Source organism: Sphaerodactylus townsendi, linkage group LG15 (assembly GCF_021028975.2).
Source record: "Sphaerodactylus townsendi isolate TG3544 linkage group LG15, MPM_Stown_v2.3, whole genome shotgun sequence".
Classification (NCBI taxonomy): Eukaryota; Metazoa; Chordata; class Lepidosauria; order Squamata; family Sphaerodactylidae; genus Sphaerodactylus; species Sphaerodactylus townsendi.
This window is the reverse complement of record NC_059439.1, coordinates 10,016,865-10,160,061: the sequence shown is the minus strand read 5'-3', so window position 1 is coordinate 10,160,061 and position 143,197 is coordinate 10,016,865. Positions and strand designations below refer to the sequence as shown.

At 50.2% G+C, this 143,197-nt stretch overlaps 1 protein-coding gene across 4 annotated transcripts; it reads right to left on the bottom strand.

Moving 5' to 3' along the window:
- Positions 1–75,016: 75,016 nt before the first annotated feature.
- Positions 75,017–119,804, bottom strand: LOC125445124 (trafficking kinesin-binding protein 1-like). Of its 4 annotated transcripts, none has more exons than XM_048517985.1 (16): positions 119,513–119,590; positions 110,548–110,608; positions 107,817–107,893; positions 107,028–107,144; positions 106,080–106,180; positions 98,249–98,357; positions 96,754–96,832; positions 94,908–95,038; positions 93,908–93,982; positions 92,640–92,777; positions 91,481–91,551; positions 90,472–90,699; positions 88,552–88,853; positions 86,009–86,227; positions 81,290–81,392; positions 75,017–77,058 (listed from the first exon to the last, which is right to left on the bottom strand). In XM_048517985.1, exons 2-16 carry the CDS (start codon positions 110,600–110,602, stop codon positions 76,590–76,592), a joined length of 2,274 nt encoding a protein of 757 aa, XP_048373942.1. In that variant the 5' UTR covers positions 110,603–110,608; positions 119,513–119,590; the 3' UTR covers positions 75,017–76,589. The 4 variants fall into 4 exon arrangements, with proteins under 4 accessions (XP_048373942.1, XP_048373941.1, XP_048373944.1 ...); XM_048517986.1 differs by lacking the exon at positions 110,548–110,608 and adding an exon at positions 81,068–81,137 and having other exon boundaries at positions 76,915–77,058; positions 119,513–119,804; XM_048517984.1 differs by lacking the exon at positions 110,548–110,608 and having other exon boundaries at positions 119,513–119,804.
- Positions 119,805–143,197: the final 23,393 nt, after the last annotated feature.

Genomic DNA, 143,197 nt, shown 5'->3' with positions numbered 1-143,197 from the left:
ACCATGTTTCCCCGAATATAAGACAGTGTCTTATATTAATTTTTGCTCCCAAAGATGCGCTATATCTTATTTTCAGGGGATGTCTTATTTTTCCTGTGTTCTGTTCGACGGGCATGCTTCCAAACAAAAACTTTGCTATGTCTTACTTTCGGGGGATGCCTTATATTTCGCACTTCAGCAAAACCTCTACTATGTCTTATTTTTCGGGGATGTCTTATATTAGGGGAAACAGGGTAGATGGGAAGAAGTCTATCTCCAATCGATTTAGATTTCGAATACCTTTAATGGCATATAAATAGTTTAACATTAACATTGCAAGATAACAGCCTTTACAACTTCTGACAAGTTAAAATAACACCATTTAAAAATTTATCCACCGCTTCCAACAGCTCATAGTTGTGGCTGTTTAAAAGATATATAACCTTCTGTTTATCTGTAATTTGTCTGTAAGTGATTCCATGCAGGAAGGGGATTATGTGCTTCTTCCTATCTATCTCATACAAAGGACAATTCAACAGCATATGAGATACTGTTTCCACAGAACCCATGCCACACGGGCATTTCCTATCTTTATGTGGGATTCCAAGGTGGCGTCCAAGGCTAAAGGAAGAAGGCAGGGCATTACACCTAGCTAAGGTGATTGCTCTACACCACTGGGCCTCAACCAGGAGATAAAGGCTACAATTAATCTATCCACAGGTATTCCCAGAGAGATCGGGGAACAGGTTTTATTAGCTTCCTCTAGCATCTGTTGAAACTCTCTATCAAAAAATCTCTTCTTGATAGCCCCACAGAGAAGTCTATCTCATATATCCCTCCAAGGAGCACCGAGCAGTATACCCTAACCCAGTGGTGAGATTCAAATAATTAACAATCGGTTCCGGTGGTGGTATTCAAATAATTTAACAACTGGTTGTTTACAATCACCATTTTAACAACCAGTTCTGCCAAAGTGGTGCAAACGTGTTGAATCCTACCACTCCCCTAAACCCCCCCCCCCCATTGACCCACTCAAGTGGCACCTGGGGCTCTAGCGCCTTCACATCCCCCCTTGTTAAGCCACTGGGACAGGGTTAAAGCATGTGCTAGCAACTAAAATATATTTTCAAACTAAGCTTTCTCCAAAGACTTCGTTTTAGAGATTAGCATACGTAATTCAAAGGCGAACATGGTTCAATGTCAGAACACCCTGCGCAAATGTCATCTTGATGACATGCAAATAATTCTTGCATAAAATGCAAAGTACGTCACATGGAGATTTGTGGAATCAGCAAGATCACCAGGGCTCAGTCTGAGCCAAGCATCAGCAGGATTTAGCTTTGGAACTCATTTTGCATTCGGTGGCTTTTCATTGGAACATCTGAATTGAAAATGAAGCACTTTCAAGCAAGTACAATAAAGTTAAAATGCCAAAAGGCTCTTGGGAAAGACAAAATGGGCACTAGGTAGAGGTTATTGTTAGTTGGGTGGCTGTATTTTTTCACATCGCGGTTAGAGACTGTTCGGTACAAAATCAGACAAACTTTAGAGATAGACCCAGCGAGGAAAGGCCTTCTGCGGCCTCATTCTCAGTTTATTTACAAATGTGTCTCCTGCCTTTCTGGCTGTACAAGGGCCACCAATACAGCTAACCATTTAAAACATACATGATAAAATTACATTATAAAGCCATTAAAATAAACTTCCTCCCAAACATACTTTATTAGAACAATTTATGTGTGTGTAAAATCCTGCCATGTCTCAGCCAACTTATGGTGACCCCAGCAGGGGGCTTTCAAGGCCAGTGAGGTTTGCCATGGCCTTCCTCTGCAGAGCCTTCCTTGGTAGTCTCCCATCCAAGTGCCAACCCTGCTTAGCATCCAACTTACAGTGACCCCAGCTTCCAAGCAGGAAACAGAGGTGGTTTGCTGTGACCTTCCTCTACAGAGCCTTCCTTGGTGATCTTCCTTCCTAGTACTAACCCTACTTAGCTTCTGAGACCTGATTGGACTGTAACATGTTGCCTGACCTCCCCTAAAATAATTCAGAAAAGAGTAAAAAAACCTCCACTGTTAAAATGCATACCAAACACCAAACATTGATTAAGGAGAAGGGATCATTGCCAAATGAAACAAAAAAAGTCTGTTGCATGTTTTCCGGGCTGTGTAGTTCCTAATGTTTTACCCGCTTCTGTGGCTGGTATATTCAGAGGCATGTCACAGCAAGATGTGCCAGGGAGAGAAACACATCTCACCAGAACATGCCTCTGGAAATGCCAGTCACGGTTGCAAGTGAAACATTAGGAGTGAAAACCACTAGACCATGGCCACACAACCCAGAAAACCCACAACAGCCAGTTGATTCCAGCTTACCCCTGAGGTGCTGATGGGCAGGGGCTGCTGGGGGAGGAAGATCTCCCACTCCCAGAGGCATACAGCAACTCTACCTGTGATGCACCTGTGCCTTGGCATGTGCTGGGCACATTCTGTCGCTTGACCTTTAGAGGACAGGACAAAGGCTTAAAAATTATGCCTGGATGGAGAGCAATGTTTCATCGTATCTCATAATGTTAGCACTTAACTGATAAATTAATAAAGTTGATCTGACAGTAATTTCACTCAGGGCATCATTAACTTCTATAATTTACTGCCATGTGATGTGGCAGGAGTCAATGGCTTTAAAGGGTATCATCCAAAGCAATGGCTATTAGGAACGATGGTTGAATGAGTGCTCCACATTCACAGGTAGCATGCCTCTAAATCAGCCCTGAAATGGAAGGGGGAAAGTTAGGCAGCCCCACAAGAAATCCACTGGCCCCACTTCTTAAGTCCTGCCAATTGGTACCCATGATTCCTAAAAAACAGTCCATTGAGGGGTGTCACAAAAAGTAGAGATGGAGGGAGGGGGAGGGTATGTGAAAAAAGAGGGCTCATCTCCTAGGTCGCAGATAGCTGAGTCAGCAACAAGGAAGGAGCCAGAGAGTCTGGAGCAACTTGTAATAGTTGACCTTTAACGTGATTGGTGCAGGAGACTGTGACTCTGTTCCTATGGAAGACTGTTGCTGGGCAAAGTACTAGCTTGACTATTATAAAGGCAGTGTATAGAAGTCTGTATGTATCATTAGGCTTCTTAGCTCTGTTTTGGTCTTAGTGCTTAGTACATCTTTGTATAGAGTACTGAATATAGTGTTATACTGCAACTAACAAGTAAAGCCTTCCTGTGGAAAGAACATCTCGCGTGAAGTGTCTTATTCCAAGAAGGTGGGAGGCTGCTGAGTGTAAGCAGTTGGACTACTAGACCTCCTTGTCTACTATGGGTAGCTCCACTCTACTCTGCTGATAAAAACCTCACTGTAACCAAGCCCTGATCTGAATATGAATTGTTGGGGAACCTACATTGGGAGAAGCTGATTGGCCCCATGCCCCTGCCTGTCAAGAATCAAACTGACCTCTTCTGGATACAGGATGCTGGACTAGATGGGAATCTTAGTTTAACCCAGTGAGATTCTTCTTATATTCTTCTGAGGTGTGCATGAAGTTGTGTTGCTGCCTGAAGGGGTTACCATAGCAATTCACATCTTACATGTTAATGAATATGCATTTTGATAAAAATACAGAATGCAAAAGGTCAGGCCAGAGTGTGTTCGCGCAGCAGCGATGCTGTCTTGTGGCGCTAGACAAGGGCAGCTTCTGCAGATGGAGAGATCAGCTCCAACGTGCCGCAGAGATACAATAGGTAAGAGTGGGAAGAAAGTGAGGGCTGGAATGCTAACAACAATGCCAAGAAGCAAATGTATTTTTCCCTCTCCTGCCAACTGGGGAAGGTAAGCCATCACATTTCAGCCAAATTCAAAAGGTGTCTGAGTAAAGATGCCAGTCTCCGAGTGGCACTAGCGGATCAGTCAGAATTACGGCTCATCTCCAGACTTCAAAGATCAGTTCCCCTGGAGAAAATGGCTGCTTTGGAGAGTAGACTCTACAAAATTGTAAGTTCCAACACCAAATCTGCAGGAGTTTCCCAACAAAGATCTGGCAACCTCACCCCCATCTCCTGCGGGTGGCAATCCTATATCTGAAGCATCTGTAGACTTCCTACAGTGGTCCTGCTTCTCTTCCCGATTTAGCCTATTTTTATCCCGTAGATTTTCAGAGGAGCTCAGGCGGAGTTCATAATTGTCTTTTGGACCACCTCATATCATGTTTCCTCAGGTGTGGGGATTGTTCTGCATGGAGACATGCCCTGCCTCCTGGTCCAAAAGCTAGCTTAAAGCTATCCAGGTCATGGCTTACAGTCCCATAAAGTCCTCTGCTAATTTGTCATTTATAAGCAAAAATGTACAGTACAGGGAAAGAGATTCCACATAAACATTAGGCAGAACTTCCTGATGGTTAAGGGCTGTTCGACAGTGGAATGGAGGGTGATGGAGTCTCCTTTGGAGGTTTTTAAACAGAGGCTGGATGGCCATCTGTCAAGGATGCTTTGATTGTGTTTTTCTGCATAGCAAGGGGTTGGACTTGATGGCCCTCATGGTCTCTTCCAGCTTTATGATTCTATGAAAAAAACTTGCTCTGGAGGACTTTGCTTGTAACCCCCACTTTCTAGGGGAGCCTAAGTTAAGAGGAAAGGCACTCTGGACATGTTCATTGTATTTTTCCTCCTCCAGTCTTAGCTCCATTGTTGTAGCAGTGAGTCCTGACTGCCTGAGAACCGTAATACTAAAATTCTGAGTCTTCATGATCAGCCTTCCTGGCTACGGATGAGCATGGAGTTCCTTTGTTCTAGGAAGCTGGATTCTTCTGTCTAAAGAAAGGCGTTTTTTTAAAAAACCAAGCAAATTCCTCCTCCGTTACTAGCAAATTGACTCATGATCAAATTTTGCAGCACAAGCAGATGGCTCAGAAAGCTCCATTGTTTAATTAAAGGTGCTTACAATTCAGTGCTAATTATGGAGGCATCCCCTGGGGGGGCGGGGAACTACTTTACCCTTGTGGGAGAAGAATGAATGCCTGTATCCATCACAGGCACTTTCATATATGTCCCCACCAACCCCAGCACTGTCATTTATGGATCTTCGGAGTGGGGTTGGGGGAGACAATAGATTATTTTCAGAAGGATCATTTTTCCAAGGTGGTAGCACCTTTACTAATGGATTAAATTAAGCTTGGCCAGACAGGTGTAAGGAACTTCAGAAGGACTTGAAACAAAGCAACTTAAATCAGTTCGTTTATTCCATAAACTTCAACGGTCTCAATACACGCCATGCGAGAACTGACCCCCCTCAGCTAGAACTGTCGTTTTTACAGACGAAGACACTGCCCCTCCCCCTTGCACAGTTCCCAAGCAAAGTTTCACACAGGAAAAGCAAAAGTGAGCTTCAAACATAAGCATAGCAAGGTCAATACTCCGGGCAGTATTGACCTTAAGCATAAGCATAAGCATAGCAAGGTCAATACTCTGGAAGCAGTAAGCTTCCAGTACGAGAAATGTGCCAAGGACGAAGTCGAAACTGGTTGGTGAAGGCCGCATTTAGCCCCAATTCCCCTTACATTCCGCCTCTAAGAAAACCCCCCCCCTCCCAGGTTTGCGCAGGGAAGGCTTTATGGAAAGCAGAAATTTAAAGGGGTATCAATATTTTTCCGCACGTAAATCCTCATTGATTATGACCAGAGGGGTATCCCAAATACACCAGGAGACCAGAATATTGCAGCCGATTTAAGAACATAACGAGTCCGAGAATAGCTGCCAATCTCGTGAATGCTTGTGGCTATCAACGACAATCGGGCGGGGAACCCTCCGTGAGGGTCGCGGTTGCAGGCATCTGTAGCGGGAGCCTGTGCTTGAGTAGACTAAGAGTGAAAGACAGGGTGAATGTTATTACTTAATGAGTTAGGTGAAGTTCCAAAACGCTACGGTCACCCCTCTTTAATTACTTGGGAGATTCTGCGAATGGCCCTATGAATTTCTTTTGCCTAGCTTGGAATATTTGTGCACATCTTCAAGTTTCTGGTAGAAAGATAAAACCCAGTTTACCAATCTTCTGCAAAAGGGAAATCAACCCTATGTTTGTCTGCTTTGGAATTTTTGGAGTCTTCTTTGGCGCTTTTGAGAAAGGGAGGTGGAAACAGATTTCCAACCCCTCCGCTAGGGACTTGTCCAGTCTCCGAAATTCCGGGGCTGCAAACGCAGAATCGAGGAGTTCGGGTAAGGGGGAACGAAATTTACCAGACACTATTTCGTAAGCGCTTTATTGGTGCTACCAGCAAAATCGTGATTACGGTAAGCATAATTCAGCTATATGTGAGCAGCCTTCGACTCCAGTTGTTTTGATGGTAATTGGTGTTAACAACGTGTAGATATTGTTCCAATGTTCTGTTGGTCCGCTCGGGTTCGGTCACGCCACTTTGAAAAACGCGGTAGGGGCAGTGACAGCTGAAGGTGGTTCCCAGAATGTCCAAAAAAACGCCTTCCAAAAATTTAGGAGATGAATTCAAAATCCCTTATCAGAAATTACTCTCTCTGGAGCTGAAGGTGCAAAACAATACATATGTTGAATAAACAACTTGGCTAGCTTAGGCGCCGACGGGATGGTGGGGCAGGAACGGCGAAAGTGAGCCTGATGATGTTTGGAAAAGGTCCACCAATTACCCAGAGCCATGTTCCCCATGACTCTCAGGTAGAATCTGTTATAAAAAAGTCCATGGATAGGATACTGCCACGGTCTGGCAGCTGGAGGGATGGGATGCAACAGTCCATGTAGGCTTCCCCGGGATCTCCCTTTGGTTTCTGCAATAATGCGTGGGACACCGCCTTTAATGTAAGGAACTCAATATCCTTATACGCGCTGCGCATGGAAGCGCCACCAAAATTACCCGCCTGAGTAAGTGTAGGGTTTTCAAAAGAAATCCAAAATGCCCTCGCTTTTGGCGAAAGCATCATGCCCCCCGCCAGCCTTAAGAAATTGCCTGGCGAGGGTAAGGCTGCGGTACACTACCAGCAGTCAACACCTTCGGCCAAATATTTCCGCCAAGAACTGTAAAGAGAGGATCCGACTCTTCGAATGTCCTGTTGTCCCGCCTCCCTCTAGCTGATCGAGAAACGGCTAAAACCATCGCCTGGAATAATTTCCCGTGAGGGAAGGCGGGGAGGCAGCCGTTGGGGATCGAAGTAACCGCCAGCCCCAACTGGGAGGGTGTATGGATGAAGTCCGAGGGGTGTTACGCAGGAGATGGGTAGTGCCACCTCCGGTTGGCGTGGACAAAGCATCCGACCCAACTTGTTGCTGCTGCCTGGGGAAGAAATGGACTGTAAACGAACCTAGAGAAGAAATCGCCCACCGTGAGCTGTTTAGCCGACATTTTGAGGTAGACAAGGCAATCCAAGTTCTTATGGATCGGACTATACCTGGAACGGGTGGTAGAGTCTTCAGCCATGTGTCAGCCAAGTAGAAAGAGTTTCCTTTATCGCCGCCGCCTCTTTGTCCCCAATCACCAGCCCAGTCTTTAGGGCCAGAAAGTTTTATTTGACAAAGTAAGCACACGGACAAAGCTTATTATCTTTATTTTCTCTGCAAGAGGGCAGCCCAAAAGCTTTATCCGGCATCGAGCGATGTACTATGAAAGGCAGAGTCGGGATCCGAAAGTGTTTTAAAATGGGCTCAGTAGTGTAAATGCAACCTTTAAGGGACTGAAAGGCAGCTTGACAATCCTCCGTCCAGGGAAGGGAGATTGGCTTTGGATGCCACGCGAGGACCTTTTCCTTTGGTTAAATTGCTGAAGTAGATCTGTTAATGGCAGGGGCCAGCTGGAGCAAACTGGGAATAAAGTCTCGAGTAGAAATTGCGCAAAACCCAGGAAAGATTGGAGTTCCTTACGAAAGTGGTGGGGGGGGCACAGTCAATCCACGCTGCTACCTTGGCAGGGTCCATTTCTAACCTTCGGGCGCATATCCGATAACCCAAATAATGGCTCCAGAGAGGTCTGGTGGAATGCACATTTTGATAACTTGACAAACAGATAATTGTCCAAGAAGAGGAATGTTGCCAACACAGCCCTGACTGTAACCGGCTCATGCTCTTCCTTCCACCGTTTGCCGAAGTATATCAAGGTGAACATCATCCAAATATACCACTCACTCCCTTTGAATAAAAGTCTTGCAAAAAACATCATTGATCAGAGACATGAAATTCCTGGGCCTCGCTAATCCGAATGGCGATAGTACAATAACATTCATATTGTCCTAATGCAGTATTAAACGCTGTTAAATGTTCAGAATCTTTCAGCAATCCTTACACGGAAGCGCTTCCACGTAAGTCCAATTTGGTGAAAAAATGCGTCCCGTGCACTCCAGAGCTGCCGAGCAAATATCATGGTAAAGGCAAAGGGTACTTGTTGGAAAGCAGACGGCGCGTTAAACCCCGAGTAGTCGGTGCAAAGGCGCAGGGAACCATGCTTCTTTTACAAACAAGACCGGGACGTAGCGCGCTTTTGGTTGCCCGAATGAACCCCTAGCAAGATTTTTTACCATCAGGAAAGCACGTGGAGCTCCTTTTGTTCGGCTAAGCGTGGGACTCATCCGATATATTCTTCCTTTGGCAGTTTGTGCCCTCGACCGCTGAGGATCTTGCAATCTGTGTTCCTATGGGGAAGTTTCGATCGCATTCCCACTCTTCAAAACCTTAGCCAGATCCTGTAGCGCTTGTTTTGGGATCCAGCCGTTCGAGGCCCGGAGCAAAGTTCAAGAGCGTTTAATTTGTGGAATTTGGGGTCTCTAGGGGTTAGATCGTCAGGTGGTTCCCCTCGCATATGACCCCACAATTGGTCGTGGGATCCATGGACCGAATACCGCGCGTTCCCCAGAGAATGGTGGGTTCATGGGACAGGAGCGAAGGCATTCCTAAAACGAATGTAGCGTTTGGCTTAATAGGGCTGGAGCCATTGAAGTTGCGCATTTCTCCAGTGCTCCTGCACAACGTACAGAAGCGCACCTGCTACTTTTGAACGAGCCGACCATCCAGTTCCCAAAGGGCTGCCATCCATTCGCTGGAGTAAGCGGGATGGGTTTGGCTACGCCATCCGCTCGAAGTCCTAACTGTTCGAAGCTACCCGAGGTCCTACAGGGCAGTGAGAGCAGCCTGGAGTCCACTAAAGCCCGGGCTAAGATATGGGTGTGTTTGCGGCTGAATTAGTTAAAGCGCCATAATGGTTATGGGGCCTCCTTCACTCAACCGCCAGGCGCCAGCTCTTTCGCTGGCTGGGCCTGATGACAGGCTTACTCTCCAAAGTCGGTCTTCGCTGTCATCTGCTTGGTCGCCATCAGCCAGGCTGCGGCAGCTCCTTGAGGCTCTTTTCTCGACCCGGCTTATGGGGTCCTGGCTGTGGATCTGGCGAGGCGTACTGGAGCCTTTGGGCTTTTGACAGTTACGTTACCAGTGGCCCTGGCCCCCACAATACCGAAGGCTTTGAAACTTAAGCCAAGACGACGGAAGCTTATGATCGGATGTGGACTCGGGTGGAGGGGGGGTCCCGCGAATCTTTTTTTTTACGGATGGCGGCGGCGGCGGCACTGCCGCGGTTTCTTTCCGCTAACGTTACAGGGGAGCTTTTTCCGCCTTTCGGCGCCGCTAAGGTTTCCCCGCTCTTGCCGGAGCTCGCTGCGTTCCTGGCAATAAGTCGCTGTAAGGCTGCTTCGACTTCCCCTGGGTCTTAAGTGCCTTTTACGACGCTTCCAGGTCCGTTGGCGCTCAGATGTGGCCCCGGTGTGGTCCAAAAATGCGACGCGTACGCCTTCGAGGTCTTTCAGGAATTGTTCTCCGAGCAAGTTCTTTTCTCCCGCCATTGGCTTCAGCGTCAGCGCTACGCGAAATAAACTGTTCCCCGCTCCAATTCCAGAGCCTCCACCTCCCCTTCGAGAGTCTCACATTCCAGCTCCCCAGTCCTGTTTGGTTTCTGGCCCAGAGCTGCGCCGCTGCTCCTCCCAATCGCCTGGGTCCCAAATCCAACCCCGCCATGGTCGAATCGGTGGGTCCAGCGAGATTTGCCCCAGGAGGTCCACATAGTCGGGTCGCAGGCACGGCAGTCCTCGCAAAGTTAACCGCTAGGGACCCTCCAAGTAGGTCCAAGATATTCTACCTGGATCGTCGGGACCCCTCGATGTTGGTCTTTGGCCGCAACTGCACTTTGCCAGTAAAAGCGCAGGAATTGGGGGGTCCGAAGTATTGATCCATGTATTTCTCCAACGCATTGCTTGGTATCTCCGCGGGATGGCTGATATCTCGATTCCTCTCCCTAACGGTAAGCGCATTACTGGCTTAGGAATCCCACATGGTGAGCAGGTGATGTGCCCCTCTATGGGGCACGTGATCCATCGACACTCCTCCACCAGGATTCGAAGCACCCTGACGACTCGACGCTCGCCGAAACCGCATACGGAACTATCAGTAATTTCCATCTGCTCTGTAGTTGGAGAGCATACGCTCGCTGAGCCGAGGGCCTGGAGAGGTCAAATATAAAACCGGTTCCGCTGGCTCCTCCACAGGACCATCGAATGGGCGGCAGAAAGGGGAGCCCTCTATGGGGCTACCGCAATCTCTTCAGACGCATCGCTCAACGGACCTCGAATGGCTTAATCTCTGCATGTTGGAAGGACACCAGAGATTCACAGAGCGAAGTTGAGTATGGAGGCTCAAACTCATACCACGAAACTTCTGGTGGAGTATTATGAGTTCTCGCATAATGTAAGGAACTTCAGAAGGACTTGAAACAAAGCAACTTAAATCAGCCTGGCTGGTCTACAAACTTCAACAGTTTCCGTTACGCGATCGCGAACTCGACTTCGGCTAGAACTGTCAAGCGAGCAGACGAAGACACTGCCCCTCCCCCTTGCACAGTTCCCAAGCAAAGTTTCACACAGGAAAAGCAAAAGTGAGCTTCAAACATACATGATAAGCATAAGCATAGCAAGGTCAATACTCCGGGCAGTAAGCCCAGTACGAGAAATGTGCCAAGGACGAGTCGGCTGGGTGAGCGCACTAGCCCCCACCCTTACAACAGGCCTCTTTTGCAAGCAGCTCTTGGTTCCTTTCCAAACAGCACAGCAGACAGGGGGGTGCAAATTAATTCTGCCCACACAGCAGAACAGTGGCTTTTTCTGCACAAGTCAATGAAAATGTTTGCAAAATGTTTGGAAAACGTTTTCAATCTCCCTGTTTACTTGCATTTCACCCCCATGAAATTCCTAGCTGCCATTTTGGGCTTGTTTTCTTTTCCCCTACTTCTATTCCCAGGATCCAATTGCCTTCAGTAAGCTTGAAAACCTCTTGCGCGACAATATTTCATAAGTCAGCGGTCGCACCTGGAGGCAGAAGCCGATCGTGGTCGGGTAGTAGTCCTCGGCCAATCTAACACCACTGGGCGGCCACAATCTCGGGTCGTGACTACTGTTCCTCGCGACCATCCGCCGCTGCCTGAACGGGAGGTTTACACCTTTGCCCTGTCACGACTGCTCAAGCGTTGCAGGGTATGAACTCTCAGGCCCGGATGGCCGCGAGGAACGGGTATCGCCGCTGAGAGGGGATGGACCAGCGGAGCCGCTACCGTCGTCGCAGACGGCAGCGTTTCAAGCCGGCATTTCCAGAAAACCATGCTGGGGAAGCGTGGTTTGGAAACGCCGGCTTCGCACCGGTCGGGCGGCGCGAGGGCAGTGCAGCTGCACAGCAGCTGCGCCCCCGTGCAAATGGCGGTCTGGGGACGGCATTTTTGCCGTCCCCAGGCCGCCATATTCCGCCCGTGCGGAAAGGGCCATGAACTATTTTTGAAAAATCTTTTCTCAACCTTTTGGTTCCTAGACAAGAGTTGTTTGCCATGCATAAAAACCTTATCTGCACATTTGAAAAAGGCCATATTTTGATGAGTAACGTGAGAGCCAAAGCCCAGTGAAAATGTATCTCTAATTCATTCCCATGAGGCAGAGGGTTTTTTATACATGTGTGGTCGGTCTCCTTCATATTGAGCATACATTCCCTTCAGATTTGATTCTTGGTTACACACACATTTTCCCCTCTGCGGTCATCACCCTGCCCTCAGAACAAAGTATCCCCACAGTTTTTAAAAGCTGCTGAAGTGTGATTTTTTTCCTTCCTTCACAAGGAAAGCAAAGGAAACCCATGTCTGTGGGGCTTGCTTTCTTTAGGTTTTCTCCCCCACATCACAGCAGTTCCTCCCATTGTTCAGGACACCACGTCAAAACAGAAGGTTTTTTTTGTGTGTGTGTTTTTAAAAAAACAACCTGCTAAATATCTATGTTGGAGTGATAGACCTTGTGAAATTGACATTAAATTGGCATGATCTAGTGAAGTCATGCTAAACCAAAGATGGCACACATACACACACACACAACCGACAGGCAACTTCCTCAAATGAAGATTGCATGGAAGGAACAAGGAAGCGATGGGTGGATAAAATGGCAGATTGGTTCAGCAAGGGACACTTTGAAGGAGGGGATTCTCCATGCAAAAAAAAAACTGCAGAAAGAACCCACTGCAAAGCAAACAGTTGTGGGGTAAGTAGCTCATGCATCAATGGCCTCAGGCTATTTAAAACTGTCTGAGCCAGTGGCTGCAAGGACCAGAACTGTGGCAGAATGCAGTCTTATTTGTTTATTTCATCTGCACCCCATCTTTCTCTCCACAGATAACCCCATGCAGCTTAAAGCAGTCTTCTCTCCCCAGTTTTATCTTCACAATATCCTGTGAGATAGGTTAGGCTGAGAGAGTGTGGCTTGCCCACAAGCAAATGGGGGGTGAGCAGCTTGCAAGTTATACTTAGGTTTGCTAACCTCTAGGTGGTGGCTGGAGATCTTGTGAGGTAGGAGGGACTGAGAGAGTTTGGGTTTGGGGTGAACTGTGACTGGCTCAAGGTGTCAGGAGGCCTAAATACAGGGATAGCTTTTGCTGCTTGTGTCTCACTGTGGGGAGGGGGGTAAGGGTTAATGCTGTTTCTAACTGTCTTTCCTAGCTGCTGTGGAATGTCTGCACTTCGCAGGTGTCTTCAAGGTCACGGACTGGTTTTCTCATGGTTATCAACATGCATTCTATGTGGGGCGCTCTTTCCCATAAGGGGGGGTGGTTGCCCGCTTGACTATAATTGCTGTGTGAATTCCGACTCCTGTATTCTTGGCTGCAGACCTCTCGTTTCAATAAACTACTGTTCTATACAACACGAGTTTGTCGATTTACTGGGGGTTCTGACACTCAAGGTCATCCAGCAGGCTTCATGTGGAGGAGCAGGGAAACTAATCACCAGATAAAAGTTTGCCGCTCATATGGAGGAATGGGGACTGCAGATTAGAGTCCACCGCACCTAACCACTACACCACGCTGGCACTCATGCCACGCCGGCCATTTCCCCCAGGACGCCTCTGCTCTGTCCTTCTCAAGCTCCATCCCTAAATCTCCAGGGGGTGCCCACCTAGATCTAGCAACCCCACCTCCCCATCCGCAGCCAGTTGATAGGGGGTTGGGTTGCCTACCTCTAGATCTCCTGCCATCATAACAGATCTCCAGACGACAGAGATCAATTTCATCTGTAGAAAATGGCCACTTTGGAAGGTGGACTCTATGGCATTTTACCCCACTGAAGTCCCTCCCCTCCCCAAACCCAACCCTTTTCAGGCTCCTCCTCCAAAATCTCCAGGTATTTCCCAGCCCAGAACCGGCAACCCTCTCTCACCATCCGAGACTTTCTGCTTCGGGAGCTCCCATTTGGCTATTGGTGCCAGTAATAGACCTACCTATAAATTTGATCAGTTCCACCTTTAAAATCTATTGAAGCCAGGGACAACCTTCACGTCTTGCGGCACAAACATCTTTTGAGTCAGCATTTCCTTGTACCTTGAATCTTCTGCCAACACATTTCTCAGAGTGACCCCCAAGTTCTGTGGGAGGGGGAGCAAACTTTCTATCTACCTTCTCCACACCGTGCATAACTCTATAGATCTCTGGCATATCTTCAGAGCTCTTGCTGCCAATCCCTTTCAACTTTATGAAGCCAGAAGTCTGAATTTGCTGCACATCTGTTTTTACTTTGGTTGAGTTTCTCTTATCACTATTATAAATTGGGGAAAAATGTTCTTTCTTTGTATGTTCCAGAAATCTCTATTTTCTCCATTTTAATGCTGTTTCTCACGTATTTATATGACCCTAATTATGTGCCATACAATATTGTAAATTTAATTTATTTCCTGCTGTTCCCCTGAATGGGACCCAAAGTGGCTTATAACAGCCTTTCTTTTTCCATTTTATCCTTACAACAACCCTATGAGGTAGGTTAGGCTGGGACTGTGTTACTGGCCCAAGGTCATCCAGGAAATGCTGGGGATTCAAACCTGAGTCTTCCAGATCCTATTCTGACACCCTAACCACTAGGCATCACTGGCTCTTATCTAAAGTTGGTTTTGATTTGATAAAGGGGTGAAGAAGTCCAAGCTTTACATTCCTGGGCAATGCGGGACTTGGCTCAGTTCCACAGAGTCTGTAAGACAGAGGGGTTTTACCAGGCCTATGGTTGTGGCACTGACAGCTACATCTTTGCTGGTCTTCCAATCCCTACCTTTCATCTTATAATTATTTACCTTGGTTTCTATTCTCTTATTATCTATTTTAGCAATTGGTCTGGGGGGTTTTTTGGTTTGATTCTTTTTGTACTCTTTCCTTGATTGGTCACCTAGATGGGAATTGGATGCCAAGGGCTATTTTAATTGTTTAACTGTGGTGATTTTAAATTGTATATGAATTATTGACTGTATAATTTTAAAGAAAACTGTTAGCTCCCCTAATCCTGACCTTGGTCGGGAAAGGGCAGGATAAAAATCTAGATGATGATGACGACGACGACAACGACAACGATGATATTTATACCCCACCTTTCATCAAGGTTCAGGGCAAGATACAGATGAAGTGTTGGGGACTGGGGATCGGTGTGCAACAAGAAGAAGAAGAGTTGTATTTATATCCTCCCTTTCTCTCCTGTAAGGAGACTCAAGGCAGCTTACAAACTCCTTTCCTTCCCTCCTTCCAATTGGCCATGCTGGCAGGGGCTGATGGGAATTGTAGCCCATGAACATCTGGTCACCATAGGTTGGCCACCTCTACCGAAGTTTCTACCTTCCAAAGTGGCCATTTTCTCCAGGTGAAATAATCTCTGTCACCAGGAGATTAGTTGTAATTCCAGGAGACCTCCAGCTACCACCTGGAAGTTGGCAAGCTGACTTCACAAAGCCTCTGTTGAAGGGACAGGATGTTTTTTTCTCAAGGTCTGTTGGCACCCCCAACTAAAAGTCTTGGGTGACTAATGAAACTATAGGATCTAGTTCCTCCTTTGAGTATAAACCTCTGACCTAAGGAGCAGGATCAGCCATCAGGGTGCACGGTAGCAGGTAGGGTCGCTGAGCCCCTGGAGAAAAATGGCCTGCCCTTTTCGCAGAACCTTAATGGAATGCGATTTACCAAGTGATTCTACAAAAAGCTCCAATGGCCCAGACATCCTGATTTCATCAGAGTTCAAAAGCTAAACAGGGTCAGCCCTAGCTAGTACTTGAATGGGAAACCACAGTTGTATTGTCCACAGTTGTATTGTTGAAGGCTTTCATGGCCAGAATCAACTTCAGATGCCAGTCACAGATGCGGGTGAAATGTTAGGAGCAAATACTACCAGACCACGGTCACACCATCTGGAAAACCCACCACAGCCAGAAGTATAGGGTTGCTTCACAGGGGCAAGCAACAGCAAACCACCTTGGGTTTTCCTCTTGCCTTGAAGACCCTGCAGGGTAGCCATAAATCAGCTGTGAATTGATGATACTTTCCCCCACCCAATAGGCAGGACATCCTTTCTTCATGCTGTTGGTCATCTGAGTAGTAAAGCACTCTCCCTTGGGTTGTGTTTAGCTAATCTGAAGTATTCAAGATTTGTGTCTGTACAGATCCATTCCACATAGGGGTCTGTGCTTGAGCTGGGACACTATTCATTTGGCACGATCTTCCTTGGAAGTACATTAACGAATGGAATTGACTTCCAAGTCATATGTCATGTCCCTGATGGTCCTGCCATATACTGCTTTACTCATCTTCTTTCTGATCCTCCTGACAGGAAATTGGTAACTGATGTGTGTGAGTATATAACTGAGCCTGTCTGGTTCTCACCACACTTTTCTGCCTCCCCCCCACCCCTCCCTGGGCCTCTTAGCGAGAACTCTGCATTCCAATCCTTTAGCTTAGAGATAACATAGGTTCTTCTGCTCTGGGAACTTAGTTCTGCCATTATGTAAACAACCAATTATATTCTACTGTCTGCTTCAGCTGGTTCCACCTGGCTTGGGGGAAGGAGCCACTTAGCTAAGGGTATATCAATGCATAGTCTGCCATGCCTTTTTGTCAGGAATGACACCTGTCCTCCCCTGAGCAAAACCATCCAGCACTCGAGGGCACACCTGGGCATGGGAGGAATCCTCTCATATACTCAGCTATCGTATGTTAATGGACCTTTTGTTCTAAATTTCTGTGTTTAGCAATGTAGCAAGCGGACGACCTTTCCTGAAGCCTCCGGAAGGAGAGAGGGAGGTGTGGAGGCTCCAGGCAGAAGACTATTGCTGAGGCCTTGAGACATTCAGTACTCCATTACAAAGCTATTCACACCTTGTTGTTCTACTAATCTGTGGGAAGATGGGAGGGGGTGTTCGAGCAGGAAAAGAGGGGAATAAATGTGTCTGCAGGAACCAGGGTCTCCAGATCTGGCTTCCTACAGTTTGAGTCCTTGTTACCAACCCAATAAAGGTTTCTGATTTTACATCCAGAGTCAATTTATTGAACGTGGTGCCAAGACCTAACACTTTTCAGTTTTGTCTATGGATTCACTTGCCAATAACCTGCTATAGTGCTTCAGTAAAGAACATCATTTACCAATTCTAAGTTCTTCATTTGAGATTATAGACATGGGGCATTACATCATGGGTGGTTGGTGTTTTGCACTTTTTAAAAAGGCCACAGGCTGAATCCAACCAACTTTTCCACTTGATTGTGCCCAATTCCCTTGCTTACTGCAGCCCCCATTCCCATTTATTTTTTGTCTCTGTAGATCCCACAATTCCAAACATTGCATTTTGGGCTGTCATGAAAGGTCCCTTCCTCTTACTTTCTCCAGCAGAAAACCTCATAGGTTCCATCCCAGTGAATATTCAATACCAAATGCCCGACTGGTTTTTGGAAAGCCAACAAAGAGATCCCGAGTTGGACTCAGCTGTTGGAGAACTCATCTCTGTATTGACTTCATATTACAGTTTGACTTGCAAATGGGGCCATTAAGAGGATGCTTTGGGTTGATGTGAAATATTGCAAAGGTATTTAACTGTAACATGCACTCTGCATCTTAAGCTGGAAAGCTGCACAGTTTTCCAGGCCAAGTTAGGAAGTACAACATTTGTATAAAGCCTGGCTGGTTTTAACCAGGCAGCCTCCCTATGGGACGAGATGCATGAAAAACAGAGACCAAGACAGAGAGAGGATTAGACGCCCAACAGTCACAGGGCTAAGTACCATTCAAATTAAGGTGCTGTGAATGGCCACAAGGGTTAGCTAGAATTAGCACCTATCCGCTTGGTTGCTTTTTGTCAGCTTTGTAAGCCTTTATGCTAACCATGTGGTTGAAAGCTTTTGTGTTACTGCATTAGCATCTATTCTGTTGACAACGATTTTGTATTCGCTGCTCCTCAAATCCATCTAACCGCCCAACATGTAGAAAAAACAGAGGCTTTAATTTAATCACTTCTCTCTTCTGCTCCTGTAGATGCATTGAGATAAACCTTTGTCTACATTTTTTCCCTCCAGTTATGTGCAATATCCCCTGATCCCTGCAGGCTTGATGGTGGTTGTAACATATCCATGCTTACAAAACTCCTTTGATTTAGCAGTGCTTACATGGGCTTTCTCTATAACATCTGGCTTGATGAAGAATTCTAATGAGCTCAAAAACAATGTCTCACTGGATCAAATGGATTCTACTAAGGAAACTGCTTTGAGTCCAGTCTAGCAGACTCCCAGTTCTCCACTTCTGACACCATACAATAAAGAGTTTACAAAGAAAGAGGAGTGGCTGAAAGAAACTTCAAAATGGCTTGTGTAGCAGGTTCCACAGCTTGTTGTAAAATGAACTGGGGTCTCTGTGATGTTAGGGCAAGTCTACAAGTTACCTCATGTTACAAAATATAAAAGAATGCTTACAAATTGTAAATTCTACCACACTACTAAGTACCTTTGATAACCTGTCGGGCACTTCTTGATAAAACTGACAGGAGTGGGCTAATCATCATGCAATCAAGTTTAGGAAGAAAGATAAAGACTCATCCCCCAAATATGGCATTTTAAAAAATCATATCCTTACCCATTTGTTTTTATCCTCACAACCACCCTATGAGGTAGGCAATGCAGAGAAAGAATGAGTGACTGGTTCAAGGGTACCCAGTTAGTTTCATGAGCAAGGTTGGGAAAGTGCGGATGAGGATGCTGAGGCCGCTTCTTGACATGGCCCTTTCCACACAAACCTTCTCAAAGATTTTGACGCAGGAAATAAAACATTTTCTTCATGGCATTTCTGTACATTTTTTTTTATTTAGGGATAGGAGAGTAAGATCTTCGAAGCCTTGATTGTACAGGCTATGATAATCATAGCAAGAAGCATTGAAGCATTGATTCAACAAATAACTCAAACAAGGGGGGGGACCCTAATGGCAGTCACTAATAGTTTTGAGGGGATGAGTGTGGACAAACGTGCTGAAGAGGGGATTGAAAACATTTTACAAATATTAGGAGATTTGTGCAGAAAGGGCCAAATTTGGTATCGCATGCACAAGAACCGTACCACCCACAAGTCACAAGTGACCATCCAGATACCAGGTCCAACCTGTGTACTAAAGAGTTGGCTGCGTATGCTTTTTGGTTCCTAGATAACACTCTCATTCTAGAAAGCCGTTTTCCCCTCATTCCCCCTACTTCCAGCCCACTTTAGGGAGGAGGTGTCCCTTAATAGCTTCTTCCTGTCCTTCTCCCTCGTTTTGCACAACATCCAAAAAGCGCAGTTCCAGGTGAACGTGGGTGGAAGAAACTCCCTACCACTTGGCAACTCCCATTGCAATTTACCCAACCAGCATTGTCTATATTTAGTTTTAATTAACCCAGGCAAAGCAGCCTTGGGATTATATTGCCAGATGAACCTGTCTTTTTTCTGACTGATAAATTGCCAGCAACTTACTGCCCGAAATGTCTCTCAGGTCTGGAGCTGATGAGGGCTTGAAAAACCAAGAGGGATTCTTGGTCAAATCTGCTTTGGAGAGACATTTTCCTTTCCCCATGCCTGTTTTCTAAAAAACAGGATGGCAGAAGGCAAATATTTTATCTATCTATCTATCTATCTATCTATCTATCTATCTATCTATCTATCTATCTATCTATCTATCTATCTATCTATCTATCTATCTATCTATCTATCTATCTATCTATCTATCTATCTATCTATCTATCTGTCTGTCTGTCTATCTATCTATCTATCTATCTATCTATCTATCTATCTATCTATCTATCTATCTATCTATCTATCTATCTATCTATCTATCTATCTATCTATCTATCTATTTATTTATTGGATGTCACATTGTCTGAATAAGACCTTAATCTGGTCTTTGTCGGCAAGCATCTCAGCACTTGGAGCCCAGAATGCCTTTTTTCCCTTCCCAACAGAAAACAGTTTAATTTTTTTGTTAAATCTACAATCAGGGTGCTCCTGAGTCTGTGGAGTGACTTTCCTTTGTGAAGGGGGAATATTTGCTCCTGTCCAGAAACCTTCAGACAAGCTTTCGAATCTGAGCCCCCCCCCCCACCTCCTCCATCTTTCCTAGGCCAGCAGTGACCACCAAGAACACCACCCTGTCTGAGGGGTCTGTCAGGATAAGATACCAGGCAATGGTTACCCTACAAATACTGCCACTTCCACCATGAAAACCCAAGACCAGAATTGTTCAGGAAGGCATTTTTATAAAGGGAATAAGGTTGCAGTTTTAGTGTTTGTGAAATGTTTAGACACTTTTCACTATGCTGTTTATTGTCTTGCACTGTTTTATTGTGTTGCTTTCTACTGTTGTCATCCAATTTTATTGCATTATTTTGCTGTATGTATTGTTCTGGTTAACTGCATTATTGCAGTTAGAATCTACCTTGAGCCTCAGTGAGAAAGGTACACTTTAAGTGAAGCAAATAAATAAATTCGCTAACATAGCAAAAGCAGCCAGGCTGAATTTTTAAAAAAATTTCCAATCCTCTGAGAACAGCCAATAACATTCTTGCTGGGTGGTAACTCCACCTTAATTCCCCAAAGGTGGGGGCTGCCTCTTACAGCAATTACTGGATAATGGAAAAGTACTCCGTGCGTGCTTGGAAGCACAAAAGTGGTAGGGGTGGCAAAAACGTATGGTGACCTTATAGCGTTTTCAAGGCAAGAGACATTCAGAGGTGATTTGCCATTGCCTGCCTCTAGTGGATTGAGAGAGTTCTGAGAGAACTGTGCTTGGCCCAAGGTTTCATGTGGAGGAGCAGGGAATCAAGCCCAGTTCTCCAGATTAGAATCCGCTGTTCATAACCACCACTACATGCTGGCTTCTTAATTAAGTTTCCTTAATTTCTTCAGCTCAGTGGTGACTATTACTTACAGAGGCTATAAGGTCCAGGAAACAGCAGGCGCAGTCAATTATGAAGCCCTTTGCCTGGTTGCAATCCCTCTTTACAGCTCCCTTTTTCTCTGGGGTCATAAATTTTGCCCCCTGTAACAGCCAATGATGGAACTGTGCGAAGATAAAGAAGAACCAAATCCTCCAATCTTGCCAAGTGAAAAATAAGACCAACTCATTTCAGCAGCATCTGTCCTATAAATACTGCAATTATTGTTTCCTGCACTACAGAACGACTCTCCAGCGCTAAATCTTGCCGACAAGAGCTGGGAGTGAATTCTTTCCTGATTTGCAGTTCAAGAAGAACTCAGCTGGAATCTCCATGACAGCATAACATTCAGTGCCTTTGGATAGTCTTCTACTTGAGGTCGCATGGCTATTCCCAAGGACGGAAAGGCACTACACCTGTGCACTCGGGTGGTATGTATACAGCCATTCAGAAAGCCACACCTCCCAGTATGGAAGCTTTTCCTCTAACTCAGGAGGGAGACTGCAGTGACATTTCACACATCCTCAGGGACATTCAGTCGCTTTCCATGAACCAGAGCAAAATCCTGGCACAGCAAATGGGAGTTGAGTCATGGATTAAATCATGACCTTAAGGCGACTGCTAAATCAACGATGTCCCCGTAAGTTTTCTGCTGTTTTGTGGCTCAGTAAAAAATTAGGAAAAAAACCACCATGCAGTTTAAATCTGCTGGGAGATATTCTGGACTTATACCAGTGTTATCGCAATTTGACCACTTCAGGCAGCAAAACAAGAAGAAGAGTTGGATTTATATCCCCCCTTTCTCTCCTGTAAGGAGATTCAAAGGGGCTTACAAACTCCTTTCCCTTCTCCACACACAACAAACACCCTGTGAGGTAGGTGGGGCTGAGAGAGCTCAGAAGAACTGTGACTAGCCCAAGGTCACCCAGCTGGCATGTGTCGAAGTACACACACTAATCTAGTTCACCAGATAAGCCTCCACAGTTCAAGTGACAGAGCGGAGAATCAAACCCGGTTCTCCAGATTAGAGTGCGCCTTCTCTTAACCACTACACCACACTGTAGGCGCAGAGTGAGTTCTGAAGATTCTTTAAAATTCTCTAGTATTAATTTCTCTAATTACATGACCTTTATAATTTTGGCTTTATGAATAACCAGCTAAGATGAACATAAGTAGGCCTCCTGCTCTTTGCCCTTTTTCTGTTGCTAACCAGATCAGCAAAAACCTTGATGAAATACCCCTTGTTCCTACTTTGACATGGGAATGTAAAAGATTATGAACCAAGTTGTTTTTGAAGTCTTCTTGTCGCTGCTGGCACCATGAGTCTGCCCTTTTTCTGATACAAAGCAAGAACACAGTTAAATGTTTAGGCTCTTTGTCTAGAAAAGTAGGGCAGCATAAAACAATACTGATAAGGTGAGGCTGGGCCTAAGTTCATAAGACGTCAAAAGCAGAGTACTGACATCTTCCAATAAGGGCACTAGCTTGCCCCAAATGTTTTGGGCAAGGGGATGATCTCCACCCTTTCAAATGATTGATTGATGATGATTGTACTTTGGGGTGTATTCTTTTTCTGCCATTTTGATGTAACCTGCCTTTATCCTATAAAAGTAGGAGACCACAGCCATTTTAGTGCGGCTCCTCTGATGCTAGCTTGCCCGTTTGTTGGCCTGAATAAAACATTTCTTTGCTTTTATTCATTGTCGGCTTGAGCTTTTTGGGCTTAATTTCTTAAACTTGTTACAACACGGTAACAACTTGTTACAACACGGTAACAACACTGGATCTCACCTTCCCCCAGCAAAGAAAGAGGAACATAGAAGGATGTCAGTGTCCAGATTTCCTGATGTGGACATAGAGTTGCCAGCTCTGGGTTAGGAAATACCTGAAAATTATTGGAGGTGACGCCTGAAGAGAGAGAGATTTGGGGAGGAGAGGGACCTCAGCAGGATATAACACCAGAGTCGACCTTACAAAATGGCCATTTTCTCCAGGTGAACTGAGCTCTGTTGCCTGGAGATCAGGTGTCATCCCAGGAGATCTTCAGCTACCACCTGGAGGTTGGCAACCCTACTCTGGGGGCATAGGAGGCCACCCCTTACAGCATTCTTATTATTTTGGTACATGTTCTGGAGCCTAAATATGGATTGTGCTGGGCAATTGTTAAAATTAAGACTTCTGGGTATACCATGATTCTTCCCACATTTTTTCCCAGCATATCTGGGAGCAGCAGTGACGTAGTGGTTAAGAGCAGGGGCACTCTAATTTGGAGGAACTGGGTTAAATTCCTGCTCTGCCGCTTGAGCTGCAGAGGCTTATCTGGGGAATTCAGTTTAGCCTGTGCACTCCAACACATGCCAGCTGGGTGACCTTGTGCTAGTCACAGTTCTTCTGAGCACCCTAGATTCCCCCAAAGGGTGTTTGTGGGGGGCGGGGAGGAAAAGGAGATTGTCAGCCCCTTTGAGTCTCCTACAGGAGAGAAAGGGCGGGATATAAATCCAAACTCCCCCCCCCTCCTCCTCCTCCTCCTCCTCCTCTTCTTCTTCTTGGTAGCAAAGCCCACTAAATGATCATTATATAAGGGGCCACTTTGAAAGACTGGGATGCAGCTCTTTAACAGTTCCAGTCTGGATCCAGATTCAGCTCCCCTACTGTGCCCATGGAAGCTTGCTGGGTGACCTTGGGCCAGTCACATACTCTCAGCTGGGTTGCTGCGATGATGTTAGGTCTCAAACCTTGAAGCAATAAACGGACTCTGTATTGTTGATCAGCAGTGTTTATTGATAGGCATTGAAGCACCCAGCTGGACAAAGCCAGTTCTGGGGAATCTGGCTTTTGCTGCCCTTTTTATTCCAATGTTAATCCCCCCTCCCATTTTCCCAAAATGTGAGAAAGAGTTAGTTCAGAGCTAAGGTGCCCCAAGGTTGGCCATAGATAGAGCCACCTGGCATCATGCCCCTACAAGACAACAGAAATAATCCTGTTTCCCATGAGACAAAAGTGTCAGGGGAAAGCCTAGTTATCTACTCGGTATGTGAAGCCATAAAGCAAAGGTCAAGGAAAGAATGTCCCAGGACGGCAGTGATAACACATAGCAGGCTGGTTACATATATCTTGTAGCAATTACATTTTGCTAGGAATACATCTCAATCAACTAGATACAATCCCCCTGACGGATGAGAATTATAGGGAAGAGGGGAGAGAAGGTTCTTGCTTCCTTTATTTATTGAAATATTTTTATCCCAGCTTTCTCCATGGCTCAAGGCATGTTCATACAAAATATACAATAAATGCTTATTTAAAATCTATATATATAAAAAGCTAACCGTGTATTTGTTGATGATAGTATACCTCAGTAACTGCTGGGCCAATTCCTCTGAAAATTCCCAGCCACTATTGTCAGCTAGGTGAGAGTGTTTTTAGATGTTCACATACCTGAAATTTCACACCTGGCCTAGGTAAAACGCCTTTTTCCTGGCACTCCATGGTGAAGGACATACAGTTGCCTCTGTGTAACTGTCACCCTTATGTATGTGCTGCTTATAATGTCCACTCAGATGGCCAGATATGAGCAGTGAAAACAGTACATAGGCAATGTATTGTCGAAGGCTTTCACGGCTGGAATCACTTGGGTGCTGTGTGGTTTCCGGGCTGTATGGCCGTGTTCTAGCAGCATTCTCTCCTGACGTTTCGCCTGCATCTGTGGCTGGCATCTTCAGAGGAATGGGAGTCTGAAGATGCCAGCCACAGATGCAGGCGAAACGTCAGGAGAGAATGCTGCTAGAACACGGCCATACAGCCCGGAAACCACACAGCACCCAGTACATAGGCAGTAACTCCAGTGGAAGTGAAACACATACACACACATACACACAAGGGAGAGGGAAGGGAGGGGTGGCATGCAAGGGAAGAGAGGGAGGGAGAGGAAAGGGACGGAGGGGGAGGCATGCAAGGGAAGAGAAGTGAGAGAGGGGAGACAGTGAGGGGTGGCATGAAAGGGAGGGGAGGCAGGGGGCCCAGCATCTTGATATGACCCACTCACCCTAGCGTAGGGAAAGGGAAGAGAGTGAGGGGCGACATGCAATGGACGTGAGGGAGGGGCCAGGCACCCTAGATTCCCGGTTACAGTTAAGAAAACCAGGCACGCATGACTCAGGAGTAAGCTCAGTACAGTAACCGTGACATACTTTGAATGGCTGCGTCGCGCCCCTCAGAGGGTTTCCTCAGAAGCGACACCCATTGCCACCAACCAAACTTACTCCCAGGTAAAGGATCATGACCAGCCAGCCTAGATGTGCGGGAGGGGTGCCTTTCCATTCCCCCCCCCCCAAGGAATGCGGGCACACACATCAATGACATCGCACAGTATCAGGATGCGTGTTTGCATGAGCACGTACTGCTGGCCTCTGCAATTGATTTGCTGCTACTGTTCCTTTTCCATTTCACCACAATAAGCCACAGCAACGCGTGGCTGGGCCCCTCTAGTGTAAAATAAAATACAATAAGGCTCCCCAAAGCCCCCCTCTCACCTACAAATGCTTCCATCTAAAGTTCATTAAAAGACCTGAAAAATAACTTAGCCTTGCAATGCACATTATGTCCTACTGCATCCCTCAAGATCATATGCTACAACCAGGAACTGTATGGTTGTGTCAATTCTGCGCATGCTTTGCTGCATTTAAGAAATGCACCCCTGTCCATTTTATGGCACGGATTTATGGCATTCTTGTTTCCCTTAGCATGTAAGGGACACAGAAATAGATCCAGATCCATGTACATTCTTCACATCTGATGAACTCTGCAGAACATACATGCAATTTTACGCAGTGACTTTCACAAAGGAAATTAATCTAAAGCCAAATGTGCCCAGATTAGCAGGGAAGATCCAGTAGCTGATCCTTAACCGATTGGTACATGTCACTTCAAAAACAGGGATTGAGAAAATGTGATTTTATGGGAGCTTTCGGAAGATGAAAAGAATGCATCGATTCTCAGAAATATTGTGTATTGTTTGTTTCCTACCATTTTGACGTGATTTTTCATAACTCTTGATTGTGTCCTGTCAGCCAGCATCTTGTAGAGCCTGTCTCTGGCTCCCTTGACTGATGCTTGCCTGACACAATGTCAAACAGATCAGCTCCGAAGAGATGCCTAGGAGGGGGCACTGGGCATGCAACTATACCAAACTGTATCCGAGCGCTGCTTTGAAAACCTCCGTCTCTTTGCCATCAATCAAAGAGTTCCTTTCCACCTTCCATCCCTTCCCTCAAATATTAAGGAGAGAGCAGGTCCTTGCTGACACACAGGCTGTGCAACAATGTAGGCCAGCAATCATATTTTGGTGTGCTTAAGAATGTCAGTTGAGTGGATAACACCTAAAATGGTTTCAAATGTTCAATGTCGCATGAGATTAAGCAGATTGTTCAACAGTGGTAGAGATCACATGTGTAGATTGCAAAGGGTCCCCTGCAGAATGCTGGAATCAGTGAGTAAAAATCTACTGGTGATCCCTGGCCTGAAAGATATCCTGTTGGCTCAGCCAGGGCCTTTTCTGTCCTGGCCTCAACCTGGTGGAACACTCTGTCTAGTGCAGGGGTCTGCAACCTGTGGCTCTCCAGATGTTTATGGACTACAAATACATGGCCAATTGGCCATGCTGGCAGGGGCTGATGGGAATTGTAGTCCATGAACATCTGGAGAGCCACAGGTTGCAGACCCCTGGTCTAGTGAGACCCAGGCCTGCAGGATGTGATGCAGTTCCGCAGGGCCTGTAAGACAGAACTGTTCCAGGTGCATATGGTCGAGGCCATCATCGACCTCCCTGGTCTTTATTTGTTAGTCTTTATTTGTTAGTCTTCAAGTCTACTCCGAACTTATTGGATCTTAGTTTGTTGCTGCCTTCCTGTTTATGATATTTTAATCGCCATAAGAGTTAGGTTGGATTTTAATATTTAAATATATTAATAGCACCTATGTTAACATTGTAAACTCCTCTGAACCCTGAGCTAATAAAACCATGTATAGATAGATAGACAGACAGACAGACAGACACCACCTCCCTCCACTCTGCCTGCCCATAAGGTCTCAGCTGCTGTTGTGGCACCAAGAAGACAGAACTGGGAGAGTTTAATCTCACCTCCTCTGTCTGTTCAGCTGTCAGTGAAATAAGACAGGGATGCTCTTTCATGCAGCACTAAAGCTAGAATCAGGGTTACCTTTCTATTTATCGACCTGGCGCCCAGCACAATACTTTGAAGATCTGGCAAACTGTTGTCATGGCAATCAAGGGGCTGGATCCACACTAAGTCGCTTACCAATAGAAGGGAAATCTCCTGCTTTCCCTGTCCCGTTGCAGCCCATTGGCCTCCACAAAATGCTACTCATGAGGAATGGGAATTCCTGAGGAACCATGTGAGAAAGTTCTGGGAAGATGAGATGGGTGCAAATTACTAGTGTTGTGTGAATCCAACCCAGGGTCTGCCTGGCTGAGGTGGGGGAAAGGAAAAAGGTGGAAGCGGGTGTGGGAGCGGGAGCGGGAGAAAGAAAGACTGTAGAGCAGGGGTGTCCAACTCTAGTGCTTCAGATATTCATGGACTACAGTTCCCACCAGCCGCTGCTGTCATGGCCAATTGGTCATGACACAAGTCATTTAAAACGTTTTGAGGCAGGAAACAAAACATTTCTTCTGTGGAGTTCTGCATTGCCCCCCCCCCCCCCACCGTTATGTCCCCAAAATGTTTTATTTTTGCATGGGGATGCAACTCCCCCCCCTGCCCCCCCAATATCAACTGCTGCTTGTAGAGCTGGCAGTGCTTCCTGCAAAGTGCCATCACCCTCCCCAGGGCAGCGTTTAGCAGCCCAGCCGCATCTGCGTCTTTTCCTGGCCAGCCTCACAGTGTTCATCTTTTCCAATCCCAGGTCAATTATACCTCTGCCCAAGAGCCCTGCCTGCCAATCTCATTACTCTCTATTCTCCTATTGACACTTTTTTCATTCATTAGCTATTTGAGAATGAGAACCTCTACTTAACAAAGGGAACCTGTGGTGCAAATCAAGACAGGCGTGATAGGGAGGGGAAACTTGGAAGTACTTAGCAGAGACGTAGATATGCCTGGGAGAAATCATTTATGGTCTGGGACAGCAGAATCCAGATTTTAAGGCTCATTCACTCTGCATCTTGCATTGAACATTCATCTTTCGTTTTGGCATGCTCTCCCTGCTTGTCCTGGGAACTCCCCAAAATACAGCTCATCTCCAGACTACAAAGATCAGTTGCCCTGTGGAAAATGGATGCTTTACAGGGTTGGCTCTGGGGCATTGTTCCCCACTGAGGTCCCTGTGCTCCCCAGGCTCCACCCCCAATCTCTAAGAGTTTCCCAATCTGGAAACACTATCCCCCCTAGTGGCTGGGAGGACTTGGCAACCCTATTCTCCCACTATTTTGTTCAGCCTTCCCCCAAAAAGTGGCAATCACTAGTTGTAGTTGTATTAGATTTCTGATGCCATCTATTGCTGTTTAGTGTTAATGTTCATGTTTTAATGGTTTTTAATGATGTTTTTATTACTGTTTTAACTTTGCTATTGTTGTATTGTTGAAGGCTTTCACTGCCAGAATCACTGGGGTGTTGTGTGGTTTCCAGGCTGTATGGCCGTGTTCTAGAAGCATTTTCTCCCGACGTTTCACCTGAATCTGTGGCTGGCATCTTCAGAGGATCTGATGGTAGTAAAGCAAAGCAAGTGGAGTATATATACTTGTGGAATGTCCAGGGTGGGAGAAAGAACCATTTGCATTGGTTAACAAGTGTAAAGGGTGGAATTACCAAGTGTGATTTGTATGTGTTGAGTGGAATTGATCTCCACCCATTGGAATTGATGGTACGGGATTACCATCCAATTGTTTAGAAAATAATGCAAAATATCATTTTTATGACTGTCATTTTTTGACTTTCAAATTTGGTCTTTTGAGCGATGAACCTTTTAAAAAATCTTTTTCTGGTTTTTTTTGGGGGGGAGGAGGGTAAATAATATTGAGAACCAGGTTGGTATACTGGGCATAGTTTTGACTAGGATCCAAGAGGCCCAGTTTGGACCAATCACACTTTCTCAGCCCAGCATACCTCACAGGTTTGTTGTGAGGATAAAATGGAGAAGAGGAGGTGATGTAAACTGCTTGAAGAGCAGGAAGCGAAAGGGTGTATACAATATATCTATAGGTATTTTAGTGCAAATTGATTTATTTTACAGTTGTGGTTGTTTTGTTCTTCTTACAGTGAATGCGCACTGGTTCCTGCACAAGTGGGAGTATTGTGAGGCAGAAATAGTTAGGCTAAAATCTTCTAGGCAAATCTAAGCTTCCTGGATGAAGCGCTTTCCAAGAGTACGACGTTAATGAGCTACACTTTATTTCACTTGAGCTGTTATAGCACCCTGAAAATGTGAGTCAGGGTCAGGTATTAAAAAAAATATGAAAGTATTCCAGGGAATAAAAACCTTCTCTGATTGGCCAGTGAGCAATATTGACAGTTATGCTGAAACCCCATTTGCCACTAGCAGCTTTCTTTTCCCTTCCCCCTCTTCTCTACAAAGGTTCTAACTCTGGCAGGAGCTCAAATGCATGGCAGCAATTGGCTAGCAGAGAATCTCCAGCAAGGTCTACCATTTGCCAATGAGAATGCCTCCGTTTTGCCCTGGAAATCACACACACAGGGCATGAAGAGGGCAGGGGACAACCCACCCAAAGCCTCTAGCAATGCTTAAACAAAAACCCCAAAGGGGCTTAGACAAAATCCCCAAAGCCTGCCAGTAAGGCCACCAGAGAAACCCAGCCAAGGTAAGTTAGGAGGATTGGGGGGGGGGGTGTTGAAAAATATTTTTCTGTTTATTAAAAAAAACTTTAAAAGCTTTTACAAAGATTTTTCTGGCAGCTACATGCTGTGGAAACAGCCCATATAAACTTTAAATAGCTGAAACCCGATAACCCGAATATCTAGTTATCAGATTTTTTACTATTAAGCTCTGGTTTTTTCCCCTGTTTCTTGTATTTGGCCACTGTAAAGGATTCAATGGTGTTGATGAGCGGGTCAGCCGCCTGGCCTTGACTGCATTCCACAACCCGGGCGATGGGCCAGCATCTGCGGCGGAGACCTTATCTCTGCGAGAGCGATGAGGACTCCGTTCCCATGGGAATCCGGGAGGGGGGATGGGATGGACAGAGTTATAACCTGTGCTTCTGGCGGGAGACTTTATTCCTGCCACGTCGTGTACGTGAGCTTTCTAGGATGTCTGAATAAACGGTCTTTTACACCCAAAAAGCCTTTTATTTCTGCTTCTATGGAGATTCCTTACATTGTGGCAGGAATCCGAGTTCATCTAGCTTCCTAGTGCGGGGGACCTCTGGTGTCTCGGCGAGGAGAGGTCGAATATTCCTGGCGGAAGGTGCGGTAGCCCCAAAAGAAATGCGAGCTTTCCCTTCTGAATTTGGAAGGTTTCCGGCGGGAGAAGCAGCGGGTCACCAAAGCTGGTAACTCTTTCCCGATCGTATCGATGCGATTATTTCCCTTACTCCGTTGGGACGAGAACTGACGATCATGTGGACTTCCCATGATGCGTTTGGGGAAGCTGTCTGTGGATCGCGCGCCTGTGGATCGGATATCTGCCCGTTTCCGTGTGGATTACAAACCTCCGGGTAACCTGTCCGCGGAGGAAGGCGGATGCGACCTGCTATCATGCGGCAACACAGGAGGTCCATTGAGCGATTGCTGGACTCGTATTTTGGTGATGCTCCCAAGAATCCACGGTGGCGCTAACACTGGGGCCATGAAGACCACCGTTGAAACCGGGACTATATGGGGGGGGATTGGGGAGGGTATCGTTACCAGCTTCCGATTGGACCCCCCAGATCCCGGATCAGCAGCTGCACCATGAGGTGCCCGATGGAATACCGATTGAACGCGATGTCATGCGTTCTGATGAAGAGGAATCCGAAGAAAGCCTGCATTCCCATCCGGATCTATTCCCCCTCCCATCAAAAGAGAGCTGGGATGAGGAAGTGGGCCGACTCTGCGAGGATGCTCAAGAAGCATGGGCCCGTGAGCGCCAGCTATGGGAAGAGGAACGAGAGCAGCTGCAGCAGGCGCGTGAAAACCTGCCAAGAGACCGGGAACAGCAATTTTGAAATCCAACTTCGAATTGGACCCGTTAGCAAGAAGCGGCGCTGCAGCGGCGGTATATGCAGAACCTATCAGTCCCTTGATAAAGTCCTGGAACACTCGAAACTGGACTTACAGCGTCAGCAGCGAAAGCGTTCAGGCGCTAGCGTGCGCAAAGTGGCTTAACTGCAGCTGTTCAACGAAGAGGCGAACTGGCCAAACTGGAGCGAGCCGGCTTTACATGCGCACCAGGATGCCTTGATTCGCAAGGAGAGAGATTTAACCGCCTTGGAGAGGGAACTGAAGAAGCAACAGAACAAAGATATTTAAGTTGAGAGTCTATGCTGTCACTGGTACAGCCAACGCCAGAGGGGCGACGCTGCTGGGTCCTGCTACTAGCGCATCTGCCACCTTCCAAGGACCGACTTCCGCCAGAACACCAGCGGCACCGGCGTTGTTACCCCCACCTCCACCGATTCCGGCCCCCCCTGCGCCGCTGCCTCAACCTGCGCAACGCGCGCCGCCCCAGCAGGCGCCAAAAGGGCGATGGAGAGAGGATATTACGAACCTCCAATACCTGCCCGTTTCGATGGGACCGCTTCCAAACTTCCCTACTTCATCCCACCTGGCTTCGATGCCCACATGGAGGACTATGGCGATTTGTACCGGTCTGACGCAGCGAAAAAAATGCGAGGACATCCGGTTCCGTCTTAAATTAGGCGACGGCCGACTGGTTTGTGACTCTTTTGAATCTGCAAGATGAGGATACTACGCCGCGGTGCCGGCGTTCCTCAAACGCCTTAAGGGCACAAACTTCCAAGATCCGGGTGCTGAAAATGAAAACCATCCGCACCATCAAATCTATTCAACAAGGCAACCTTTCGTTTGCAGAATTTGCCCGTGAATTTGCGTGCGGCGGCTTTTCGATTTCCCCTCCCTGAGTGGCCTGAGCGCATGAAAATGTGAATACTTCTCCGGATATGTCGGCGGCAAACTTCGCGTGAAAACGGTGTTGTTTCTAATTCCGATCCCCCGCACTATTGCTGGTTGGATGGAACTTGGGATCCCAGGTAGTGTCTCGTTTGGAGTACGCTCGTGCGGGAGGCATGCCCACGCTTAAAACCCACCGCTCGCGACTCCTCAGCCAAGCCCAGCAACCTCTACGAAGACCACCTCCGAGCGCCGTCGCCGAATACGGTTGTCTGATAACTTTTCTGCGGAGGACCGGGTCATCAAGCCTTAACTGTGAAAAAACAGAAGCCAACCGCTCCGGACGCGCGCACCCCATCTGCCAAACCACCACTTAAATCCGGACCGCTAGCGGTTTCGTCTAAAGGCAGTTACCGAAGAAGCGACCCAGAGGAGGGGGAAGCAGCTGTTTGCCTTTCTTCAACCCCCATGGATATGGGTCCGACTCCAGATCGCGGTGAGTGAAGGCAGCGCTCCCATTACGATTCAAGCGTTTCTGGCCAACCATTAAACATGCTGGTATTATGGCTTTCAGCCCTTGTAGATTCAGGGTGCTCCCATTGTTTAATGCATTTAGGTGGCGGAGGAACTTGGTCTAGACCGGATTCTATGGCTAAGCCCATACCATTCACCCAAATGGGCGACGGTCACTCGAGGGTCGAAGGGCGATGGCCCAGTTCAAAGCGCTGGCGGTTCTGCTAAAACCGCTGCGCTGACCATTGGGAGAAAATTAGTTTTATTCTGGCGCCGGTGGTAAACGCTCCGCATAGTTCTGGGCATGCCATGGTTGTTGTTGCATGAACCGAAATTCATCTGGAAAGAAAGGATCTTAGAATTCACTGACCCTCCCTGCGGAGAACACATGAATTGGGGGGAAAACTCCCCTTCTCCTGACATAACCCCCCCCCCTATTTCATCAGCGTTGCACGCTCTAATTACTCCCGATTCTACCGGCATTCCACCGACTTGCCAAGATTTAGCCAGAGCATTTCAGGAGACAGGAATGCGATCAATTATACCCCATAGGAACACTGACTGCAAGAGCATTATTACAGCCAGGGGCGCAACTTTAAGGTGAAATCTACCGCATGAGTCCCAATGAGGAGAAGGAACTTCGAATTGCCTTCGGAGACAAATTTTCATTTCGCTTGAGGGTTCATACGATCGACTACCAAACACACACATGCTGCTCCTGCTTATTGTTTGTTAAAAAAAAAGGATGGGTCTTTTCGCGGGAGCTGCACGGATTACCGAGGACTCAATGCGGTTTCCCTGTCCAATAAGTACCCTTTGCCATTAATCAAAAGGACCTTTTAGATGCATTGGACAAGGGGCGGCATTTTTACTAAGTTGGACTTAAGAGAAGCTTGCTAGGGGTCAGAATTGCGGAAGGCTATGAACATTTGATTTGCATTTAACACGAAATTTGGACAGTATGGAGAATGTAATAATGCCATTCGGGTTAAAGATGGGTAAGCTTTTATGGCCCTTATCAACGAAGTTCTCCATGATTTATTATACAAAGGAGTAGTGGTGGCCGCCAGATGGCGTTTTGATTTATTCACAAACCATGGAAGAGCATGAAGCATTGGTTAGGGAAGTATTGAAGCGCTTGCTCAACAACTCCGCTTTGCCAAACTTTCTAAATGTTGTTTCCACCAAACCTCTATCGACTATTTGGGTTACCGGATCTCTTCCGAGGGGCTAAAAATGGATCCTACTGAGATTGACGCAGTCCTCCAATGGCCTGCCCCTGTCGAAAGGAACTCCAATCTTTCCTAGGGTTTGCAAATTTCTATCGTGACTTTATACCCCAATTCGCTGAACTGACTCTCCCTCTCACAGACCTCTTACGCACTAAGGGTAAAGATCCATAGGCTGCCAAGCCCGGGGACCCCCTTTCTTGGTCTAAAGAATGTCGGGCAACCTTTCAGCACTTTAAATCAGCTTTTACTACCGAACCTATCCTGAAACACCCTGACCCAGATCTTCAGTTTGTGGTTCCGCGTGGATGCCCTCGGACAAAGCAGGGCATCCCTGTTGCAGAGAAATGGAATGACGATAGGCTGGTTCGATGTGCTTGTTTATCCAAGAAATTCTCCGGTGCTGAGGAGAGCTCAGCTAACTGGACTGTAGGGGATAAAGAGACTGCTGACCATCAAAGTGACACTTTCCACTTTGGCGCCACTGGCTGGAGGTAACACTGCCTGGTTTGGTGGGATCTCACAAAAGAGCTTGGCCGCCCTGCCTCAAGATATGTCAGCGAAACAACTCCGTTGGGCCGATTTCTTTTCTCATTTCTCTTTCACTGTCCATTTTTCCCCGGAAAAAAACCAATAAACTGGCTGATATTGATACCGCGCCTACCACCCTGATTGGAACTGCCTTACGGGATATTCCGCGCACTGTTCTCTCCCCCTCCCAGTTGGGGCTGGCGATCACCCGATCTCAGACGTCCACTCCTCCGTCTCCACCCATTCCCAGCCTGGTCTCTCCGCTTTCCTCACGAGGAACTTCGAGGAGGCGGAGCTGCGCGATTTCAGCGGAGGAAGGTGTGCGACTCCCAGTAGCGCCTGGAGAATGGTGTTGTTTGGCGGCGGGGGGATTATTGGTACGTGCGTACTCCCCTCCGTAAGCAGGTTCTGCCGAGGCCTGTCATGATGCCTTCGGCGGAACATTTTAACTTCCTAAAAACTCTGCATTTGGCCCGCCCGTTAATTTTGGTGGCAGCGATGCGCATGGACATCGAGACATATATTAAAGGTTATCTGTTTGTCACGGAAGCCAAGAGCGTTCCGGGAAAACCCCATGAGGATGTTGAAGCCTCTCCCGATTGTACTCCCGCCCCTGGGAGATCATCTCCATGGATTTTATGCGGATTTGCCAGAAAGTCAAGGCAACACGGTCTTGTGGGTGGTGGTGGACTTATTTTCTAAGCAAGCCCATTTCATCCCATGTGCTTCCATCCCCTCCGCTCCTAAGTTAGCGCGTCTGTTCATTCAACATGTTTATCGTCTACACTCATACCCCGTTAAGGTGGTCTCCGACAGCGAACTGAATTCATTTCAAAATTCTGGAAAGCTTTTCTGTAGCAGGTTTGTTGAACGCCTGGCGGTTACCGCCCCCTACCACGTTCAAAGTGACGGTGAGTCAGAGAGAACGAACAGAACCCTAGAGCAGTATTTCTACGTTGTTACACCAGTGATACCACCAAGACAATTGGTCGCGGGGATTAATTCCGTTTGCAGAATGCGCCTATAATAATGCGCGGTTCGCAACGGTACAAAAAAAACCCCATTCGAGGTATTGTCACAGGTCGGTCCTTCCCTCCGTTGCCGCAACTACCTGCGGAAGCGTTGAATCCTCAAGGAGTTTCAACAGTGGATTTCATCTCTGTGGCGAGGGGTGGAAAATGGTCCAGACTGCCTTACAGCAGGCTAAAGACTCCCAAAAACTTCAAGCGGATAAGCACCGCTCGGATTTCCAGTGTGGAAGCCTGGGTGTATTTGTCTACCAAAGCCTCAGAGGCGTGCATATATTTTCAAAACTGGGCAAAAGATTAGGTGGGACCTTTTCAGATTACTAAAGTGATTAATGATGTCACTGCCCGATTGGACTTGCCTAATTCTCTAAGAAATAATATCCATCCTGATATTCCATTCCAGTTTGCTCAAGGAGGCTCCCGTTTCCAATGCCGCAACACGACCAGCCGGAGAGAACCCCACCGACTATAATTGATGGCCACAAGCATTACGAAGTGGACGCCATCCTGGACTCTGGTTTTTAATAAAACTAGCAGCTTTACTATTTGAACTCTTGGGTGGGATATTCCTCTGGGTATAATCAATGGGGTTATTCCGAAAATCTTGACGCCCCCGCCCTCATTGCTGCTTTCCAGCGCACCTTTCCGCACAAACCTGCAAAGATGTCTTTTTTAAGGGAGGCAGAGTGTAAAGGATTCAATGGGGTTGATGAGCGGGTCAGCCGCCTGGCCTTTGGGGGTGGGGGGGGGGGGGGGTGGGGGGGGGGGGGGGTGGGGGGGGGGGGGGGTGGGGGGGGGGGGGGGTGGGGGGGGGGGGGGGTGGGGGGGGGGGGGGGTGGGGGGGGGGGGGGGTGGGGGGGGGGGGGGGTGGGGGGGGGGGGGGGTGGGGGGGGGGGGGGGTGGGGGGGGGGGGGGGTGGGGGGGGGGGGGGGTGGGGGGGGGGGGGGGTGGGGGGGGGGGGGGGTGGGGGGGGGGGGGGGTGGGGGGGGGGGGGGGTGGGGGGGGGGGGGGGTGGGGGGGGGGGGGGGTGGGGGGGGGGGGGGGTGGGGGGGGGGGGGGGTGGGGGGGGGGGGGGGTGGGGGGGGGGGGGGGTGGGGGGGGGGGGGGGTGGGGGGGGGGGGGGGTGGGGGGGGGGGGGGGTGGGGGGGGGGGGGGGTGGGGGGGGGGGGGGGTGGGGGGGGGGGGGGGTGGGGGGGGGGGGGGGTGGGGGGGGGGGGGGGTGGGGGGGGGGGGGGGTGGGGGGGGGGGGGGGTGGGGGGGGGGGGGGGTGGGGGGGGGGGGGGGTGGGGGGGGGGGGGGGTGGGGGGGGGGGGGGGTGGGGGGGGGGGGGGGTGGGGGGGGGGGGGGGTGGGGGGGGGGGGGGGTGGGGGGGGGGGGGGGTGGGGGGGGGGGGGGGTGGGGGGGGGGGGGGGTGGGGGGGGGGGGGGGTGGGGGGGGGGGGGGGTGGGGGGGGGGGGGGGTGGGGGGGGGGGGGGGTGGGGGGGGGGGGGGGTGGGGGGGGGGGGGGGTGGGGGGGGGGGGGGGTGGGGGGGGGGGGGGGTGGGGGGGGGGGGGGGTGGGGGGGGGGGGGGGTGGGGGGGGGGGGGGGTGGGGGGGGGGGGGGGTGGGGGGGGGGGGGGGTGGGGGGGGGGGGGGGTGGGGGGGGGGGGGGGTGGGGGGGGGGGGGGGTGGGGGGGGGGGGGGGTGGGGGGGGGGGGGGGTGGGGGGGGGGGGGGGTGGGGGGGGGGGGGGGTGGGGGGGGGGGGGGGTGGGGGGGGGGGGGGGTGGGGGGGGGGGGGGGTGGGGGGGGGGGGGGGTGGGGGGGGGGGGGGGTGGGGGGGGGGGGGGGTGGGGGGGGGGGGGGGTGGGGGGGGGGGGGGGTGGGGGGGGGGGGGGGTGGGGGGGGGGGGGGGTGGGGGGGGGGGGGGGTGGGGGGGGGGGGGGGTGGGGGGGGGGGGGGGTGGGGGGGGGGGGGGGTGGGGGGGGGGGGGGGTGGGGGGGGGGGGGGGTGGGGGGGGGGGGGGGTGGGGGGGGGGGGGGGTGGGGGGGGGGGGGGGTGGGGGGGGGGGGGGGTGGGGGGGGGGGGGGGTGGGGGGGGGGGGGGGTGGGGGGGGGGGGGGGTGGGGGGGGGGGGGGGTGGGGGGGGGGGGGGGTGGGGGGGGGGGGGGGTGGGGGGGGGGGGGGGTGGGGGGGGGGGGGGGTGGGGGGGGGGGGGGGTGGGGGGGGGGGGGGGTGGGGGGGGGGGGGGGTGGGGGGGGGGGGGGGTGGGGGGGGGGGGGGGTGGGGGGGGGGGGGGGTGGGGGGGGGGGGGGGTGGGGGGGGGGGGGGGTGGGGGGGGGGGGGGGTGGGGGGGGGGGGGGGTGGGGGGGGGGGGGGGTGGGGGGGGGGGGGGGTGGGGGGGGGGGGGGGTGGGGGGGGGGGGGGGTGGGGGGGGGGGGGGGTGGGGGGGGGGGGGGGTGGGGGGGGGGGGGGGTGGGGGGGGGGGGGGGTGGGGGGGGGGGGGGGTGGGGGGGGGGGGGGGTGGGGGGGGGGGGGGGTGGGGGGGGGGGGGGGTGGGGGGGGGGGGGGGTGGGGGGGGGGGGGGGTGGGGGGGGGGGGGGGTGGGGGGGGGGGGGGGTGGGGGGGGGGGGGGGTGGGGGGGGGGGGGGGTGGGGGGGGGGGGGGGTGGGGGGGGGGGGGGGTGGGGGGGGGGGGGGGTGGGGGGGGGGGGGGGTGGGGGGGGGGGGGGGTGGGGGGGGGGGGGGGTGGGGGGGGGGGGGGGTGGGGGGGGGGGGGGGTGGGGGGGGGGGGGGGTGGGGGGGGGGGGGGGTGGGGGGGGGGGGGGGTGGGGGGGGGGGGGGGTGGGGGGGGGGGGGGGTGGGGGGGGGGGGGGGTGGGGGGGGGGGGGGGTGGGGGGGGGGGGGGGTGGGGGGGGGGGGGGGTGGGGGGGGGGGGGGGTGGGGGGGGGGGGGGGTGGGGGGGGGGGGGGGTGGGGGGGGGGGGGGGTGGGGGGGGGGGGGGGTGGGGGGGGGGGGGGGTGGGGGGGGGGGGGGGTGGGGGGGGGGGGGGGTGGGGGGGGGGGGGGGTGGGGGGGGGGGGGGGTGGGGGGGGGGGGGGGTGGGGGGGGGGGGGGGTGGGGGGGGGGGGGGGTGGGGGGGGGGGGGGGTGGGGGGGGGGGGGGGTGGGGGGGGGGGGGGGTGGGGGGGGGGGGGGGTGGGGGGGGGGGGGGGTGGGGGGGGGGGGGGGTGGGGGGGGGGGGGGGTGGGGGGGGGGGGGGGTGGGGGGGGGGGGGGGTGGGGGGGGGGGGGGGTGGGGGGGGGGGGGGGTGGGGGGGGGGGGGGGTGGGGGGGGGGGGGGGTGGGGGGGGGGGGGGGTGGGGGGGGGGGGGGGTGGGGGGGGGGGGGGGTGGGGGGGGGGGGGGGTGGGGGGGGGGGGGGGTGGGGGGGGGGGGGGGTGGGGGGGGGGGGGGGTGGGGGGGGGGGGGGGTGGGGGGGGGGGGGGGTGGGGGGGGGGGGGGGTGGGGGGGGGGGGGGGTGGGGGGGGGGGGGGGTGGGGGGGGGGGGGGGTGGGGGGGGGGGGGGGTGGGGGGGGGGGGGGGTGGGGGGGGGGGGGGGTGGGGGGGGGGGGGGGTGGGGGGGGGGGGGGGTGGGGGGGGGGGGGGGTGGGGGGGGGGGGGGGTGGGGGGGGGGGGGGGTGGGGGGGGGGGGGGGTGGGGGGGGGGGGGGGTGGGGGGGGGGGGGGGTGGGGGGGGGGGGGGGTGGGGGGGGGGGGGGGTGGGGGGGGGGGGGGGTGGGGGGGGGGGGGGGTGGGGGGGGGGGGGGGTGGGGGGGGGGGGGGGTGGGGGGGGGGGGGGGTGGGGGGGGGGGGGGGTGGGGGGGGGGGGGGGTGGGGGGGGGGGGGGGTGGGGGGGGGGGGGGGTGGGGGGGGGGGGGGGTGGGGGGGGGGGGGGGTGGGGGGGGGGGGGGGTGGGGGGGGGGGGGGGTGGGGGGGGGGGGGGGTGGGGGGGGGGGGGGGTGGGGGGGGGGGGGGGTGGGGGGGGGGGGGGGTGGGGGGGGGGGGGGGTGGGGGGGGGGGGGGGTGGGGGGGGGGGGGGGTGGGGGGGGGGGGGGGTGGGGGGGGGGGGGGGTGGGGGGGGGGGGGGGTGGGGGGGGGGGGGGGTGGGGGGGGGGGGGGGTGGGGGGGGGGGGGGGTGGGGGGGGGGGGGGGTGGGGGGGGGGGGGGGTGGGGGGGGGGGGGGGTGGGGGGGGGGGGGGGTGGGGGGGGGGGGGGGTGGGGGGGGGGGGGGGTGGGGGGGGGGGGGGGTGGGGGGGGGGGGGGGTGGGGGGGGGGGGGGGTGGGGGGGGGGGGGGGTGGGGGGGGGGGGGGGTGGGGGGGGGGGGGGGTGGGGGGGGGGGGGGGTGGGGGGGGGGGGGGGTGGGGGGGGGGGGGGGTGGGGGGGGGGGGGGGTGGGGGGGGGGGGGGGTGGGGGGGGGGGGGGGTGGGGGGGGGGGGGGGTGGGGGGGGGGGGGGGTGGGGGGGGGGGGGGGTGGGGGGGGGGGGGGGTGGGGGGGGGGGGGGGTGGGGGGGGGGGGGGGTGGGGGGGGGGGGGGGTGGGGGGGGGGGGGGGTGGGGGGGGGGGGGGGTGGGGGGGGGGGGGGGTGGGGGGGGGGGGGGGTGGGGGGGGGGGGGGGTGGGGGGGGGGGGGGGTGGGGGGGGGGGGGGGTGGGGGGGGGGGGGGGTGGGGGGGGGGGGGGGTGGGGGGGGGGGGGGGTGGGGGGGGGGGGGGGTGGGGGGGGGGGGGGGTGGGGGGGGGGGGGGGTGGGGGGGGGGGGGGGTGGGGGGGGGGGGGGGTGGGGGGGGGGGGGGGTGGGGGGGGGGGGGGGTGGGGGGGGGGGGGGGTGGGGGGGGGGGGGGGTGGGGGGGGGGGGGGGTGGGGGGGGGGGGGGGTGGGGGGGGGGGGGGGTGGGGGGGGGGGGGGGTGGGGGGGGGGGGGGGTGGGGGGGGGGGGGGGTGGGGGGGGGGGGGGGTGGGGGGGGGGGGGGGTGGGGGGGGGGGGGGGTGGGGGGGGGGGGGGGTGGGGGGGGGGGGGGGTGGGGGGGGGGGGGGGTGGGGGGGGGGGGGGGTGGGGGGGGGGGGGGGTGGGGGGGGGGGGGGGTGGGGGGGGGGGGGGGTGGGGGGGGGGGGGGGTGGGGGGGGGGGGGGGTGGGGGGGGGGGGGGGTGGGGGGGGGGGGGGGTGGGGGGGGGGGGGGGTGGGGGGGGGGGGGGGTGGGGGGGGGGGGGGGTGGGGGGGGGGGGGGGTGGGGGGGGGGGGGGGTGGGGGGGGGGGGGGGTGGGGGGGGGGGGGGGTGGGGGGGGGGGGGGGTGGGGGGGGGGGGGGGTGGGGGGGGGGGGGGGTGGGGGGGGGGGGGGGTGGGGGGGGGGGGGGGTGGGGGGGGGGGGGGGTGGGGGGGGGGGGGGGTGGGGGGGGGGGGGGGTGGGGGGGGGGGGGGGTGGGGGGGGGGGGGGGTGGGGGGGGGGGGGGGTGGGGGGGGGGGGGGGTGGGGGGGGGGGGGGGTGGGGGGGGGGGGGGGTGGGGGGGGGGGGGGGTGGGGGGGGGGGGGGGTGGGGGGGGGGGGGGGTGGGGGGGGGGGGGGGTGGGGGGGGGGGGGGGTGGGGGGGGGGGGGGGTGGGGGGGGGGGGGGGTGGGGGGGGGGGGGGGTGGGGGGGGGGGGGGGTGGGGGGGGGGGGGGGTGGGGGGGGGGGGGGGTGGGGGGGGGGGGGGGTGGGGGGGGGGGGGGGTGGGGGGGGGGGGGGGTGGGGGGGGGGGGGGGTGGGGGGGGGGGGGGGTGGGGGGGGGGGGGGGTGGGGGGGGGGGGGGGTGGGGGGGGGGGGGGGTGGGGGGGGGGGGGGGTGGGGGGGGGGGGGGGTGGGGGGGGGGGGGGGTGGGGGGGGGGGGGGGTGGGGGGGGGGGGGGGTGGGGGGGGGGGGGGGTGGGGGGGGGGGGGGGTGGGGGGGGGGGGGGGTGGGGGGGGGGGGGGGTGGGGGGGGGGGGGGGTGGGGGGGGGGGGGGGTGGGGGGGGGGGGGGGTGGGGGGGGGGGGGGGTGGGGGGGGGGGGGGGTGGGGGGGGGGGGGGGTGGGGGGGGGGGGGGGTGGGGGGGGGGGGGGGTGGGGGGGGGGGGGGGTGGGGGGGGGGGGGGGTGGGGGGGGGGGGGGGTGGGGGGGGGGGGGGGTGGGGGGGGGGGGGGGTGGGGGGGGGGGGGGGTGGGGGGGGGGGGGGGTGGGGGGGGGGGGGGGTGGGGGGGGGGGGGGGTGGGGGGGGGGGGGGGTGGGGGGGGGGGGGGGTGGGGGGGGGGGGGGGTGGGGGGGGGGGGGGGTGGGGGGGGGGGGGGGTGGGGGGGGGGGGGGGTGGGGGGGGGGGGGGGTGGGGGGGGGGGGGGGTGGGGGGGGGGGGGGGTGGGGGGGGGGGGGGGTGGGGGGGGGGGGGGGTGGGGGGGGGGGGGGGTGGGGGGGGGGGGGGGTGGGGGGGGGGGGGGGTGGGGGGGGGGGGGGGTGGGGGGGGGGGGGGGTGGGGGGGGGGGGGGGTGGGGGGGGGGGGGGGTGGGGGGGGGGGGGGGTGGGGGGGGGGGGGGGTGGGGGGGGGGGGGGGTGGGGGGGGGGGGGGGTGGGGGGGGGGGGGGGTGGGGGGGGGGGGGGGTGGGGGGGGGGGGGGGTGGGGGGGGGGGGGGGTGGGGGGGGGGGGGGGTGGGGGGGGGGGGGGGTGGGGGGGGGGGGGGGTGGGGGGGGGGGGGGGTGGGGGGGGGGGGGGGTGGGGGGGGGGGGGGGTGGGGGGGGGGGGGGGTGGGGGGGGGGGGGGGTGGGGGGGGGGGGGGGTGGGGGGGGGGGGGGGTGGGGGGGGGGGGGGGTGGGGGGGGGGGGGGGTGGGGGGGGGGGGGGGTGGGGGGGGGGGGGGGTGGGGGGGGGGGGGGGTGGGGGGGGGGGGGGGTGGGGGGGGGGGGGGGTGGGGGGGGGGGGGGGTGGGGGGGGGGGGGGGTGGGGGGGGGGGGGGGTGGGGGGGGGGGGGGGTGGGGGGGGGGGGGGGTGGGGGGGGGGGGGGGTGGGGGGGGGGGGGGGTGGGGGGGGGGGGGGGTGGGGGGGGGGGGGGGTGGGGGGGGGGGGGGGTGGGGGGGGGGGGGGGTGGGGGGGGGGGGGGGTGGGGGGGGGGGGGGGTGGGGGGGGGGGGGGGTGGGGGGGGGGGGGGGTGGGGGGGGGGGGGGGTGGGGGGGGGGGGGGGTGGGGGGGGGGGGGGGTGGGGGGGGGGGGGGGTGGGGGGGGGGGGGGGTGGGGGGGGGGGGGGGTGGGGGGGGGGGGGGGTGGGGGGGGGGGGGGGTGGGGGGGGGGGGGGGTGGGGGGGGGGGGGGGTGGGGGGGGGGGGGGGTGGGGGGGGGGGGGGGTGGGGGGGGGGGGGGGTGGGGGGGGGGGGGGGTGGGGGGGGGGGGGGGTGGGGGGGGGGGGGGGTGGGGGGGGGGGGGGGTGGGGGGGGGGGGGGGTGGGGGGGGGGGGGGGTGGGGGGGGGGGGGGGTGGGGGGGGGGGGGGGTGGGGGGGGGGGGGGGTGGGGGGGGGGGGGGGTGGGGGGGGGGGGGGGTGGGGGGGGGGGGGGGTGGGGGGGGGGGGGGGTGGGGGGGGGGGGGGGTGGGGGGGGGGGGGGGTGGGGGGGGGGGGGGGTGGGGGGGGGGGGGGGTGGGGGGGGGGGGGGGTGGGGGGGGGGGGGGGTGGGGGGGGGGGGGGGTGGGGGGGGGGGGGGGTGGGGGGGGGGGGGGGTGGGGGGGGGGGGGGGTGGGGGGGGGGGGGGGTGGGGGGGGGGGGGGGTGGGGGGGGGGGGGGGTGGGGGGGGGGGGGGGTGGGGGGGGGGGGGGGTGGGGGGGGGGGGGGGTGGGGGGGGGGGGGGGTGGGGGGGGGGGGGGGTGGGGGGGGGGGGGGGTGGGGGGGGGGGGGGGTGGGGGGGGGGGGGGGTGGGGGGGGGGGGGGGTGGGGGGGGGGGGGGGTGGGGGGGGGGGGGGGTGGGGGGGGGGGGGGGTGGGGGGGGGGGGGGGTGGGGGGGGGGGGGGGTGGGGGGGGGGGGGGGTGGGGGGGGGGGGGGGTGGGGGGGGGGGGGGGTGGGGGGGGGGGGGGGTGGGGGGGGGGGGGGGTGGGGGGGGGGGGGGGTGGGGGGGGGGGGGGGTGGGGGGGGGGGGGGGTGGGGGGGGGGGGGGGTGGGGGGGGGGGGGGGTGGGGGGGGGGGGGGGTGGGGGGGGGGGGGGGTGGGGGGGGGGGGGGGTGGGGGGGGGGGGGGGTGGGGGGGGGGGGGGGTGGGGGGGGGGGGGGGTGGGGGGGGGGGGGGGTGGGGGGGGGGGGGGGTGGGGGGGGGGGGGGGTGGGGGGGGGGGGGGGTGGGGGGGGGGGGGGGTGGGGGGGGGGGGGGGTGGGGGGGGGGGGGGGTGGGGGGGGGGGGGGGTGGGGGGGGGGGGGGGTGGGGGGGGGGGGGGGTGGGGGGGGGGGGGGGTGGGGGGGGGGGGGGGTGGGGGGGGGGGGGGGTGGGGGGGGGGGGGGGTGGGGGGGGGGGGGGGTGGGGGGGGGGGGGGGTGGGGGGGGGGGGGGGTGGGGGGGGGGGGGGGTGGGGGGGGGGGGGGGTGGGGGGGGGGGGGGGTGGGGGGGGGGGGGGGTGGGGGGGGGGGGGGGTGGGGGGGGGGGGGGGTGGGGGGGGGGGGGGGTGGGGGGGGGGGGGGGTGGGGGGGGGGGGGGGTGGGGGGGGGGGGGGGTGGGGGGGGGGGGGGGTGGGGGGGGGGGGGGGTGGGGGGGGGGGGGGGTGGGGGGGGGGGGGGGTGGGGGGGGGGGGGGGTGGGGGGGGGGGGGGGTGGGGGGGGGGGGGGGTGGGGGGGGGGGGGGGTGGGGGGGGGGGGGGGTGGGGGGGGGGGGGGGTGGGGGGGGGGGGGGGTGGGGGGGGGGGGGGGTGGGGGGGGGGGGGGGTGGGGGGGGGGGGGGGTGGGGGGGGGGGGGGGTGGGGGGGGGGGGGGGTGGGGGGGGGGGGGGGTGGGGGGGGGGGGGGGTGGGGGGGGGGGGGGGTGGGGGGGGGGGGGGGTGGGGGGGGGGGGGGGTGGGGGGGGGGGGGGGTGGGGGGGGGGGGGGGTGGGGGGGGGGGGGGGTGGGGGGGGGGGGGGGTGGGGGGGGGGGGGGGTGGGGGGGGGGGGGGGTGGGGGGGGGGGGGGGTGGGGGGGGGGGGGGGTGGGGGGGGGGGGGGGTGGGGGGGGGGGGGGGTGGGGGGGGGGGGGGGTGGGGGGGGGGGGGGGTGGGGGGGGGGGGGGGTGGGGGGGGGGGGGGGTGGGGGGGGGGGGGGGTGGGGGGGGGGGGGGGTGGGGGGGGGGGGGGGTGGGGGGGGGGGGGGGTGGGGGGGGGGGGGGGTGGGGGGGGGGGGGGGTGGGGGGGGGGGGGGGTGGGGGGGGGGGGGGGTGGGGGGGGGGGGGGGTGGGGGGGGGGGGGGGTGGGGGGGGGGGGGGGTGGGGGGGGGGGGGGGTGGGGGGGGGGGGGGGTGGGGGGGGGGGGGGGTGGGGGGGGGGGGGGGTGGGGGGGGGGGGGGGTGGGGGGGGGGGGGGGTGGGGGGGGGGGGGGGTGGGGGGGGGGGGGGGTGGGGGGGGGGGGGGGTGGGGGGGGGGGGGGGTGGGGGGGGGGGGGGGTGGGGGGGGGGGGGGGTGGGGGGGGGGGGGGGTGGGGGGGGGGGGGGGTGGGGGGGGGGGGGGGTGGGGGGGGGGGGGGGTGGGGGGGGGGGGGGGTGGGGGGGGGGGGGGGTGGGGGGGGGGGGGGGTGGGGGGGGGGGGGGGTGGGGGGGGGGGGGGGTGGGGGGGGGGGGGGGTGGGGGGGGGGGGGGGTGGGGGGGGGGGGGGGTGGGGGGGGGGGGGGGTGGGGGGGGGGGGGGGTGGGGGGGGGGGGGGGTGGGGGGGGGGGGGGGTGGGGGGGGGGGGGGGTGGGGGGGGGGGGGGGTGGGGGGGGGGGGGGGTGGGGGGGGGGGGGGGTGGGGGGGGGGGGGGGTGGGGGGGGGGGGGGGTGGGGGGGGGGGGGGGTGGGGGGGGGGGGGGGTGGGGGGGGGGGGGGGTGGGGGGGGGGGGGGGTGGGGGGGGGGGGGGGTGGGGGGGGGGGGGGGTGGGGGGGGGGGGGGGTGGGGGGGGGGGGGGGTGGGGGGGGGGGGGGGTGGGGGGGGGGGGGGGTGGGGGGGGGGGGGGGTGGGGGGGGGGGGGGGTGGGGGGGGGGGGGGGTGGGGGGGGGGGGGGGTGGGGGGGGGGGGGGGTGGGGGGGGGGGGGGGTGGGGGGGGGGGGGGGTGGGGGGGGGGGGGGGTGGGGGGGGGGGGGGGTGGGGGGGGGGGGGGGTGGGGGGGGGGGGGGGTGGGGGGGGGGGGGGGTGGGGGGGGGGGGGGGTGGGGGGGGGGGGGGGTGGGGGGGGGGGGGGGTGGGGGGGGGGGGGGGTGGGGGGGGGGGGGGGTGGGGGGGGGGGGGGGTGGGGGGGGGGGGGGGTGGGGGGGGGGGGTGGGGGGGGGGTGGGGGTGGGGGGTGGGGGGGGTGGGGGGGGGGGGGGGGGGGGGGGGTTGGTGTGGGGGGGGGGGGGGGGGGGGGGGGGAGGGGGTGGGGGGGGGGGGCGGGGGGGGGAGGACCCGCGGGGGGGGGGGGGGGGGGGGGGGGGGGGGGGGGGTTGGGGGTTGGGGGGGGGGGGGGGGGGGTGGGGGGGGGGGGGGGGGGGGGGGGGGGGGGGGGGGGGGGGGGGGGGGGGGGGGGGGGGGGGGGTGGGGGGGGGGGGGGGTGGGGGGGGGAATCTAGGTCAGTGTTTCCCAACCTTTTCGAGGTCAGGGTACTGTAAGGAATTCCATAGAAGCAGAAATAAAAGGCTCTTTGGTGTAAAAGACCGTTTATTCAGACATCTTAGAAAGCTCAAGTACACGCAGTGGCAGGAATGAGATCTCCCGCCAGAAACACAGGTTATAACTCCGTCCATCCCATCCCCCCTCCCGGATTCTCATGGGAACGGAGGTCTCATCTCCCTCGCAGAGATAAGGTCTCCGCCGGAGAAGCTGGCCCATCGCCCGGGCTGTGGAATGCACTCAAGGCCAGGCGGCTGCCCTTCTCATCAACACCATTGAATCCTTTACACTCTGCCTCCCTTAAAGAAGACCCCTCCCCCCCAGGTTTGTGCGGAAAGGCGCGGTGGAAAGCAGAAATAAGGGCGGGGGCGTCAATATTTTCGGAATAAACCCATTGATTATACCCAGAGGAATATCCCACCCAAGAGACTAAATATTGTAAGCGTTTGCGATTAAAGCGAGAGTCCAGGATGGCGTCAATTTCGTAATGCTTGTGGCCATCAATAATAGTCGGTGGGGGGTCTCTGGCTGGTCGTGCCAGGTACCTGAAACGGGAGCCTCCTTGAGTAAACTGGAATGGAAGACAGAATGAATGTTACTAAGAGAGCGTAAATCCAAACGGGTAGTGACATCATTAATCAATTTTAGTAATCTGGAAAAGGTCCTACTAATCTTTGGGTCGGTTTGGAAAATTTATGCATCGCCTCTGAGATTTTTGGTAGACAAATACACTAAGCGCCCACATGCAGAGGGAAATCCGAAAGGTACGTTTGTCGCCCTTGCAGCTTTCTTTGGAGTCCTTGTAGCCCAAGGTTGTAAGGCAGTCTGGACCCGATTTCCACCCCTCGGCTAGGGAGGTGAAATCCACTGTTGAAACTCTGGAGGATCCAATGCTTCCGCATGGAGTAGTTGCGGCAACGGTGGGAAGGAAGCGACCAGACATTAAATTTCAAAGGGGTTTTTTTTTGTACCGCTATGAACCACATTGTTATAGGCGTACTCTGCAAAGCTGGAATGAGCTCGCTTTCCCATTTGTCTTGGTGGTAGTTGAGTGTAACAACGTAGTTAATACTGCTCTAGGGTTCTGGTTCCGTTCTCTCTGACTCCACACACGTCACTTCTTTGAATTCGTGGTAGGGAGTGACAACCGCTTGGGCGGCTCCCTCAAACAACCCTGCGGTAGAAAAGCTTTCCCAAGAACTTTAGAATCGAATTCGAGGGCCGCGGTCGGAGGACCACCCTAGCAACGGAGGCGGAGTGTAGGAAGAACGGTAAATATGCTGAATAGACAGACAGAGGCCAAATCAGGGCCGGAGGGATGGGGGGGAAAGCAGCTATGGAATGAAATGGGCTTGCCGGTTTAGAAAATAAGTCCACCACCACCCACAAAGACCGTGTGCCATGACTTTCTAGCAAATCTGTAATAAAATCCATGGAGATGACTTCCCAGGGGCGGGAGGCCACCGGGAGAGGATTCAACAGACCAGGAGGCTTTCCAGGAACGGTCTTGGCTTCAAAATGCACAAACGGAGCAACCTTCAATATCACGTCCTCAATGTCCCTTTGCGCACCGCAAGCGCCACCTAGAATCTGACGGGCGGGCCAAAATGCAGAGTTTTTAGAAAGCCAAAATGTCCAGCCGATGCGGAGCATCGTGGTATGAGCCTCGAGAACCTGCTTGCGGAGGGAGGGAGGAGACATACCAACAATCCCCAGCCGCCAAACTCCATTCTCTCCAAAGCAAAGCAACTGGGAGGTAAGCAGCCACGAGTTTCCGCTGGAGGTTACTTCAGCCCACGCCTCCTCAAGTTCCATTAGGAAAGGAGAGACCAGGAGGCTGGGAATGGGCAATGGAGAAGGAGGAGTGGATGTCTGAGATCGGGTGACAGCCAGCCCCACCTGGGAGGGGTGAGAGAACAGTGCGTGGAATGTCCTGGGGAGCCGGCTCCACCCCCCCTCCCAGTGCGTAGGCGCGAGAACGCATCAGCCAGCTTCTATTGGTTTTTCCGGGGAAAAAAATGGACCGTGAAAGAGAAACGAGAGAAAAGAAATCGGCCCAACGTGAACGTTGCTACTTGCGGACATCTTGAGGGGGGGTGGAGAGGGATGCCAAGTTCTTGCCGATCCGACCAAACTTGAAGAAGAGGTGTTTAGCCCCCTCCAGCCAGTGAAGCGCCAGGTGGAGAGGGAGCTACTTTAAATCAGCCATGATCTCTTTTATCCCCACCGTAGTCCAGTTAAGAGTTCAGCACCAGAGAATTTCTTTGATAGAAATAAGCACACGGAACCAAACCTATCATCTTTATTTCTCTGCAATAGGGCTGCTCCAAGCGCTTTGTCCAAGGCATCCACGTTGAACCTGAAACGGGAGATCTAGGTCAGGGAATTGCTTTCAGGATATAGGTTCAGTGGTAAAAGCAGACTTTAAGAGGCTGAAAGGCTGTTTGGCACTCTTCTAGACCAGGAAAGGGGTTAGCCCCGGGCCCGTGGCGGACGGTGGATCTTTACCCTCTTAGTGCGCAAGAGGAGTCTCTGTGGAGGGAGAGTCAGCTCAATGGTGGGAATTGGGGTATAAAGTCACCGATAGAAATTAGCAAAACCTAGAAAAGATTGGAGTTCTTTTCGGGTGGTGGGGAACCCGACCATTGGAGGACTGCACATCAATCTTAGCAGGGATCCATTTGCAGGCCCTCGAAGGCGCAGATTCAAGTAACCCAAATGATCAATAGAGGTTGGTGGTTGAAGCGAGCACTTGGAAAGTTTGGCAAAGAGGGAGTTGTTTGACAAAGCGCTTTCAATACTTTGAACCAATGCTTCATGTTCTTCCATGGTTTTGTGAATAAATTAAAACGCAATCATCCCAGTATACCACTACTCCCTTGTACAATGAAAGTCATGGAGAACTTCCGTTGATAAGAGACCATAAAAGCCCGGGAGGCCCCACTTAACCTGAGAATGGCATTATTAAGTATTCAAACTGTCGAAAGTTTGTGTTAAATGCAGTCAAGTGTTCATAGCCTTCAGCAATTCCTGACTACCAGTAAGCTTCTCTCAAGTCCAACTTAGTAGAGATGCGTGCTTTGCCCAAGGCGCCGAAAAGGTCCCGGGTCAAAGGCCAAGGGTATTTATTGGACAGGGAGACTGCATTTTGAGACTCCTCGGGTAATCTGTGCAAAACCATACAAAGACCCATCTACTTTGACAAAACAAAACAGGAGACAGCATGTGTGTGTTTGGTATGCCACTGCATGAACCCGCGAGCGAGAGTTCTGGTCTAAGAAGAGCACGTAAGTTCCTTCTCCTCATTGGGACTCCATAATGCAGTAGATTCTACCTTTTGGGCAGTTGCGCCCTGGCTGTAATTTCCAGGATTTTGCAGTCAGTGTCTCTCTGTAGGGTGGCAATCTGATCGCATTCTTATTCTGGAAATACCACATGGCTAGATCTTGGGTACTGCCGGTGGGATGCTTCGGTAGAATCGGGAGCAATCGGGGCTGATGAAGTGGAAACGGGGAGGTGTGTGTCAGGAAGAAGTTGAATTTTCCCCCCAATTCTATTGTGGGTTCCCCACCAGGGAGGGTCAGTGAATTCCAAGATCCTTTCTTTTCCAAAGGAATTTTGGTTCATGTAACAACATTCCTAAGTGGCAATGCCCAGAACTCCATGGAGTGTTTGAATACCACTGGGCCTAGGGGAATAAAATCTAAATTTTTCTCCCAATGAGTCGGCGCAGCGGAGGAGAGGTCCGGTTGCGTTTTGCCCCAGACTGGGCCGGTCCCCTTTTCATCCCGAGAGGACTACCGTCCATTTGGAGTGAAGGGTATGGGCTTAGCCAGGGGATTTGGAGTCTAGGATACAAGCTCCTCCAGCCACCTGGGGCCGCATTAAACAATCGGGAGCAGCCAGAATCCACGAGGGCTGAGGAGCTATGAATCTGAATGGCGAGTCATGCCATGAGGTTGGCTACGAAACAGCTTGGATTGTAATGGGAGCGCTGCCTTGTACTGCACCGCGTCTGGAGTCAAACCCATGTCCATTTGGGGCAATGAAGAAAGGCAAACTGGTTACAAGTCCCCCTCACTCCGGTGTCAGCCTTCGATGACTGCTTTATGAGCCAGAGCCCGTTGGGGAGTTGAAAGCCCAGATTTCGGCATGCTGGTGGCTTGGCAGATGGGAGTGCGCGCTAGCGGCCGGGAGTGGATTTAGCTTCTGTTTTCGGAGCAGTTGGCGGCTAGGTGACCGGGACCTCCGCAGTAAAGACACAATCCTTCCAGCCACGACGGGCGCTTCGGAGGTGGTCTCGACAGAGGGCGAAAGCTGGGCTTGGCTTGGTGGACGCAGTGGTCGGCTTTGGGCGTGGGCGGCCTCCGGCACGCAAGGCGTACTCAAGCGAGACGCTTACTTGGGGATCCCAAATGTAATCCAATCAGCAATGGTGCAGAGGGACCCGAATTAAAAACATCTGTTTCCATCGCAGCTCGCTGGCTAGAGCAGCATCTGAGGTAAGTATTCGCATTTCATGCATCGGAAGGCCACTCTGGAGGGAGTCGAGCAGCAGCACGCACGCAAAATTCACCGGGCAAATTCTCTGCAAACGAGCGTGTTGCCTTGCTGGATAGTTTTGATGAGGTGCGGATAGCTTCATATTTCCTTCCTCGCGACCTGGATCTTGTGAAGCGAGCCCTCAAGGCTTGGAGGAAATGCGGGCACCGTGCGAAAGAATCTTCATCTTGCAGGTGTTCCAAAAGAGTCACAAAACCAGTCGGCTGCTGCCCCATCCAGGAACTGAGCCGATGGTCCCGTATTTTTTCGCGCTCAGACCGGTATATAATCCATCACTTAGTCCTCCATGGTAGCGGGCATCGAGGTTGCAAGATGAAGCAGTAGGGAAGTTTGGAAGCCGGTCCCATCGAGAAAGCAGGCAGGTATTGGAGGTCTGTAGTAAACCCCTTTCCACGGCTCTCATGGGGCCCTTAAAGAAGGGGCGGGCGGGTTCGCATGAGGTTGAGCGAGGCTTGAGAGCAGCGGTTGCGCCAGGGGGGGGCCGGAGATCGGTGGAGAGGTAATTGCAAGCGCCCGGTGCAGCTGGTGTTCCGGTGGGAGCCGGTCTCCAGCAGCGTCGCTTCCCTCGGGCGCCTTCTGTACCCGTGACAGCGTAAACTCCAAAACTTGGGTTGCCCTGGTCTGCTTTGCTTCCTCAGTTCCCTCTCCAAGGCAGCCAGCTCTCTCTCCTATGCGAGTCAATGTATCCTGGTGCGCATGCAAAGCTGCTTTCTCTCGTTCCAATTTAGCCCAGTTCGACCGATTGAACAGCTGCAGTGGAGTTCACTTTGAGTGCAAGCATGAGGCCTGCGAACACTCCTCACGCTTGGATGCCAGGTAAGGTGTCTAGTTTGGAGTGTTCCAGGACTTTACTTCAAGTGGGACCTGATAGATTCTTCATATTATTGTGCCGCTTGGAGCGCATCCTTGGCACGCGGTCCAATTCGGAAGTTGGACTTCCTTTGGCGCTGCTGCTCCCCCGGTCTCCTCTGCAGGTTTTCACGCTCTTGTTGCAGCTATTCCCGTTCCTCTCTTCCCATAGCTGAAGCGTTCCACGTGGCTCCATAAGCTTCTTGGGCATCTCAGCCCATGTCAGCCCACTTTCCTCATCCCAGCTCTCTTCTCGATGGGAGAGGGAACTAGATCCGGCTGGGAGGGGAAGGCTTTCCTCCGGACTCCTCTCGTCATCTTGGACGGCTGTAGGCATCGTGCCCTTACCGGGTGGCTCATGGGGGGGGCATTCCCAGGTCTGCAGCCGGCTGGTCCGGGGATCAGGGGGGGGGTCCCGATCCCGGAAGCGATCTGCAATGCGAGGATACCTCCTCCCAATCCCTGGTATATAGTCCCAGTGTAAGCCACCGGTGGTCTTCTGGATGGGCCCTGCAAGCAGTGCTGCTGTGCTGCACGGTGGTTCTTTTGGGGGAGCATCACCAAAATCACTGCAAGTCCAGGAATCGTTCGTGACTCCTGGGTTGCCGCATGAAGGGCAGTGGTGGCTAGGCCCGTCTCCTCCGTGACAGAGTGTGCATCTGAGGTTTGTAATCCATACGAAAACGGGTAGATATCCGATCCACAGGCTTTCGATCCATAGACAGCAAGCCCCAAATGACTCAAGTAGAGTCCCCATGAGTCGTCTCTTCTACGTCCCTCTGATGCCTCCAGCTGGCAGTGCAAGGGAGCCTTCCGTGCTGATGCGAGGACGGGAAAGAGTCACCAGCTTGGAGGACCCTGCTTCTCCTGCCGGGTTCCTTCCAGATCCAGAAGGGGACAGGTCGGAGACCCTCTTTGGGGGCTAAAGCTCCGCACCTTCCCCAGAAACATCCAACTCCTCTCCCATGCCGAGGCACCAGAGGTCCACTGCACTAGGAATATAGAGTGATTTTAAGTTTCCTGCCACAATGTAAGGAATTCCCTATAGAAGCAGAAATAAAAGGCTCTTTGGGTGTAAAAGACCAAGGCTTTTATTCAGACATCTTAGAAAAGCTCATAGTATTGCACTTGCAGTGGCAGGGAAATGAGATCTCCTGCCAGAAACATATACAGGTTATAACTTCCGTCCATCCCGCATCCCCCTCCCGGGATTCTCATGCTGGAACGGGAGGTCTCATCTCCTGCCAGAGATAAAGGGTCTCCGCCGGAGAAGCTGGCCCATCAGCCTGGCTGTGGAAATGCACTCCAGGCCAGGCGGCTGCCCTTCTCTATCAACACCCATTGGAATCCTTTGCAGGTAAATCCCTCTGACCTCACCTCTTCATATCTCCACTGCAGGTACCCTGCCACCACCCTCCCACCTTCTCCTCCCATTGCCCCTGCTTGCCACACACCCCACCTTCCCCTCCCAGGGTGAAGGGAAGCACTTGGGGTGGTGGTGGCTGCTGACCTTGTGGCAGGCCCTGCCCCATGGGCCAGCTCCATGTCCTTGCTGGCGCCGGTGGGAGACACCACAAAAATGAGGGGGGGGGCGGTGGTAGTGTTGCCGCGGTACCCCTGGGACATGCTCACAGCACCCCAGGCTACCACAGAATCCTGGTTGAGAATGGCTGATCTAGGTATTCATTTGAGGCATCCTTGCCTACCCTTCCAGATAAATTCACTGCTCCCCCACCCCCCATCCCCCATCCCCACCCCCCAAAAAAGGCAGCTTGGGACTCATAGAAAGTCTTATTGTAGCTTGCAGGGTCTTTGTTCTTTACTGCCCACAAATGGCTGGGCTGCCTCACTTTTATGATTATTCACTTCTGTGATGTCACCATTGGTGTCTATGACCTGTTTATGTTAAGCAGTAAAAGGCGACTTGGGGCCTGGGGGCCAGGAGGACACATGCACATTTCTTTGGGTAAGTAGAACCTGGTCTCCATTTCTGGGACACTTCGATTCATGATAAAACCTGGCCTGGTTTAGTGGCTCAGGCGTCCATGTTTGAACAAAATCAGGAAACAGACTTCCAGGCTGTTTCACTTCAGATTGAGAGAGAGAGGGAGAGGTCATGTTTCAAACACTGTTCCTGGCTTTAGCCTGGTCCTTGACCTAATTAACTACATGTAAACATATTGGGGCATTCCAAAACCTCCTTCTGTGGCCCTAAATGGTACAGTCCAAGAGTCTACCCTGTGGTAGAAGTGGAAGATGGGGACTCCTGCCCTCTAATCCTTGGGTTATGCAGGATCTTAGCTCAATGACAAAAGTCTGGTCTCTGTACTAATTCTCTAATTGCACATGTTGGTTTAGGGCAAAGGAGGATGTCGGGCTCCCAGTACCAAACACGGTCCCTGACCCGCTTTCAGCCATCTGGTTTCATGGGAAAAGGTGATTCTGCCAAAGGACTTTTCAGCAGAGAAATGGGTCCATTGCAGCGCCAGCTTAGGCTTGGGGAATACGACTTACTCAAGTTTGCCCCCATGTTGGAAAGTGAATTTCTGCAGGTAACGGATCGCAGGTTGAATTTGGTTGGAAGGAACATGCATTTTTAAAACCTCTACAGTCTCTTAAAGGGCTCAGAGCAGAACATGGGAAATTCCGCCGTGACTGATTTCTTACTGGTGCTTCTTATGAGATCTTACCAGCTTTCTTTCCTGCTCCCCACCCCATCACAGGCTGAATACCTATCATGGTTGCTTAACACCTGTGATTCACTCTTCTCCTTTCCTTAAAAAGCTGATAGAGAGGAGAAATGAGATGTCCACTGGTTAGGTTTCTGAGATGAAGATGGACTTCCCAGTTTATTGATCTGCCCTGCTTCTCTCCCTTTAATGCAGGGGTGGGCAATTATTTTTTCCATGGGGCCTCATAAGAAACAGAAAATATTGTGGAGGGGCGGGCCAAAAGGCAGAAGGAGGCACTGAGAGCCCACTGAAGCCGTGCAGCCAAGGCAACCGGCTCTGCCTGCGGGAGACTTCTCAAAGGCGCCTTTGCTCCTCAAGGCAGAAGGGCGAGATGCATTGTGAAAGCCCCACAGAAGCCAGCAGCCAAGGCAACCAGCTTCTGCGGGGCTTTCAAAGACGCCTCACTCCTGTGCACTACTGACAGGGGGGCCAGTCCAGGGTCTCTCCGGCCGGGCGGATGGCAGCCCACCAGGCCAGAGAGTAATGCCCAGGTCTGCTTTAATGGCATCCCTGATATACATAGGCTCATTCCGCACATGCAGAATAATGCACTTTCAAACTGCTTTCAGTGCTCTTTGAAGCTGTGCGGAACAGCAAAATCCACTTGCAAACAGTTGTGAAAGTGGTTTGAAAATGCATTATTTTGCATGTGCGGAAGGGGCAATACACACACATTCTAGGGTTGCCAGCTCTGAGCTGGGAAATACCTAGAAATTTGGGGAAACGGAGTATGTAAAGATTAGAGTTGGGGTTTGGAAGAGACCTCAGCAGGGTATAATGCTGTAGAGCCCACCCTCCAAAGCAGCCATTTTCTTCAGGGATATGGATCTTGATCATCTGGAGATCAATTATAATAGCAGGAGATCTCCCAGTTTCAACAGACATAAAATGATCATGGGATACAAGGCACTAGGCTGTGGGATCCCTGTGGGATCCTGTAGGGCCCATAAGATGGAGTTGATGCACCAGGAGTTCCATTGAGGACAGTTGAGGACAGTTTTCCACCACCTATTAGCACGCCACCGGTTTTTGACACCTGTCTGGGATTTTGATGGATGGATGCCGAATGATCATGTTTCATTCTGATATGTGAGCTAGGATGCTATTTTATGGATTGTAATTTAATGTTTTGTAAGTATCTTTTATCACTCTTTATAGATTGTTTTATTGAATGTTGTGAGCTGTTCTGGACCATGTGACCTATGGGAGGGGTGGAGTATAAGCCTAAAACTAAATAAATTGATCAATAGATTTCTGACCTAAACAGCTGTCGTGAATGAACCCCAGAAACACCAAATTCACACCCACAGAATTTCTCCATGCATTGAGCTCCGTAGGTGTGTCTCCTGCACTGTGGCCCTCAGCAGGGTCCCATACCCACTACCTGAGGGTTTTGCTTATTTTGCCTTATGACCCAGCCACCTATGCCCTAACTTTTCCTTTTCCTCTGCAGGTGAGCAAGCGGGGAGAAGTGATTGACGTCCACAACCTAGTCGAGACCATGACCGTAGCGGTAGCCTGCACAAATCTCCTGCAGGAGACCCCAGATGTGCTGCTTTTGGCCCGCCCCGTCTTCCCCTCTGAAGAGCACCTGCCGCCACTTAAAAATCTGCTGTGCCAGTACCCACCACCTAAGGCACTTGAACTCACCAGGTGGGCCCATTCTCCTCACCATACTGACAGAAACAGAGATAGCATGCCTGCCTCCCAGATCACCTAACAGAAATACAGGTACCAGCCCCCCGTTTCGTGGGCAGAGGGGCCACCCTTTCGGCAGGCAGAAATCAACAGAGGTTCAGTTCTAGGCTAGTGTATTTTCCTTGAGCAGGCAGAAGCAAGCTTGGAAGCAGGCCAGGAGCCTGGTGAGACAAAGAGCTTCAAGGCTTGGGAACTGGCTGGAAACTAGGCCCTGTGTCTAGAAGCACCAGCATTTCTTTTCACTTAGATTTGCCAGCTGTCCCTGACCTATCCCAGTTCCGCAGGGCCTGCAAGACAAAGATATACCACCAGGCCTACGGTTGAGGGCAGCAGTGGGATTTCCAGCAGAGACGGCCTCCTTCTTCCTCTTCTCTCTTTCTCTACTTCTTCCCTTTAATTTCGTTTTAGAATGGATTAAGGCACCATTGGTGTTTGTTGAATTGGGAAATTGATTCAACAACAACCTTTATTAGGCATATAAAATAGGCTCTAGCACAGTGTTTTCCAACCTTTTCGACGTCACGGTACCCTTGACCTCACTCTTCATATCTCACAGTACCCCTGCCATCCTCCCCCCACCTTCCCCTCCCAGTTCCCCTGCTTGCCACCCCCCACCTTCCCCTCCCAGGGTGAAGGGAAGTAGGGGGGTGGGGGGGAAGTGGCTGTTGACCTTGCAGCAGGCCCTGCCCCCTGGGCCATCTCCATATCCTTGCTGGCGCCGGTGGGAGACACCACAAAAATGAGGGGGGCCGGTAGCATTGCCGCGGTACCCCTGGGACATGCTCACGGCACCCCAGGGTACCACAGAACCCTGGTTGGGAATCGCTGCTCTAGTATGTTACCAGGCATTTGTAATGTACAAAGCAAGAGTCAGATCAAAACAGACAGAAGAACTGTGTCTAGCATTAAACGTTACTTACAGAGGTCCATCACTTGTAAGATAAATTTAGCTACTTTTTCCAAGAGCATGACGTCTGAATAAGTTTAACAGAAGTCCCACGACAAAAGTGTCAGTCTCATAGATTTGTCTAGGACCAGCCAAGGAGAGAAATTCTTGATGCAAACTGTTAATTTTATGATTTTGTGCATTTTTTATTAACATATTGGACACCACCCTGAGCCAGTAATAAATAAATATTATTTATTTATAATCTGAGTTATAATTTACTTATAAACCAAATTACAAATAAATATAAGTGACACTTTCCTCCTCGTGGGTATCCACCAACAGATGTTCATCTAATCCCTAGGTTTGCCAAACTCCAGGTGGTGGCTGGGGGTCTGCTATTACGGCTGATCCCCAAGCGAGAGATCAGTTCACCTGGAGAAAAGGGCTACGTCGGAAGGTGGACTCTAGAACATTATGCCCTGTTGAGGTATCTTCCCTTCCCAAACCCCACCTTCCTCAAGGCTACATCCCCTAAATCTCCAGGTATTTCCCAACCAGGAGCTGCAAATTTACTGATTTCTCCTGGGTGTATGTGTGGCAGGAGAGGGAAAGTTTTCAAGGTGTTGCTTCTATTATGTGCAAAGCACTGTCCTGTGCAGTTATGGGGCAAAGCTCCATGAGTAGACACCTACGTGAGGCTGAGCCAGTTTGTTTAACAGCCATGATGGTCCTTGAATACTAGCTGCCAGACAGACATTACCAGCGTGGCGTGGGTGATATGCAGGAACCCCCTTGTTAGTTTACATTTGTGCAAGCAGGAACAGTGGACTGGCTTGGGCAGTTAGCTGGCACAAAGGGACTTTTAAGAGACTTTTAAGAGACTCAAGGGTTCATTGTTGTTCTGGGAGTCTCTCCTTTGCTATCACCGGCTGCTTCCATATGGGACGATTACTTGTTCTGTTCTCGTGGCACTGGCAACAGGAATGAAGCTTCAGCATGGAGGTATTCCCTGCAGTATCACTTCACACTGTCAAGTGCTTTTAGTTTTTCTTCATATTTCATTGCACTGCTATAACAATTGCTATAGTGCAGTGATACTATAGCAATATGTTCATACACTATAGCAATACAACACTGCTGCAGTCTATATTGATTTTTTAAAATGGTCAGTAAAAAGTGAGCCAGTGTTGGGGGCTGGGGTGTGTGTGGATTGGCCACAGTGTGAGGGGAGATGATGCCAAAGTATAGGAATCTATACTTTTGTATCCAGCCAGTGTGTTTTAGAACCAGAATGGAATAGCGGTTAAGAGTGGTGGACTCTATCTGAAGAATTGGGTTTGATTCCCCACTTCTGCAAAGGTGTGGTGGACTTCTATCTGGTGAACTGGATTTGTTTCCCCACTTCTCCTCACAAAGCCTGCTGGGTGACCTTGGGTTAGTCACAGTTCTCTCAGAACTCTCTCAGCCCCACCCTGTCACATAGGGTGGCTGTTGTGAGAAGAGGAAGAGAAGGAGTTTGTAAGCCGCTTTGAGACTCCTTACCGGAAAGAAATGCAGGGTATAAATCCAAACTCTTCTTCCTCATACTTCTCTCATGCCTGGGCTGATACCACATGGGGGTGTGAAACTGCAAACCCTATAATAGAAGGAGTGGCTTGGAAGCAGGTAAGGAGAGCATTCTTTTTTGGTTGCGCTGTTGCGTCTTAAAGAACAAAATCCACCTACTGCTGTCCCCTGCTGGCACCACCCATCCCTACTTACTTCTCCCTCTTCACATCAGTGCGGAAACATCAATCCAATAAGAATATGTTTGCTTGTTCTGGATTGGGAAATATTTGGGTGCGGAGCCTGAGGAGGGTGTAATTTGGAGAGGGGAAGGACCTCAGCTGAGTATGTTGCTATGGAATCCACCCTCCAAAGTGGCCATTTTCTCCAGGTGAACTGCTCTCTGACCCCTGGAGATCTGTTGTTGGAATCCTTGGAGATCTCCAGCTACCACTGTGTGATTGGCAAGCCTAAACAAGAATCTCACTGGGTCCTCTGGCAGCCCAGCAATTCCTCATTTTCCTTCCTCCAGCCCTCAGTTGTTCCAGAAAAAGAGCTGGAGCAAGGCAGTGGGCAAGAAACACAAGGAATACAGTCCTTCCCACCACTTACGCTTGGATGTGCTGCCACTCTCTAGCGCTTGAAAGTGATTTCTGCCGGGGGGTCATGTTCCCCATCTCCGTTTCTTCAGCACCCCAAGAAATGATGCCAGCTGAGGGCTGATGAGAGCTGGGCTTCAGGAGTTGAGGCGGCTCGCGTTGTCGCCCGCCGGATTCTCAGTGGGGAGGCTGGCTGGACCCCGCGCTATTTGGGGAGAGTAGCGCGCAGCAAACGGTAAGTGGGGAAAGGGCCAACAATGTAGAGCTGCCATTTTGAAGGCAGTGCTAAACCCTCACCATCTGGATTGGTTACAGACAGACCTTTCACATAACCAGAGACACTATTTATACTGTAAGTTAGAGCAAAGTCAGCTTTAAGTCAGCTTTAAAGGAAAACCCTAGAAATCTCATTTGCCATGCTTGGAAAGAGCATAGAATGGTGTAGCTGCTTCCAAATAAAGTGGGTCATGCTGTGCTCCACTTGAGGAAAAATCTTGTGTTGGAAACAGCCCTGCTTTGGTATGATCTTTCCTGGAAGATCATATCTAGAATCGGGTTGGGGAACTATTGCAAGAATTGTTGCAGGAAAACCTTCATGTGGAAGCAATTGTTTGAGTGAACACTTGCTAGTTGGGAAAGTAGAGGAAATACAAAAGAATAGTTCCAAAGGAATCATCAGGTTAGTCTGTTACAGCAAAAATAAATCACAAATCTACAAAACAGCAGGATTCATTTAGCAGGATTAATTCTCTCCTCAGTGCTGTTTGACATCTATAAGCACCTTTGTTGCCCAGCTAGTTAAGATCTTGGGGCTGGATTGCCATCAATATATGACACCCAGCGATATCTGTTGATCCCAGAATTTGGAGGTTATAGTGGTGTGGTTGAAGCAGAGCCACCTAAAATTGAACCCATCAAAGATGGAAATCCTGTGACTGAGTTAGGGATATGGAGCGCATGAGGAGATACAACTTCCAACTTTCGATGGAGTGCAATTGGTTCTGGCCGCCTCCATTTAGAATTTGGGTGTGACTTTGCGTCCCTGTCATTAGAACCCAGGTCATAAATATGGCAAGCCTGGAAGTTGACCCCTTATTTGTCTCATACTGCCCTGGCCACAGTAATTGAAGCAATGATTATTTCTATACTGGACTACTGTAACTCACCCTTTGCAGGACTGCCCTTGAAGTTGCTCTGAAAACTACAATTGGTTCAGAATGCTGTGGCATGTATTTGGGACAGGCCCTTTCCGCGCATGCAGAATAATGCACTTTGAATCCACTTTCACAATTGTTTGCAAGTGGATTTTGCTATTTCACACAGTAAAATCCAGCTGCAAAGTGCACTGGAAGTGGATTGAAAGTGCATTATTCTGCATGTGTGGAAGGGGCCTTAGAGACCACGTATACAACCTTTGCTCTGCTAGCTGCACTGGCTCCAGATTGAATACCAGATCAGGTTCAGAGTTTTGTTACTTTCTTTCAAAGCCCTTGGCCATGCTGGCAAGGGCTGAATGGGAATTGTAGTCCATGAACATCTGGGGTGCCATAGGTTGGCCACCCCTGGTCTAGGACCTTCATATCTATGGGACTGCCTCTCCCTATACATGCCTCAGAGAGCATTGCACTCAGCTGATAACAATCTTTTAGTGGTCCTTGGCTCCAAAATTGTCCAGCTGTCCTCAAGCAGGGCAAGGGTCTTTTTGGTTCTGACCTCCAGCCAGGTGGAACTCTCTGTCTGATGACACCCAGGCCCTGTAGGACTTAGCTCAGTTCTCCAGGGCCTGTAAGATGGAGATGCTTTGCCAGTCATACACAGGTGGACAGCAGTGGTTGTATATAGATCAGCTGGCCTCCTTCCCTTCCCTTATGTTCCCTTCCTCCCATCCTTCACAGTCTGGTCCTTCATTTCTTCCCCTCCTTTGTATCCCCTTTCTTCTCTCCCTTTCTTTTTCTGCTCATTTCCCCCTCACTAATTCCCCCTCTCCTACTCCTTCATCTACTTTTTGAGCCAGTGAGCTCTCATCGTTTGGCTGTCTACTATTTATTGTTAGACCAGTTCTCACTTACACAACGACAGGGTACCAACTTAATCTTTAAATTATAATTTGGAATTTTATAATGTTAGAGTGGAACTACGTTTTAAATGTATTCAGTGTTTATATCATACGTATTGACTGCTTGAAGCTACTCTGAACTGGCTTTTCTGGGCAAGGTGCAGAGTAGGAATCAAACAAACAAATAAATCAGGTGTTCTAATGTTGTGTTAAATGTGGGGGGATAAGAATGGGAGGCCAGTTTATGTATAGACTGACACTGCCATCAACCATAGGCCTCGCAGAACAGGCTACAACCCACAAGGCCCAAGTCTCATTAGAACCAGGCTGCGCGTTCTTAAAGTGTAACCCACCTCAAGTCCAGCAAGTCCAGAGAGTAAGTTGCACATAAAGGTTTCTTCAGTGATATCCTTACCACCTTCTTCCTCCTTCACCCCAGACTCCTTCCTTTACATTTTGTCAAGATTACGATTCACAATCAAAGGAAGAGGCAGCTGCGATTCAAGCTAGCGAGCGGACGGGCCTTCTACTTGCAACTCTGCTCTCAGCCTGACCAACAAGAGGACCTCTTTGAGTTGTGGGTCAAAGTCGTGGACTTGCTGCACGCCCCCTCAGAGCAAAGATCCAAGATACAGGACATGACCAGAGACCCTAAGGAGGCTGCAGCTCAGAGACCAGAGGTTTGCTTTTACTGTTTATGATGGGTACACCAATGTCAATATCATCAGGCCATCCACCTGAGACGTCTCCTAAAATCTTTTTAAACAATTTTTTTACAAGAACCTTTATTGGCATAGTTATAATATACCCTCCCCAAAGAAAACCATAAAAAAGAACCTCTTAATAACAGAGTGACCCTACAAAATTAGAAAGAACTGAGCTATCCTTTAAAGTGTATGATTTCTAGTAAAAATTTGGCCACCAATTCACAAATTACAAGATCAGAATTATTTAACAAGTATAAGATCTTTGGGGTATCTGGTATCCTATCACAGTTCAAAAAAAGAGTATTTGCATATTCTCCCCTAATCCCCTAGTGCAAAGTTTCCAGCTAATTTGAGTTGCACCCTCTTTTTTTTAATCTACCGTTTTAAATGGTAGATTTAAAAAGCAGGTTTAAAAGTAGAGTTAAAAGTAGATTTTAAAAAGTAGATTTTAAAAAGTAGATTTAAAAAGCAGCGCTGAAGGCAGAACATGAAACCTAGCTATTGATATGGCTTTTAAAAAACATTTGTAAAATGTTTTCAGTCCCCCTCTTTTGTCCACACTCACTCCACTGGAAATGATTCCTGGTCACCTTTTTGTGATTTTTCCTCTTTTTTGGAGTTCTGTGTTGAATCAGTGCTTCAATGCTTCATAGCCTCGGGGCGCATTTTATACTCCTTGTATACTCGATGCTTCAAAGATTACCCCCCCCCCACACACACACACACACAATTAAAGAAGAAACAGAAAAATGCTGCAAGTAAACGGGTGAGGGAGAATGGGGGTAAGCTTAGAAGATGGCACTGAGGAGGAGGGGAACAGAGAAGCATGGGGACCGTACTCATTAGATTGCACAGCAATTGACGATGTTTTCAAAACGTTTCAGGCAGAGAATCCTTTAAAAGGGGATTCAAGTTTGTGAAGGAAAAGCTCCTGGTGGGTCCTGCTGCCTCTTAAATAGCAGAACACATGAAGGTGCCTTATCCTGAATCAGCCCCGTGGCATGATAGGGTGGGTATTGCCTACTCAGACTGGCAGCAGCTCTGCAGGGTCCGGTCCTTGTAACTGGAGATGCTGGGGACTGAACTTGAGACCTTCTGCATGCCAAGCAGATGCTACGCCACTGAGCCACAACCCCTCCTTTGAAAGAGATGGCCAGAAAGGAAGGTGGGACCACAGGGAGATAAAGGAGGAGACAGAAAGTCAAGGAGCAGGACAGGAAGAATACCCAATGCGGCCTAGGAAGGGTGTGGGATTGGCCGTGACCCCAAGGCCCTGATTGGTGGGGATGGCAAAGGGAGGTGGGTTGGGGCAATATAAAGGTCTGGAGAGGAAGCTGGTCTGCATTCCTAAAGATGGGGAACTGCGTGGATCAGGAGTGAGAGGCAACATATGAGTCCTCCAACTTCTGAGGGGTGAGCATAGTGATAATTAATGTAATCAATAGATAAATACTTTATTTTCAGTCAATGACCGATTAAAAAAAAACCCAATAACAACAGCTGGACTAAAAAGAATAAAATACAAATATCATACATGTCGTTATAAAATCAGTCAATCCATAACATCGATTAAAATCTTAAAATTCTAACATTTACAATTCCCTCCCCCACTCCAGAATTAATTAAATAAATGCATAAGCAGCAGAGCTCCTGGGCATATGCAGAAGAAAGATGGGTCTACCTTGCAGAGTCGAGATACAATAGAAGAAGCAGTTGGGTGGTGCAGTGGACATTCTTAATATTGAGTAGAAGTGTTGCCAGGGCTTACTTTCCCATAATCTTTTTCCCTGCAGAGCCCCAGTTTCATTAACTTGACAGACACAGTGAGCATCCAAACTGTCTACTCCTTCTCCAAAGCACCAAGCCCCATGCCAGAGGACACCACAAGCAGGCGGAGTCTGAGCGTATCCCTGACGAGCCAGCATAGCACCAAGGGCCCCCACGTTTCACCCATCATCATTCAAGAAAAGACTTCGGAGTCTGGCAGCTTCCCTCCCTCTGATGACACAGGGTCTCAGGAGGCTTTGGAGGGAGCCCCCGACCACCAGCACCTCAGCCCTATTGAAGAAGTGGATTATGAGAGCAGCCCTCGGTCAAGCAGGTACCTGAGAAGCAGCTGCGGGGTGGAGGGGCTTGGATTTACCCTGAAGCCATAATAGCTACGATTGCCAGCTCTGAACTGGAAAATTCCTGGGGGTGGAGCCATGGGGGAGATGGGGCATGGCAAGGGACTTCTGCAAGTTATAATATCACAAAGTCCTCCCTCCAAAGTGGCTATTTTCTTCAGGAGAATAGATCTCTGTCATCTGGAGATCAGTTGTGATTCCAGGAGATCCCCAGGTCATACCTGGAGGCTGGCAACCCTGTAACAGTCCCAAGAGCAAAACAAACTTAGCATAGGGAGGCCACTTAGAGATGGGCAATAGAGACAGGCAATAAGAGAGGAATTTGACTCCACTAACCATCCAAGTAGACAGTTGGTAGAGGGGTCTGAGAGCAGAGGAGCCAGGGCTGGGAGGCTGCATTGAGGAGGGGGTTGCATCCCTATTATGCACAATTGTAGTCTGGGGTCCTCAACCTTTATATGCCTGTGGACACTTCTGAAATTCAGATAGTGTGGTGGGTACAGGCACAGTATGGCTCCCACAAAATGGCTGCTGCAGCAGCTGACCTTCGGTCACACAGTGAAGATCCTTGTGCTGTGCTAGCAACTGCTGCCAATGCAGCATTTTAAAAAATCTGCACAGCCAATTGAATTTCCAATAGGCAGTCACAGGCTGGGCAGAAGCTCCACTCTCCGCCCACTTTCTCAACACACTTGGTGGACACAGGAAAGGTGTTGGTGAGCAACGTGGTTGGAGACTCCTGTCATAGTCAAGCCAAGCGTGGAACATACTCAGCTTTTTGTAAACCAAACACTGCAGAAACTTGGGAGCAGGATCCTGAATCCCAAGGCGAAAGATGTGCCATTTAAAATATGCTGGTTTGAAATATGTGTTCTTTGGCCTTGAGTTCATCCATGGGGCAAGGGGGACAGAATATAAGGTACAATAGGACCAAAGGGATGGGTTGTCTGACAAGGACTGTTCTTTCAGAAACACCAGTAAGAGCAGAAGAAGAAGAAGCAGTAGCAAATCTCCCCGGAGAGGTAGGAGATACCAACCATTGTCCCCTCAGAACCACCAAGTTGTTGATTTCTACTGCTAATCACCAGTCTCAGTCAAATATTTCTAGATCACTCACCCCCTTCCTGCCTTGAGAAGTTTCATTCAAAACTAGGCTTTCCAGGTCCTCCCTGGCCACGGGTGGGGGGGAGGGGGAGGGTTGACATATCCAGGTTGAGAAACTCCTGGAATTTGAGTATGGAGCCTGGGGAAGACGGGGCTCTCAGTGGGGCACAATGCCATAGAGTTTTCCCTCCAAAGCATCCATTTTCTCTAGGGAAACTGATCTCTGTAGTCTGGAGATGAGCTGTAATTCCACGGGATCCCCAGGTCCCACCTGAAGGCTGGCATTTCTGTCCAAAACAGACTTATGAGCTGTCACTGCTACCCACCCAAAGACTCTAGAAATTTTCACAACGGTCCACGATCGCATCCAGGTTCAACACTTCAAATATTCTCCAACCATTGTTTGGTCCAACATCAGGAGTCAACCGATATTGTTTGACGTTGTTTAATACTGTTCAATTTTGTACTTTGGTATTTTGTTTTATGGGGTTTTTCTGGTGTTTTTATACTGTGTGGAGCTATTTAATGTTGGTTCCATGGTAATGTTCAGTTTTGTAAGCTGCCCTCTGAGATCTCCATATAGGGTGGGATATAAGTTCCATAAACAAACAAACAAACGGGTTCCCAACTCTCTCTCATAACTCTTTTTTAGTGTTCCTATAAGATTCACTCAGCTCCATCCCTTCTCTCAGGATGCGCTCACCCTATCTAAATTTCATTTTGTGGGAGGCAATGTCCTATGTGCCCTGACCTGGATAGCCCAGGCTAACTTGATCTTGTTCCAGGTCGCTCCGAGACTTGGGAAACCCCCTCGCTCGCCCTGCCCTGGGGTGGTGTGATTCAGCTGGTTCGACGAACTAAGGAAAAAATTAGCTACCAGTTTGGCCGAACTGGTGCAAGCTGGCTGAATCCCACCACTGGCTCCATCCTTCCCTCAGGATGCCCTCACCCTACCTAAATCTCGTTTTGTGGGAGGCAATGTTCTATGTGCCCTGACCTGTATAGCCCAGGCTAGCTTGATCTCATCAGATCTCAGAAACTAACTAGGGTCGGCCCTGGTTAGGGCTTAGATGGGGGACTTGCAAAGAATGCCAGGCTTGTGATGCTGAGGTAGACAATGGCAAACCACCTCTGAATGTATCTAGCCTTGAAAACGCCAACAGGGGTCACCATAAGTCTGATGTTACTAGGGAAGGACAAAGGTAGTTCCCCTGTGTAAGCAATGGATTGTTACTGACTCGTGGGGTGATATCACATGATGATGTTTACTAGGCAGAGACTAGCTGCATGGGATATCAGTTGCCATTGTTTTCCTGTGGTCAGTGGCTTGCAATCAGCACAGTAAGCTCAAAAGTTCAGTTTACTGACCTCGGCAGGATGGAAGGCTGAATCAACTATAAGCCGGCTACCTGAAATTGACTTGGGACTGAACTTGGGTCATGAGCAGAGGTTTGACTGCAGATACTGCCGCTTACCATTCTGTGCAATGGGGCTCCAGATATGACTAGGTAGCAAAAATTTAAAAAGCATTCTATGTTTTTCTTAAGAGCAAGTCCCATTGGACTCCGCAGGGCATATTTTCAACTAAAACAGCATAGGATTGGCCAATCAATGTCCTCTCAGATCTGAGTCCCTTTTCTCTCTGTCTTTTGGTTTCTCTGCAGCTGCTCACCGGAAGCCCAGCAAAATCCTCTCCCTGATCAGGTCTTGCTCTTGGGGCAGCCAGAAGAGAGGAAATCGGGAGGCCAAGACCAAAGGGAAGAAACGCTAAATGAAGACCTATGCCAGAGGAACCTCCATATCCTCCTCACTATTATAAAAGAAGCTGGTTATAAGAACAAGTCTGGCTTTGGGGGTCAAAGCACAGGGACAAGGACAGAAGAGTCATGCCTCAGTGGCAGAGCATCTGCTTTGGCATTCAGAGGGTATAAAGGACTGGGCAGTAGATGATGTGGAAACGCTCCACCTCCCAGTCTGCAGAGCTGCTACCAGACTGAATACACAGTACTATGCTTGAGGGGTCTGATTCAATACAAGTCTGCGTCGTGTGTGGCTGTGCGTGTTCAAAGAATGGGACATGAACTGCGGTTTGACATCAACATTCAGGGGCTTCAGAAGCTTAGGAATAGGGAGCTCAGGTTGAATCTCAGGTCCCCCACTGCAGAGGTGCACCAACTAAAATTTCAGAGGCCCAATTTGTCAGTGTGAGATAATTGGGATGAAGCTTTTCCATGGCTGTACCTCTTGGTGTGGGCTGTGTGGCCTGTTTGGGTGGCCTGTGGGAAAAATTTATCCTCAACCTGGAGTGACTGATTCAGGTCAAACCAAGAAGCATGTGGAGAAAGGGTTCAGCTGTCCACATATGCCATTTTTGTGAACTAAAATGGTCTCACACCAAAATACACTACCCACAGAAGGACAAAATGGTTAAGAGTGGTAACTCTAATCTGGAGAACTGGGTTTGATTCCCCCCATTCCTCCATGATGTAAGTGGTGACTCTTATCTGGTGGAACTACTTGATTCTCTGTTCTTCCACAAGAAGCTTGCTGGGTGACCTTGGGCCAGTCACAGTTCTCTCAGAACTCTCTCAGCCCCACCTACCTCACAAGGTGTCTGTGTGGGGAGAGAGGAAGGAAAGGAGTTTGTAAGCTGCTTTGAACTTCCTTGTGGCTGAGGAAAGGAGGAGGGGTATAAATCCAAACTCTTCTTCTTCTATTTGGCCTGTTGGAGAAACCATCTGGGTTTTCTAGTGGTCCAAAAACAGGTAATAAAAGGGGCATGATGGGGGAAGATGACACTTCTTCTACATGTATGCCTTAGTCCCAGTTCAAATCAGGCACCGTGTGGGGAGGAAATGAGGAAAACTCACAATTTACACCTGACTCTGAGACAGGCTGGAGATTCTAAGGGCAATCTGTGTCCTTCATGCATCAGGATAGTCGGACTTGAGGGGGGTGGGGGTGTCACTGAAGTATTGAGCATGATTTCATATCCAGGTTCCCTCGCCCCAGCACTGTGGCCAAGGATCTGAGGTAAGCTATTGGATTTTGGACAAATTGTTCTTCTACTTGAACCCCAGGGTGAAAATGCTACATTGGCAATCAATACGGCTTCACACCTTTGGGTCATCCTGTACTTAATGCATCCAGAGGCACAGAGCCAATGGCTAGTGGAGGCCCCACATTTTCTCCGCCTGGGGCCACCTTCATTAAAGTTCTCAGGGGGATGCCCGGAATATTAACCTTCGACCAGCTCCATTTTCCAAGCCTGTCCGACAGGGTTTGCGACTCTTGGCCACGGGAACGCTAATTGCCTCAGGCAATTCGGAGAGTGGCTTGTGAACCCCCTGGCAAGCCACAAAATTATCACTCAGATGAGATTGTTCTTGCCTACGGCCATACCACCCTGAACACGCCCGATCTCGTCAGATGAGATTGTTCTTGGAAAGGGGGGTGGGGAGGGAGAACAGAGGGCCAGAGAACATTTTATACCCCAGGAGACAGGTGGTTAAGGGGCACTGTATTAAGGGGCCAATGAATTTGTGAATTGTCTTAAAGAATCTTGTTTAAATGCCATTCTTGCCCTTTCTAAAGCATGTTTCAAAGTTCAGAGGATTATACTTCCCTGTGTAGGAGAGGATAATTGAAACTGTTCTTTCAACTTTTCTTGTTCATTAAATCAACAAAATGACAAAGCTGAACTTTGGGGGTTTTGATCCAGATTTAATTGCCAAAACAAGAGGCTTCAGATGAGCATTATTACTCCCGACATAAAGGAACAGGATCTTTTCACTGGGATCCCATTAAGAATCACCTTGTACACTCAACACCCAAACTCATACCTTTCCTTTGGACCAACCAGAATAACACCAAACAGTGCAAGCTTGTGAGTTCAACAGAACATTTCATCAGGCTGGATGTTAGCAAATGGGGGAGATTGCTCAGACCATGATCTTGAACCTCGTCTTGTAAACACAGATAGATGCTCATCCGATTTGAGGTCTGAGGGGAATCTACTCAAGTTTTTTTATATCTGCATCCAGGGTACTACATACAATTTGATTGTATGCACGAAGGTGAGAGAAGGGACTCAAAAATCTGCATTTTAAAAGCTACTACCCTCTGGCCCACAGAGGAATACCAGAACAAAAGAATGAAGGAATTAGTTGTGTACAGAATAAATTCAGACTCAAGGGACCTTGGTCAGAAATATATCTACTACCCAACCATTTCAGGCATTATGACCATAGGGTCATCTAGGTATATCCTTCGTTCTATGCCATAAACACCCTCAGTTACTTGAGATATATTAATGATGTCCTGAGGAAATCACCATCCGTCTCCCAGAGAACAGAATCTCAGCCAATGTTTAGACTGAGACTGTAGAGACTATAGACAACAACATCCCCCACAAAATGAGACTAAGGCCCTTTATGCATGTGCAGCATACCTGAAGCTGTTTGCTCCACAGTGGGGTTTCCTCACATTTTTCCCCCATTTACACAGTATTCCTGCTGAGCTGAGTCTGTGCCACATTTTGCCTGTGCCCCTTCCTAAGCTTCCTTGTTGTTTCTGCAACCTCCAGTAGGGAGGTTTTTTGCTACCTTTTGGCAGCAGGGGGGATTTAAATGGTGGATCGCTCCAGCAATGGACTTGCATTGTTTAAATTTAAAAATTAAGAAGCCCCACAGCTTCTCCTGAAATGTCAGCTAGAGGAGCGGGAAAACCCAAAGAAAGCTGTATGCGTGCTGATTCCCTTCACTCTTCCTGCGGAGGGATACAAAAAAAAGTTGCATTGTAGCTGGTTTTGGAAACCGCATGGACAGTCTGATTTGTAACGCAGTGAATTTTGAGGTGGGGGAAACATCTGCATAACCGAGAATCCAACCCAAAGGGAACGCACACTGAACGTGAAGGAGACCACAAGTGCGTAAACGGCCTTTAAGCCATCAGAAGTGCTATCCCTGATAATCCCTCACACACTTTGTTACCAAGCTGTGTTATTTTTCTCCCCACCCATAATGGCTTGTCATAACCTTCACGGGTAACTTAAAGCAACGCTTTTTCAATGCCTTTTCATTTCTTTTGGTTCTTGAGATTTAGTGACCTTTTCATCAAGTGAATGAGGCTCCAGTGTCTTTCAACAGCTTTCACAAACACACCCCTAAGCATGTGGATCAATTTGCTTAGATAGGCTCATTTCCCAGGCATCGTTGTACAGTAACATGATAAACACAACCTCACACAGTGAGAGAACCCACTGGTTACAGAGCACATCTAAATGAGCAAATCCCTGAAGCAAGAGAAAACAGCCGATTTCCCCACTTTAGCTAGCCATGGAGCTTCAGGGATCAGCAACACCATAAGCATAAGTGTGTCTGCCGCAAAGGAAATGTTCCCTCCCTGCGCAGCAGAGCAGCAGTGTCTAATCGGCTGTAGACCCTCCAAGGATTTTACTTCAGTCCGAGCTTCCCAAAACGAAGACCTAGACATCTTCTTTAACATTGGTGCTCAGCTCTGGAGAGTGAGAGATGGGACTGCACCAGAGTGCTTCTGAGAATGAACAGAGTGCATATTCCCTCAATCTATATATATGAAAAGCTAACAGTGACTTTGTTGGTCATGCCCTAACATCGAAACGGCTGGACGGATCACCCCCAAATTTTCACATGATTTTCCTCCCTGTTGCGGGCAGGTAATCGGACCTTCAAATCGCCGGAAGTCCATACCTGAGACAGGTAAAACATCTTTTTCCTGGCGCACCAGGCCATGAAGCTGGCTGTGTTTAACTGTCACCCTTAAAATGTTGGTGCAGCCTGTCTGTCTGTGGCCTGAGGGCTTAGAATGTTCGCTCAGATGGGCAGAGATGAGCAGTGAAAACAGTAAATAGGTAATACTGTTAGGTAATACAAGTGGAAGTGAAACACATACACGCTTTGCCGTGTGAGACGTCAGTTGGGGTTCCCCCCCCCTCACACGCAGGTAACCTTCACTCTCTGTGTCTCACCCACTGCTACCACATAACACACATACTTTCATACACATTCAGCTCATCCTCACACACCTCACTCTGCCCTCCCTCACATCCAACCATCACTTACCCACTTCATCACCCATATTCACCACAGCTCTCTTTTACTAAAAGCGAGCTGGAGTTTGCCTTTTTCTTCTAAGAAAATCCGCGGGGTGGGGGTGAACCAACACTACTAGCTCCGCTTTAAGAACCCAGGGAGCTGGCCTCGATCTGAACACCTCACCATCCTGCCTCTGCTGCCTGACTGGGATAGCCTCCTTGCCCCAGTTCTGCCTTACACAAGCCAGGACTGTGCGTGTCAACCAGCCTCATGGACAGCGGGATTCGTACTCTGAACAGTTCCGTTGTGGAATGGAAAGGGTTACCTTATACTAAAAAAACAAGACACCACCATATAACAATGTGAATTGAAAAGGGAAAGAGGGATTCCATTTGACCACCCCAAAAGGCTATGCTGCAGATCATTGGACCTGCATGGACATCTGTGTGGGTTGCGGACTGTGATGAGAAGGATAATTGCCACAGCAATGCGTGGCCGGGCCCCGCTAGTTAATATATATATTTTTCAAGAGTGACAAATACTGAGTCAATGCCATGATTCAAGGTAGCCATCTCGTGGGCAAACTGTGCAATTGCACCTTATATTTTCTGGGCTCCCAATAGAATAGAACGATGGCAATCCAGATAAATTTCTGTTGCTGTCAGCCAGGTAAAAGAAAAGGCTGTATACTGTGGCCTGGAGCTGCCAGGAGGTGCATTTTTTTGCTGCCATCTAGTGGATAATTTAAATAAGTGCAAACGGCCAGAGGCATTGCATTTTGGATGCAAACTTTAAAAACACAGGCACTCAAATGGGGACTCATATATTCCATGTGTGACGGTTCGTCATATGATAAGGTTCTGGTGGCTGAGCTGCTGCACTAACACTGCACCCAACTGGCTCCAGCAAACCTCACAAGAGATCTGGATGAAACATGCATACAGGACAATCAACCAGTTGAAATATCTTCAGGCATAATATAGTTTATCATTTTTTTCCCTTTGTGGTAATAATAATACATATTGTAAAGATGTTTCGCTGGTGACCAAGATTAAGTTAATTTAAGCCATAGTATTCCCTAATTCTATGTATGGGTAGGCAAATTGGACAGTGAAGAAAGTAGATTCCTTTGAAATGTGGCTTTGGAGGAGGGTTTTACAGGTACTGTGGACCACCAAGAAGACAAATCAGTTGTTTCTATATCAAATCAAGCACAAACCTTCCCGAGAAGTTAAAGTGACTGAACTATTGTACTTTCGCCTCCTTATGAGAAGACAAGAGTCACTGGAAAAGACAATGATGCTAAGAAAACTTGAAGGTCGCAGAAAAAGAGGAAGACCCAACAGGAGATGGATCAACTCAATCCAGGAACCGACTATGGTTCTCAGTTTGCAAGACCCAAGCAAGGCTGTTAACGATTGGAAACCATTCATCAGGTCACCCTAAGCCAGAAGCCATTTGATGGCACTTAATGCAAAAGGCACACATGCGGTAAAGGAGATTTATTTATTTATTGTTCACTAGCAGGGCACCTGTGCTTCGCTACGCATACTTCATCACAGACTCTCTATGATTTTGGGGTGACATTCAGCATACTCCTTTGCAGCCTGTTTGTAAACTTTGTGGTGACATGCAGCATATTTCCTCACAGCCTCTCTGTGGACTGATGGGTTTCACATATTTTGCAGCAGCTTCCTGTAGTTGTCTTTTTATAATGCAATGTGTTATTGCTCTCTTTCACCTGGTGGGCTCCAAAAGATGTCATGTGGAAGCAGCTGTAGTATTTTTGGGATGCAGAAAGGAAGTGTTCTGCAATTGGATGCTGATGAGTGAGAAGGCTGTGAAGAGGTTCAGGGTAGGGTTGAAGGGCAGGGAGTTGGACTGTACCGCCACTGCAGCACATTCCTGGGGACTCATCCTACCACTTCAGAGCGCGACACCAAGCACAGGGTGATCAGAGGCAGAGAGCAATAAACTTGTCTCCACAGTAATAAATCTGATGTCCATATGCAAAACCCAACAAATGTTTAGTAGTCCAAGGTGATAGTGTGGTTTGTAATCTGTTTTGATAGTATTTGGCTGTAGCGGTGTTGTTAACGTAAGGGTGGGTTGAGGAGTACTTTTTCACAGCCTGTCTGTTAACTTCGGGGTGGCATTCAGCATGCTTTTTTGCAGCCTGTTTGTGAACTTTGGGGTGACATGCAGCAGTATTTCTGCTGCTGGCAACCTAGTCTGTGGACTGATGGGTTTGTCTTCAAATAGGTTCACGTGCGTTGTGGAGGTCGGTGGTAGAGTGCAGTTGGTGAAGGACATGAAGCTGGTGGTGTTGAAATATCACCCTTAGAATGTTCATGCAGCATGTCTGTGGACTGAGCGGTTGGTTTGCCCTTAGAATGTTCGCGCAGATGGCCAGAGATGAGCAGTGAAAACAGTAAATAGGTAATAAATCAAGTGAAAGTGAATATTTTGGGAAATCCTTTCTTAGTGAGCACCTGGAGTATGTAAGGAACAGGTGTGCCAATTTCATGGGTGTGGCTTCGGTGGTTTTTGAGTTCTGTTGATGAGTCAGTCAGTGAGTCAGTGGTATTTCGCGTTTATAGATATAGATTATTTATGTCCCACTCTCCTCTTTCGAGAAGGCATTTGCAATGTGGGCCAGGCCCAGAGTTGCCAACATCTCCAGGTTGGGCCTGGAGAACTCCTAGAATTAGAGTTTTCAAACTAAAGAGATCCGTTTTCCAGGGGGTGGAACAGCTGCTTTGGAGGGTAGATCCTATGGCTTTAAATCTCACTGAGTGCTTTTTCCCTCTCCCCAAATCCTGTGCCAACTTAAATCTCCAGGAATTTTCCAACCCAGAGCTGGCAACCCTACCCAAGCTACTCTAGGCCTCCATTATCCAGTAAAGTATACCCTTTTGCCCATGTGGGAGCCCCCCCCCCACACACACACCCGTTTCGGAAAGATGCTGAGGGAACTCCCCTCCTCTCCGAGCCCACTGGCAGAGTTTATTTCCGTTCTAGAGCTATCACTCAAATAATCTTCAACTGGGGACTCTCCACCATAGACCTGTTTACAAACAGAGATAACTAAGAGGAAGACGGACCGTGACAGAGGCTTATTAAGCCATGCACAGAGTTCAGAAAGGAGAGAAAGATCTTCCTCCTCTCCAAGAATTACAGAACTTGGGGGCACCTGAGGTTGATAGGCAAGAGTCTCAGAACAGACCAAAGGAAGTATTAAACTTAACACATAATGAAGTTGTCTGAATTGCTGCTTGTAGAGGCTGTGGAGGGCATCAGCACCAATGATTTTTTAAAAGGGGGAGTTAGTTTCACGAAGGAGTGGCTAGCCCAATCTTGTCAGATCTCAGAAGCTAAGCAAGGTTGGTCCTAGCTAGTACTTGGATGGAAGACCTCCAAAGAACACCAGGGTTGCTATGCAGAGGCAGGCAATGGCAAACTATCTGTGCTCATATCTTGCCTTGAAAACCCTACTAGATAGCTGTAAGTTGGCTGCAACATGGCAGCACTTCACACTGTACACTGAGGCAACAAACCTCTCAATAGTACTGGGAGGTGGTACCAAGGGAAGGCCTTGGCCTGTATGCCCTGCTTTTTAGTCCCTTCCCAGGACAACTCTTTTGGCTGCCCCATGAAACAGGATGCTGGTCTGCTGGCTTGATGCAGCAGCGAATCTTATGACGGCAGCATCTGTGCAAAAGAGGGTGTTCCAGTTGCTTCTTCCGGAAGCAGCTCTCTCTGCCCTGCACAAAACTCTCCCTAAAGGCCAGCAGACCCTGGTTAGCATTGTGCAAATGGCTGGCACTGCCAAGTGGTCACCCTAAACCAGATGTGACTTCATAAGAGAAGAAAAAGAGTTTGGATTTATATCCCACCTTTCTCTCCTGTAAGGAGACTCAAGGTGGCTTACAAGCTCCTTTCCCTTCCTCCTCTCCCCACAACAGACCCCCTGTGGGGCAGGTGGGGCCAAGGGAGTTCTGAGAGAACTGTGACTAGCCCAAGGTCACCAGCAGGAATGTAGGAGTGTGGAAACACATTTGGTTCACCAGATAAGCCTCTGCCACTCAGGTGGATGAGTGGGGAATCAAAGCCTGTTCTCCAGATTAGAATAAAACAAACCCAGTTCTCCAAATTAGAATAAAACAAATGACTGCAAGAAACAGAGGTTAGGACCACAACAACAACAACAACAGTGTTTATTTCACCAGGAGAGACACAGCAGAACAACAGGTAATACAGATGTGTCATCACAGGTGAGTTGATCATGCAGCCTGGGGGAGAGGGAACTTTGGATCAGGGAACAGGTATGCAAACAGCTATTGTGCAAAAGATGCACAGGCGCATGAGAGGTCCTTGTTGGGAAAGTGTGTGCGTTAAATTAACAGAGGTAAATGGGAAGATGCAGGAATCCCTTTTTTAAAAAAAAACCAGCCAGACAAATCAACATGTTATCCCAAATATAAGAGTACCAAAGGTGATAGGAGAAGAGGGAGTCAAAATCTAATCTCATTACCAGCATTATCAGAGATTCAGAGGACACAAAGGGCAGCCAATGTTTTCATCAGTGTACTAGGAAGATGGAGGATGAACGAGAAATCTCAGGGTGCAACCAATTCTGGACAACTCACAGTGCACTCCTAACCAGAATTACTCTAAAGGACTGAGGAGGACATACACTCTTCTTAGGACTACATCGTAAGGAAAGCGACAGGGAGCAGGCTTGACAAATCAGAAAAAACACAGGAGTGGATTCAGAGCTCTGCTGGAACCTGGCCTGCATTCTTTACCCTTTCAGCATGACAATCAGGACTGAATCTTTTTGAAGAAAACTGGGGGGGGGGGGCGCAGGAGAAACACCTCATTGCACCTGAGCAAGAGATAGTTATACGGTGACACAGCATGCGCAGACATCTGAGAATGCCAAAGCGGGCAGCGGAAAAGCAAATGGACACACCCAGCAGCCCTGCTTTGTTCTGCTAGTTGTCTTGACTGGCAAGAGGGCCCACAGTCCACGAAAAGGGACTTCTGAGAAACAAGCTGCCTACGTTGCCTTCGGGGACTAAGCAAAGGGGGCGGTTCATACGGCGAGGGGGAGAACATCAGCTTGCATGGCCTTAAATAAAGTCAGCGCTCCTTGGTCATCAACCCACCCATCTCTTTCGGAAAGGATTCCAATACCCCAGAATCCAACAACTGCTCTAGAAGCTGCACCAAGATGCTGCCAAAGCGAGCCCTTCTTTCTCCTTCGGAACTCCACGGCACCCTGCTCTAATGGATTTGTGTCCTGTGTGGATACACAGGAGAGGGGGAAGAGGATCACACAAAGTCAGAAACTGGGAGAGACCTCTACATGCTACACAGTTTACAAGCAGTTTTCAATGGCTCCTCCTTCCCAAACTTCTCTTGGCAAAGTTGGGAATTGTCATTCTTTGAGGGCAATTTGGATCTTCTCGCCCCCACAGAGCAACAGTCTCCAGGTTCTACGGGGAACAGGGGAAGGAATCCGTGCAGTTTATCAGTAGAGTAAACATGCTGAACATCCAAGTGAAGAAAGAGTCCCCAGCCTTCCTGATCTACAGGAGGGGGGGGCATAGAGAGGGGATGTTGAGCTCATTTCTCCCACCGAGGTCTCCCCCAAACGCTTGCCCAAGATGCCAACCACAAACCATCCAGCAGCTTCAGAGATGGCTCAAGCATATCCCCTTCCTGCTGGCTGCTGCCCCTTCCTCGTGGAAGATCTCACTGCAGGGCTGCAGCTGGCATCTCTCCCACTGGTAGAGCCCCCTGAAGGTGTGAGGTTGTATACACGGCTTCCCCTCTGGCCACCACCTTGTCCAGCCCCAGCCGCTGCAGTTTCTCCACCAGATTCATACTGAAGACACTGTTTCGTCTCTTCTTGGCTTCCCTCTGCAGCAGCAAACTCGATCGCAAACCCCATTTGGCTAGACCATCCCAGCGGCAGTGCCGCAGCGAAGCCCAGGAAGGAGACAGCCAACACAAGGAGCTGGGGGCTTCTGCAAAGCCAGACGGGGCCACCACTGACATGGCTGTGCTCTGCGCTGAAATGCCTCGCTCTGCCAGCAGAGTTGCCAGTCCAAGAGAAGAATCCTGTGGCAGATTGCGGATGGGCTCTTCCTGCAGGGGGAGCTGGGGAGGGGGGCTCAGCCCCGCATGGGGCTCACGAGAGGACATAACTGTATTATGAAGACTGTGGAAAGCAGGGGGGAAAAAGCAAAAACAGAGTCAGTGCAAAGAACTGGGAACATGAAAAGTTGCATTTCAATAGGTGCTGAACTGCACAGAACTGCGTAGGTCAGTGAGACTCACTCGGTGGTTGGTGGAGAGCCATTTGTATAAGCCAAAAGACCCCCATTTGCTTCCACTCCTTGCATGGGGCTAGCCCAGGGGTAGGGAACCTGCGGCTCTCCAGATGTTCAGGAACTACAATTCCCATCAGCCTCTGTCAGCATGGCCAATTGGCCATGCTGGTAGGGGCTGATGGGAATTGTAGTTCCTGAACATCTGGAGAGCCGCAGGTTCCCTACCCCTGGGCTAGAATGTCAGGAAGGCTCACAGCTTAGTTGCTCCTCCAGCAGCAGCTGTTTCAAGGTGGGAACCACCTTCCAGCTACAACCTCCACCAGACAAGGGCTTTGCCCATGTCCCTGAAACATGACAGGTGCCATGCACATTGGGGAACACATGTGCTCCAGAAGCCATGAGTGGCTCTCAAGATACTGAGGCCCCTCCCGCATATGCAGAATAATGCACTTTCAATGCACTCTGAAGCTGGATTTTACTGTGCGGATTAACAATATCCACTTGCAAACAATTTTAAAAGTGGATTGAATGTGCATTATTTTGCATGTGCAGAAGGGGCCTGAGTGTCACCGGCATAGGTGCTGAACAGCACACCATGGAATGGTCCAGAACAACATGCTCAGTGCCTCTTTGGCTGATCTCTCACAAGTTCAAGGATAGGTGTGTCTGTCACTCAGAAGCTGCGGCCTCAGAAGACAGATATTGCCCTTCATTTCAAAGTCCATTCATGGAACCTTGAATCCACCACTTTAAACAGCATCTCGCGGCAACATGTTTCTGAAGATGCCAACTGTAGATGCGGGTGAAACGTGGGGAGCGAAAACTACCAGACCTTGGCCACACACCCTGGGAAACCCACAGCAGCCAGTTGATTCGGGCTGTGAAAGCTTTCAACAATACATCCCAGAGTCGATCCTTGTCGTTTGTGGATTCACGATTTGGAATTTCACTGATTTATGGTCTGTTCAAGTGTTCAGGTCCACTTTGTTTTCATTCCCGCTGCACCATCGTTGTGAACATGTTAAATTTTGCAGTAAATTTGGTTTTTTGCCACTGGAGGGCAGCACCCGCTGCAAACTGCCAGGTCCTCCTGTTTTGGCCTTGCCTCAGCAAGTAAAAGTGGCAAAATGCTCCATTCCATGCTCAAAGCGTCCCCTCCCATTCACCCACTGCTACCTTGGTGAATTGTGCCCTGCATAAGCATGCCAGCTGGCTACTTTATGTGATGCAAAAGATATTAGAAAAAGATATTAGCTTTGTTTTTAGCCATGAGGAAAATTGGTACCAGCTGGCAGTTTCTCAGCATTTCTGTTTGTGCTCAGGGTCAAACCCAGCAGGAACTCAACTTCATGCTTAGAGGTTTCTGCAAACAATATCTCGACCCAACTGTTCCCCTTGATTTAAATTTATTTTTAAAAGACTGTGTAAGATCTGAATATTTTGCAGATCTTCATAATCTCAGCATGGCATTTACTTGTCCGCTTTCAGACAATGCCAACAGAACGATCGGCTGGAAGAGACTCCCGGTCTCCACTGGCCTTATGCTTGTGCATTCTGTGGGGAACCTGTAGTGGAAGACATTCCACATTATATTTTATGCTGCCCTCTGTATAAAGAACCCAGAGCCAAATTTCTTGCTGCAATGTTAATGGGACTAAAATTTTGTTCTGACCTTGAGAAATTGATGCTTCTTTTGTCTGATATAGACCCATTTATTTCACACAGAGCTCCACTTTTTGGCCTGGTTTCTAGAATATTACGATCCAAAATACTAGATTATAGAAAATTTTTACAAACTGAAAGCTATTTACCATGTGTTAGTGGGTTTCATTGTGCAATATCTTTGGATATTTTATACAAGGTATTTGATTTGTACTTCATATATTTAACCTTTATATTTATTTTGTTATATTTTGCATTTTATCTGTTTTGACTTATTGTGATGGCCAGAACTATATACTGTACAATAAAAATCTACTAACCGGAAGTTCTGGACACAGAACTCCTGGAGCATGTTTCGTTTGGTCCTTGTAGTGACCACCACCGAGTCAAGAAACTGACTGGAGCTGCGCCGCACAACACTTTGTGAAAACAAGCCCCCAGGCAGAGACCTGCTAACGCTCAAACACCAGTAATGCCCCCAAATCTCTCTTCTTGCCTCACTCATATACCATCAATTTTTCTCCTTCTCTAGCCAAGCACCCTAATTTCAGTAGTCATGAATGTGTTCAGCATGCTTGTTAGTTGTCCCCAACCCCAGGAGCTCAAAGGAGTGAAGAGAGGAGATACCAAATCCTGAGGAAGAGAAAGCACCCCCACACTTTTAACTACATGCCACAATGTTAGTACCTGTTAGCTATGAAAAAGCAGACGGATTAGCACTAAGGTGTGGTTTCGGAAGAGATTAATGGGTTAAATCTGGGGATGCCCAAAGGCTGTGTGTAGCTGCACCCCTCCACAAGGCCTCCTGGGGATACGCTGGGGAAAGCTCTGCAGATCAATACTGGAAAAATAGTCCATGCTAGAGATGATCCTGTGTCTAAAAACAGTCAGGGCGCTTCCACTAATTTTAAAAAAGCCTCTTCCAATTTGGCAAGTTTAATAAACAATTGTAGGATGTTATTTACAGTGTTCAATTGCTAGTATTAAGTGAGTTGTACCCACATGCCTCATATGGGGTGGGGGAAAAATATCTCTCCAAATTGGGTAAGCTGATAGATTTCCTCCTTTTTGACAGCGCCTTTTCCAATCCAAAATGGTCCCGAGGAGCCCGCCAGTATAGCATATGTTTTCTCAGTGGGGCAAATAGTGGGTTATCAGGGCAGTCTCGGGATGAAAACACAAAGTTGGAGGGGAGCAGAAACTGACATCCCTTTTTATCCTGATCCAAATTGAGCAACACACGCCAGAGAATTAAATTCTGAATACAGGACTCTGAGACTGGGCCTGCTGATAGTACATGTCACAAGAATGGCGTAATGTGTGAATTGGCTCCACTGCAGTGGTGGGATTCAGCAGGTTCACACCACTTCGGCAAAACCGGTTGTTAAAATGGTGCTTGTAAACAACCGGTTGTTAAATTATTTGAACCCCACCACTGCTCCACTGCAAGTGGGGTAGGGACTGCCTTATTCTCATAGGAAGAGTTCTTGAGAAGTTCTCCAGCTGCTAGGCTGAAGATCCCAATTAAGATCATGACGAATGCTCAGGATATCCAGTGCTTTTGGCATCTCACAGTGGAAAACAAAAAGGAAACGAAGGCACCAAAGTCAGCCAGGTGGGCAGGGCAGCTCATTCAGCCTCTGATTGGTGGCCCCCAGATGGACATTTGTCATCTTCCCATCATTTCCCAAAAGCATATGCTGGCTGGAGGAGGAAGAGAAGACAGACCCAACCACTTAAAGGCTCATGGGAACTCATTTCTTAGGTTTATCATTTAAGGTGGAGCCACATCATTTGGGAGGAACCAGTTCTCGGTGGGAGGAGCCTTCCCTGTCCTTTCCAAAATTTCCATGGGCTAGTCAGAGTTTAATTTGAACTGGTCTCAGCCCCAGCTGCTGCTCAAATGCCAGAGCTTAGAACACGTGAGGCAGGAAGAATGCCTCTGAGCATTCAAACTTCCACAGACTTCACAGTTGTGGATTAGAAGTCAAATATGAGGGCATAAACGTTCCAAAACCAAAACAAAGTCCAGGACCACTTCTCCTGGAAAGAACTGGTGATTTCTAATTTCTGTGATTCCCAATTCCTTCCCTCCCACTAGCAAAAGGGTGCCAAAGAACCCCTTTTCCACAAGCCAGCATTGCTCTGGTTAGAGTAAACTGAAGGGGGAAGTGATGCTATCTTGCCCTGCTCTTCCCATGTGGGACATAGGGAAGAGAGGGAGGAGTTTCTTACTTCGGAGCCCCCATCTGTACACCAAGAGCGTCGGGACAGGCCCGTACCTGGAGCAGAAGTGCCTAGAAGTCTGGATTCAAATTGGGGCAGGGAAGCGGAGATGGAAGGAGACAGGTTAAAAACACCAAACTCTCACGCACAAGAGGGAAACCCTCCCATGGTGGTGATGGGCTGGGAGAAGACAGGATGGAAAGTGAGCCGAAGAAACCACAGCATGCTTACCTGGGTGTCACCATGGTGACCTCGTTGCTAGGATGCAAGATGCAACAGGTGGTGATGGTGAAAGTTGGCGGGGTCTGGGGCAAATTGTTAACGGAGTGGAAGACTGAAACGGACACGAAAACGAAGGGTTAATGAGTGGGGGCGGGGAGAGAGATGGTTGGACAGACAGATGCCTGCATGCCTATGGAAAGTGGGAGGATGGGAAAGAAGCCCCCTTTCTCCATCCTCAACAGCCTTGATTTTTCACAAGGTGACACTCAGGAAAAACCTTACTGCCAGGAAGCTGCAGCCAGGTGCAGTGGCCAGCTTGTTAAGCACACTGGCTTATGAGAGAGAAGTTCTGTGGGTGGGGTGTGTGTTGAGACTTCAAGTCTAACAACAGATGGGTTCCCTGAATCAGTGCGTACCTGGGCAAACTGGAGCCCTGGGCAAAACCTGAGTTTGATGCCCCCCCCCCCATGGGCGGCCACCCTCCCCCACCGTGACCAAACAAAGATTTTTTCCACCAGGTCGTTTCAAAGTCACCATCACATTATAGAACATGCCCCAACTCACAAATCTGAACACAGCAGAAATATTTTTTGAAAACATTTTCAAAATGCTTTCAAAATGTTTTATTACTGCTATGAAAACATTTTATGGTGTTGTATCCAGTCGCCCCAGTTAGGGGAAACAGCATCACTTTCAATGTTATTTAAACTGGGGACCCCAGATTCTCCCTTTAAGGTGGATTTAAAAGGAGAATCTGGGCTCCCTATTTTAAACAAGTGATTCTGGAATCAACCTTCAAGCAGCATTATTTTCAATGATGTTTAAACTAGGGAGTCCAGATTCTCCTTTTAAATTCACCTTAAAGGGAGAATCTGGGGTCCCCAGTTTAGACAACATTGAAAGTGATGCTGTTTTGGGGTGGATTATCCCCCACCCTGAAACAGCATCACTTTCAATGTTTAAACTGGGGACCTCAGATTTGCCCTTTAAATCCATGCCGATTTATTAGGCATTGAGAGAATAAAAGAAAGAAAGAAAACAAGCACTGGCAGGAAGGGGGTGGATTTAAAAGGAAAACCTGGGGAAATTTAGGGGGTGCCTGCTGTCAGGGGTGCAATTATTAAGATAGCAGCACCAAAATTTCAGAGTATCTTCATGAGACCCTACTGATGATACCACCCAGGTTTGGTGAAGTTTGGTTCAGGGGGTGCAAAGTTATGGACCCTCAAATGTGTAGCCCCCATCTCCTATAAGCTCCCATTGGAAACAATGGGGGACGGGGGCACTCCTTTTGGGAGTCCATAACTTTGGACTCCCTAAACCAAACCTCACCAAACCTGGGTGATATCATCAGGAGAGTCTCCCGAAAAATCCCTGAAATTTTGGTGCTGCTAGCCTAAAAACTACGCCCTCTGCAGGCCAAAAACAGAAAAATACTGAAAATACAAAAAATCCCACAAACGAACCAGCAGTTTTTACGCCCCCCAAAAGGCGGCGCCCTGGTCAACTGCCCACTTTGCCCAATGGGAGGAACGCCTCTGCCCTCAGTGACTAAAAAAGAAAGCCATCAAAATGGCAAGGGGCTGAAAATAAAGGTTAGACAGATTTGTGAAGGACAAATCATTTCAAAAGCCATCAGCCATGACAAACAGCCACAGAAATTTGCTGTGTGATTCTAGCAATTATTGTGATGGGGCTGTTAGTATAGACACTGATGTTGTTTTGATAACTTAACTTTGGCTAGATTCATGAATGGAACATCTTTGGGGCCTGGACAAACTTCCCCTGCCCTCCCCTCGGTTGTTGGCTGAAACCAGAAAGGGCCGCCGAGGGGGCCATTGTCAGGTGTGAACTGGGAGAAATCCAACCCAACATCAGCTAGTTTGGGTTGCCTCAGAAATGAAACAAAATTCACAAACTTCAGATGCTCAGAGAACTATACACCTCACAAGCTCAAGGAAACATGGTAAAGTTGGGTTTCTTGCCAATAAACAACCACATACAAACTGGTTCGTTAATTTGGGTGCTGTGTGGTTTCCGGGCTGTATGGCCGTGTTCTAGCAGCATTCTCTCCTGACCGTTTATGCCAAATGCATCTTTGAAGGATCTGATGTTGGAAAGCAAGTGGAGTATATATCTGTCAGGGTGTGTGGGGAGTGTGTCCAGGGTGGGTGGGAAACCTTGTCTATATGAGTAACAAAGTGACAACCAGGTCAATAGTTGAGGGCATCTGAATAGAAGTATGAGTAACAATGAAGACTATAGCTTAGGAGTAACCTGTAGATAGCAAGGTCTGGTGGGAGCATCTGAATAAGTATCCTGGCCTGTTTCTTTTGTCTATGGTCATCCTGTGTTTGTGTGGAGCTGGTTTGACACAGTCTTGACCCTAGTATTTTTTCAACACTGGCAGCCAAGTTCTGTTCATTTTCAAGTTTCTTCCTTCCTGTTAGGTGTCCATGTGCTTATGGTTTCAATTGCTTCTCTGTGTAGTCTGGCCGTGTAGTGGCTTTCAAGTGGTCAAATTTCTGTTTTTTCAAATAATATTCTATGTCCAGGTTGGTTTTATCATGTGTTCTGCTATTGCTGATTTTCTGGCTGAAATAGTCTGCAGTGCTTTAAGTGTTCTTTGTCGTGTCACCAATGGCGCTCGTTTGGTGGTTCCTATGTAGACTTATTACAGCATGCTTGCATGGTATCGCGATGAATCCTGCAGTAGCTAGAGGATCCCTCTTATCCTTTGCTTGAACGTAGCATCTGTTGAATTTTTTCTTAGTGGGTCTGTAGATTTCAGTTTGTAGGTTGTGCTTCTTCATCCAGTTTTCCTATCGCGATCAGTGGTTCCCTTTGATGTATGGTAAGAACACCTTCCCCTCTAGATGGCTCTTTTATCTTTGTTCATGTGGCTTGTTCTTGGTGTACAGCCCTTCTGATTTCTGTATTAGAGTAGCTTAATTTAGCCTGTAGAGCCCTGTTTAGGGGTGGGATCTCAATTCATCTTGTAGGGAGGGTGAAGTCTCACAGATTCTGTTTTAGCGCCGGGATATAAAAACAAGGTTTGTATGGTGCTCCTTTTTTGCCCTGGATGGTGATCATTGGGCTTTTGTGTAGATATCTGTCTGTGAGTAGGTAGGTTTTCTGTATACTGTGTGTCCCAATTGCTGGTTTGGTTTTGGATGACTAAAACATCTAAAAAATGGTAGTTTTTCCTTCATTTTCTTTCTCCATAGTAAATTGGATGTTTGGGGTGGATCTTGTTGATATGGTCCAGGAACTTGTTTAGTTCTTCTTCTCCGTGGCTCCAAATGGTGAATGTGTGTCATCCACATAACGGAACCATATGGTGGAGCTTTTTGGTGCTGTTTTCAGGGCTTGCTTCTCAAAATGTTCCATATAAAGTGTAGTTACAGGGCTAAATGAAGGGCTACCCTTGGCTACCCCATCTTTTCTGGTTTCCATAGTATCTCATTATCCCGCAGGAAGTAGCTGGTAGCAGGAGACAATGTTGAGCAGTGGGCTGATGATGTCTTTTAGGGAATTTCTGGTTAATGAGTGTCATGGTGTCTGCTATGGGGACCTTGGTGAATAGGGACACCACATCAAAACTGATCAGTTTGTCATTGGTGTTGAGTTTGAGTTTGCTGATTTTTTCAATGAAGTGAGTTGAGTCCTTAATGTAATGTGTAGTAAGTCCAATATGGATTTGCAGTTGTGTGGCCAGAAACTTTGCCAGATCATATGTAGGAGATCCAATTGCACTCTAATGGAGTCTGGTGGGAAGTGGGATTCCTTGTGGATTTTTGGGAGTCCATAGAGTCTAGGAGGGTGAGCTTCAGATTTGCAGAGACGTTTGCGAATGATTGGATCAATTGAGGAGTTTTTAATCAAGGTGTTGGTTAATTCGTTAATTACTCAAGTTATCTTGTTCCTTCAGTATTCCTATAAAATTCTTAAATAGAGATGATGATGATGATGATGAAGACTTTAGATGTATACCTCGCCTTTCTTTCCTGTAAGGAGTCTCAAAGGGGCTGGCAAACTCCTTTTCCTTCCTTTCCCCACAACAAACACGCAAGTGGGGCTGGGAGAGTTCAGAGAGAACTGTGACTGGTCCAAGGTCACCCAGCAGGCATCATGGGTAGGAGCAAGGAAACAAATCCAGTTCATCAGATAAGAGTCCACCGCTCATGTGGGGGAGTGGGGAATCAAACCCCTTTCTCCAGATTAGAATCCACCGCTCTTAACCACAACACCATGCAGATCAATACTGCATCTCTCCAGGTCACTTCAAGTACAGTTCCTAGAATTCACTGGAAAACGTTATGACTATTGAGGCCAAATTATAGTCCTTGTGCTGATTGGATAATCACACAGACCCTAAAGTGCTGTTTTGCACTACCCTTAAACTCAACCTAGACTGTGGGGGATGGGGTTAGCTATCCGATTTGGGTCACTAGACCAATCTCATGGTCTCACTAAGGGCATGGAAAGGTATGAACACACACACTTGCCAACTTACTGAAAGAGTTGACAAGCAGAAGCAGAAATTGGTGAGACACACAATACCCATGTGGAGGTGGCTGACAAAATGGCTGCCCCAAGACTTTGGGCCAAGGCGACTCAAGGATATGGATTTGTGCACTCCCCAAACTTGGCAAACAGTTTTTTGGTGGTGTCCAGGTCTTTCCATACTGATCAGTCACATGAGAGAATCAGGTGGCCCCCACTCACCGCTGGGTCTCTCCTTGGCTTTGGTAGGAGTTGAGGTAGCGAGGGCAGGAAAGGCGCTCACGTCCACATCATCTTCCTCCAAGTCATTAAGGTTGTAGATCTCTTCCAGGTCTACATCAAGCTGCCGGAAGTCTTTGGTAAGCACGCCAGGCCGAGGGTCCAGAACGCCAGCCAGATTGGGCTGAGCGAGTTGCTGCCAGTGGTGGAGGGTCATGGAGCCTAAAAGTGGAAGAGAGGAAGTTCACTTTCTAACAATCATGAGGGACTATCAACCATCCTCTCACTCAGCTGTTGGTGGTGTCTCCCCTCCCCTCCCCCAGCAACATGGGAACCAGGCTTTGTATCTAAGACTCAGAGCAAGCTTCCAAGTGTCTGTCCCTTCCTCGATGCCAGGGGTCCCCAAGATTTGGCCCGTGGGCATCATGGTACCAACTGACTCCTTCCCTGGAAAGAAAGGCTTTAAGAAAGTAGGTGAGGCTATTTAGAGTTTTTGCCCAGCAGTGCTTCTGATTGACTGTACAGATATTTAAAAATGTTGCTGTGGAAGCTGCTGCCACCTTAGCTGAAGGATCTTAACTGTTTGACTGAAGGTAAAATGTGTGAACGCAACATTTTAAATCAATATGGCCATTTTAAAAGGCATTCTGTTAAACAGACCTTCTGCTTGACATGCTGAAGAATTACTACTATAGATTTGCACAACATTTTGTGGTTGGCTCTGCCGTCTGTGCATTGGTGCAATTCAAATAATTTAACAAGCAGTTCCGGTGGTGGGATTCAAATAATTTAACAACTGGTTGTTTACAAGCACCACTTTAACAACCAATTCTGCCAAACTGGTGCGAACCTGCTGAATCCCACCACTGCGTCTGTGGCAGCCATTTCTTGGTTAGGTTCACCCCCTGAAGCAGCCATTTTGTGGATATGCCGACCACCCTGTGTCAGAATTCTGAAAGTGTTCACAGCCTTAAAAAGGTTAGAAACTTCTCTTCTATATGAAGTTAAGAGCCTCTCTGGCAACCCAAGCCATTCCCAAGCCACATGAAAAATGAGCACTGCGTTTGTCTTCTTGTCTCTTGACATCGGAGTTCTTATGTAGGCAGTGCGGAGTCTATCAAGAAATCTGTGCAAGTTAAAAGCTGAACTGGGCCAACACTGCATTTATATGTGGAATTCAGTATTCTGATATCATTTTAAAAGACAAATCTATTGACCTTACAGCAACCAAACTAAAGCTCACAGCACCCGAGCTATTTCTGGTGAAACCTCAGTAGCAGACGTATACAGATCAAAATCAGTGGCCTAAATAGTCCAGTATTATCTCCTCATAATTGCCAATGGAGTATCTACCAACCTTTCTATCCGAGAGCTTTTTACACTGGAGACACCAAGGATTCAATCTGGCATCTCTGACATGGACTTTATGTGCTTATCCTCCTGAGCTACAACCCCCCTCCCCTGGTGAAGCCCCAGGGGGCTAAAAAGTGGCCTCAGTGACCTTCCACAAATTAGGTGGTGGTGGGGGGGGGGGGTCTCAGTATGACTCCATGTCTCTTCTGTGCTTAGCAAAATTACAGGACTGTTCCAAAGAAAGCTCATAGCAATCCAAACCAAACTAACACAAGAAAATATTACAAAGCACAATGTTGTTTCTTTTTCTACAGACTCTGAGAATGTACATGCATGCAAGTGTGTCTCATTTTAGACCAGGATGAAATAAGACGGCTGAATTATATCTTGAGAACTGCTTATTTTACTGCAGTCAAAATATCAAACGTTTCAGCATTTTCATTTTATTTATTTATTTATAATTAAATTTTTATACCACCCACCTCCAGAGGGCTCTGGGTGGTGTACAACATAAAACAAAATAACAGAGAACTCGATCAGAAAAAATTAATAGAAATATAGAACGGCTCTAACATTAAAATAACTAAACCCATTTAAAGTGCAGCAATAAACTATAGATAGCGTCCTTTTCCTTGCTTATCACAGCTTGTTTTTCCGGGGGGGGGGGGGGGGTCTCATGTTCTGCATGTGCTTTGCTCTCCCTAGTAGTTAATTTGATATCATACAGGTTTTTGTCAGGCATAAAAACCTGCAGTTTAAATCCACAGGAAGATATGTCACACATAAACCTGTGTGATATCAAATCGACCGCTAGAGGGAGCAAAATGTGAAACACTCCCCACCCCAGAAGGAACAGGAACTCACAAATAAGGAAAAGGTGAACATGGGAAAGCCCATCATCTCTTTGGTTTGGAGCCAGAATTTTCATTCCAAGTAATGGAGGAATCTCACTCCAAATCCAATGCAAGAGCCCTCAACAAGGATCTCTTCCATCCAAGCATGGTTGTTTGAACTGAAAGAAAACTACCATTAACTGGAAACTTCAGATCCAACACTTTATTTCGATCTCCCTGAAACAGGCCAAGTTGCATTGAAAGTTTTCAGAACAAAGAATCCACAGAGCAGCCCTTCCAAAGGAACCCACACACACACCACCACCGCCTCCGCCCTCTGGGTTTCTTGCTCCTTCTCACCTTCTAGAGGCTTGATGATCTGAAGTTTGTCAGGGAAGTATGAGAAAGAGCCCAGGGAGAAACCAGAGCCTCCAGAACTACCCGAATAGTTGGTGCCGGTGGAAGCCACACTCTCATTGGGGGTGAGGAAGCCGCTGGAGTCCTCTAGGTCCCGGGCCAAGCGTTTGAGCTTGCTCTCACGCTCCACCTCAAAGAACGAACGCTCCGTGCTGTGGCTTTCCTGGAGGGCAGACAAGCAACGGACGGCAGCTTCCAGGTCATGCTGGCCGGGGGTGCCGGAGGAAGTCCCAAGCTCCTCCTGACTGTAGCAAAGCAGAAGTGTTTATCACTCGCTGGGATCCACTATTTATTAGTTACTGCCATTAAAACCAGTACTTATGACATGGAATGGCTTCAAATAAAAGAGAGAGAGAGAGAGAGAGAGAGAGCGACCCACCCACAAAAAAACCCACACTGACCATCATTCTTCAACAAGTTTTGACACCAAAAGTAAGTCTTTCCCTTTCTTTTAATAGACAGATGGTTCACGGTTTTCTACCACCAGTGTATTTTAGGGTATAGGGAAGGAAAACATGGTTGGGGGGACAATTTGGTAAGATGCCTCCTCAATCCCAGTCTCAGCTTCTACCTTGCAAAGCAATATTTCGGGCTATAACAGGCCTATGCATTGTGTGACTCGCTGGCTAAGCATATCACCAGCTTATCTGTATCTGGTTATTTGAGTCTGATGCTACTCACAATATCAGTTTAGCTTGTCAATCAAAATTTTCCATATGGTTTACTTCTGTCAGGAAAAACACATTTTGCTCTGTTTATCTAAGCGTTCTTTCTAGTGCATCTTTAAGGAATGCATTTCCAAGTGTATGTTTCCAGACACTGCCTTCTGCCTAACTTTTTGGCAGATTTCATAAAATGCCTGTGAGGCAAAGGCTTTGCCCATCCAGCTATGATCAAGAAAATGATAATAACCATTATGTTTTCTACTGCCCTCTTTATTGAATCATAAAAAATAGGCTGCTGTGTCAATTTATAAATTTTTCCAGTTCTGAGAAGGAGTGAATTCAATTTTTACTGGCAGATCCATTCTGCTATGTTACTTAGCACATGGTTATTATGTCACCATCTATTAAAATTAGAAAGAAGTTAATATCCTCTGCTTAATAAGACTTTTAAATTTAAACTGAAGACTTAAGTTTTAAGCTGTGTTGAGTACTAGGCATATTTTAAATAGCGACTGGATGAAATTTATAGTGATGGGATGAAATTTATACTTTATACTTCTATTCTGATGCATTTTAATGTTATTTGCTGATAGCGTATTCTTGTGTGTGCCTATATCTGATGTTTATATTATCTCATGACTGATGGTTACATTAAATTTGTAAATTACCGGGCAGGTATATTTTGCAGCTTGATGAATGCTCAATAGCCTCACTGATCTTGCAGTTGCAGGCAGATGTACTCCAATGAACAGGTGTACTCTAACCTGGAGGAACTGGGTTTGATTCCCCGCTCTGCCGCTTGAGCTGTGGAGGCTTATGTGGGGAATTCAGATTAGCCTGTGCACTCCAACATACGGCAGCTGGGTGACCTTGGGCTAGTCACAGTTCTTCGGAGCACTCTCAGTCCCCCCCCCCCCCGCCACCTCACAGGGTGTTTGTTGGGGGGGGGGAGGGAGGGAAAGGAGATTGTCAGCCCCTTTGAGTCTCCTTCGAGGAGAGAAAGGGGGGATATAAATCTAACTCTTCTTCAGTTGAAGATGGGATGTTCCTTCAACCTCTGGTGGGTCACAAGCTGTTCAAGATCAGCCTTGAGGACTCAATTCCAGCCAAGCAGCCTTGGTTTTGAGAAGGCAGGGCCTGGGCTTCTACCATTCACAGACCTTGCCACAGGTTGCTCCATACCCCAAGTGGTACTCACCGGGCTGCATGAGGGCCTCCAGGAGCTTGACTAGCCTGCCCCTCCATCCCTCCTGAAACTGGGCTGTCCGAACCATAGTAGCTGGTGCGGGGGGTGCTCAAGCGGCTGCAACCCACTGATGAAGGCTTGGAAGATCCCCCAGGAAAACTCAGAGGTGACTCTGCCCGCGATCTAGATTTTGCTGCCTGTTTCACGGCCTTCACAGTCTCAAAGACCCTCCGGAAGCTCCTGGAAATGAGAAACGTAGACAGGGAGGCTGAAGTTTGTGTCAGCAAACAAAGGACAGGGATAGACAGTCCCAGAAAATACACAGAGGGAACCCTCCCCAAACACACACACAAAGCCAGATTATCTTAAAACCAAAGCCCCGCTGCTCCCAGTCCAAATCTGTAACCTTTGCTCTCAGACTTGTTTTCCCACAATAGCTTAGCTTGCATCTAAATTCCACCTCTGGGTGGAATTCCACATCTGGAAATCCCCCGCCTCAGAGTTTTTGGGGCACCAATGAAAGCATTCTTTTGGAGACCTTCCTGCTCTCTAAAGGGACCCATGCTGGATCAAAGAAATGATGATGGCTGCCAACCTCCAGGTGGTGTCAGGAGATCTCCTGGGATTACAGTGGATCTCCAGGCAACAGATCAGTTCACCTGGAGAAAATGGCCGCTTTGGAAGGTGGCTGTATAGCATTGTACCCCAGTGACGTTCCTCCTCTCCCCACACCACACCCTCTTCAAGCTCCATTCCCAGAATCTCCAGGTACTTCCCGACACAGAGTTGGCAACCCTACCAATGGCTCATTTGATCCAGCATTCTTTTCAACACAGTGGACCACCTGATGTGCCCAGAAGGCCTACAAAAGGGCCTCAAAAGTAGTCTCAATCTACTGTAGGTCCCCAAACACTAGTACTTGGAGGGTGACTGCCTCTGAATATGGAGGTTCCACTGGCACTGCTTCTCCTTGTCCCCTCAGGTCCCCACCCCACTGCCAAACCTCTTGCTCTCAACTCACCTGTACTCTGAAGAACCAGAGCTCTCGGTCCCTTTTCTCATTGTCCCTTTGATCTCCGCAGCCAGGGAATCCTTCAATGGAAGAAAAGTGCAGAACAGGGGTCAGCGCTAGCAAGTTCAGATCTTCACTATGCCCTGAATCTCACCCAGAGGTTTTTGGCTGGACTTGGCCCTTTTCTCACAAGGTTTTTTTGGGGATAAAATAGAGGTCAGAACTACAGAAATGGCTCAGGGCTCCTTGGAAGAAGGGAAGGATTAAAACGAAACAAGACAGGCTGAGAGTGGGGACCTAGCAGCAAAAGACAAGAGACCCAAAATCACTGCAGAAGAGAGACCAATGTCTGGCACCATCCCAGCAGGGTGGGTGTTCTCACTAGAGGAAGAAGAGTTTGGATATACACCCCACCTTTCTCTCCTGTAAGGAGACTCAAAGTGGCTTACAAAGTCCTTTCCCTTCCTCTCTCCACAACAGACACCTTGTGAGGTAGGTGAGGCTGAGAGAGTTCTGAAGAACTGTGACTAGCCCAAGGTCACCCAGCAGGAATGTAGGAGTGTGGAACCACATTTGGTTCACCAGATAAGCCTCTGCCACTCAGGTGGAGGAGTGGGGAATCAAACCTGGTTCTCCAGATTAGAATCCACCTGTTCTTAACCCACTACACCACGCTGGCTCTCCCACTGATACTGTGACCCCACCAACTCTGGTGACTGGTTTTGAAATAGATGATGTTCCACGGTTGAAGGAGTGGGGAAGGCAACTTGGTCGCTCTGAACATGCTCAGAGACTCTTGCCAAGTCTCGTGTCTTCAAGGCAGAGCATTGGCATTGAAAACATTTTCCAAGTTTCAGTTCCAGTGAACACTGGGCTTAAACAAAGCCTTCCTCTCTCAACTCTTTCCCTGCCCTCATTAAGGACGAGAACCTTGATCTGTGGTATAGTACTTATTAGGTCAGGGGAATAAAGGAAACACTCTGCTTAACACAGAAGGGGAAAATAGGGGGGAAAACCCCCCCAAAATCACTTTATTAACTCTTAGATAACCACCACTTATGCCATCTTCCCTGCCATGCAACAAGGAAGAATTATTTTGGCACAAACCAAGCACTAAATTCCACCTATTTCTCTACCCTGTCAGCATCTCCAGAATATCTGCCCTTACCAGGGGCAGGAAGGTGGGAGAGCTGTGGCGATTGATGGTGCTGTTCGGAAGGCTCCGGCTTCGGAGCGTCTTGATCTCCTCCTGGGCTTCATGCAACATTGCTCCACACTCAGCGTATTTCTCCTGCAGGTCCTGGAGCTGCAGCAAAGTCACGGTAGAGGAAAGAAAGTTTAGAAACATCCCCTCCTCGGCTGCCAAGTTGAACGATTAGGAGACACTAATTGAGCCTAAAGGACTCTCGTGGGATTGTGCCAGTCAAAGCACCATCAGTGACCCTGCAGTAAATTCACAAACTTGCTTGATTAAGCTCATTTATTTATTTCTGCTGTGATAATTCCCTTTCCTTTCTCCCTCCCCCATATCTATGAATATTTAAATGGTCATGCTCTAAGAGCCCTGGGTAAGTGCCATGAGGGCAAATGATGTATGAGATCCTCTGAATTCCCAGCTTTGATTTTACAAAACTTAATTTCTAGCCTTTTTTGTTGTGGAGATAGAAGTGAAAAGGTGCTGCTGCAGTTGGAATCCCAAAGCAGAGCAAAAAGCCTATACGGAAGTCAGCTGGGTGGTATGAAGAGAGAGTGCTCAGCAGACCCAACCTGGGATCTGCAACAAGAAGGGAAAGAAACTTTTCTTTTTAAAAAAAAAGAAAGTTGGGAATCCAGAGGACCTAATAGAGACATGGCTATATGGCGACAATGCTAGAATAATGTAGCAGTTGCCATTTTTTTAGAAATGAAAAGGACCCCAATGACACAGAGAAGGAAACTGCCATTGCGTGGAAATGCAGCAGGAAAAATGGCACCACCAGTAAAAGTACAGCGTCCTTTGCACAGAAAGGCAAACACACTGTGCCTGAATACCAACAGGAAACATCAGATCAAAGGGTGGGGGCAGTTGAAAAAATGCAGGGAAACCACAGAATGTCAACTCAAGGGCGAGAATGCTGTGTGGATGCACAGGAATAGCCTGCTGCAGTTGGAATCCCAGAGCAGAGCAAAAAGCCTATATGGAAGTCGGCTGGGTGGTATGAAGAGAGAGTGCTCAGCACACCCAACTTGGGATCTGTTCTGTGAGGTGGGACTACATCCAATAAAGAATTCATACCACCCTCAAACCAAGTCACTCTTTCCCAGGGTCCTTCCCAGGAAGCCATGACAATTCAACTGGTATCATGGTGCTTTAGTTCATGTGGTGGTAGCCTAAAAACCTCCTCCGCTCTCCTACCAGTCCCCTTCTCCTTCCTGTGGCTCTTCAAGGGGACTCACCTCTGTCCGTAGCTGCTGCTGCGACTCCTTGGTGGCAGTGAGGTGTTGCTGCAGTTCTTCCACTTCTGAGCCATACTGGAGAAGAAAGGAAGGCCGGTCACCCAAAGGAGCCCTTGAGAGATTCAAGAGCCCTTTTCGTGTAGAGGTAAGGGCACTCCAGTTCCCTGGGTATAATATGCAATTTGGTAGCCCGCAGTTTCTAATGACTGGTTTAATGGGTTTTCTCTTCAAGGTGGCCCAAGAAAGTTTTCCCTCCAAAAGGAAGAGAAGGCACAGCTAATCTGCAGTCTCTCCTCCTGGTTCATAACACTGATACTCTTCAGGGAATCTGTTCAGTATCTTAAGAGATCATCTATGGCTCAGATTCAGAGATCTCCTGCCTATTTCTGTGTGAATTCCCTCATTCAGGCATCCTTAACATGGTGCCTGTAGGTGCCTTGGTGCTAACCAATACCTTTTCTGGTGTCTGCCAAGTGATTTTTTAAAAAGTGGATGGGCTAGGTAGGGCTTCTGCCAACTAGGGCTTCTGATGGGCTATGTAGATTTTTAAACACGTTGCAGCAGCTGTCACCACAACACACGAATCTTCACTGTGGGACTGAAGATAAGCGGAGGCAGCCATTTCATGACTAGCCTCGCTTTGTACAGCAGCCATTTTGTGACTGCGCCCACCAAGCTAGGCCAGAATTCCAAAGGTGCTTGCAGGCTCAAAACTGTTGAGGATCCCTGCCTACTTGAATAGCCACAATTTCCATTCAAGATCTGTTACCTAGTGAAAAACGTGCTCTCTCCTTATCTTTTTGTATGCCCTTGTTTTCCTCCCTGCAGGTGAAAAGAAATTCTGGACCTTTGAAGCACATCTGAAAACTTACAAATATATGTAGGTCAGTACACTCACTTCCATCCAAACTCTGCTTTTCTTATTACAGCACAGCTTGCAGCCTTCAGAAGTCACATTTTGTGACAGGTAACCATCAGCTTAGCATGCCCCTTTACTCACCGTGCGGCATTTGTGCTGCAGATCCACAACTTGTGCCAACAGCTGGCTGATTTCCTCCTGCTGACGAGCTGTATCCTCTGTCTTGCGGGCAAGCTCTTCCGAGAGCAGCCCAACCTCCCGGCTGGCTTCAGCTATGGGAAATGAGGTATTGGGTGGTTACTGCCCAGAGCAGATTATTATTATTAGGTTTATTATCACAGTTGCCAGTTCTTTAGTTGGTTGTTGGCCTTTCATTACAATTCGAGCCTCACCCAGAGGCCTAGGAAGTTGTAACGTATCGGCGTAGTATTTGTGTGGATCCCAGCAAGGCGGCCTTCTGAATTCGATTATTATTATTATTAGGATTTCTATACTGCCCCTCCCCTTTTGGGCTCAGGTTAAATCACATCATATTAGCATATTAATATAATATAAAGCATCTAAAACAATATAAACAGTAAAACAGTAAAACATAACTGAGAATAAATACAGAACAGAATAATCACAAGATGGCCGTCAGCAACATTCCCCCACCTGGGCGGGCTGATGATGGAAAACAGTGGGAAGACAGAGGAGGAGAAGAATGTGGGAAGGCCAGATGGTATCATGGAGCCAGTGTGGTGTAGTGGTTAAGAGCAGGTGCACTCTAATCTGGAGAACCGGGTTTGATCCCCCGCTCTGCCACTTGAGCTGTGGAGGCTAATCTGGTGAACTAGACCTGTGCACTCCAACACATGCCAGCTGGGTGACCTTGGGCTAGTCACAGCTTCTCGGAGCTCTCTCAGCCCCACCTACCTCACAGAATGTTTGTTGTGAGGGGGGAAGGGAAAGAAGATTGTAAGCCCCTTTGAGTCTCCTTGCAGGAGGGAAAGGGGGGATATAAATCCAACTCTTCTTCTTCAACTGTATGCCTGGTGGAACGCTCCATAGGAGGCCATGGCTCAGTGGTAGAGCACTTGTTCTGAATGGAAAAAGTCCCAGGTTTAATCCCTGCCATCTCCAGTTGGATCAGGCAGGAGGTGATGTGAAATACCTCTGCCCAATACTCTGACAGACCATTTGCCCTCACTGAGGCAGTTTCAGCTTTGAAAGGGGACATCATAAAATGCATGTTTTGCCTACTGAAGGCCCCGAGTTCAATCCCAAACGTCTTCCACTAAAGAATCAAAGGCAAAGGATGTTGAGACAGAAGTTCCTTTTTCTGAGCCTCTGGAGACTTCCTGTCATGCTTGAACCAAGTTCAAGTTTCCAGCTAATCTGTTTAACCAATCAGATTGCACAGAGACTCAAGACCCAAAACAGGAGATTTAATTCTGGGATGAGGACGCTTTGGCGTGAATGGGATTCTAACCCTGATCTTCCCCAGCTTTGGAGAGGTTTAAACAAGAACCATACAATCCAGCCAGGGACCCCATAGGTGGCTGAAACTGTATGGCACTCACTCACGCTAGCTTCTGCCAGCCTGGCCAATTGGCCAGGCTGGCAGGGGCTGATGGGAATTGTAGTCCATAACATCTGGAGTGCCAAAGGTTCGCCACCACTAAGGCCACTGGATGAAATGGAGACGCTAACTATGCAGAGACAGAATTTCCGCCTCTTCACTTCTCCCCTGAATTGTATCTATGGGGATGACCTACAAGCTTGGTTAAGTGGAACTCGAACATCTCTTTAATTCAAAAATGCTGTGATCAGTCCTGATCTCTGGAAGTACAGTTGGGAATAAAGAACTAAATAAATCACATCTTCCACCTTGTGATTAGCAGCAAAGTTGTTTTATCATGTAGAGAGGCTGAGAATTAGTTTGGAAACCCGAGGTTGTGAGATCCCCCGAATCCACCCCATCTCCAGCTCCATTAGAGGTACTTACAAAATTGCTCCACACAATCAATCATCAACTTCTGCTCCTGTTCTTCATACTGACATGTTTCTGAGGAGATAGTGGTGACCTGGAACAAAGAAATACAACCCGTTAGAATTAATCTGTGCATTTGGTGAGTTATAAAAAGACAGAGAGGCTCTGGATATATAATGGGAAGCCCAGTTTTCAGTCCAAAGCCTGGTGGCTTCTCCGCCAGAAAGCAGCTGTGGGACAAAACTTGTATTTTGTCAGACAAACTGTTCTGGGGATGGGGCCTCTCTAAAGAAGCTGACAAAGAAGCTGATGTATAGCTTTGTAACAGCAACAGCTTTACAATTAGGGAGCACCCGTACAGACAACAGCCAAAGAGAGAAGTACAGTTGAAGGCGGTATCCCTTCATGCTTTGGCACCCACAATTTTTTATTTTAAAAAAGATGTTATCAGTGTATCTTTGAGCAAACTAACAGCCCCATCCGGGGTGTGTGTGTGTGTGGAGCTGAAGGGTCTTTGGGGAGTGGTGTGGCCTTGTGCCAGTGTGTTTGTCCTCCTCAGGGCATTTGCCCCAGTGGAGGAGCTCTGCTAAGGAAAAATCTAGAAGGTCAAGGTGTAGCGGGGCGGCACTGGCACCCTGATCAGATGCCATTGGGGGGCAGGGAATTCCTGGGGCCAGAACCAATATTAGCCACCTCTCATCTGTGGTTTATGGCCAGGAGCACAGCATCCCAGCCCTCAGACTTACGCCATTCTTTGGATGGCATAAGTCTTGTAAACTCTATGGAGGGCTTTCCGGCAGTGGGGAGGGGGTGTCTTTGTGTGTTTTGCTCCTTGCACCACTGGAAAGCCCTCTTGGAGGTGGCGGGAAGGTGCTGCAATGGTGCTGCATCCCGCCACCAAGAGCTTTGGGTGGGGCTTCCCAGCACACTTTGCAAGGCAAAGGAAAGTGTGGTGAGAGAAGGAGGGGGACATTAGGGACCAGACAAAAGTCAGTGCAGTATACTGGAAAGGTGTCAAATGAACATTAGGAAGAAATGTTTTGCAGCACGAGTATTTCAGCAGTGGAATCAGCTGCTTAGGGAGGTGGTGAACTGTCTTGAAGAGGCTGATGAACACTTATTAGGGATGCTTTAAGTCAGAGGTGTCCAACTCTGGCACTTCAGATGTTCATGGACTACAATTCCCATCAGCCCCTACTGGCATGGGTTGATGGGAATTGTAGTCCATGAACATCTGAAGCACCAGAATTGGACACCCCTGCTTTAAGCTGTTCCTGCACTGACCACGGGGTTGGACTAGATAGCTTGTATGGCTCCTTCGAACTCCATGATTCTACTTGTCAAGAGTGTCAAAGCAAGGGTACATCCCACATGGAAATGATTTTCCACGTTCCTTCCACTGTAAGTACACAGATGTTTGCAACAGAAAGTCCACATGGCAGTTTTGCTCATTTTCCTCGCCTAGCTCTCGACCTGGTCCCCTGCAGCTGCCGACCTGCCCAGCTCTCACCTCCGTGCGCAGTTTCTGGTTCTCCTCTTCCAGACCTTTCAGCTTCTGCTGCAAGGTGTCGAATTGGAAACACTGCTGCAGGCAGAGGGCAGATTCATTCCTTCGCAACCTGGGAGGAGGCAGAGGGAAAGAGGAAGCCATGAAAGAAGCAGTGGTGGAAGATAATTTTGTTTAACTCACTGGCCTCCAGAATTAGCACTTCATTAGTAACAGCAAAGGCACCAGACTCAATTTCAGCTGGAAGTCATGCTGTCCCACCTTTGCAAATATTAAAAAGAACTCCAAGGGACAGTGCATACATCACGTACCACATCTGCCACCACATCACCTGTCTGCTCTTAAACTTTAACAAGCAGCAGCAGAAGATAGAGAGGAGGGGTAATTAATACAGGTGGATGTTTGGTGTAAAGGATTCAATGGTGTTGATGGTGAAGTAACCTTGAGTGCATTCCACAGCCCGGGCGATGGGCCAGATGCATCGGCGGAGACTTCATCTTCGCAGGCTGGAGATGTGAAGAAGACGACCGCTCTATGGTGCTGGCAGTGAAGGGGGATGGGGTATCGGTGTTATAACCTGTGCTTACATGGCGAAGTGCTATTCCTGCTAACACTCGCGCAGTACTGGAGTTTAAGATGTCTAAATGGACTTTTACTCCCAAAAGCCTTTTTATTTCGCTTCTATGGAATCTTTACATTGTGGCAGGAACTACTAATTCATCTATATTCCTGTGCAGGGACCTCTTTGTCTTGGCGATGGAGAGGTTGATGTCATGGAAGGTGCTGTAGGCTCCCAGCGAGGGCTCCTGACCTTTCCCTCTTCTGGATCTGGAGGAACCGGCAGGAGAAGCGAGCCTCGCTGGTGGTTCTTTTCCCGCCCCTCGCATCAGCACGCGAAGTCTTCCTTTTTACCCGCTGGGAATCCAGGGACGGACCTGACGCACCATGGGGACCTTCCATGAGTCGTTTGGGGCGCCATGTCTTATGGATCGAGCGCCTGTGGGATCCGGATCTCTACCGTTTAGTGTGGATTACAAAACCTCAGATGCAACTCTGTCATGGAGAGGTGAGACCGGGTTTACGACCACCTTTCATGCTGCGCGGAAACCCAGGGAATCCATTGAACGTTTCCCGGACCTCGCCAGATTTTGGTGATGCCTCCCAAGGAACCACCGCGGGTATCAGCATCTGGGGCTCCGTCCAAAGCGACGCACCGGACTAAACTCTGGAATTGGGAGAATTATCCCATCAGCTTCCCCAATCGGACCCCCCTAATCCCGCCAGCGATCGCGACCTGAGGTGCTCCTCGGGAGCCAATTCCGTGGCGATTTACGCCTGGCGTGACTCACGGTGTTCTCGATGTCTTCGCTTCCAGGACGCATCGGCTTAAGAGTCCGAAGAAAGCTCTGCATTCCCAGCCGGGATTCAGTTTCCTCTCCCATCGAGTGGACTGGGATGAGGAAGTGGGCGTTTACTGGGCGGTAGAGATGCCCAGGCGGCATGGAGACCGTGGAACGCCAGCTATCGGGAGGAGGAACGGGCACAGTTACCGCAGCAAGAGCCAAACCTGCAGAGGGACCGGGAACAGCAACGCAAAGAAGTCCAGCTTCGAAGTTGGACCCGTGCCAAAGGAAATCACGCGTCTAACGTATTACCATGCCCAGAATCTGTCAGTCCATGATATAAAGTCCTTAAACATTCCAGACTGGATTATTAACCTTGCAACGTTCACCAAAAAGACTGCTCAGGTTCTGACGACGAAGTGAAGACTCACTGAAGCCCTTCCAAACGGCAGACGAACTATTAAATTGGAACGGTAGAGAAAGCTGCTTTGCATCGCGCAATTCAGGATGCATTGACCTTCGGCAGGCATGAGGGATTCTGGCTGCATTGAGAGAGGGAACTAAGGAGGCAGCAGACCAGGGAAGCCCCGTTGGAGTCTATGTTGCAGCCATTTCTCGGGATCATGCCGGGTGCCAGGGGCCACCGCATCTGGGTCCTGCACCACCTAAACGCCCAGCGTGCGACATAGCCGCTCTTAATCTCCGCCCCCCCCCCGCACAACAGCGCTGCCTGCCCAACCTGCTCAACCAAGCAACGCACCTCCCCAGCAGGCCAGAGTCAGCTTTCCGAACCGGGCTACTATCGGCCCCCGATACCAGCCCGCTTTTGATGGGACCGACCGCTTCCAAACTTCCATACATCTTCTTGCAACTCAATTGCCCACTTGGAAGACTATGATGATTTTATACCGGTCTGAGCGCCGCGGGTAAAAATATCACGGGACATCGGCTCGGTAGTCCCTGGATAGGAGCATTTACCCGACTGGTTCGTGGACTCTTTTGGATTTGCAGGATGAGGACTTTCTCGCTACAGTGCCCGTCCGATTCCTCCAAGCCTAAGAGCTGCTTTCAAGATCCAGGGCGCGCCCGAGTGAATGAAGCTATCCGCACTCATCAAAACCATCCGGTGCAAAGGCAACCGCCCGTTACTGCAGAATTCTTGCTCCTGCGGAAGGACTTACAGATGCGGCTGCTGCTGCGACTTCCTCCCTGAGTGGTTTCCTGAACGACATGAAATTTGGAAATACTTCACCGGATGCTGTGGATGCCAGCAAGCTACGTGAAAGCTGGTGTTTTAATGGGCCCTCGTTACTATTGCAGATTGGATCCAGGTTGGGGTCCCAAGCTGGCGTCTCTTCGTCGGAATCATTTCGCCACAAGGAGGCAGGCCAGCCCACTTAAAACCACTTACTGTGTCTCACTCAAGCTCAAGTCTGTACGCCCCTACCGGGGCAAACCACTTCTGAACGCTTCGCCGCCGACTGGGATTGTGTCTTTACTGCGGAGGGCCAGGTCATCCTAGCCGCCAACTGTCCCAAGAAACAAAACCAACCGCCCAGCTCTCATGCGACTACGTCTCGCCAAACCACCACGCAGAGGTCAGGGCCATTCCCCACAAGAAACTCGTTTAAAGCTGGTCACCGAAGCTACACCCAGAGGGGAGGGGAAACGTAGCTGTTTGCTCTTTCTTCAGCTCCCCTATGGACATGTAAAGTCTGAATTCTGATCGCCAGGTGAGTGAAGGCAGCGCAATCCCATTACTGTTCAAGCATTTCTGGCCAACCCCGCTTAAAGCCACACTCTCGTGAGATTATAGCCTACGACCCTGTGTGGGATCTCGGCTGCTCCCACTGTATCCTCTAATGCGCCCTCTAGGTGGGTAGAGGGAGCTAGGTCTGGACCAAATTCCCTTGGCTAAGGTCGGCACCATTATCTACCCAAATGGGACGGCAGCCCCTCGGGGAACCGGAAGGACCGCCCAGTACAAAACACAGCCGTTCTGTTCCTCGTTCGCGCCTGCACCATTGGGAGAAAATTGGTTTTATTTTGGCGCCAGTGGCCAAACACTCCATAGTTTTGGGCATGCCTTGGTTATTGTTACATGAACCAAAGTTCATTTGGAAAGAACGGATCTCTAGAATTCACCTGACCCTCCTCATGCGGTGAACACATGAATTGGGTGAGAGAAAACCCAACGCCTCCCTGACACACACCCCTCCCTGGCTTCCTCAGTGATTGCTCCCGATTCTATTGGCATCCCACCTGCATATCATGATCTAGCCAGAGTTTTTCAGGAGCAGGAATGCGATCAGCTGTCACCCCACAGAGACACACTGGACTGGGTAAAATTGTCATACAACCAGGGCACAACTACCCAAAGGTAGAATTCCACGCGCATGAAAGTCCCAATGAGGAGAAGGGAACTTCTGCGTGCCTTTCTTGGACAAGGACAACCTTGCTCGCTGGAACCATATCGAGGGAGCTACCAAAACACACACACGCTTGCTCCTGCTGGTTTTGTCAAAAAAAAGAAAGATGGGTCTTTCACGGCTTTGCACTAGATTATCGAGGAGGTCTCAATGCGGTCTCCCTGTCCAATAAATATCCTTTTGCCTTTGATCAAGGACCTTTTAGGATGCACTCGGCAAAGGACGACGGTTTTACAAGATTGGACTTGAGGAGAAGTGCTTACTACAGAGTCAGAATTGCTGGAAGGCTACTTATGAACACCCTGACTCAAGTGCGTTAACACACAAAGGGGTTTGGACAGTCAGAATATTTTAATAATGCCATTCCGCTTAAGTGGGCCCCTGAGGAGCTTTTATGGCCCTTATCAAACCAAAGTTCTCCATGATTTACTGTGTACAAGGGAGTTGTTGTATATACTTAGATGACGCTTAATTTACTCACGTAAACCATAGAAGAGCATGAAATATTGGTTCTGAGAGGTATTGAAACGCTTTGCTTTGACAACTCTCTTTGCCAAACTCTCCAAATGCTGTTTTCACCAGGACCTCCATTGACTATTTGGGTTACCGGATCCTCACCGAGGGCTTAAAAAATGGATCCTGCTAAAATTGTCTCGACGAGTCCTCTCAATGGTCTGCCCTCCAACCGCAACATAAGGAACTCCAGTCAAGCTTTTTCTGGTTTTGCTTCAATTTCTATCGCGTGATCTTTATACCCCAATTCGCTGAACTGACTCTCCCTCTCTTTCACAGACCTCTTTACGCGACCTGCTATAGGGTAATATGATCCACTGTCCGCAGCCAAGCCCAACCCTCCTTCCTGGTCTGAGGAAATGTCTAAACAGCCTTTCAACTATTAAAATCTATGCGTTTACTCTCAATCGAACCTATCCCAAAGCACTCTGACCCAGACATCTCCCTGCTAGTGGTCTAATGTGGATGCCTCTGTGACAAAGTACTTGGGGCAAAGCCCTCTGTTAGGCCAGAAAAAAATAAAGATGGCAGTTGGTTCCTGTGCTTATTTGTCTAGAAAAAATCTCTCTCTGGTGCTTCGAACTTCCAACTGGACTGTGGGAGACAAAGAGACCAAGTGCGGCCAGCGCAGTAGCACTCTCTCCACTCTCTGAAGCCACTGGGCTGGAGGTGCTAAGCCACCCCTTTCAAGTTTGGCTCGGATCATAAAACCACTGGGCAGTTCTTTTCCACCCCCCACCCTCAAGATGTCCGCAAAACAACTTCAAGCTAATGCCGATTTCTTTCGTTTCTCAAGTTTCTCTTTTACAGTCCATTTTTTTCCCTGGGAAAACTAACAAACTGGCTGACGCGGCTCTCGCGCTCAAGGCCTACCGGGGAGGGGGTGGAGCTGGCCTAATGCAGACAGGCCATATTCTACACTGCTCTTTCCCCTCCCAGTTGGGGGTTGGCTGTCACCGGGATCTCAAACGCCCACTTTCTCCCTCCACCCCCCATTCCCCAGTCTCCTCTCGTCTCTCCTTTTCCTGCGGGAACTGAGGAGGCGGGCCGCACGAAAGCCGCCAGCGTCAGCTGACGAAGAGATCTCCACCAAGTGCGTTTGGAGACCGGGAGCTTGGCGGAGGGGGGGCCTGCTGGGCACGCACCTCCCCTCCGCAAGCAGGTAGCCCTTTGAAGCTTGCCACGTCATGCCCTCGCTCGGGCTGGACTATTTCCCTGGCTTTTGAAAACTCCTTGCATCTAGCCCTCCACAGCAGGGCGCCATGCACGCGAAGTTCTTCTGGTGGCGCAATGGTTACTATGTATTAAGGCATACATTAAAGGCTGCTCGGTTTGTGCAGAAGCCAAAACCATCCTGCGCGAAAGCCCCATGGACTATTGAAACTCTCTCCCGTAGCCTCCCGCCTCTTTGGGAAGTCATCATCTCCATGGGATTTCACATTACAGATTTGCCCGAAAAGTCATGGCAACACGGTTTTATGCGGGTGGGTGGTGGTAGACTTGTTCTTCTTAAACAAGCCTCCCATTTTATTCCATGTGCTTCCATCCCCTCCGCTTCCTAAGTTGGCATGCGGCTAAGGTTTATTCAACATGTTTACCGCCTCCAGTTCCACCAGCCTCGCTTAAGGTGGTCTCCTAATCCATGCCCCCAATTCATCTCAAAGTTCTGGAAAGCGTTTTTAGGGTTGTTAATGCCTGTCACGCCTCTACCATCGCCGCTCTACCGTTCAAAGTGAATCGGCGTAGACGTGAGAGGTTCCAACAGAACCCTAGAGCAGTATTTACGTTGTTAGCCACACCAACTACCACCAATGACAATTGGTGCGCAAAGCTGTATTCCGCTTGCGGATGAGTACCTACAACAATGCGTGTGTTCATAGTAAAGGTACAAAGAAAACCCCTTTGAAATTGTGTTCTGTCGCTCTTCCTTCCCGCCCGTTGCCAACCAACGCTACCACGCAGCAACGGCTTTGGTAACTCCCCAGAATTTCAACAATGGATTTCATCCCCCAGCCGAGGGATGGAAGCCGTCCAGACCGGGCCTTTACAACAAGCAAAGGACTCTTCTTAAAACCTGCAAGCGGATAAACACCGCCTTCAAGATTTTCCGCTCGCAGTGGGCTCCTCGGTGCACTTTATCTACAAAAATCTCAGAGATGCGTGCATAAATATTATTCCAAACTTCTGGCAAGAGATTTGTGGGACCTTTTCCATAGATTACTAAAGTGATTAATGATGTCACTGCCCGCTTAGGATTTTGCCTGCATAACTCTCTTAGTAACATCCATTCCTGTCTTCCCCATTCCAAAAAAAACTTGCTCAAGGAGAATACTCCTGCCTGATGCCTGGCACGACTCAAATGCCCGAGAGGCCCTCCCTAACACTTATTGATGACAGCCACAAGCTACTCACGGTGAAATTGACGCTTATCCTGGACTCTCGCTTTTATGCATCGCAGCACAATACTTTGTAACAGTCATTCTTGGGCATGGGATATTCCTCTGGGTACTAATCAATGGGTTTAATTCATTCAATATTGAAGCTCCCCACCCTTATTTTCTGCCTGCTTCCACGCCTCATACTTCTTCCGATATAAACCTGGGGGAAGAGGGTCTTTGCTAGGGAGGAGCGTAGAGTGTAAAGCGAATTCAATAATGGTGTTGATGGTGAAGTGAACCTTGAGTGTATTCCACAGCCCCATGATGGGCCAGTAATGCATCGGCGGAGACTTTTATCTTTATACGGAGGAGATGAAGACTCCGTGCCTCATGGGAAGGCAAGCAGGAAGGGGGGATGGGGTGAATGGTGTTATAACCTGTGCTTCTGGCGGGAAGTGCCATTCCTGCCACTGCGTGTACTTGAGCTTTCTAAGATGTCTTAATAAATGGACTTTTACTCCCAAAAGCCTTTTATTTCTGCTTCTATGGAATTCCTTACATTTGGTTTTCACCCCAAAAAGGAAGCACTAAAAGGAAAAAAAAATGGATTCCCCCCCAAAATGTCCTGTTTGGCCAGCAGTTGAAAGAAAAAAGAAAAAGAAAACTCCTCTCTGTAGAGCTAGCAGTATAAAGCTGGGCCCAGCCAGGCTGAGCCCACAGTCCAATGCTGTTCTGTTAGCAAGAAAAAAGACAGGCACCAAGCCAGTCTTCTTGCTCTGCTGGAGATCGGTACAGCCTCTAAGTTATTATGGGCCCTTAACATGTATTGATGGTTTTAATTTGAAAGATAGACAGACAAGATTTTATAATTAGCGGATCTTCATTTCTATTTTCTCGACCTTCGGGATAGTTAATTTCATTGCTGTAGGGTTAAGTTTTGTTCCACTTCTTTGTTTGTGCATCAACCACAAAGTCTCCAAAGAAGAAACTGGGCCGGTGTGTTCTCAATCCCCAATCCTTCCCTGTTCATAATTCTTCTGAAAGGGGTGTTCTGCCAGTTCCAGGTGTTAAGAGGGAATTCTCAAGAAGCCAGCCAAAATCAGGAAATCCCATATATATTGAATTGTTGATTTGTGGGGACACCTCCCTTCCATCCCAGATAGATACTCACGGGGTGGAGGTGGTGGTGGTCGGCTCGCTCTCCTCCGTGCTGTTGGTGTAGAAATGGAGAAGGTCATCCCGCATGGAAATTTCATGGCGCAGTTGAGCTATCTTGGGGGGAAGAGAGCAAAAGAACTAGTTTAGACAGTTAAAAGTGAAGCAAGGTGTGGGGAAAAGTGCCAGACAGTAGGAGTTCTACCTGATACCTTTTTAAAGGATCCACTTTAATTAGTGCAAGTCCATGGAAAGAGACCCCTAGACAATCTTAAAAAAGGATCCATCTGCTCCATCAGTTTCGTGAATCAAAGAGCCTAATAAAACAAGAATCTGGCGGCGTCTTAAAGATTAACAAAATATGTTCCAGGATAAAGTTCCCCTCAGTCAGAGCTCACTTCTGCAGATGTACTGGAGTCTATCTGGAATACATTTCGTTAGTTTTTGAAATGCCATTGAGTGGCTGATGTTTTTCACAGCAACAGACGAATTTGCTATCCTTCTGAAACTCCCATGTCAACCTAAAATAACCAATCACCAAACGTTCATCTGGCCTTCTCTTAATAGCTTACAAAGATGAGATCTGCACCAGTCCCTTTAGGGGACTCCAGTCCAGGGGCCCCCTCAATGTCCAAAATTCTTTCCAACTAAAATTTGTTTTTGCTTGTCCTCTTTCTGATGTACACTCCCCACTTCCTTAAGACCACTTTCCACGTGCTCTTAGGGTTGTCAGAACTGTGTAGGAAAAGACTTGGAGATATTGGGGGGTAGAACCTGGGGAGGGGAGGGTTTGGGGTGTTATACGTCAGCAGGGTATAATCCATGAAGTCAGTCCAAAATAGCCATTTGCTCCAGAGGAACTGATCTCTGCACTCAATTTTAATTCTGGAAGATTTCTAGTCACTACCTGGAGGGTTGGCAACCCTGCAAGCTCTACATGGTGTTTTCCACCAGCACTCCTCACCTCTTCCTTGGCTAATTCAAGTTGTTCTTCCAGGAGTTCATTGCGTTCTGACAGACTCCGGTTCTGCTTCAGCAACGACTGCCCGATGCGGGCTGCTAATTCCAAGTCATGCTCTTTCTATGGGGACAGGGAAAGACCATGAGATTAATTTGCCCCCTTCCCCACAAACCTTCTCTTGGGTCATTTTCCTACCACCTGCACAGTTCTGCAACTATCACCTCTCACCTTAGAAGAAGACAACAAAGAGTTGAATTTATACTCTGCTTTTCTCTACCGCAAGGAGTCTCAAAGCAGCTCACAATCGTCTTCCCTTCCTCTCCCCAGAATAGAATCCTTTTTGAGGAGGTGGGGCTGGGAGAGTTCTGAGAGAACTGTGCCAAGTCCAAGGTCACCCAGCAAGCTTTATGTGCAGGAGCAGGGAAACAAATCCAGGTCACCATATTAGAGTCCATTGCTAATTTGGAGGAATGGGGGAATCAAACCCAGTTCTCCAGATTAGAGTCCACCACTCTTAACCATTACCACACCCTGGCTCTCCATCATTCAGCCCCTTGCTGTTCTTGTCCAATCCAAACCCAGATCCTCCCTTATGGATCTCTCCTGTATAATGAACCACCAACAGTCTCAAATATCTCTTATTCAATTGACTGAGAAGCCAATTCAATTGACTGAGAAGCCAATCCAATTGGCTGAGAAGCCCCCCCAGCATCCCATTTCAGCTCCATATACTGCAAATGGGAACATTGAGTGTATTTTATTAATTTATTTAAAACATTGACAAGCTTATACCTCTTCTAGTAGGTTGGTGACTGCGTCTATGTCCTGGTATGTCTTGGTGATCCTACCAACCCGCTCAGAGCAAAGCACTGTGTGAAAACAAAAAGGGTTGGCACGGTTTAGAAAGTTCAATAAAAGAGTTAAAGGATAACGCAGAGCTCGGAAACCTGCATAATTTTTTTTTTTTATTAAAAGAAAGATAACCAGAATCCTGGAATGGACAAACAAAAAGACTCCTGTGAGCTATATAAACTATGCAAGTTATATATTTGGGTATGCATTTTCTGGGATTGCTTAATTTCTCCTTCAATAAATGCGAGTGGAAGGTGCAAAGAAAATCCTTCGGAGAGTACAGAAACACACATGAGCTTTGAAAATTTCAACAGGGACTGCTCATATGGCTTCAAATGCACAATTGTATTTATATGGACTTAGTCCTTTTTCTAAAAAAAACTGAGAAGGCCACAAATCTGAATTTTGACAGCAATACTAATTCTGAAGCTTCCCTGGGAATAAGAAAATGCACACAGATGTGAGATAATTTAATATTTAATGCATTTCTGTCTAAAAGCAGATTCTTAGAGCTGCTAATACAACGTGGCTAGATTCCAGATGGTGGACTTTATGGCATTATACTCTGTTAGTCCCTCCCTTCCAAAAACCTCACCCGACCCATCATCCTGCTCCAAAAGCTTCAACCCAAGGACCATCTGCAAGGACCCATAGATTTGGATTGTAGATTCAGTGGCATTATACCCCACTGAAGTCTCTCCCTTCCCCAAACCCCGCCTTTCTCAGGCTCCATTCTAAAATCTCCAGCTACTTCACAACCTGGAGTTGGCAACCCTATTTGTTAGCAAAGAAAAGCAATGGCATTTAATGAGGTACAGGAGTAATTCACAGGAGTAATTCTTCTACACATGCCAAAGTCAACCCACAGGTTCCTGCACATCTAACCAGTCTTATGGATGCTATAATGCAGTGATGGCGAACCTTTTCGAGACCGAGTGCCCAAATTGCAACCCAAACCCACTTATTTATCGCAAAGTGCCAACATGGCAATTTAACCTGAATACTGAGGTTTTAGTTAAGAAAAAAATGGTTGGCTCTGAGGCATGTGTTACTCGGAAGTAAGCTTGGTGGTAGTCGGTGGCTTTGCTTTGAAGCAACCATGCAACTTTTCTAACTAGTGAATCATGACCCTAGGAGGGTTTACTCAGAAGCAAGCCCCATTGCTAGCAACCGAGCTTACTCCCAGGTAAAGGATCACGCTTTAGTTCTTCGCATGAAAATCAGTGGGGTTTAATAGCGCTTAACAGGGTTACCTACACTGCTTCCCCAAAACTAGGTCTTAAGTTTAATGCTAATAATCGAGCCCAGCGGCCCAAGCCAGCCTAGAGGTGGGGGTGGGGGGACTCTGTTTGCACGTGCCCACAGAAAAGGCTCTGAGTGCCACCTCTGGCACCCGTGCCATAGGTTCGCCACCACTGCTATAATGTTTATTACAACTTTCCCAATTCAATCCATTTTCCAACAGCTTCTAAAAGACATGCTAAGTTGTAATCTTAACTTGTACATTTGAGCCCATCACAAAACTGTTTATTTATTTATTTTTAATGCCCATAGTCATATGCACTGTGGTTGGGAGCTAGGTAGATCAGGGGTTTTATGGCACAGTTAAATCTAGACTAAATTACTCTGACCACTGAAGCAAGTGGTTAAAAATCTCATTTTCCATTCTGTTCAAGCATAAAAAATAGTGAGGGGAAAAACAGAATTTCCATTTCCACTGGACCAAAATCAGAGAGCATTAAAAAAAATAGCTTTTCTTTGGACATTTGATCCTACAGTTGTCCCGTTGAAACTACAGAAAAATTTTACACCACTGGTAGCCTGAAACCTTTGCAACCAACGAAGTCAGGTTCTCCATGGAACAACTGTGGAGTCAAGACTTCTGGATTCTATTCAGAGTCAGGATTCCCAGGTAAGAATTTAATGCTTGCCTCTGTTTCTCATTCCTCTCTTAGGAATCAAAGCCAGTGCTTGTTGCCTGGTTACCAGACATTGTTTACACTCTTATAGGATAAATGTACCTACTCCTAGGTGCTCTACCACATGCAAGATTAGCATAGGAGTATTGGAGAAGACATCAAATCCCATTATGTTATTCTTGGCCAGAGATGTTGTGCAATGAGGTCATGCCAAAGCAGAATTATGGTTTCCGTTTCTGCCAGCCAAGAGAACATGCTGTCCTTCTCTGCCCAATTGCCACTCCACAAGCCAGTTAGCCCCGCCTCCTTTCGGGCCTCCGTGCTGACTGGCACGTCAATGCTGCGGATAGATGCTACGGCAGGCCTCCGGTCTGTTTGCCCTGCTTTTCCACTCGCCTGTCTCCACAGGGGACTCCCATGGCACCTCATCATCCAACTGAACCATAATTAGAAGTAATTAGAGCATGAATTCCAGCAGAGCAGGGATAAATCACCAAGATGCAATGGAGTATTATTTATAGAGCTGCTCTGTGTACAACCAATGACTAGTGGGGGTTGGCCTTCTAACATCCCCTCTACCCTGTATTCCAGAAGCTCAAAGGAAACAAAACAATCCAGTCTGGAAGTTCAGCATTTTCGCCTGTTAGAAAAGTCACACATTTAGCCTTGGTCTTTTGAAGTAACAGCACAGCAAAGATTCAACACCAAGATAGTTTTAATTCTGAAAGCGGAAGTCAGATGTTTGTCCCTACCTTGAAGGGGTGCTGTGAGGACAGCTGAACATCTGACAGCCAGCAAAGAGGCCATTTTAACCTCGAAAACACAATTGGAATGAATTAGGTACTCCAGATGAACATTTTAAAACAGAATGCACAGAAAAGTGGTTCTAGGGCGTTTTCCTCTTAGGAAGTAAACAATGTCCCCAAAGTATAGCCAGTTATCACTTACAGTTTATTTTCTGTTAAACAAACCCAAAACAAAATGCAACCGTGGAAAAAACAAACCACAGATAATCTGTACTTTTTGCCTCACTGGCTAACATCCCCCATGAGAGTATTTTTATGCCCCATGATTTTATTACCGAAACAGTGATCCAGGGAACTGTTTTTAACTGACTTACAGAGTTACAGCATTTCACGACTACCACAAAACAAGCTCACATAAATTTTCTGAGACATTTTCACCCCTAGATACCCGGAGAATCTGGTTTAGAATGGAAATATACCCCCAATGCAGTACGTGTCAGCTTTTGCAGAGGATGGTTTGAAGGTTACACTTCTCCAGGTGTCAGTTCTTACCAGGTGACGTTCAGTTTTTTACACACATCAGGTGATTTCCAGTGTGCCACGGCAAGCAATTCATATTTTAAAATTTGCAGATGAGCTACATTGTTAGATACATATTGGTCCTACTAAGCAGACAAATCACAGAACTGGTTTACAGCAAAAATATGGTTTCCTCATGAAGGAAGAATATGGAGGAATTAGTGTGGAGGAATGGCTCACCTATTCAGCATAAATGGCCAGGAGAAGTGAACGAACGAACGAACGAACGAACGAACGAACTAATTTATTTATTTTGACTTTTTACTCCACCCATCCCTGAGGGGCTCAGGGCAGCAATACAACAGCACAAAGGCCCAATTAAAACAACCATAAAATCTCAAGCGTTATTTAAAAAAAAACCAATACAGTAGCAACTAAAAACAGACAAGATGGCGACTTAAAAATGCTTTCTCCCCTATGGGAATTGCCTTCTATATATTTCCCCCAAGAGATGAAATTATGTAGAAAAAAGCCAATCTGGTCTAACCAATTTCACCATTCCAACAATTTGTATGGGAGGGGAAAACATCCTTCTACCCATTAACTCCCCCCACCCCACCCCCACCATTACATTTGCACAGTTATCTGCCCAGTGCAAGTTTTTAATGGCAAAAGGAGAATGGCTAATATAAATGGAACAAGAGTAAACACCACTTGTCAAATGGGAATGAAACATTAACAGCTCTCTCAAGAATAGTGAGAGGAGCAAAGAGGTGGAAGACTATCAACAAGTACACCTTCAGCTAAAAGAAAGAACATATCCATGATAGCCACCAACATTTTGTTTGAACCCTAGAGTGAGACCACCAAAGCTCTTGGAGACAGAATATCAGCTTGACTAAAGAAAATCATGGCATTTAGGAGACTAGAAAAGGGGTCACCCACACGGTGCCCACAGCCACCATGGTGCCCACTTACACTTTTCCTGGAGCCTGCCAAGTGTTTGTAGGAAATGGGTGGGGCTAGGTAGAGATTTTGCCTGGCAAGGATTCTGATTGGCTTTGCAGATTTTTCAAAAATGTTGCTTTCACAGCAGCTGCCACCTCAGCACTGTGTGACCAAACTAAAGCTGTGGCTATCTCTTTGTGTCTGGCTCTGCCTCCTTCGGCTGCCATTTTGTTGCTGCATCCACAATGTCATTTCAGAATTCCAATGAGCCCACAAGACTTAAAAAGGTTGGGGACTCCTTAGACTAGACGATCAACCTACATATCTCAAGGCAGAATCTTCTGCACATTTCTCTCAAACCCACCACCCACTCCAAACAATCCATCCCAGCAGCAGAATGGATCACACCACATAGTTTCAAGCAAACTGAGTATGCAAACCATTACACCAATCAAATAATAAAGCCAAGAATATCAAAATCAGAAATCTCTTCCACCAAAAAATGAAGGAAGCAACTTCATACCTTAAAACCAGGGTATGTGAGGATGTACCCCAGTCATGTTCAATCCACCAATCCAGATTATCCTCCCCAGAACTGCTTTACCTCTTTTGCCCATAAAGAAGCAGGCAGTGACTTAGAGACAGGTTTTCTGTGTGGTGACATCTGTTCCCCCTGCTTAAGACTCACCAGACACCTACTTTACTGCCTCTAAAGTGCCAGGCCAAACATTTCTTTTTACCCAGGCTTTTAACTGGAGAGTGCCTTCTTTATCAGCTGTTTTACTGCCTGACATCCCTTTTTTTTGGCTTATTTCAATATGAGTGGTTCATATCTGTTGCTTTTATGATTTTGCTTTACATTAAGAAAAACCAGCAAACTACCTCAAGCAGGTCTCCAAAGATGAAGCATACCCATTTTCCAAATCAATACAGTTGTTAATTAATCACTCGCAAAATTTTATGCCACCTGTAAAAAATCCTAAAAACATAAAATATACTAATATTGAAAGGTAGTATATAAGAACACGGCCAGAGCATAAAACGTAGAACCGCTTAAAATGGGTCAAATATTCCTCAGGCTAAAAACAATCTGTACAACTTTTTAAATAGCACAAGACTTTAAGGAGAAGGGTTTTCCCACAAGTAAGAAGCCACCAAAGAGAAGGCAATCTGCCTTAAAACTTGGACAGCAGAAAGAGATAGGCAGGGTTGTTGGCTTTGAGTTGGGAAACATCTGGAGATTTTGGAGGTGCAGTCTGGGGAGGGTGGGGTTTGTGGAGAGCATGGGCTTCAGCAGGGTATATAGTGCCATAGAGTCCACCCACCAAAGCAGCCAGGGAAACTGATCTGGATCATCTGGAGATCAATTGTAATAGAAGGAGATCTCCAGGTGCCACCTGGAGGTTGGCAATGCCAAAGAGCAGGTCTGTGAAGACGCTCATGTCTGGCAGGCCTGAACAGTATGGGATGAGATGGCCCTTCGCATACCCTGGCCCCAAGCCATTCAGTTACATCCTAAGTATTAAAAATGCAGCTACAGTCTTGCTAAAGGAAATTGAATTCCATTTCAACAATCCCTTAGAGAGCCTCAGCAAGGAGAGGGAACTCCCTAGAGATACAGGCTCTTAATCCATGATCTTAATTATAAACAAAGTAACTGGATGTTGTGGGGACAGATGGGAGGCAGGTAGGGAATCCCTGATCTCTTCTGCAGACAGCCCACCCCATCCCGGGGCCTTTAAGTAGCCTGCTCAGACAGAAGCGCTTGAAGCAAGATGAGAGGAACAGGCAGGCAGACAGAAATATAATCGGATGGATGCACTGTGATGGATACCGTTGGACCCTACAGGTATAACAATGCTGGCTGACACAACAAAAATGAAGCTTGAATCCTTTGTCAACAAGTCATTCATTTAATCACACCTTGCTTTTCTAGAGTGATGCCCATGGCAGCCTGAAGAAAACCAGAGCAACAAACCTGTAAGCCCAAGAAATGAATATGAACCGTAAAGCCCAAAATGATGATAACCAAGAACGAGAGGAATGGACAGAACAAGGGGGAAAACAGAATGGCAGAAAGGGAGAGAAAGGGGGATAGAGAGAAACGGTGGCAGAAGGAGGGGAATGGAGAGAATGAGTGGGGAAACAGAATGGGAAGGGAGAGGGAGAGAAAGGGTGAGTCACAGGAGGGCAGCTGCTGCCACCCCCAGCAGGGTCTTCCCCAAAGCCAGAGCCCCTCTTTCCAGACGCCACAGAGGGGGAGGCTGTAGAGGCTGCCATGCCAAAAAGTACTCAGGGAAGGAGATAAGTGGCAGCAGGTGGGAAAGCAAGCAGGGTAAGTGAGTGGTGGCAGCAGGCAAGCAAGTGGGAGGGGTAAGGCAACAGCAGGCGATCGAGCAGGGCAGGTAAGCAGCAGGAGGCCAAATACACCCTCCATATGATGCAGGTGAGTGTTGCCTGGGTCAAATGTCCCCCCTGCCCCGCCCCCAAGATATGTCATTGGTTCCTCAAAACCCTATGGAACAAATATCCTAGAGTTGAGTTTCAAACATCCATATGTCTCACTTGGTGTCTAAAACAAGTGATGATACCAAACTCCTGAATGAACTCCCTCCAGTTCAGAAGCCACATGCTGAGTTTTTCCATTTCCCCCAAACACAAGATTGCCCCATGGAGGCAACTCACACATGCAGGCAAGTAGTAAGTCATCAAAATGAGGCATAAGTGAGCTCAGCCTTATGAACTCACCACACGCAAGGGTATTTCAGGGCATTCAACTCCAGTCTGCCAGTGACAAGAAATGGAGGCTAGTCCAGTTTGTCTGATAACTGAACCTGGATGACACACAATGGGTTCAAATGACCATGTCCCACATTCACACACAAACAGTTTTACGCTTAATTTAATAGCCTACGTCAGTGGAGGCGAACCTTTTCAAGACCGAGTGCCCAAACTGCAACCCAAAACTCACTTATTTATCACAAAGTGCCAACACAGCAATTTCACCTTGAATACTGAGTAGTTTTAGTTTACAAAAAACGGTTGGCTCCAAGGTGTGCATTACTCGGGAGTAAGCTTGGTGGTAGTTGGTGGCTTTGCTTTGAAGCAACCATGCAACACTTCGAATGGGTGAATCACGACCCTAGGAGGGTTTACTCAGAAGCAAGCCCCATTGCCAGCAATCGAGCTTACTGCCAGGTATAGGATCATGCTTTAGTTCTTCCCATGAAAATCAGTGGGGTTTAACAGCGCTTAACAGGGTTACCCACACTGCTTTCCCAAAACTAGGTCTGAAGTTTAATGCCAATAATCTCCCTGAAATACTTACACTATTATCACACTGGGGGTCTGGCGGGGGAAGGGGGAGCGGTGCGGGGGGAGAGGGAAGTAAAACTTTCACTTTCTGAAACCCAATAACCCCACCACCACAAAACAGAAGTAAAAAGGCAGTCAAGGAAAGCAATTCTAAACAAGAATGCTGTGCAAGGGGTGGAATAACTTCAGGAAAACGAAATTTGTGGAGCAGCCATCTGATCTGTGGTTTTTCCTTCACGTGTCATCACAGCACTTGACTTCCCACAAAAATGCAACAGGAACAGAAAAATAAAAGCATGGAGAATATTTTGAAATGGACCTCTCTGTCCCACATTTGCCTCTGTCAGAATGGCCCTAGTTCTGACAAGGAGGGGGGATGCTCAGGGAGGTAAGGGATGCTCCTCTCCCTTTCCTGCCAGTAGGTCGGGGCCTGGTTTAACTCAATTCTTTATTGGTGTGAAATGCCTTTTGTCTTTTGTACTTTTGCTTTGATCCTGTGTGAACGGGATTGGCGTTGGGAGCCTAGGGACCATGCAAGATCTCTCCTCCCCGCTCTGGGCTCCCAGGCACTAGAAGCCCCATCACTCTCTCTCCCAGGGGAGGGGGGCCCTTAACAAACAGTTCACTCCAATTGGGGCGAGTGCCTGAATCCCACCACTGCACCTGCCTGAATCCCACCACTTGGCAGACACACTTCTCCCAATGGAAGCCCCTCACCCGGACTGCTGCTTTTTAATTCTACCCCTAAAGTTTTAATTTGGTCCCAAAAGTTACACGCCAAGAAAAGCATGCCAGCCTCCAGTCTCCCAAGTTTTGTGGGAAAGGGGAGGTACTTGTGGGACAGTAGATGGTACTTACAGCAAATCAGGTTGACGCAAGAGGACCTCCCTGAAGCCCAGCCCCAGCCGGCAGAGCTCCTTGTGCACGGCCAGCCTGTGCAGTGTGACTCCCAATGCATTTGCTGGCAGCCACCTCTGACTGGGCAAGGGGGAGTTGACAGCATGCGTGCCCACAGAGACAGCTCTGAATGCCGCCTTGGGCACCCGTGCCATAGGTTTGCCATCACGGACCTATGTGGCTTGGAGCACTGAACAGGGTACCAAGCGAGAATCGAAGAGCTCAAGATTCAAATCCCTACATTGTGGGCTTTTCCACATTATCAAGTGGATTCCGCATGGGCCAAAAACAGTGGTGTGAAAACAGGGTAAAAGGGTTTAAAACAGTGTAAAAGGGTTAAAACTTGGGTGCTGTGTGGTTTCCGGGCTGTATGGCCGTGTTCTAGCAGCATTCTCTCCTGACGTTTCGCCTGCATCTGTGGCTGGCATCTTCAGAGGATCTCAAGCTTCAGAGGGTTAAAACTGTTTTCACACCGCTGTTTTTGGCCCATGCGGAATCAGCTTCAGTTTCTTTGCTTCTAAAATCCTGGTTTTTTAGGAGGGAAGTCTGTTCTGCAAGTGTTTTGCTCCCTCTAGTGGTCAAATCGACATCAAGTACGTTTATATCCAGAGTATGCATTTGCTGGGAGATGTGCGGGATATAAACTTGTTTGATTTTGAACTGGCCACTAGAGGGAGCAAAACACATAGAAAACTGAGAAGAAATCCGGAAGAAACAGGAAGTTGCAAGTGATAAAAATTAGAATCTGGATAAACCCTGTGCAAAGCTTGTTGGATGAGTTGGAGCCTGTCATTTTCTCGCTGACAACCAAACCTCGCAGGGTTGCTGTGAGATTAAAATGGAGGAGGGAAAAACCATACACAGCACCCTGGCCACTTTGGAGTAAGAGTGGGATGTGCTTAAACAATATGTGCTTAAACAACAAATTGCAAAACTAATACTTCTTTTCAGGTGAATTGTCCCTGGCTTCGTGTATTAAAAGGGCTGATATGCTCTACAGGGGTGTCCAATGTTATAAAACAGGCATATTTGGAATAAAATGTTATTTCTAGGGTTTTTTTCCTCTTTCATTGGCTACAGGATAAAATCAGTTCCCATCTCAACCATTCCCTGGTCATAAATCACACAAAGGCATCACACACACACACACACACACACACACACACCCGCGCATCCAAGCACTGATCATCCCTAATGTAGCACTGCCTTCTCTGGGTTGGGAAACATTTGGACAATTTGGGGATGGACCTGGGTTTGAGGAAGGGAAGAACCTCAGCAGGATATAATGCCATAGAGTCCTCTCCTCCAAAGCATCCACTTTCTTCAAGATAACTGATCTCTATGGTCTGGGGGTCAATTGTACTAGGCAGAGGTTGAAAAACCCTGCTAATTAACTAGATGTAGCTGCCAGTGACTCTACCCTGTAGGGGTGCACAGACAATCCTCTTTAGGCAACAAATTTACTCTCCCCAAGAAGGCTCAGCACTATCCTCTTCAGATAACATTTTTTTAATTTGACCTTCAAAATCTAAATCCAAAACACACACAAAGACAAAAAAAAATCACCAAATTATAAAGCACTTATTTCATAGAGATTTCCACCTTCTTCCACACTGAATATTAGCCCTTATGTCCTAAGCTTTCACCACTTGGACATTAAACATCAAAGTGAAATTTTGCAGTATTATTAATAAAAAGTCTCACTTTTCTCTATTGAATCGTATTTTAACAGTCCTTAACCTTGAAAACTACTAGTCCATTTTTTTCAAGGGAGGGGTGTTCTATCAAGGATTTCCAATTGTCCATTAACTTAATTAAGTTCTTTTATTTAAGTAATGAAGTTAACTTGGCCATCTCTGCCAGCCCTAATATCTTCACCCACCATTCTTCAATTGTAGGTGTCGCTGGAGTTTTCCTTTTCTGCACATATAATCTTGCTGCTGCTATCATATATAAAAACAGCGTCATGTTTTCTTCAGAGATCTGTTCCCGAGTCCCAGCACATAAGCCTCAGGTTTAATTTGTATCTTTAAATCTTTTGAATTGTATTGACCTCCAAAATTCTTCACTTTTTCTACAAACCTACCATAAGTGATAAAAAGTCCCCTCTTGATGTTCACATTTCCAGCACTTACTTGAAACACTTTTAGTTAGTTTATTAGTTTAATTTATTCAATTTATATCCCATCCTCCCCCGAAGGGCCCATTTTTCCTCTTACAAAACCTCTACACACCTCGAACATTTAGGCTTTAACTCATGCATCTCTAAACATGACCAACAGTTACACAGGCATGCCTCCGAAGCTGAAAAATATTTTTTCAAAATAAGCTCAGGATCTAGGAACTAATTTCTAGTGAGGAGAAAAGGAGAGAGACCCAAATTGGTTCACGAAATGAGGGAGCTGTCAATAACCTGTTTCAGTGCAATCCTATGTAGAGTTACTCCAGTGTAAAACATTGAAAATAATGACCTTAGACTGGAGTAACTTTCTTTAGGATTGCACTAATGGTTAGAACACTCAATCCTGTTGGGAGATAAAACTGTACGCTTACAAGTCAAAGCGAGATTCTGCACTTTTCAAAAAAGGGCCTAGGATTTAAACAAGAGTCTCAACAGGCGGAACTAAAATAAAGGCTTTGGGGATAAAGTGATGAGGAAAGGATGGTTTCTAGCTGTCAAGTAACTGCTGAATCCACAGATACAGGTGGGGGGGCAGGAAAGGCATCACTTGGAAAATCAGGGCAACCTGAGAAAAAAGGGAGGTTGCTCAGATAAAGAGCATCCTGCAGACAGTTACTATGGTCCAGACCAATTGGCTGCCTATGTCAAGTGCAAGGTTGCCAACTATCTCGTTAAGACCTGGAGATCTCTCAAAATTACGTGATCTCTAGAGGACAAGGCTCAGTCAGTTCCCCTGGAGAAAAGAACAGCTTCGGAAGATGGCCTCTATGGCATTATTCCCCTCTGAGATCCAGTCCTCCTTCACCCTTCTGGCTCCAGGGTCTACCCCCAAATCTCCAGGAATTTCCCAGCCCAGAGTTGGTAACACAGCAGCATCTCAAGAAGAAGGTGAGAAAGATGTCCAAAAAGCTACCCAAACCCATCCTCATGACGCAACGCCTGGGTACCCGAACGGATCTGGCCGTGCAAACATGAGCATCCCGCGAGGAGGAAAGCAAACCAGGAAGCTGAAGGTCAGGGAGAGCAAGAGACGGATCCGCACGCCTCTCCGCCCAGCCCTCTGCCGTCCCGCTCCCACCCCACCTCGCATCTACCCCGCTTGCTCCTTACCCTCCTCCAGCTCCTGCGAAATGAAATCCGTGTTATCGTTCAGTTCCGTGTTCCCGTTGACTTCGTCGTACAAGGCAGGGCTGGTCCAAAACTCCGTGCCGTCCGAGCCCAGCAAGTCCTCGACCTCGGTGGGCAACATGGAGCCGGAGGAAACGACAGCCTGCTTGACTCGCAGGCTTTGCAAAAAAAAAAAAAAATAGCAAAGGGGATGCGCGCCCAGGACGCACGAGACAGCAAGACACACCTGCCCGCTCTCTTGCAACGCAGCCTGCAGCTAGCGCCCACCCACCCTTATTTATAGAGTCTGCTCAGCACCTGCTAGGAACAGCCCACTTCGACCTGGAAGAGAGGGGGTAGTCTTGAGGAGGAGGGGGGGGGGTGTAAAACCTAACGGCCCTGCTCCAAGCATGGCCTCCGAGCAAATAGCAGAGCAAAGAGGACAAGTTGGCAATTGGCACTAAAATGCTTGTGAGGGGGTAAGAAAGATAGTTTTGGGGGTTGCAAAAGGAGGAAAGGAAGGAGCTGCAGAGCTCCCCCCCTTGTTCTGTAGCAGGATGGAGTCTCCCAGCTCCATCTTTCTGCAGTATTTTTGAATGGAAGGGTGGGTTGTTCCTCTGTAGTGTTTCTGGATTACTTAATCCAGAGTAAACACACCTCCCCTTGATTTTATGCTCTGGAGTGGCAGTCCTAAGAGTAAGCCCCATTGAGGAAAATGGGACTTACATCTGAGTAGACATGGGCAGACTTGTTCCTGAACTCACTACTTTGGAGGAGAATTTTCCTTCCATTCATCACAATGCACTGGAGAAAAAGGAATAGTAAAGTGTGTTTTTTAAAACCGCTGTTTAATATCCCCAGTTTTGCTAAACATATTTCACATGTGCCAAGGGAGTATGATTGTTGCATCTTATTCTAAGTAATCTATGCACATGATTACCACATTTTTCATCAAGTGCTGCCAGTTGGGGCTGAGCTGGTTAGGGTTTTCTTTATTTGCTTACTTGTTGGATTTCTTGACCACTCTCCCCTGTTAAAACAGGCTCAGAGTGGTTCACAGACATGTATTCATACAATTAAAAAACTACATGCATCACATCTAGTTTGCTTTTATAGCATCCTTCTTTATTCTTAGGCCCCTTCCGCACATGCAGAATAATGCATTTTCAAACCACTTTCACAACTGTTTTCAAGTGGATTTTGCTGTTCCGCACAGCTTCAAAGAGCATTGAAAGCAGTTTGAAAGTGCATTATTCTGCATGTGCGGAAGGAACCATAAACCCAGGGAGGGAGGGAACTAATCAATAAACTTGAATAACCAGAAAACAAAAAAAACCAACCCACCCACCCCCCCAAAAATAGGAAAAAGAAAGAGGCCAGCTGAGAATAACACCGATACTGCCCTCAACCAAAGGCCAGGCAGAACATCTTGGTCTTCAGTGCCAGATTTACCTATAGGTTCAGCAGACTGAAGCCTAGGGCCTCAAAATCTAGGGTGTCTCCAGCCAAGGCGTATGATATTTGTAATCTCAAAGGTTGGGCTTTTTAAGAAGACTATAACAGGAAACGTAAATTTCATTTTCCTAAAAATTCCTGCTTGTTCCACAAAATGTCTACCAAATTTGGTTATGGCAAAAAGTTTTTCATAGTGTTAATTTTAATATTTATGCATTTTCCCCTCAATCATTTTTAGCAATAACATCTTTAAGAGAAGGAAGTGTGAATTGCAGAATTTTAAACACCTGTCATCAATTTTGTTTAATACACTCATCCATCTTCCTCTATTTGTGAGGGTGGGGGATTGGGTGGAATGGCCCTAGGCCAGTGGTGGCAAGCCTATGGCACTCCAGATGTTCATGAACTACAATTCCCATCAGCTCCTGCCAGCATGGCCAATTGGCCATGCTGGCAGGGGCTGATGGGAATTGTAGTCCATGAACATCTGGAGTGCCATAGGTTCGCCACCACGGCCCTAGGCCCTCCCTTGATCTAAATCCACCACTGTCCGTCTTACAGGCCCTGCAGAACTGAGGTAAATCCCACAGGGCTCTGGTCTCAAAAGGAGACAACACTGCCAGTGCATAGAGATACACATCCTTACCACCTGTTAAAATCTGCAGATCAAATTGCCATTAAAGACACTGGATGGAGGCCTAGTATAAACAAATGGCCCCTTGGTTACCCTAGCTGTGGCATGTTCAAAATAAGCAAGGCACAGCCTCACCTTGATAGAGGGCTGGTGATCTAAATGTCTCCACAAGGGAAGCCTAAAAAGAGAATGATCAGATTTCCATTGATAAATTGATCTCTGGGGAATAGACTAATTCACTGTAGCACCAATGGGCATTTCCTATGCTATGTGTTTAGGGCTGGTTGTGTGTGTATAAAGGGGTGTCATGATGCTGTTGACATGGAAACCCAGCAAGGGGCTTTTCAGACAAGTGAGAAGCAGGGGTGGTTCGCTGTTGTTTTCCTCTTCAGAGTCTTTCTTGGGGGTCTCCCTCCCAAGTACAGACCCCGCTTGGCCTCTGAGATGTGACAAGATCTCCCTTCCCTCCCAGGACTAGTTGTACCCCACTGCAATTGATTCCAAAGAGACTGCATTAACAATCAAGAAACAAGCAATTGGCTGGAATCAATGTGAAGAACAGGTTACAACCAACATTTGGAGCCTAAAATAACTATTTCACTTTAGTGAATCATGCAAAGGTAGGTCAGACTCTCATCAAAACTTTCACCTTTCGTTAGCTAAGACTTCAATAGTCATTTTGGGGGGTTTTTAATGTTAACTCAGGAGTTGCTTTTTCCAGGAAATTGGTAACCAATCTTATATATAGAATTGTATGTTGAATCAAGACCAGGCTGCTATCCACAGGGCTCTGGGCATTTCAATCCAGTCCAATCATTTTATTACTGCACCAGGCCATTAAAAAGAGCACTACATGTATGGACATTTTGATCACCGTGGAAAGGGAGACATACATAATTGATACTGAGGCTTTAATAATGGAATAAGTTTTCACCAGCAGGCTGGAGCTTCCACCAGGGAAGCTGAACAATTTCAGAGCAGCTGAAAAGATGATAACCTGACTTTATACTTTAGAGAATGGCCTGGATTTTGAGGGAAACTATTAACTCTCCAACTAAGGAGAACAAAATTTGGAGGTCTTAGTGTAGGTGGAGCTCATCTATGATGTCACTCTAGGATGTCTGTTTCTCCTAGAGACTGCAATATAGAGACCAACCTCTGCAGCTGCCATTTCCTCCAGGGGAACTGATCTTCATAGTCTGGAAACATAGAATCATAAGGGAAGAGACCACAAGGGCCATCAAGTCCAACCTCCTGCCATGCAGGATTACACGATCAAAGAACCCTGACAGATGGCCATCCAGCCTCTATTTACTAACCGCCAAAGAAGGAGACTCCACCACCCTCCAAGGCAGTGTATTCCACTGTCAAACAGCAGACTGGAAAGTCTAGTGGAAGTCTTCTATGAAAAAAGAAGCACAAATGTTCACATTATTTTGAAACATCTTTATTGACTAATTTCTTGAACCATCCTTGCTAGAAATCCTGTACAATGAGCACAGAAACTAGATTGTATCTGTCACAGCCTTAAGCAGCAGCGGCATTTAAGTTTACCTTGCCAACCTCTTGTTCAGTTCCTATAAATAAAACTTTTGCTTATTTATCATGCTTTAAAGTGCAACACCTCTTGTGCCTTAATTTCAGGAGTCTGACAGGGAAAAAAAAGATACTGGTCTTTGACAGAACACATTCCGCTGTCATTATAGAGCAGTTTCTTACTCTTTTAGTTATTACGCTGTTTCCCCGAAAATGAGACCTACACCCCAAAAATAAGCCCTAGCATGATTTTTTGGGATTTTTGGAGGATGCTTGAAATATAAGCCCTACTCCAAAAATAAGCCCTAGTTACAGATTCCCCGGTGCAGCTGATCTGGTCAGGGGGGGGGGGGGGGATCATGGGGAAAAAATAAGACATCCCCTGAAAATAAGCCCGAAAGCATCTTTTAGAGCAAACATTAATATAAGACCCTGTCTTATTTTCGGGGAAACAGGGTATTATTGGTTTTATTTTAAACAAAGGGAGGAAATTAAACTATGCTACAACAGTGGAAAACTGCTCAGTGAGCCCTCACATTGACAGTTTAAGGTTTTGGCAGGAAAATTCCCTGAGAGCAGCTTGACAGGGCAGGACAGAGGGCATTCGCCATAATACTTTTGGTAGCAGCACCATAATAAGAAAAACAAAACCCGCAAAGAAGTATTCCCACCACTTTTAGTTATCAGTAAAAGAAAGTATTTACTTTATTTTAGTGGAACACAAAAAAATTCCTGTCAGAAATGACACCTCCTAGGAGAACCCAGGAGGCTTGTGGGGTTGGCACAGCAGGCTACCTCACCTGAAGAGAATATTAGTCAGGAACGAGAGCTTAGGAGGCTTAAGCTTGAGATGGCAAAGGTGGAGGCAGAAAAAGAACATGCTAAAATGGCAGCTGAGATAGAGTTAGCCAAGATTAAGGCCGAGGAAAAGGAGAAGTTAGCCAAAATTCAGCTGAAGAAAAGGAGAGCAACAGAGAGGCGAGATTACTCCATGAGAAAGAGCCTTTTTTTCTAAAAATGAAAGAAATTCAAACTAGGGCTGAGTTGCATAGACCACACAGTTCTGTAGAAATGCCCTCAGCAGACAGTAAACAATGTCCAAAGTACCAGAAAGGAGATGATATAGAGGCATTTCTATTCAGGTTCGAGAGAACGTGTCAAGATTTAGAAATACCTGATGAAAGTAGAATGCTGTTTCTATGTCCAAAGATATGTGGAATTTTTAAGTGAAGTTTATTCAGATTTAAGAGATGAGGAAACATCTAGCGACAATATATTTAAAGAAAAGGTCAAAGTTAGATTTGGCTTGACAACTGAACAAAGCCCCAAAGCATTTAGAGACAGAAAACATAAACCGGAGGAAAAGTACACCCAAATGGGGAGCTGCATAGACAAAGCCCTAGATAAGTGGATGGAAGGGAGCAAGATTAATACTTTTGAGGAGCTGAAACAGATGATCAGCTTGGAACAATTTTACAGACAGGTCTCTTACCAATTTAGGTGGTTTCTCAGATAAAAAGTTAAAGATAATTGCCTCACTATTGGATGAAATTGAGGGAGATTTGGAGGAAAACCTATTCCCAAATCCCAGTAAAAAACCAAGAGAATGGCGTCCAAAAGACAAAGTTGGGACTACATATCCCAACTCTGCAAGGCAAGCCATTCCAGTGCACAATAAGCCTGGAGGGATAGTTTGCTATAATTGTCAGGAGAAGGGACACCTAAAATCTAGATGCCCTAAACTATGGAGAACTAGAACTCTTAATAGAACCGAAACTGTCAAACTAGTTAAAAAAGCTGAGAACACGAACAGTGAAAACAGCAAAACTGTAGCTGCTGACCAAATGCCAACAGACAGACAAAAGTGCAAAAGTTTTACAGATCCAGAGGGTGGAAGAAGATCTTAGCAAAAACTTTATGGAAATAGTGACTATTAATAAAGAGAACCTTATGGGATTAAGAGACACTGGTGCTGAAATCACCTCGATAAATCTAAATTAGTGGTTCCAGAACAATATGTCATTGACAAATATTATTGCATAAAGCGGGTAAGCAGCCTGGAATTTGAAGTTCCAATTGCTGAAATCCCCATACAGTACAAACATTTTTACTGGAAAATGGCATATGGGAGTTTGGGATGAAAAAGAAGTGCTCAGACTAATTGGTAATAACCTAGCCAAGCAATGAAAAAAACACCAATATTGTGACCAGAGGGACAGCTCAAGTTACAGGAGAATTCAGAGCCCACCACAAAAACTTAGTTTATGAAGCAGAGTTAAAAATCCAGATCATGCTGCACAGTTTCTAAATGAACACAAAGAAGATGAATCTCTTCAGAAACTGTGGAATGCAGCTGAAACATCTGGTGCTGATGTTACTATTGAATGCCCGTGCCTTTTTAAGATAATGGACCAGTAGACTTTATAGAGTTGCATGGAAAAAGAAAGGTCCTGCTATGTGAGAAAAGAGAACACAGCTGGTAGTGCCATGCAAATACAGGATGCACGTTTTACAACTAGCACATGACCTTTAACTGGATATCTAGGTATTAATAAGACCAGAGGCCATATTCATCAAGCAAGGTTCTACTGGCGATATATGAAAACTTTCTTCCAATCTGGCAAAGTCTGTCTGCTGGTGGGAATAGCTCAAGACAAGACAAAAGAGTTTCTCCAACTGATTTCTGTTGTCACTAAACTCTTTTCAAAGTTCAACTGGGGTAAACATAGTTGATCCTATTTCGCAAGTCACCAGAGGCAGGCATTGCTGCAAACTTACTGCAACAGACTACACCAAAAATATCCAGAGGCTGTTCCACTAAAAGGTGTAGAAGCGGAAACAGTGGCCACCACACTATTAACTATTTTTGCCAGACTCAGATTCCCAAATAAAATAATCACAGATCAGGAAATGCCTTTCATGTCTCAGCTTGTAAAGGAACTATTCAAAGCATGTTGAGTCCGTCATTTAACCACTATATCTTATCATCCCCAATCAAAAGGCCTTACAGAGAAGTTTGATACCACCCTGAACCACATGCTGAAAACCTATGCGTTCAATCACCCAAATGATTGGTGCCAAAGACTGCAACACTTTCTATTCGGATTGGCAGACAACACAGAGGCCCAATGGACATTCTAAAAGAAACCTAGATTGGTCAAGAGCAATCCCCAGTCTAAAATTAGACCCCCTGTTTGGGCCACATGAGTCAATGCAATCTGATTAGCTCGTCAGATTAGCCACAAGATTGAACTTAACTGCCATGACGCACAACATGCCTTCTTGCTCCTCTCACATAACATTCCTCCCTCCTGCTAAGCTGAAAAATGCCCCTCCCCCAAGAAGAGAATGCAGGAGAGAACATGGTGAGGAACTGCCAAAAATGGGGGAACTGGGTGCACAAAACCATATAAATAATAATAATTTAAAAAATAAGCAATAAGCAATAAATAAGAAATAAAACCTTGGAGATATAACTAATATAGTGCATGGTTATTTCATGAGAAATTCCCAGGGTAGCTCATTGAGTTGTTTAACAGTAAGCTATGCTATTAACATCATATTCCCTCTAGTGATAGTTGTTAGAATTTAGCGAGGCTGCAAATGTGATGGTCCAACAAATTATGGAATACTACTAATGATGACAGAAACAGAGCATCACACACATAAAGTTGCCTTATATTGAGCCAGACCCATGGTCAGCAGTCAAGGTCAACATTGTCTCGTCTGACGGGCAGCGGTGTCTAGGGGCTCAAGAAAAGCTCTTCAATATCGTCATCTGATCCTTTTATCTGGAAATACAGGAGACTAAACCTGGACCCTTCTGCACGCAATGCAAATGGTCTACCACAGAGCCATAGCTTTTTCTCATAACCTCTTCAGCCGGTTCCAGGGCAAGCACAATATGTAATGCTTTCTTCACTGAAAGAACTAGTTCACAAAATCTATTTCTATATTTCACAAGAGATGTATAGATCCTTCCAGATACTGCATGCATACAGGGAAAGAACAATCCAATTGAAAGTTGGGATGTCAGAATTTAAGGGATTCTGGGCTATTCTGGAAAATGCTCCAGAAGGGGAAACATGATGCCCCCACAGAATCTGCGGACAACAGGTTGTGCAGCTGGAGTGTACATCCCTAATGATTTCCCAAAACACTGTCCAGTCCTTTTGCTTTGTCCGTTTATGACACAGTCGGAAAGGAGGAACCATCAAGAAAGACCAGGAGAAATAAATTCATCGCTTGTACCACCTCCCTGCCTACAAAAAATATATATAATATATATAAACAATAAAGCTTAAGCCAGTTCTCCATAAATATGTGTCTTGTATGGCTCCTTCCATCATTGAGAAGACAGCTGTAATGTTTGGGATTGCCAAGTAACAAAAGCAGTTGTTGCAATGAGTCCAGAACCACAATTAGAGGATTGCTAACACAATATGGTTCTCCAACGGAGCACAAGGTTAAGAATGAGTTTGAACCATTAGCATCAACACCCAAAATAATATATGAATTAAAATTATGGAAAGGAAGCACTGATGTACAGGGTGAAACAGATGAAGGAAATATCCTGCATCTCCTTTTGTCCATGCCATGTATGTGGCAGGTTTGAGCAGACTCAGTTTGCCTCAGGGCTGTGCAGAGAAGGAAGGAGGGAGTTTAGCTCTTCAATCATCAACCAATTTTGTGATTTGGAACTGATTTCCTTGCAGTGCCATTAACATTTTAAAGATACATGTATCTTTAAATATAGCAATTTATTTTCCTTTAAAATGCAAATAAAGAAGTGAGGGAGCCCAGTTTTTAACTGAAACAGAGGAGACAAAGGGTTACGAGTCCTTTTCTCCCCCATATTGCTATAAGGCAACCTGAGGTTTTAAAAACCTGCGGTTTGCTTTTTATGGATTGAACAGTGTGCTGTTTCTGTTGACTACTTCAGCCTGTGGAGAACTGAACAACTTACAGCCATCCCTGGGCCTGGTTCTCATTGGCCCATTATGCATGGAACGCTAACATCAGGGCTCTTCTCTGCACAGTGGACTTGTAGTGGGCTCTCCTTGTGTTTGTTTACATGCGAGGAGGCACTCACTCCTGCCAGGGAGCTTTTCTGCAGAGAACTCTTCCAGGCCTGGTTCCTCCACCTAGGACCTATGTCTGACATGGGGAAAAAAGGTTCTGTTTTTTAAACAGAGGCTTAAACTGTGCAAATGGTCAGGTGAAACTTTTAATAACACAGAGGTAAATAACATCACCTGTTAAATAACATGGGAAGGAAATTGGTGTGATATAGCCCAATTTTGTCATATCTCAGAAGCTAAGCAGGGTTGGTTCTTGGATGGGTAGACCACTGAGGAAGATTTTGCAGAGAAAGCCATTGGTAAACCCCTCCTCTGTGTCTCATTTTCCTTGAAAGCCCATGGGGTCACCATGACTTGGTTGTGATTTGACAACGCTTATCTATGTATTACATAACATCTGGATAACAACTTATGGCGACCCTATACATGACTGTCCTCCATAGCATCCTATTGTTAACAGCCTTGCTCAGCTCTTGCAAACTGAAGACCATGGCTTCTTTTATGGTGTCAGTTCATCTTCTTTTTGGCTGCCTTCAACTTTTCCTTGCATTATTGTCTATTCCAATGACACTTGCCTTCTCATAACATGACTAATGTATGATAGCTTCAGTTTACTCATTTTAGCTTCTAGGGAGAGCTCAGGCTTGATTTGATCTAGAACCTACTTATTTGTCTTTTTGGCAGCCCATGGTATCTGCCCAACTCTTTTCCAACACCACATTTCAGTCACAAGAAATCACAACACTCCCACTACCTAAAAATTTCCCTGCTCCTAGTATGTCCGCTAAAAGAATGTTATGTAAATAAAGTAATATTAACATAACATCCTTTTTGCATAAAGTAACATAACATCTGGTTGTTGTGGGTTTTCTGGGCTGCGTGGCAGTGGTCTGGTAGATCTTGTTCCTAATGTTTTGCCTGCATCTGTGGTTGGCATCTTCAGAGGTGTATCACAGAGGGAATTCTTTTACACACTGTGTCCAGACTTCCCTCTGTGATACATTTCTGAAGATGCCAGTCACAGATGCAGGCGAAATGTTAGGAACAAGATCTACCAGACCACGGCCACACAGCCCAGAAAAACCACAACAACCAGTTGAATCTGGCCGTGAAAGTCTTCGACAATAACATAACATCCTTTGATAAAATAACTTCAACCTAGTTAATATTACTATATGTGGTGAAGGGCAGTTCTAGGATAGCATTCACATTTGTAATCCCCTTCTCCAGCCCAGACACTAGTTTACCACATCTCAGTGAATACATGCACATATCCCCCTACAGTCCTACAGGGTGCAAGGAGTTGGGACTATTATTTCAACTTCCTTCCAAGAGAATCTACTCCCATGAATCTACTTCATAGTGTTTCCTAGTCAGTGTGGTCAAGGACTGTGGACTAGTAATCTGGAGAACCAGATTTGATTCCTCACTCCCACATATGAGTGGCAGACTCTTATTTTGGTGAACTGGATTTCTTTCCCCACTCATCTACATGAAGCCTGCTTGGCCCAGTCACAGTTCTCTCAGAACTCTCTCAACCCCACCTACCTCACAAAGTGTCTGTTGTGGGGGGTGGGGAGGAAGTCAACTGTAAGCCACTCTGAGACTCTGTATGGTGCAGTAAAGTGGAGTATAAAAACCAACTCTTCTTTTGGTATCAGGAAGGTCAGGTAGAGGGTGTGAATGGGAATGCAAGATGCCACTGCTCAAAATAGCAGGCATTTTCTAGGACAGACCAGAAATCTCCTGGCCAACCTTATTAAAACAAGATTAGCTACCAGTAATCTGGGGAGGGGATTTGGAGAAGGAGCAGCAAAGAAAGAACATACTTATTTAGAGCCTCCTGCAGAGCTGGCAGTGATGCTACATGTTGGTTCCTAAACACCAGAACTGAGCCCTGCAATATGGGAGCTGGTGTGGGGCAGCAGGTTACAGAGCAATCTTAAGTGGAGCCACATCCTTCTAACTACATTGGATGTTTAGTACATCCTTCTAAATGCATGTTTAGGATTACCCCGTTAAGATGATGAGGCTAGGGCTGTGAAGACGCAAGATAAGTATTCTCCATGAAGCAAAAGAACACTCCAAACCCCATTAATGATATCATAGCATCCATCATGCTGCTCTCTTCACACTCTCCCCCTTCCAAAAGCTCCTGGCATTTCATGTGCAGCGCTGGCAACGCTAGCTCCAGAAGAGTCCAGGGGGTATCTATTGTCTCCATGTCCTCCATTAAGAATCAGCTGCCTTCATCACAGGAGAACATGTTTGACTTGGAACTGTCTATCATTTTGTGGAATCATCCAACAATTTTTGATGCATCCTAGAATCTAACAGTCCAATCTGAGAGTGGGGGGTTGGGGATCCACCTATATATTTTATGGTTTACTATAGTTTGTATTTTGAATTACATATATAGGGTACCATAATCTTTTGGGGGTACCATAATCTTTTCAGTGCTTAGGGCCTCTAAAGGTCTGTGTCTAACCCATACAGCCCTGCTTGAAAATGTGTAAGAAAATTAAACATGCAAAACCAATGATAAATAGGATTTAGGAGCTGACCAGCAGGGTTACAACTAGTGTTGCATAATAGTTAAGAGCAGAAAATATGACCTGGGAAACCTCATGTTCAAATTTAAGCTCAACTGTGATAATGAAGAAGAAGAAGAAGGAGGAGGAGGAGGAGGAGGGAGGAGGAAGTGCACACCCCCACCCACCTCTAGGGCATGGCCACGCCTCCCCAAGCCCCGCCCCTGGCCTAGCGCTTATAAAAGCAGCTCTCCGAGGTCGGGTATGGCAGACTCCCCTGCCCTGCCCTCCCCTGCCCCTCCCCTCTGGGCAGAGGCATAGAGGGAAAATGGAGCCTGGTGCAAAATCTGAGTTTTGCACCCCTACCCCCTGGGCAGCCCCTGTGATGCTGGAATCCACCCCCAAACAGCATCACTTTCAATGGTGTTTAAACTAGAGAGCCCCAATTCTCCTTTTAAATCCACCTTAAAGGGAGAATCTGGGATCCCTAGTTAAACAACATTGAAAGTGATGCTGTTTTGGGGTGGATTATCCCCCACCCTGAAACAGCATCACTTTCAATGTGACGTAGTGGTTAAGAGCAGGTGCATTCTAATCTGGAGGAACTGGGTTTGATTCCCTGCTCTGCCGCTTGAGCTGTGGAGGTTTATCTGGGGAATTCAGATTAGCCTGTGCACTCCCACACACGCCAGATGGGTGACCCTTGGGCTAGTCACAGCTTTTCGGAGCTCTCTCAGCCCCACCCACCTCACAGGGTGTTTGTTGTGAGGGAGCAAGGGCAAGGAGATTGTAAGCCCCTTTGAGTCTCCTACAGGAGAGAAAGGGGGGATATAAATCCAAACTCTTCTTCACAAACTAGGGACCTCAGATTCTCCCTTTAAATCTATGCCCGAAGGGGGTGGATTTAAAAAGGAGAATCTCAAGAAGTTTGGAGGGTGCCACTGCTGTCAGGAGATTGCAATTGTTAAGCTAGCAGCACCAAACTTTTAGGGTATCTTTAGGAGAATCTCCTAATGATACCACCCAGGTTTAATTAAGTTTGGTTCAGGACTGGGTCTCAGGTTATGGGCTTACTCAAAGATGTAGCCTTCATCATGTATTAGCTACCAATGGCTGTGGACTGACTGGAGGACGGAACTCCCTTTAGGAGTCCATAACGTTGGAACCCCTGAAACTCCAAGAAACTCACCAAAATACAGACAATCTCAGGGATATCCTCGGCATAATCCCTAGAGGTTTGTTGCTGCTAGCCCAAACAATGTGCCCCCTGCAGGCCAAAAACCGAATAGGGACAAGTATCATTTTAAAAACCCACAAACGGCCTGGCGGAGCTTCGGACATGAATGCGGGGGTTCAAACCCGAGAACCCCCCCTACTTACATCCATGTTTTGCTTCTTAACCAGTGTGCTGCCATCACTAGGAGCTCTCCACTTTAGCCCAGAACTGGACAGAGTGTAACCTGTGTGCTAACAAAGGTGCTAGAAATCATAAGGATCTTCCTTGCAGGTTGGTTGTAAAGGTTACAGAAATAACAAATGTAAGGAAAAAAGTCATAGAAAAATGCTAAATATTATTATCCCATCCTACATTGATTATTCCCTTTCTTCCCACTTGCAACCCAAACAGAGGTTACTTACAGAAATAGTCCAGGGTCTCCTCAGTCTGTTGCGGGGTCAGGCGGCTGGCAGCATTGGAGGCCACGAGAGGCGTGTGAATCCAGTCGCCGTGGTCATAGCCAAACACTGTGTCTGCCCGGAGCTGGTAGAGAGGAAGCTGTTCTCCAAGGAGGCTAATGATTTCCACCTCAGGAATGTTGGTGCTAGCACAGAGCTCTTGGGGACAGCATTGGGGAAAACTGAAAGACAGGAACAGTCAGTGCAGAGGTCAGGGAGTCATGAGGTCCTTGGCTGAAACAAATGCCTGCTGCAGTGCAGACCTTGTGAGTCAAGACAGAACTTGCCAAACTCCCGGTGATACGTGAGAGAGTGCCAGAACACAGAGTTAGATCATTTTGCTGAACAGTTCACCTGGAGAAAATGGCCATTTTAGTTGTGGAGTTTAGCATTAAACCCCACTTGTTAGAAGTCTCCCCCTTCCACAAATCCTTGTCCACAAGAGCTCCACTTTAAAGAATCTCCAGATATCATTTTCAACCTTTAGAGTTGGCATTCCTAATGAAACTAACCCAGTCCTGGGTAAAGGTATGTGCATGAGGGAACAAAGCTTAAAGTTGCACATTTCCTTGGAAATAGAAGTCCCCTGTAATAAAGTGGAACTTGCTTTGAAGAAGAAGAGTTGGTTTTTATATCCTGCTTTTCTTCACTGTAAGGAGTTTCAAACTGGCTTACGACCATCTCCCCACCCCCTGCAAACAGGTACCATGTGTGGTTGGTGGAGCTGAGAGAGTTCTTGAGAAATGTGAGTAGCCCAAGGTCACCCAGCAGGCTTCATGTGGAAGAGCAGAGAAAACTAACCTGGTTCAGCAGATTAGTGTCCACCACTCATGTGGAAGAGTTGGGAATCAAACCCAGTTCTCCAGATTAGAGGCCACTGCTCTTAACAACTACACCAAGCCGGCTCTCATGGCATAAGTGAACATGCTTAGAATTGTACTAAGTAAGGGTACCATCTTTTAACTGGCCCTGCTCTAGGGTTTTTAGCAGTAGCCTAGAATACAGAAATTGAGTGAAGTTTCCTGCGCCCACTCCACTCATCTCGGTGTTAATATAATTTGTCTGCTGAACTTGGTGTGTCCAGAGACTCAAGCACAGGTTCAGTAAAAATGAAAAAGTCCAAACTCTATTGGCAGTGATTAGACGCAGCCCTCATGTATGTGAGCCACATGTGTGATTCAGAAAGGTAACCGGCTGATTATGCACTGGTGCTGTGCCCCATGTGAAGGGAGATTCTTGTTAGGGCAGAGCTTCTGTTGCAGATGCCTCCCCCCCCCCCACCCCCATAATTTCTGCTGTTTGTGAGAGTGGGCAAAGAGCAACCTTTCCCCCTCCTTCACAGGAAAGTCAAAAGAAATTGCCCTGCTATTCATTGCTTCGGGCTTTTGACTCCACCCACCTTCCCAGCTGTAGTTCTGCTCTGCCCAATGGTCAGGAGGGCTTTAAAAAAATTATTTCAGCTTCAAGCATTAGTACTATATTAGACCCATCAAAATAATGATAGATCTAATACAGGAATATCCAAATACCAAGGGATGTCGCAATTACAAGGGTCTCTCTCCTCCTTTAGCAGCAGAGGCGGGAAGTGAGTGTGTGTGTGTGTGTTGCATGGTCCCCTCCTTCAGCAGAGTATGCTCCAGGGAATTTCTACGTCTCTTTAATTTGAAGTGGGGTGGAGATTGTTTTTGGAAAGGGGAAACTATTTTGATATAATTGCAACAGCAATATCGCTATATCAGCAATTCAAAGGGCTTTAACAAAGCCAGCAATCTTGTGACTGTGTGCCTTTAAGAGTGAGTTGATGGGCAGAGTTGAGAGAACAAAGAAAAGCAGACCTGAAAGAGTTCAACAGGAAAGCTGCAGTGGAGTGCCTCCTTGTGTGTAAACTGAGAAAAGCGAGGAGACCCCAATACAACCCCAATGAGCAGCGAAGAGTCCCAAGGCAAGCGTTCCATGCATACTGGGCCTCTCATTCTGGGATGTCTGGGCAGTGGATTGCTTAAAATTCTAGAGCAAGCTTCCTGGGAAACTTGCACAAGAAAGGAATCTTGGTGGCTTCCAAATGAACACATTTATTGGTGACTCAATGGAGGGCATTTTCTTCCACTAGGAATCAGCAGAACCACTATATCAGTGATGGCGAACCTTTTTGAGACCAAGTGCCCAAATTGCAACCCAAACCCCACTTATTTATTGCAAAGTGCCAACTCGGCAATTTAACCTGAATGCTGAGGTTTTAGTTTAGAAAAAAAGGTTGACTCTCTCTTCCTTCGCCCCACCCACTCGAGCAGGGGCCAGCCTGTGGTAGGATCCAGCAAGTCCCACACACACCGCTCTGTGTCTCTCTAGCATCTCTGCCCCCTCTGTGCCCCCCCCCCCCGGCAGCAGCCACCCAGAGCACAGGCACCAGGCCCGCCAGCAGCGGTGCGCACACGTCGTGCTCAGTGGCCCAGGCCAGCCTAGATGGGTGTGTGGGTGTGTGTGTGTGTGATTTTCCACCCCCACATGACGAACTCTATGTGTGCATGCCCACAGAGAGGGCTCCAAGTGCCACCTTTGGCACCCATGCCATATGTTCGCCATCACTGCACTATATCATACAAGCTAGTGAAGTATACTTCTCAGAGTGCTGGAGTAGGAGCTGGACGACCCAGGTTCAAATCTCAATTCTGCCACAGAAGCTTGCTGGGTAACCCTGGTCCTGTCATGCACTCTCAGCCTAAGCTAGATCCCAGGGAAGTTGTGAGGGGGGGAAAATGAATGAGAAGAGAACAATGCAAGCCTCTTCAGGTCCCCATCAGGGAGAAAGGCAAGTATAAATCAAGAAAATATTTTTTTAATTGGGACTGGAAAGCATCTGTGGCAAAATGGCTTTTATGCACATGTGGTTTCCTTTACTTTGAATGTACATTCCATTCCAGTTTGATTCTGACTCACAGATTTCCCTCCTCTTTGGCAGTCACCCTGGCCTCAGATCAGCGATTCCCTGCAGTTTCCAAATGCTCTTAAAGTGCAATTTTATCTCTCCCTATGCAGGGAAAGTGAAGGAGATCCCTGTGCATTAAGCTTTCTTTGGGTTTCCTTATCTTCCCAGTCTTCTTCTGCCCACACCACAACCATTCCTCCAACTCTTCAGGTTACCCTATCAGAGCAAAAAGGAGGGCCTTTCTTTTTCTTTTAACAATGAAGGTGAGATGGACCCTATGGAACCCTGTGAAGTTGACATGGTCTAGCTGGTTTGATGTAATGGTTAAGAGCAGTGGACTCTAATCTGGTGCACAGGGTTTGTTTCCCTGCTCCTTCACATGAAGCCTGGGCCAGTCACAGTTCTCTCAGAACTCTCTCAGCCCCATCTACCTCACAATGTGTCTGTTGTGTGGTGGGGAAGGGAAGGGAAGGAGTTTGTAAACCATTTTGAGACTCCTTACAGGAGAGAAAGGTGGAATATAAATCTAAACACTTCTTCTAGCAAAGTTATACAAGACCAAAAGTGGCCAAAAAAACCCCTTCCTAAATGGAGGTTGCACAGAAACAACAAGGAAGAGGCAGGCAGGCAAAATGGCAGATCAGCTCAGTTAAGGATACTTCAAAGAAGGAGAATCTCAGAAAACCCCACAGCCATGGGGTAAGTGGTGCATGCATAAACGGCTTAATGCCCTCTCTGGAATCTGCTTCATCAAATGACTGTTCACGCAGATTCATAAGACGGAAAACATCTCTTTCCCAGGCACATTTGACAGCTGAGCAAAAATAGGTCACTGGTTTAATAGGCCCGTTCAGCATTTCTTTGTAACAGCATTTGTTTGTGACACAACCTCTTTCAAGAACAGTGAAATTCAGCACACACATGTGCATTACACTACAAACATGATGGCCAGCTCCACTCCCGTACCTGCTTCCAGCGGCAGGAGGAAAATGTACTAAAGCATAATGTCGGACGTGAAGATTGAAATGCTGGAATGAAGGCTGCACATCTGTAAGGCAAAGTTCTACATTTCAAGTTCAAAGGTGGAGAAACATATCGGCTACATAGATCATGGCTTGTAAAAGAAACATGCAAGGAAAGGCATTGTTTATTTGCTCTTCATTATCTTTAATTAACAGTTTTGCCATCAGTCTCTCCTAAGACTCAAACACGGTATATGTGAGAGAGGGGGCGACAGATCCCCCTTACCAGATTGGAAGCTACTAGACCCTGGAGATGTATGTCAGATTCTTTCTTTCATGATTCATGAATTGATACTGTATGCACGGGACTGGGAAGGAGGACAATTTTTTAAATCACACACAAGTGAATGATGCTTCCAATCTGCTCTCTTCTGAGGAAAGGAATTTACTGCCCCCTTGTGGGCAGAGTGAAGCAGTTGTATGAAGAAAGAAGTGAAGATTTTCCCTATCTGTGAGTAAGATGGGATTTACACATTACAAACTTCATGCGTTCCCCAGTCAGTGAACTGTTGATAGATAAACCCCATGTGCATCAGGGTCCAGTTCAGATCAAAGCCACAACATACGAAGAGAGGGGTTAGCATTTCCTGACCTGAAATGTCTCCAGTGACACTGTGGTTTGCCCCACTGGACGCCAGGAACCATTTCAGATATAGGGAAACAGTACAAATAGGGAAGGCTTCAGCTGCCTTGTCCTGTGATTCCAATCTGAATTTGTCTGGCTAGCACCTGAAAGTTAAGTTCCCAGCGTGGAATTTCCAGCGCACAACTTCCCCAGATCCCCTGATGAGAATGTAGGAAATGTTAGATTGTAAGGCTAATGTGCCAGGGTACCATTAGACTGTCAGGCAAATATGGCCAGGATTTTAATTGTCAACAATTAGAAGAAACCAAGACAAGCCTGAAGTGAGAACTGTCATATACATATTGTTGATATGATCATGCTCTCAACAAACAAGCGTACTTTCGGGGAAAACAGGGAGCATGTAAGATGCTGTTTATCTTCACTCTGCTGCCCTGCCCTGTTCCGGACCCTGCTGAACCATTTCTGGGGCCCCCGACACGGTTGCCAGTTAGCAGGCAAATCCTTTGCTCTATAAAGTTCCGCCCTGCTACTGGCCTGGGCGGTGGCCCATGCTGACATCAGCTCAATCTCCAGCAGGCACTTGGGTGGTGGAAAAATGTAGCCAATTAGGTATTTGCAAATTTAGACTGCTTGTTTTGAAAACTGTATAAAAGATGCTTTTTGGAACATGTTCTTTGGACAGTGGTTTGGCTGGTTACAGCACTTTGTCCCGCTTTATTGCAATAAAAGCTTATGTGCTTCATTTAACCAATCCACGTGTCCCTGCATTACTGAGAGACTATTGGAAATTTTTCCAACAAGAACATGAAGACTTTTGCAATGTGTTAATTGCATATGAATCTGTGCATCGAACACTAAATATTTCAACTGACCTGGAAAGGTATCTATGGGAATTGTCCAGACCACAGTGCAGGAGAAGGGAGTTAATTCTTCTTTCCTGTGCTCTTTCTCTGAAAAAAACCCCTCCCTGCTGTTTTAACTCCCAATATGAAAAAAAGGGAAGTATGTGTACTGTACTTGCCCCCCCTCCCCCCGCCAACACTTTCGCTGTGGTTCAAGTGTCAGATTAGGACCCAGGGAAAATCGGATTCAAATCCTCACTTGTGCCATGAAGTTTGTTGGGAGATTTTGGCAAATTTACCTTACAGGGTGTCAGGACCATGCCTGTCAGTGCTTTGATGTCTTGCTGTGTGTGAATTGCAAATGTTTCCCTGTTTCCCTCCTCCCTTCCTGGCAATCTCCTGGCGTCAGCCCACCTTCAAAAGAGGTGTGAAAGGTTCCCAGGTCCTTTGAAACTCTGTAGTGTAATTGTAGTAGAAACTGTAGTAGACATTTGGTGTGGGGCGAAACGGGGTGGGGGGGTTAAAGGATATAGGTCTCTAGCTCAGATCTTGCTTTACATTGCTACTCTTCGTATTACCTGGAATAAACTACTTTTGGACTTTCCTATGGTCTCTGTTATTTCCACGTTCGAGAGTCTGACATTAAGCAGGATCTCCCAGTTTGACCTGCACTCGGATCCATGGCCGGAATGGATGGGACGATAGGCCTCACTGGCGAACCTGATGAGGGAACGGGGCAAGTTCCAGACAAGGATGAGACACCCTGCGACCCAGACATTGGAGACAAGGAGAAGGATGCCCTCATCCCCGATCGACACGATCCTCACTTGGATGCCACGCAAAGCACCAACTGTGAGGCGAGCATGGGATCGCCCTACTCTTGGGCCCCCTCTCGGGCGGCTGGGTGGCATGAGTCCACTTGGCTCACGCAATCCATGGACCAGGACATTTACTCGGAGTGGGACCCGGTGGAGCAAAGCGAGTGGTCACGGGTCCAGGTCTAAGCAGGGGCGTGGGTCCCTGAGCGCAGCGTGGTTGCCTGGCGGCAGGAGCAAGACAAGATGCGGCAGGAGATACACTTCCTACGGCACAACATGGAACTCCTCTTGGCCCATACCAAGGCGGCAGAGCGGGATCGCCAGGATCCACTGCAGCTGCTGCCGTCGCCGCTTCTGGAGGGGGGCAGCCTGTGCCTGCACGCCTTAACGACATGCTGCCTGGGCCGCCGGGCCCACCCGGGCCACAGCCGCCGCAGCCCGCGCAGCGGCAGTGTTTGAAGGCCTGTTTTGATGGGACGACGGAGACGTTGCCCGACTTCTTCGTTCAGGTGGAGGCACATATGGAGAAGTACGGCGATGACCACAAGAACGAGGTCGAGCAAGTACATGAGGTGGGGGCCCTCCTGGGGGCGGCGGTGGCCAGATGGTACATAGGACTTTACAAAGGCTGGGCGCCCGAACTTCATGTTGGCACTGCGGCAGCAGTTTGAGGATCCGTTCGAGGAAGAGAAGGCCCGTGCCCAGTTGCGGCAGATCCGGCAAGGGTCCTGATCCATGAGTGAGTACGTCTCAGAGTTCCGCCAGCTAGCCGGGGTGGTCCAGGACTGGCCGGAGCAGGTGAAGATCCACTTCTTCCGAGGGGCTTCACCCAGAGGTGGCACAGTGGGCCATGGTGACTACAGAGCCGACCTCCCTGGCAGGGTGGTACACACGGGTGGGCGAGGCGGAGGTCTGTCTGCGTAGAGTGCAGCTACTGAAACAGTGGGGCAACCCCTTGCCGGCTTCCCCCCATCCCCCATCGGGGGGCACTTGGCGGCGGCTGGGACTTTGCCTGAGTTGCGGTGGAGAGGGGCACATGGCAGCCGTGTGTCCTAGCAAGAAACCCGACCCTCCAGAAGTCCCCGCCAGCGGCACAGTGAAGGCCGGGGCAGCTAAGGGTCCAGGGAAACAGTCCCCGTTTAAGAAGGGTTTGGGACTACAAATGGAGCCGTGCGAGGCAAGTTCGGCCTCTGAGGGGGCGGGTGGCCCCGAGTCCAGCGAGGAGTCGGCGGGAAACAACAGCGACCTGGCCTGAAGTGCGCCCGATGCCAGTTCCCTTCTAAGGGTGTGGAACTGAGGGTGAGTGGAACCAATGACCTGTTCCTTCTTTCCGTGACGGTGTCTAATCAGACTCGTGGGACTAGTGTGCAGACGCAGGCACTTGTTGACTTGGGGTGTGTAAAGGATTCAATGGTGTTGATGAGAGGGGCAGCCGCCTGGCCTTGACTACATTCCACAGCCCGGGCGATGGGCCAGCTTCTCCGGCGGAGACCTTATCTCTGCGAGGGAGATGAGACCTCCGTTCCCATGGGAATCCGGGAGGGGGGATGGGATGGACAGAGTTATAACCTGTGTTTCTGGCGGGAGATCTTATTCCTGCCACTGCGTGTACTTGAGCTTTCTAAGATGTCTGAATAAACGGTCTTTTACACCAAAGAGCCTTTTATTTCTGCTTCTATGGAATTCCTTACAGGGTGCACCCGCTGCCTAATGCAGCCATCCCTAGTAGCCCAGTTGGGGCTACAGTGGGTTCCCCTGCGCTGCCCGATCCTGTTCGAGCAGATGGACAGGGGCACATTAGGGGGCGCACCAGTCACGCATCGGATGGAGCCAGTCCTTCTCCAATGCAGGGAGCACTGGGAGGAGCGGTGGTTCATCATCACTGAGGTGGCCAAATATTCCCTGGTACTGGGAGTGCCTTGGCTTCGGGACCATGACCCCAATATCTCCTGGTCCTCCAACTCTATCCGATTTGTTGACCCCCCTTGCGGCGACCATCTATCCGGCCTCCTGCCGCTGGGGCCGGGGGGCCCCCACGAGGTGGCTGGGAGCACACTGGACGTCTTGGCCATCCCTCGACCCTACCAGGACCTCCAGAGGGTGTTCGAGGAAACAGAGTGCGACAAGCTGCCGCCCCACCGTAAGACTGACTGTAAGATCGAATGACTGCCCGGTGCCAAGGAGAGGGGGCCGGCGGCAACTAAGCCTTCGGCTCCGCTTACATGGGCCCCGGAGTGCGGGGCGGTGTTCCAGGCGCTTAAACGAGCCTTCACGTCAGAACCTATCCTATGCCATGGCGACCCCTCCAAGCCCTTTGTTGTGCATGTTGATGCTTCGGACAAGGCTATGGGCGCTGCCCTGCTACAGAAGGGGGAGGATGGGAGGTTGTATCCCTGTGCCTACCTCTCCCACAAGTTTTCATTGGACGGTTGGGGACAAGGAGATGGGGGCAATCAAGTGCGCTTTGACTGCCTGGCGACACTGGCTGGAGGGTGAGGCCCTCCCTTTCGAGGTGTGGACTGACCATAGGAACTTGGCGGTTCTTCATGCGCCGGGGAAGTTGTCCGCCAAGCAACTTCGTTGGGCTGACTTTTTCTTCTGTTTCAACTTCACGCTGCATTTCCTCCCTGGGAAGTCAAATTGCTTGGCTGACGCCCTGTCTCGGTTGCCCGACCCTTCCCCGGGGGGCCCCGCTCCAATCGGGATGGTGTTCTCCCCATCTCAACTGGGCTTGGCAGTCGTCACCCGCAGTCAGGCAGCGTTTTGCTCCAGTCCCCTCGCCATGCCCGCTTCGCTGGAGGAGGCCCTCAGGTGGGGTGGCGGCCTTTGAGGTGCCACAGGATGAGGGTGGTGACCAACTGGAGAAAAGGGGGGAGTTCTGATGGAAGGGAGATCGACTCTATGTGCCTCCAGAGGCGCGCCTCCTAGCTTTGCAGGGTTCTCATGATGTAAAATCGGCAGGTCACTTTGGGTTTGTGAAGACGTTGCATTTGGCCCGTAGACAGTTTTGGTGGAGGACGCTGAGGGGGGATGTGGAGGCTTATGTTAAAGGTTGCCCCACATGTGCTATGGCCAAGAGGGCACAAGGGAAGGTACCCAGCCTCCTCCAGCCCCTGCCTGCACCCTCCACGCCCTGGAAGGTGATTTCTATGGATTTCATTACCAATCTCCCGTCCAGCAAGGGGAAATTGGTGATCTGGATGGTCATGGACTTGTTTTCAAAGCAGGCGCACTTTGCCCCTTGCGCATCGCTGCCGACAGTGAGCAAGTTGGCCCGAATGTTTGTAACCCACATCTACAGGCTCCACACTGCCCCTGATAAGATAGTGTCAGACAGGGGCGGACAGTTCATTTCGCAGTTCTGGCGGCACTTTTTGCAGCTGCTGGGCACGAAACAGGCTCTTTCTTCGGCTTTTCATGCAGTGACTGATGGTCAGAGCGAACGTACGAATGCGACTCTTGAACGATATTTACAGTGCTACATTAATTTCCATCAGGACAGTTGGGTTGACCTGCTGCCCTTCGCTGAATTTGCCTACAACAACGCGGTGCATAGCAATATGGGAAAAAACCCCTTTGAGGTTGTTTCGGGACAGTTGGCTAAGCCGTTTCCATTCCTGGGGGAGGTCCAGTAGGGACCCATGGAACTTCAGGAATGGGTGCAGTCCATCCAGCAAGCGTGGGGACCGATGTAACAGGCTCTGGAGAAGGCTAAGCAGGGGTACAAGCGGCAAGCCGATAGGAAACGACAGCCAATCACCCTTGCGGTAGGGGATTGGATGTATTTGTCCACCAAGAATTTATGGGGACTGCCAGGGTGTAGGAGTATATTGGACCTTTTCAGGTGCTCAGAGTGATTAATAATGTGACAGCCGAGTTGCAGTTGCCTAAGGACTTGAAGTCTGTATATCCTGTTTTTCATTGCAGTCTCCTCAAGAAGGCGCCTCCCCCGGACGACTGGCACCCTCAGCCGGCGGCGCCAACCTGTTTCAGTGAGGGGCGAACCTCACCAGGAGGTGCAAGAAGTCCTAGACTTTAGGGTGCATCGTGGCCGGCTTCAGTACGTGATCGCGTGGACCCATTTCCCGGCAGGGGACAATGAATGGGTCGATTCCAAACATGTTCAGGCTCCTCGCTTAGTGAAGGCGTTTCACCGGGCTTACTCCAATCACCCGAAAGCGGGGGAGGTCTTGGGGGGGGGGGCGGAATGTCAGGACCATGCCTGTCAGTGCTTCGATGTCTTGCTGTGTGTAACTTGCAAATGTTTCCATGTTTCCCTCTTCCCTTCCTGGCAATCTCCGGGCGTCAGCCCACCTTCAAAAGAAGTGTGAAAGGTTCCCAGGTCCTTTGAAGCTCTGTAGTGTAATTGCAGTAGAAACTGGAGTAGACATTTGGTGTGGGGCGAAACCGGGAGGGGGTGGTGGTTAAAGGATATAGGACCTTTACATCGCTACTCTTCGTATTACCTGGAATAAACTGCTTTTGGACTTTCCTACGGTCTCTGTTATTTCCATGTTCGTGAGTCTGACACAGGGATGCTGTGAGGATGATATCAGGGAGGAGAGCCCCACACACTATCATGA

Excerpts from the sequence above, each read along its gene's own strand:
- LOC125445124 (XM_048517984.1), bottom strand. The coding sequence starts at position 119,651 with ATGTTGCCCACCGAGGTCGAGGACTTGCTGGGCTCGGACGGCACGGAG. Across the intron at positions 92,778-93,907 it reads AGCAGCAGCTACGGACAGAG|CTCCAGGACCTGCAGGAGAA; the intron begins GTGAGTCCCCTT and ends ACTTTGCTGCAG. Across the intron at positions 91,552-92,639 it reads CTCCCACCTTCCTGCCCCTG|GATTCCCTGGCTGCGGAGAT; the intron begins GTAAGGGCAGAT and ends CTTCCATTGAAG.